At 35.3% G+C, this 144179-nt stretch overlaps 13 protein-coding genes and 2 non-coding genes across 15 annotated transcripts; 5 read left to right on the top strand and 10 right to left on the bottom strand.

Annotated features, from left to right (window-relative positions):
* Positions 1-29744: 29744 nt before the first annotated feature.
* Positions 29745-29852, bottom strand: LOC130943012 (small nucleolar RNA R71). The gene has a single exon (XR_009071551.1). It is a non-coding gene; the product is annotated as a small nucleolar RNA R71 (small nucleolar RNA).
* A 21810-nt stretch (positions 29853-51662) lies between these two features.
* On the bottom strand, positions 51663-52250 carry LOC130939217 (uncharacterized). The gene has a single exon (XM_057867338.1). The coding sequence runs from the start codon at positions 52248-52250 to the stop codon at positions 51663-51665; it is 588 nt and encodes a 195-aa protein (XP_057723321.1).
* Positions 52251-58567: 6317 nt separating this feature from the next.
* Positions 58568-58675, top strand: LOC130942445 (small nucleolar RNA R71). Its single transcript, XR_009071015.1, has one exon. It is a non-coding gene; the product is annotated as a small nucleolar RNA R71 (small nucleolar RNA).
* A 6692-nt stretch (positions 58676-65367) lies between these two features.
* On the bottom strand, positions 65368-66621 carry LOC130939218 (UPF0481 protein At3g47200-like). Its single transcript, XM_057867339.1, has one exon. The coding sequence runs from the start codon at positions 66619-66621 to the stop codon at positions 65368-65370; it is 1254 nt and encodes a 417-aa protein (XP_057723322.1).
* Positions 66622-75128: 8507 nt separating this feature from the next.
* LOC130939219 (UPF0481 protein At3g47200-like) lies at positions 75129-76834 on the bottom strand. The gene is made up of 2 exons (XM_057867340.1): positions 76800-76834; positions 75129-76389 (listed from the first exon to the last, which is right to left on the bottom strand). Exon 2 carries the CDS (start codon positions 76383-76385, stop codon positions 75129-75131), a length of 1257 nt encoding a protein of 418 aa, XP_057723323.1. The 5' UTR covers positions 76386-76389; positions 76800-76834.
* Positions 76835-78760: 1926 nt separating this feature from the next.
* LOC130940245 (UPF0481 protein At3g47200-like) lies at positions 78761-81489 on the bottom strand. Its single transcript, XM_057868338.1, has 2 exons — positions 81414-81489; positions 78761-80191 (listed from the first exon to the last, which is right to left on the bottom strand). Exon 2 carries the CDS (start codon positions 80185-80187, stop codon positions 78925-78927), a length of 1263 nt encoding a protein of 420 aa, XP_057724321.1. The 5' UTR covers positions 80188-80191; positions 81414-81489; the 3' UTR covers positions 78761-78924.
* Positions 81490-84024: 2535 nt separating this feature from the next.
* Positions 84025-85263, bottom strand: LOC130939220 (UPF0481 protein At3g47200-like). Its single transcript, XM_057867341.1, has one exon. The coding sequence runs from the start codon at positions 85261-85263 to the stop codon at positions 84025-84027; it is 1239 nt and encodes a 412-aa protein (XP_057723324.1).
* Positions 85264-88340: 3077 nt separating this feature from the next.
* LOC130939221 (UPF0481 protein At3g47200-like) lies at positions 88341-89603 on the bottom strand. The gene has a single exon (XM_057867342.1). It carries the CDS (start codon positions 89601-89603, stop codon positions 88341-88343), a length of 1263 nt encoding a protein of 420 aa, XP_057723325.1.
* A 3429-nt stretch (positions 89604-93032) lies between these two features.
* Positions 93033-95011, bottom strand: LOC130940266 (UPF0481 protein At3g47200-like). Its single transcript, XM_057868367.1, has 2 exons — positions 94920-95011; positions 93033-94287 (listed from the first exon to the last, which is right to left on the bottom strand). Exon 2 carries the CDS (start codon positions 94281-94283, stop codon positions 93033-93035), a length of 1251 nt encoding a protein of 416 aa, XP_057724350.1. The 5' UTR covers positions 94284-94287; positions 94920-95011.
* Positions 95012-95861: 850 nt separating this feature from the next.
* On the top strand, positions 95862-98198 carry LOC130940391 (protein FATTY ACID EXPORT 6-like). Its single transcript, XM_057868515.1, has 3 exons — positions 95862-96219; positions 97195-97282; positions 97791-98198. Exons 1-3 carry the CDS (start codon positions 96021-96023, stop codon positions 97861-97863), a joined length of 360 nt encoding a protein of 119 aa, XP_057724498.1. The 5' UTR covers positions 95862-96020; the 3' UTR covers positions 97864-98198.
* Positions 98199-108907: 10709 nt separating this feature from the next.
* Positions 108908-111347, top strand: LOC130941457 (taxadiene 5-alpha hydroxylase-like). Its single transcript, XM_057869965.1, has 4 exons — positions 108908-109458; positions 109693-110134; positions 110554-110741; positions 110951-111347. The coding sequence occupies exons 1-4, from the start codon at positions 108967-108969 to the stop codon at positions 111254-111256; spliced, it is 1428 nt and encodes a 475-aa protein (XP_057725948.1). The 5' UTR covers positions 108908-108966; the 3' UTR covers positions 111257-111347.
* Positions 111348-111822: 475 nt separating this feature from the next.
* Positions 111823-115474, bottom strand: LOC130941508 (uncharacterized). The gene is made up of 7 exons (XM_057870041.1): positions 115061-115474; positions 114200-114340; positions 113740-114105; positions 113272-113517; positions 112788-112880; positions 112431-112631; positions 111823-112336 (listed from the first exon to the last, which is right to left on the bottom strand). The coding sequence occupies exons 1-7, from the start codon at positions 115388-115390 to the stop codon at positions 112121-112123; spliced, it is 1593 nt and encodes a 530-aa protein (XP_057726024.1). The 5' UTR covers positions 115391-115474; the 3' UTR covers positions 111823-112120.
* A 9267-nt stretch (positions 115475-124741) lies between these two features.
* On the top strand, positions 124742-127917 carry LOC130941691 (probable serine/threonine-protein kinase PBL23). Its single transcript, XM_057870262.1, has 5 exons — positions 124742-125078; positions 125403-125584; positions 125677-125866; positions 126004-126395; positions 127654-127917. The coding sequence occupies exons 1-5, from the start codon at positions 124952-124954 to the stop codon at positions 127906-127908; spliced, it is 1146 nt and encodes a 381-aa protein (XP_057726245.1). The 5' UTR covers positions 124742-124951; the 3' UTR covers positions 127909-127917.
* A 1521-nt stretch (positions 127918-129438) lies between these two features.
* LOC130941643 (DNA polymerase I A, chloroplastic/mitochondrial-like) lies at positions 129439-136299 on the top strand. Its single transcript, XM_057870203.1, has 12 exons — positions 129439-129652; positions 130305-131175; positions 131311-131502; positions 132438-133117; positions 133287-133734; positions 133888-133983; positions 134096-134188; positions 134271-134465; positions 134649-134741; positions 134812-135024; positions 135208-135297; positions 135748-136299. The coding sequence occupies exons 1-12, from the start codon at positions 129525-129527 to the stop codon at positions 135907-135909; spliced, it is 3261 nt and encodes a 1086-aa protein (XP_057726186.1). The 5' UTR covers positions 129439-129524; the 3' UTR covers positions 135910-136299.
* A 647-nt stretch (positions 136300-136946) lies between these two features.
* On the bottom strand, positions 136947-140849 carry LOC130942206 (UPF0481 protein At3g47200-like). Its single transcript, XM_057870906.1, has 2 exons — positions 140735-140849; positions 136947-138361 (listed from the first exon to the last, which is right to left on the bottom strand). Exon 2 carries the CDS (start codon positions 138359-138361, stop codon positions 137120-137122), a length of 1242 nt encoding a protein of 413 aa, XP_057726889.1. The 5' UTR covers positions 140735-140849; the 3' UTR covers positions 136947-137119.
* Between the last annotated feature and the right edge of the window lie 3330 nt (positions 140850-144179).

Here is a 144179-nt window from a genome sequence, read left to right on the forward strand (position 1 = left end):
ACGTCACGACCCGGAGTTGAACGCCCAAAACACGTTACAACTTGGCGTTCAACTCCAAAAGAAGCCTCAGCTCGTGGATAGATCAAGCTCAGCCCAAACACACACCAAGTGGGCCCCGAAAGTGGATTTATGCATCAATTACTTACTCCTGTAAACCCTAGTAGCTAGTTTAGTATAAATAGAACTTTTTACTAGTGTATTAGTCGTCTTTTGACCACGTTACATCTTTGGTCTCAGTTTTGTTTTATTCTTCATCTTAGGAGGCCATTGATCATGTTTTGGGGGGCTGGTCATTCGGCCATGCCTGAACCTTTCACTTATGTATTTTTAACGGTGGAGTTTCTACACACCATAGATTAAGGGTGTGGAGCTCTGCTGTACCTCAAGCTTTCATGCAATTACTATTATTTTCTATTCAATTCTCTTTATTCTTATTCTAAGATATTCGTTGCACTTCAACTTGATGAATGTGATGATCCGTGACACTCATCATCATTCTCACCTATGAACACGCGTGACTGACAACCACTTCCGTTCTACCTTAGACCAGGCGCATATCTCTTGGATTCCTTAATCAGAATCTTCATGGTATAAGCTAAAATTGATGGCGGCATTCATGGGAATCCGGAAAGTCTAACCTTGTCTATGGTATTCCGAGTAGGATTCCGGGATTGAATGACTGTGACGAGCTTCAAACTCCTGAAGGCTGGGCGTTAGTGACAGACGCAAAAGAATCAAGGGATTCTATTCCAACCTGATTGAGAACCGACAGATGATTATCCGTGCTGTGACAGAGCATTTGAACCTTTTTCACTGAGAGGATGGGATGTAGCCATTGACAACGGTGATGCCCTACATACAGCATGCCATGGAAAGGAGTAAGAGGGATTGAAGGAAGAAGTAGGAAAGTAGAAAAAGAAAGGGCACAGTATCTCCATATGCTTATCTGAAATTCCCACTATTAATTTACATAAGTATGTCTATCCCTTTATTTTATTTATCTTTTAAATATCTAATCCAATTACATTTGACTCTACCTGACTGGGATTTACAAGATGACCATAGCTTGCTTCATACCAACAATCTCTGTGGGATCGACCCTTACTCACGTAAGATTTATTACTTGAACGACCCAGTACACTTGCTGGTTAGTTGAACGGAGGTGTGTCCACACATAGTAAAGAGCCATTATAATTATTCCATACAACAACAAAGAGTACAACATTGATGATCACAATTTCGTCCACCAAGTTTTTGGCGCCGTTGCTGGGGAACAATCAATTTCGAACAACAATTTCACAATTGTTTCCAGACCACAATGGTGCCAAGTTTTAATCCGGCAACAACACCAAGTTTTTGGCGCCGTTGCCGGGGATTGTTCGAGTATGGACAACTGACGGTTCATCTTGTTGCTCAGATTAGGTAATTTTCTTGTCAAAAAAAAAGTTTTCAAAAATCTTTCAAAAATATTTTTTATTATTTTCGTTTTTCTAAAGAATATTTTCGAAAAAAATAATAAAAATACAAAAAAATTCATAAAATCATAAAAATAAAAAATATTTTGTGTTTCTTGTTTGAGTCTTGAGTCAACTTTTAAGTTTGGTGTCAATTGCATTCTTTTAAAATTTTTCTTGCATTTTTCGAAAATTCATGCATTCATAGTGTTCTTCATGATCTTCAAGTTGTTCTTGATAAGTCCTCTTGTTTGATCTTGAAGTTTTCTTGTTTGGTGTATTTTCTTGTTTTTCATATGCATTTTTTTGTTTGTTAGAGTCCATGCATTAAAGATTTCCAAGTTTGGTGTCTTACATGTTTTCTTTGCATAAAAAATTTTTCAAAATTATGTTCTTGATGTTCATCATGATCTTCAAAGTGTTCTTGGTGTTCATCTTGACATTCATAGTGTTCTTGCATGCATCTTGTGTTTTGATCCAAAATTTTCATGTTTTGGGTCACTTTTGTGTTTTTCTCTCTCATCATAAAAAAATTCAAAAATAAAAAATATCTTTTCCCTATTTCTCTCCAAATTTTCGAAATTTTGGGTTGACTTGGTCAAAAATTTTTAAAATTAGTTGTTTCTTACAAGTCAAGTCAAAATTTCAATTTTAAAAAAATCTTATCTTTTTTTAAATTCTTTTTCAAAATCTTTTTCTTATCTTTATATCAAATTTTCGAAATTACACTAACAAGTAACATGATTGATTCAAAAATTTGAAGTTTGTTACTTTCTTGTTAAGAAAGGTTCAATCTTTAAATTCTAGAATCCTATCTTTTAGTTTCTTGTTAGTTAAGTAATTCATTTTAATTTTAAAAAATTAAATCTTTTTATCTTTTATCATATCTTTTTCAAAAATTTTATCCTTTTTAAAATTTGATTTCAAAATTTCTTATCTAACTTCTTATCTTCTTATCTTTTCAAATTTGATCTTAATAACTTTTTCAATTAACTATTTGACTTTTTGTTTGCTTCTTATCTTTTCCAAAACCACCTAACTACTTTTCTCTCTCTAATTTTCGAAAATACCTCTCTTTTTCAAAAATTCTTTTTAATTGTTTTAAATTTTAATTTTAATTATATCTTATCTTTAATTTTCAAAATTACTAACTCCTTTTCAAAAATTAATTTTCGAATTCTCCCTCTCTTTTCTTATTCTATTTAATTATTTATTTACTAACACTTCTCTTCACCTCTCTTCATCCAAAAATCTGAACTCACTCCTCCCCCTGTGTTTGGATTCTTCACTCTTCCTTCTTCTATTCTCTTCTTCTTTTACTAACATAAAGGAATCTCTATATTGTGACATAGAGGATTCCTCTTCTTTTCTTGTTTTCTTCTCTTTCATATGAGCAGGAACAAGGAAAAAGGCACTCTTGTTGAAATTGATCCAGAACCTGAAAGGACTCTGAAGAGGAAACTAAGAGAAGCTAAATTACAACAATCCAGAAACAACCTTTCAGAAATTTTCGAACAAGAGAAGGAGATGGCAGCCGAACCCAACAACAATAATGCAAGGAGAATGCTTGGTGACTTCACAAAACCAACGTCCAAATTTGATGGAAGAAGCATCTCCATTCCAGCCATTGGAGCCAACAATTTTGAGCTTAAATCTCAACTAGTTGCTTTAATGCAACAGAATTGCAAGTTTTATGGACTTTCATATGAAGATCCTTACCAGTTTTTAACTGAGTTCTTGCAGATTTGTGAGACTGTTAAGACAAATGGAGTAGATCCTGAAGCCTACAGGCTCATGCTTTTCCCTTTTGCTGTAAGAGACAGAGCTAGAACATGGTTGGACTCACAACCTAAAGATAGCCTGGACTCCTGGGATAAGCTGGTCACGGCCTTCTTGGATAAATTCTTTCCTCCTCAAAAGCTGAGCAAGCTTAGAGTGGATGTTCAGACCTTCAAGCAAAAGGATGGTGAATCCCTCTATGAAGCTTGGGAAAGATACAAGAAGCTGACCAAAAGGTGTCCATCTGACATGTTTTCAGAATGGACCATATTAGATATATTCTATTATGGTCTATCTGAGTTTTCGAAAATGTCACTGGACCATTCTGCAGGTGGATCCATTCACCTAAAGAAAATGCCTGCAGAAGCTCAAGAACTTATTGACATTGTTGCAAATAACCAATTCATGTACACTTCTGAGAGGAATTTCGTGAATAATGGGATGCCTCAGAGGAAGGGAGTTCTTGAAATTGATGCTCTGAATGCCATATTGGCTCAGAACAAAGTGTTGACTCAGCAAGTTAACATGATTTCTCAAAGTCTGAATGGATGGCAAAATGCATCCAACAATACTAAAGAGGCAGCTTCTGAAGAAGCTTATGATCCTGAGAACCCTGCAATAGCAGAGGTAAATTACATGGGTGAACCTTATGGAAACACCTATAACTCATCATGGAGAAATCACCCAAATTTCTCATGGAAGGATCAACAAAAGCCTCAACAAGGCTTTAATAATGGTGGAAGAAATAGGCTCAGTAATAACAAGCCTTTTCCATCATCTTCTCAGCAACAGACAGAAAATTCTGAACAGAGCCCCTCTAATTTAGCAAACTTAGTCTCTGATCTGTCAAAAGCCACTTTCAGTTTCATGAGTGAAACAAGATCCTCCATTAGAAATTTGGAGGCACAAGTGGGCCAGCTGAGTAAGAAAGTCATTGAAACTCATCCAAGTATTCTCCCAAGCAATACAGAAGAGAATCCAAAAGGAGAGTGCAAGGCCATTGATGTGATCAATATGGCCGAATGCACAAGGGAGGAGAAGGATGAAAATCCTAGTGAGGAGGACCTCCTGGGACGTCTCTCAAACAAGAAGGAGTTTCCTATTAAGGATCCAAAGGAATCTGAGGCTCATATAGAGACCATAGAGATTCTAATAAATCTCATTCTGCCCTTCATGAGCTCTGAAGACTATTCTTCCTCTGAAGAGGATGAAGATGTGACTGGAGAGCAAGTTGCTCAATATTTAGGAGCTATCATGAAGCTGAATGCCAAGTTGTTTGGTAATGAGACTTGGGAAAGTGAGCCTCCCTTGCTCATTAGTGAACTAGATACCTGGATTCAGCAAATTTTACCTCAAAAGAGACAAGATCCTGGCAAGTTCTTAATACCTTGTACCATAGGCAGCATGACCTTTGAAAAAGCTCTATGTGATCTGGGGTCAGGGATAAATCTTATGCCACTCTCTGTAATGGAGAAGCTGGGGATCATTGAGGTACAACCTGCCTTGTTCTCATTACAATTGGCAGACAAGTCATTAAGACAAGCTTATGGATTAGTAGAGGACGTGTTAGTAAAGGTTGAAGGCCTTTACATCCCTGCTGATTTCATAATCTTAGACACTAGGAAGGAAGAGGATGAGTGCATCATCCTTGGAAGACCTTTCCTAGCCACAGCAGGAGCTGTGATAGATGTCAACAGAGGTGAATTAGTCCTTCAATTGAATAGGGACTACCTTGTGTTCAAGGCACATGGCCATCCCTCTGTGACAAAGAGAGTAAGCATGAAGAGCTTCTCTCAGTACAGAGTCAAACAGAGCCCCCACAGTCAAACTCTAAGTTTGGTGTTGGGAGGCCACAACCAAACACTAAGTTTGGTGTTAAGACCCCATATCCAAACTCTAAGTTTGGTGTTGGGAGTTTTACAACATTGACCTGATCACCTTTGTGGCTCCATGAGAGCCCACTGTCAAGCTAATGACATTAAAAGAGCGCTTATTGGGAGGCAACCCAATTTTTATTTATCTGATTTTTATTTTATTTTATTGTTATTTTGTATTTTATTAGGTACATGATCATGTGGAGTCACGAAAAAATATAAAAATTAAAAGCAGAATCAAAAACAGCAGAAGAAAAATCACACCCTGGAGGGAGGACATACTGGCGTTCAACGCCAGTAAGGAGCATCTGGCTGGCGTTCAACGCCAGAACAGAGCATGAATCTGGCGCTGAACGCCAGAAACAAGCAACATCCTGGCGTTTGAATGCCAGGAATGTGCATTGAGGAAAGCTGGCGCTGAACGCCAGTAACAAGCATGGAACTGGCGTTCAATGCCAGAAACATGCTACACATGGGCGTTGAACGCCCAGAGTGTGCATCATCTCGGCGTTTAAACGCCAGAATAGTGTGCAAAGGCATTTTACATGCCTAATTGGTGCAGGGATGTAAATCCTTGACACCTCAAGATCTGTGGACCCCACAGGATCATCTCAGGATCTGTGGACCCCACAGGATCCCCACCTAACATATTCCCACCTTACCTCCTAATCCTATAAAACTCTTCCCCAAAACACACTTCCCAACAACTTCAATCTCTCTTCCCAATTACCCCCTTCACCACTCACATCCATCCACTCTTCCCCATAAACCCCACCCACCTTCAAAATTCAAAAAACTTTCCCACCCAAACCCACCCTAAATGACCGAAACTCCACCCACTCCCCTCCCTATATATATGGTGGACGAAATTGTGATCACTATTCTTTGTATTTGTATGAAATCATTATTATGGCATCAGTTGTTTTCACAACTCCGTTCAACTAACCAGCAAGTGTACTGGGTCGTCCAAGTAATAAACCTTACGCGAGTAAGGGTCGATCCCACAGAGATTGTTGGTATGAAGCAAGCTATGGTCACCTTGTAAATCTCAGTTAGGCAGATTAAATTGGTTTATGGGTTCGAAAATAGAAATAAGAAAATAGATGAAATAATAAAAGGGATAGAATACTTATGCAGATTCATTGGTGGGAATTTCAGATAAGCGAATGGAGATACTGTATGGCTCAAGGACGCCTGCTCTCCTACTGCTTCAACTCAATTCTTCTTACTCCTTTCCATGGCAAGTTGTATGTAGGGCATCACCGTTGTCAGTGGCTACATCCCATCCTCTCAGTGAAAATGGTCCTCTGCGGCTGTCACTCGCATGGCTAATCATCTGTCGGTTCTCAATCAGGTTGGAATAGAATCCATTAATTCTTTTGCGCTTGTCATCACGCCCAGCCTTCAGGAGTTTGAAGCTCGTCACAGTCATTCAATCCCAGAATCCTACTCGGAATACCATAGACAAGGTTTAGACTTTCCGGATCCTCATGAATGCCGCCATCTATCTAACTTATACCACGAAGATTCTGTTGGGGAATCTAAGAGATACATATTCAAGCTCTGTTGCATGTAGAACGGAAGTGGTTGTCAATCACGCGCGTTCATAAGTGAGAATGATAATGAGGGTTATCTAATCATCACATTCATCATGTTCTTGGGTGCGAATGAATATCTTGGAATAAGAACAAGAGAGAATTGAATAAAAGAAAATAGAACTGCATTAATACTTGAGGTACAGCAGAGCTCCACACCCTTAATCTATGGTGTGCAGAAACTCCACCGTTGAAAATACATAAGTAAAAGGTTCAGGCATGGCCGAATGGCCAGCCCCCTAAAACGTGATCAATAGCCTCTTAGGATGAAGATTAAAACAAAACTGAGACCAAAGATGTCTAATACAATAGTAAGAGGTCCTATATATACTAGACTAGCTACTAGGGTTTACATGAGTAAGTAATTGATGCATAAATCCACTTCCGGGGCCCACTTGGTGTATGTTTGGGCTGAGCTTGATCAATCCACGAGCTGAGGCTTCTCTTGGAGTTGAACTCCGAGTTATGACGTGTTTTGGGCGTTCAACTCCGGATCATGACGTTTTTCTGGCGTTTAACTCCAGACAGCAGCATGAACTTGGCGTTCAACGCCAAGTTACGTCGTCAATTTCCGAATAAAGTATGGACTATTATATATTGCTGGAAAGCCCTGGATGTCTACTTTCCAACGCCGTTGAGAGCGCGCCAATTGAAGTTCTATATCTCCAGAAAATCCATTTCGAGTGCAGAAAGGTCAGATTCCAACAGCATCAGCAGTCCTTTTGTCAGCCTTTTTCAGAGTTTTGCTCAAATCCCTCAATTTCAGCCAGAATTTACCTGAAATCACAGAAAAACACACAAACTCATAGTAAAGTCCAGAAATGTGAATTTAACATAAAAACTAATGAAAATATCCCTAAAAGTAGCTTAAACTTACTAAAAACTTCCTAAAAACAATGCCAAAAAGCGTATAAATTATCCGCTCATCACAACACCAAACTTAAATAGTTGCTTGTCCCCAAGCAACTGAAAATAAAATAGGATAAAAAGAAGAGAATATACTATAAATTCAGAAATATCAATGAATATTAATTATAATTAGATGAGCGGGACTTGTAGCTTTTTGCTTCTGAACATTTTTGGCATCTCACTTTTTCCTTTGTAGTTTAGAGGGATTGGCGTCTCTGGGGAACTTAGAATTTGGGATAGTGTTATTGACTTTCTTAGTTAAGCATGTTGATTCTTGAACACAGCTACTTATGAGTCTTGGCCGTGGCCCTAAGCACTTTGTTTTCCAGTATTACCACCGGATACATACATGCCACAGACACATAACTGGGTGAACCTTTTCAGATTGTGACTTAGCTTTGCTAAAGTCCCCAGTTAGTGGTGTCCAGAGCTCTTAATCACACTCTTTTGCCTTGGATCACGACTTTAACCACTTAGTCTCAAGCTTTTCACTTGGACCTTCATGACACAAGCACATGGTTAGGGACAGCTTGATTTAGCCGCTTAGGCCTGGATTTTATTTCCTTGGGCCCTCCTATCCATTGATGCTCAAAGCCTTGGATCCTTTTTACCCTTGCCTTTTGGTTTTAAGGGCTATTGGCTTTTTCTACTGCTCCTTCTTTTTTTTTCACTGCTTTTTCTTGCTTCAAGAATCAATTTCATGATTTTTCAGATCATCAATAACATTTCTCTTTGTTCATCATTCTTTCAAGAGCCAACAATTTTAACACTCATAAACAACAATATCAAAAGACATATGCACTGTTCAATCATTCATTCAGAAAACAAAAAGTATTGTCACCACATCAATATAATTAAATTAAATTCAATAGCTATTTTCGAAATTTATGTACTTCTTGTTCTTTTGAATTAAAACATTTTTCATTTAAGAGAGGTGAAGGATTAATGGATTTTATTCATAGCTTTAAGGCATGGTTACACACTAATGATCATGAAATAAAGACACAAAACATAGATAAACACCATACTAAAAACCGAAAACAGAAAGAAATAAAGAGCAAGGAATGAATCCACCTTTAGTGGCGTCTTCTTCTTGAAGGACCAATGATGTTCTTAAGCTCTTCTATGTCCCTTCCTTGCCTTTGTTGCTCCTCCCTCATTGCTCTTTGATCTTCTCTTATTTCTTGGAGAATGATGGAGTGTTCATGATGTTCCACCCTTAGTTGTTCAACATTATGGCTCAAATCTTCTAAGGAGGTGTTGAGTTGCTCCCAATAGTTGTTGGGAGGAAAGTGCATTCCTTGAGGCATTTGTTGATGATGAACTTCCTCATGTTCTTCTTGAGGGCCGTGAGGAACTTCTCTTGTTTGCTCCATCCTTTTCTTGGTGATGGGCTTGTCTTCTTCAATGGAGACATCTCCATCTATGATGACTCCAGCTGAGTAACATAGATGGCATATAAGATGGGGGAAGGCTAGCCGTGCCATGTGTGAAGGCTTGTCGGCTATTTTGTAGAGTTCATTAGAGATGACTTCATGAACTTCTACTTCCTCTCCAATCATGATGCTATGAATCATGATGGCCCGATCCACAGTAACTTCAGATCGGTTGCTTGTAGGGATGATGGATCTTTGGATGAACTCCAACCATCCTCTAGCTACAGGCTTGAGGTCCAGTCTTCTTAGTTGGACTGGCTTGCCTTTGGAGTCTATTCTCCATTGGGCGCCTTCCACACAAATGTCCATTAGGACTTGGTCCAACCTTTGATTAAAGTTGACCCTTCTTGTGTAGGGGCGTTCATCACCTTGCATCATGGGTAAGTGAAACGCCAACCTTACATTTTCCGGACTGAAATCCAAGTATTTCCCCCTAACCATTGTGAGATAGTTCTTTGGACTTGGGTTCATACTTTGGTCATGGTTCCTAGTGATCCATGCGTTGGCATAGAACTCTTGAACCATTAAGATTCCAACTTGTTGCATGGGGTTGGTTAAGACTTCCCAACCTCTTCTTTGAACTTCATGTCGGATCTCCGGATACTCATTCTTCTTGAGCTTGAAAGGGACCTCAGGGATCACCTTCTTCTTTGCCACAACATCATAGAAGTGGTCTTGATGGCTCTTGGAGATGAATCTTTCCATCTCCCATGACTCGGAGGTGGAAGCTTTTGCTTTCCCTTTTCCTTTTCTTGAGGAAACTCCGGCCTTAGGTGCCATTGGTAATGGAAAAACAAAAAAAAGCTTATGCTTTTTCCACACCAAACTTAAAATTTGCTCGTCCTCGAGCAAGAAAGAAAAGAAAAGTAGAAGAAGAAGAAGAGAATATGGTGAAGAGGGAGAGAAGTAGGTTCGGCTATGTGGGAGAAGAAGGGGTTATTGTTGTGTGAAAATGAAGAAGAATGGAAGGGTATTTATAGGGAGAGGGGAGGGTGGGTGTTCGGCCATTTTGGGTGGGAATGGGTGGGAAATTGAATTTGAATTTTATGAGGGTAGGTGGGGTTTATGAGGAAGGGGAGGTTGATGTGAATGGTGAATGGGGTAATTGGGAAGAGGACTTGAGGTGATTGGTGAAGGTTTTTGGGAAGTGTGATATGGGGAAGAGTGAAATGAGATTTGGATTAGGAGAGTGTGATTAGGATTAAAAGGTAGGGTGGGAATATGGTAGGTGGGGATCCTGTGGGGTCCACAGATCCTGAGGTGAGGATCCTGTGGGGCCCACAGATCCTGAGGTGAAAACAAATACCATTCCTTCACCATATAGGCATGTAAAATGCCTTCATGCATCATTCTGGCGTTCAAACGCCCATTGATGCATGTTCTGGGCGTTTAACGCCCATGTAATGCATGTTTCTGGCGTTGAACGCCAGTTTCATGCTTGTTTCTGGCGTTCAGCGCCAGTTTGTCCTCTCTGTGCACCATCCTGGCGTTTAACGCCAGGTTGTTGCTTGTTTTGGGCGTTCAGCGCCAGAATGGTGCTCTGTTCTGGCGTTGAACGCCGGCCAGATGCACCTTACTGGCGTTGAACGCCAGTCTGCGCTACCTCCAGGGTGAAATTTTTTTCTTCTGTTTTTGACTCTGTTTTTAATTTTTTTGATTTTTTTCGTGACTCCTCATGATCATGTACCTAATAAAACACAAAAATAACAAAGAAACAAAATAAAATAAAATTAGATAAATAAAATTGGGTTGCCTCCCAACAAGCGCTTCTTTAATGTCAATAGCTTGACAGTGGCTCTCATGGAGCCACATGGTGATCAGGTCAATTTAGTGTGTAGTCCCAACACCAAACTTAGAGTTTGGATATGGGGTTTGAACACCAAACTTAGAGTTTGGTTGTGGTCTCACAACACCAAACTTAGAGTTTGACTGTGTGGGCTCTTCTTGACTCTGAACTGAGAGAAGCTCTTCATGCTTACTCTCTTTTGTCACAGAGGGATGGCCATGTGCCTTAAATACAAGGTAGTCCCCATTCAATTGAAGGACTAACTCTCCTCTGTTGACATCTATCACAGCTTCTGCTGTGGCTAGGAAAGGTCTTCCTAGGATGATGCATTCATCATCTTCCTTCCTAGTATCTAGGATTATGAAATCAGCAGGGACGTAAAGGCCTTCAACCTTTACTAGCACGTCCTCTACTATTCCATAGGCTTGTCTCACTGACTTGTCAGCCAGTTGTATTGAGAACAAGGCAGGTTGTACCTCAATGATCCCCAGTTTCTCCATTACAGAGAGTGGCATTAGATTTATCCCTGACCCCAGATCACACAGAGCTTTTTCAAAGATCATGGTGCCTATGGTGCAAGGTATTGAGAACTTGCCAGGATCTTGCTTCTTTTGAGGTAGAGTTCTCTGAATCCAAGTATCTAGTTCACTAATGAGCAAGGGAGGTTCACTTTCCCAAGTCTTATTACCAAACAGCTTGGCATTCAGCTTCATGATAGCTCCTAAATATTGAGCAACTTGCTCTCCAGTCACATCTTCATCCTCTTCAGAGGAAGAATAGTCTTCAGAGCTCATGAATGGCAGAAGGAGATTTAATGGAATCTCTATGGTCTCTAGATGAGCCTCAGATTCCTCAGGATCCTTAATAGGAAACTCCTTCTTGCTTGAGGGACGTCCCAGGAGGTCCTCCTTACTAGGATTTTCGTCCTCCTCCTCCTTAGTGCATTCGGCCACTTTGATTAAATCAATGGCCTTGCACTCTCCTTTTGGATTCTCTTCTGTATTACTTGGGAGAATACTAGGAGGAGTTTCAATGACTTTCTTACTCAGCTGGCCCACTTGTGCCTCCAGATTTCTGATGGAGGATCTTGTTTCATTCATGAAACTGAAAGTGGCCTTTGACAGATCAGAGACTATATTGGCTAAATTAGAATTGTTTTGTTCAGAATTCTCTGTCTGTTGCTGAGGAGATGATGGATATGGCTTGCTATTGCCTATCCTATTACGTCCACCATTGTTAAAGCCTTGTTGAGGCTTTTGTTGATCCTTCCATGAGAAATTTGGATGATTTCTCCATGATGAGTTATAGGTGTTTCCATAAGGTTCACCCATGTAATTAACCTCTGCCATGGCAGGGTTCTCAGGATCATAAGCTTCTTCAGAAGCTGCCTCTCTAGTACTGTTGGATGCATGTTGCAATCCATTCAGATTTTGAGAGATCATGTTGACCTGTTGAGTCAACACTTTGTTCTGAGCCAACATGGCATTCAGAGCATCAATTTCAAGAACTCCTTTCTTCTGAGATACCCCATTATTCACGGAATTCCTCTCAGATGTGTACATGAACTGGTTATTTGCAACCATGTCAATGAGCTCTTGAGCCTCTTCAGGCGTTTTCTTCAGGTGAATAGATCCACCTGCAAAATGATCCAATGACATTTTCGAAAATTCAGAGAGACCATAATAGAATATATCTAATATGGTCCATTCTGAAAACATGTCAGATGGACATCTTTTGGTCAGCTGCTTGTATCTTTCCCAAGCTTCATAGAGGGATTCACCATCTTTTTGTTTGAAGGTTTGAACATCCACTCTCAGCTTGCTCAGCTTTTGAGGAGGAAAGAATTTATCCAAGAAGGCAGTGACCAGCTTATCCCATGAGTCCAGGCTATCCTTGGGTTGTGAATCCAACCATACTCTAGCTCTGTCTCTTACAGCAAAAGGGAAAAGCATGAGTCTGTAGACTTCAGGATCAACCCCATTCGTCTTTACAGTCTCACAGATCTGCAAGAACTCAGTTAAAAACTGGTAAGGATCTTCAGATGGAAGTCCATAAAACTTGCAGTTTTGTTGCATTAAAGCAACTAGCTGAGGTTTCAGCTCAAAGTTATTGGCTCCAATGGCAGGAATGGAGATGCTTCTTCCATCAAACTTGGACGTTGGCTTAGTGAAGTCACCAAGCATTCTCCTTGCATTATTATTATTATTTTCAGCTGCCATCTCTTTCTCTTGTTCAAAATTTCTAGAAGGTTTCTTCTGGATTGTTGTAATTTAGCTTCTCTTAATTTTCTCTTCAGAGTCCTTTCTGGTTTTGGATCAATCTCAACAAGAGTGCCTTTATCCTTGTTCCTGCTCATATGAAAGAGAAGAAAACAAGAAAAGAAAGAGGAATCCTCTATGTCACAGTATAGAGATTCCTTTATGTTAGTAGAAAAAGAAGGGAGTAGAAGAATGAAGAAGAATTCGGATTTTTAGATGAAGAGAGGTGAAGAGAAGTGTTAGTAATTAAATAATTAAATAGAAGAAGAAAAGAGGAGGGAGAATTCGAAAATAATTTTGAAAAAGGATTAGTAATTTTCGAAAATTAAATATAAAATAAGATTAAAATTAAAACATGAAACAATTAGTTAATTAAAAAGAATTTTTGAAAAAGAGTAAGATATTTTCGAAAATAGAAGAGAGAGAAGTAGTTATGTGGTTTTGAAAAAGATGAGAAACAAACAAAAAGTTAGTTAGTTGATTGAAAAAGATTTGAAATCAAAATTGAAAAAGATAAGAAGATAGCAAGTTAGATAAGATATTTTGAAATCAAATTTTGAAAAAGATAAAATTTTTGAAAAAGATAAGATAAAAAGATAAAAAGATTTTTAAGAAAAAATATATTTTGAAAAAGATTTAATTTTTAAAATTACTTAGCTAACAAGAAACTACAAGATAAGATTCTAGAAATTAAAGATTGAACCTTTCTTAACAAGAAAGTAACAAACTTCAAATTTTTGAATCAATCACATTACTTGTTAGCTAATTTTCGAAAATATGATGTAAAAGATAAGAAAAATATTTTGAAAAATATTTTTTTTTAAAAAAAAAAAAATTTCGAAATTATATAAAAAAATGAAAAAGATGTGATTTTTGAAAAAGATTTTGAAAAGATAAGATTTTTAAAATTGAAAATTTGACTTGACTTGTAAGAAACAACTAATTTTTAAAATTTTTGACTAAGTCAACTCAAATTTTCGAAAATTAGGAGAAAAAAAGGAAAAGATATTTTTTATTTTTGAAATTTTTTTATTATGAGAGAGAAAAACACAAAAATGACCCAAAACATGAAAATTTTGGATCAAAATACAAGATGCATGCAAGAACACTATGAATGTCAAGATGAACACCAAGAACACTTTGAAGATCATGATGAACATCAAGAACATAATTTTGAAAAATTTTTTATGCAAAGAAAACATGCAAGATACCAAACTTAGAAATCTTTAATGCATGGACTCTAACAAACGAAAAATGTATATGAAAAACAACAAACAACACAAAACAAGAAATCATCAAGATCAAACAAGAAGACTTGTCAAGAACAACTTGAAGATCATGAAGAACACTATGAATGCATGGAGTTTTCGAAAAAATGCAAGAAAAATTTTTAAAGCATGCAATTGACACCAAACTTAAAATTTGACTCAAGACTCAAACAAGAAACACAAAATATTTTTGGTTTTTTATGATTTTATGATTTTTTTAGTATTTTTATTATTTTTTTTTCGAAAATTATATTAAAAAAACGAAAATAATAAAAAAATATTTTTGAAAGATTTTAGAAAACTTTTTGAAAAGAAAATTACCTAATCTGAGCAACAAGATGAACCGTTAGTTGTCCATACTCGAACAATCCCCGGCAACGGCGCCAAAAACTTGGTGGACGAAATTGTGATCACTATTCTTTGTATTTGTATGAAATCATTATTATGGCATCAGTTGTTTTCACAACTCCGTTCAACTAACCAGCAAGTGTACTGGGTCGTCCAAGTAATAAACCTTACGCGAGTAAGGGTCGATCCCACAGAGATTGTTGGTATGAAGCAAGCTATGGTCACCTTGTAAATCTCAGTTAGGCAGATTAAATTGGTTTATGGGTTCGAAAATAGAAATAAGAAAATAGATGAAATAATAAAAGGGATAGAATACTTATGCAGATTCATTGGTGGGAATTTCAGATAAGCGAATGGAGATACTGTATGGCTCAAGGACGCCTGCTCTCCTACTGCTTCAACTCAATTCTTCTTACTCCTTTCCATGGCAAGTTGTATGTAGGGCATCACCGTTGTCAGTGGCTACATCCCATCCTCTCAGTGAAAATGGTCCTCTGCGGCTGTCACTCGCATGGCTAATCATCTGTCGGTTCTCAATCAGGTTGGAATAGAATCCATTGATTCTTTTGCGCTTGTCATCACGCCCAGCCTTCAGGAGTTTGAAGCTCGTCACAGTCATTCAATCCCAGAATCCTACTCGGAATACCATAGACAAGGTTTAGACTTTCCGGATCCTCATGAATGCCGCCATCTATCTAACTTATACCACGAAGATTCTGTTGGGGAATCTAAGAGATACACATTCAAGCTCTGTTGCATGTAGAACGGAAGTGGTTGTCAATCACGCGCGTTCATAAGTGAGAATGATAATGAGGGTTATCTAATCATCACATTCATCATGTTCTTGGGTGCGAATGAATATCTTGGAATAAGAACAAGAGAGAATTGAATAAAAGAAAATAGAACTGCATTAATACTTGAGGTACAGCAGAGCTCCACACCCTTAATCTATGGTGTGCAGAAACTCCACCGTTGAAAATACATAAGTAAAAGGTTCAGGCATGGCCGAATGGCCAGCCCCCTAAAATGTGATCAATAGCCTCTTAGGATGAAGATTAAAACAAAACTGAGACCAAAGATGTCTAATACAATAGTAAGAGGTCCTATATATACTAGACTAGCTACTAGGGTTTACATGAGTAAGTAATTGATGCATAAATCCACTTCCGGGGCTCACTTGGTGTATGTTTGGGCTGAGCTTGATCAATCCACGAGCTGAGGCTTCTCTTGGAGTTGAACTCCGAGTTATGACGTGTTTTGGGCGTTCAACTCCGGATCATGACGTTTTTCTGGCGTTTAACTCCAGACAGCAGCATGAACTTGGCGTTCAACGCCAAGTTACGTCGTCAATTTCCGAATAAAGTATGGACTATTATATATTGCTGGAAAGCCCTGGATGTCTACTTTCCAACGCCGTTGAGAGCGCGCCAATTGGAGTTCTGTAGCTCCAGAAAATCCATTTCGAGTGCAGGGAGGTCAGATTCCAACAGCATTAGCAGTCCTTTTGTCAGCCTTTTTCAGAGTTTTGCTCAAATCCCTCAATTTCAGCCAGAATTTACCTGAAATCACAGAAAAACACACAAACTCATAGTAAAGTCCAGAAATGTGAATTTAACATAAAAACTAATGAAAACATCCCTAAAAGTAGCTTAAACTTACTAAAAACTTCCTAAAAATAATGCCAAAAAGCGTATAAATTATCCGCTCATCAATATACCCTTCCATTCTACTTCATTTTCACACAACACAAACCCCATCTTCTACACCTTGGCCGAATCCATCTCCACTCACTCTCCTCCATCTTTTCTTCTTCTTCTTCTTCTCCTCTTTCTTCTCTTGCTCGAGGGCGAGCAATATTTTAAGTTTGGTGTGGTCAAAGCATAATCTTTTTTATTTTCCATTACCATCAATGGCACCTAAGGCCAGAGAATCCTCTAGAAAAGGAAAAGGGAAGACAAAAGCTTCCACCTCCGACTCATGGGAGATGGAAAGATTCATCTCCAAAAGCCATCAAGACCACTTCTATGAGGTTGTGGCAAAGAAGAAGGTGATCCCTGAGGTCCCTTTCAAGCTCAAGAAAAATGAGTATCCGGAGATCCGATGGTGGACAAAATTGTGATTCATTCTTTTCTAACTCGTAACAATCCCCGGTAATGGCTCCAAAAACTTGGTGCTCAATATCATGGTGTCTAAAATTCAATTCACAACTCCGTTCAACTTAACCAGCAAGTGTACTGGATCATCCAAGTAATACCTTACGTGAGTAAGGGTCGATCCCACATAGATTGTTGGTATGAAGCAAGCTATGGTCACCTTGTAAATCTCAGTTAGGCAGATTGAATAGTTTTGGTTTTTGAAATATAATAATAAAAAGAAAGTAAAAGGGATAGAAATACTTATGTAAATTAATAGTGGGAATTTCAGATAAGTGTATGGAGATGATGTGCTCCTCTTGAATCTCTACTTTCTTATTACATTCATCCAATCCTTCTTACTCCTTTCCATGGCAAGCTGTATGTAGGGTATCACCGTTGTCAATGGCTACATCCCATCCTCTCAGTGAAAACGTTCCTATGCTCTGTCACAGCACGGCTAATCATCTGTCGGTTCTCAATCAGATTGGAATAGAATCCCTTGATTCTTTTGCGTTTGTTATCACGCCCAGCCATCAGGAGTTTGAAGCTCATCACAGTCATTCAATCCCAGAATCCTACTCGGAATACCACAGACAAGGTTTAGACTTTCCGGATCCTCATGAATGCCGCCTGATGTGCGGAAAACGATCCGACACAAAACTCACCGGCAAGTGTACCGGGTCGCATCAAGTAATAATAACTCACATGAGTGAGGTCGATCCCACAGGGATTGAAGGATTGAGCAATTTTAGTTTAGTGGTTGATTTAGTCAAGCGAATTAAGTTTTGGTTGAGTGGTTTGTATTTAACAGAAGCTAAATTGCTTGGAATGTAAAGGGAGAGGGTAGAATTGCAGTAAATTAAAGAGCAGGAAAGTAAACTTGTAGAATCTTAAAGAACAAGAAAGTAAATAACTAAAACTTAAAGTGCAAGAAATGTAAATTGCAGTAACTTAAAATGCAAGGAATATAAATTGCTTGAATGTAAAAGGGATTTGAGGAATGAGATCTCAGAATCTAAGCAAAGAGGAACTGAATTGCAACAATTAATAGAGCAGAGATTGAATTAAAAGCAATTAGAGCTCAAACAGTAAGGAAATTAAGTGCAGCAAAGGTTCACAGAAGAACCAAAAAGAAATTGGGATCTCAGGACTCCAGAGACTAGGTAGCAAAGCCTAGATCTCAATTGCCTTCCCAGATCCAAGTTCACAAAGCAATTGACAAGAAATAGAAGAAGAAGCAGTAAAGGAAATTGAAATTGAACTCAATTGTGCAGAAAGGAATTAAAGAGATTTTGAATGGAGATTGAGACAGAATTTCCTCAATTCTTCACACCCAAAACTCAAACAAGAAAAGTAAAAGTGCCCAAGCAAGAACGAGGAAGAAGAGAGATCAATTCTCCTCCCCAATTCTCTGAAATCTCAGTGAAGTCACCAAGAGAAGTTCCAAAGCTCCAAATAAAAGTAAAGGTTCAAAGGAAAATTCAAAGTTCAAAAGTAGAGGAAAAAGTCCTAATTACATCAAACTAGCTCCTATTTATACACTTTCCATTCTTGGATCTTAGGATTTGGATGGGCTTTTGATTTGGTGAAGAAATGAATTTTATTGGATTTTTAATCCAATTTTAGCCCATGAAGGATTACTTCCAGGAGGCTGCCCTGCCCTTGTGGAGGGCAGGGCAGGAATTGATGCATGCGGCCTTGGTGCGAGCGTGGCGTGCGAGCTTGGTGCGCAGGATGCTGCCCTGCCCTCGCAGAGGGCAGGGCAGAAATTTCTGGTGCGCCATTTTGGTGCCTGTGTGCGCTGCTGGTGCTGCCGAATGATGCCCTTGATGTGCCAGGTTGGTGCGCTGGCCGTGCCACAACAAAATGCTGCCCTGCCCTCGCGGAGGGCAGGGCAGTGTTTCCAAATTGAGGTCCCGTGTTCGAGACTTGGCCGATACACACGCTACCCATTTTCCTTGGCTTTCTTGGCACCATAATGAAGCCTAGTTCCTTGCTTCCTCATTGTGCCGTGTTCGAGACTTGTGGCCAGCAAGGGTAAACTTTTTCCTTTGATTTATTTTCCATGAAGGCCCGATACTGCCCTTGTGGAGGGCAGGGCAAGGTTTTTTCTTCCTTTGATCCAAGGCACAATTTTGTGCTCTGCCCTTGTCGTGGGCAGGGCAGAGTTGCCTTCCAAGCCTTGTTTCCTTATGTTGCCCTCCTAGAGGGCAGTGTGCCCTTGTGGAGGGCAATGCTTGCTTCCTCCCTTCCATGCGGCATACTTCTTTCTCCTTTGGCCACACTTTCTTAGGCCACGCTTTCCTAGGCCACGTTTTTTCTTTTTTCTTTCTTTCTTCACCTACAATAAACCAAAACAATTACTCAAAGTATCACTAAATTCATAAGGCTTACAAATCAATTAAAATTCAATTAAAATTAGCTTAAACCTCATGAGTTAGCATCAATTTCATGGTGGTTGTTTGATTTAAAGAAGTTATGCATTTTCACTCCAAATCACTTACTTAGGATGCAAGAAAGTGCATAAAGACTAATAAAACAAGTGAAATTAGCTTGAAAAATGGGTATATGATGACTTGTCATCACAACACCAAACTTAAATCTTGCTTGTCCCCAAGCAAGCATCAAAATTAAGAGCAATTGAAATGAATTAAGAAAAGAACACATATCCTTATTAGGCATATAGCAGAACTTGATTTATGGGATCTTTATGCAGACAATGATAACTCAATTATTGTTGCTGTTACATAATATACATCTTTCTTCAAAGGCTTGCTAAACTTGCTGTTATGAGACTTACTTTTTAATTACTCCCTTGCTAACTTTTCTTTCTTATAATGTTTAACAAGCTTATTCTTTTGGGAGGTTTTGGTGTCTAATGTTGCAGTAGTAGCCTTTGGCTTTATTTTTTTTCTTTTACTCAGCATCTTTCCACCACAGACACATGGCTCACTATTTCTTCCTAGGATCATTGATGCCCAGCATCTCTTTGGATAACTAAATGTTCTGTATCTAAGTTGCTCTTTATTGTGGATTTTCAATTGGCCATCCCAAATCAGTTGATCTAAGTGACCGGGTTTTAAAATACCCCTTAGAATTTACTTATCCAAGCATATCTTAGTACAAGAACACCACAGACATATGTCCTAGGTTCCAAGCTATTGGTGTCCAACCTTTATTCTTTGTTTTTCTTGCCACTTTGGCTTTTTCTTCTTCCTTTTCTTTCTGTTTTTGTTCTCAAGGGCTTTTTCTTTATTGATGAGAGTCTTTATATAAGCAAGCTAACTCACACTTTAATGAAAATGATATTATGCAACAATTATTTCATGAGTTATGCATTTAATCAAACACATATACCACCATTAACTTCCATTCTTACTTATGCAACATTGGATATTTCACTTTTCAATTCAAACAATTTTCTTTTATTCAAGCATGTGGGAAACAAAACAAAATTAAAGCTAAGTGATAGATATCAAGCATTATGCAGATTTAGCATACATAATCAAACAATTTCTCTTGCAACTAAATAAACACTGTAGCAGGATATATAATGGTTCCCATGTTTAAAATAATACACAGCAGCAAGGATTAAGTTTAGATACAACCTTTGAAGTTGCAGCCCTTTGATTCTTCCTTCTGTTGTGTTTTCTTTGAGTTAGGATGCACAATATCTTCAATTGTTAACTTATGTCCTGCATTTTTCTCAAAGTTGCTTGCTTCTCAAGCCCTTAATTGCATGGTTAGTATGCATAACTTGAGTGTGGCTCTTGGATTTGTTTTGGTGTGTGAACACCAAACTTAATTGTTTGCCACTGCCTCTTATGCAACAATTTAACCATACGTGAAACCTTGTGTCCTTGCTAAAGGTTAATGAAATTAAAGCTAGAAAGCAATTGAACAGTTGAATAATGTGTTTGGTTGCTTGGAGCTAGCATCATGCAAGAGGTGAGAATGTGTTTTTAAGTGACATTTTTGGTGGAACACCAAACTTAGAATCTTTCATTCTCCCTTAATTTGTTTTGGTGTGCAACACCAAACTTAGCTCCTTGCAATCCATATCAATTATTCAACATGTTTATTGAAAAAGCTATGAAAAATAAACTACCTCAGGTTGGGTTGCCTCCCAACAAGCGCTCTTTTATTGTCACTAGCTTGACATCTTCTGTTTTGCTGATCATGAAGGTTGAAAATCACAGTGCCTTAGCTTGTCTTTCTTCACTGTGAACTTCCTTCCGGTTTCCTCTTTGATGACCTCGATAAATTCTTGTGGAAGGATCTTAGTCACAATGTAGTGATCAGACAACTGTGGGGACACCTTCATGGTTTGAATATTGATCATCACTCTATCCCCTAGTGAAAATTTTCCGTTGGGGATTTTCTGCTTTTCTTTAGTTCTATCCTCTGTCTCTCCTTGAAAGAATTCCTTGTTGTGTTTTTCTTGGCTGGTACTTCCTTTGTCCAGTATTTTCTCATTGTCCTCTATGATCCTTTTCCATCCTTCCTTCTTTGTAGCATCTTCGTTATTGGTTGGTTTGTCTTCAATGGTTTTGAGGAAAGTATTTGGTTTCTTCTCACCCATTTCTGCAAAGTACTTCGCCAGTTGAGCTATCTGCTCCTCAATTCCTCTGATTAACATCTCTTGGTTCCTTGTTGTTTCCTCTTGGTGTTTCATCATTCTCTCTATTAGGATCTCCAAGTCTGTGATTCTCTGAGAGTCTTGTGAGATTGGTTGGTTATGAGATGTTAAAGGTTGGAAGAGTGGGTGTGGTGGTGGCATGTAGTGGTTGTTATTGTTGTAATGGTGTTTTTGCTGGTTTGAGAAATTGGGGTTGTTGTAATTGAAGTTCCTTGGTTCGTGATTTTGGTTTTCAGTCCTTCTCCAGTTGGAGTGAGTCTGGCAGTGTGTGTTTTGTGAGTATTGGCTTTGATTGGCATTGGTGGATAAGTGATGTTGGTTGTTTGTGGTCATGGATTTGCCCTGGTTGAAACTTCTTTGTTCTTGATATCGGGCCTCCCCCATTCTTAGATAAGAATGAGGTCTCCATGGTGGAAATTTGGCATTCACTGCAACGGACTGCAGGCCATCAACTTTTACATCCCTCAGCCCCATGTGTTGCTGTGTTTGATGGTGCCTTTGATTGTTCAGGTTCGTGGATGCCTTCATTCCTTCAAGTTTCATTACTTCTTTTTCCGAAATTGCATTCTGTGGTTTCTCGCATGAGTGTTGGTTGATGACTCCTTTGTCATTGAAATTTGCAATTCCTTGGGTAGTTGTTGTTGCTTTGAGTAGGCCATCTGAGAAGTAATCTACTGCTTTTCTTGTTTCTGGGGTTAGTCCTTCATAAAAAGCTCGGAAGCCCACTTTATCAGTTGCTTTCTTGTATCTTTCCCAGGCTTTGAAAAGTGGTTCTTCCTCCCCTTGTGTGAATAGATGTTTCTCCTCTTTCAACTGGATGATCTGTCTGGATGAGGTGAATTTGGCCAGAAATTTGGTGACCAAATCATGCCAACTAGTGATACTTCCTTGGGGAAAAGTTTCAAACCATTGTGCAGCTTCACCCTTTAATGAGAAAGGGAATAACAGGATCTTATAAGTGTCATGATCTGGACCATCGGTTTTGACTGCATTACAAGTCTTCAGAAAAGTGGATATGTGCTGCTGAGGATCTTCCGATGGATTTCCGTCATAAGAACAATTGTTCTTGATGAGTGTAATAAGTGGTGGCTTCATGTCATGATACCCTTTGTCTATAGAAACTCGATTTCCTATGGTACGCAAACAATCAGGATGACCAAACAACAGCACGCTTGAGAATTGAGTGCAGTTAATTGAGATAAATTGTTAGCGAGTTAATAGAGGCAATTTCTCAAACAGTTAGTATGTTAGTAAAAAAATAAAGAAAAAGTGCTTGATCTAGACCTCCACTTCACTTAATCATTGTCAATCTATTTCAATCCCCGGCAACGGCGCCAAAAACATGATGTGCGGAAAACGATCCGACACAAAACTCACCGGCAAGTGTACCGGGTCGCATCAAGTAATAATAACTCACATGAGTGAGGTCGATCCCACAGGAATTGAAGGATTGAGCAATTTTAGTTTAGTGGTTGATTTAGTCAAGCGAATTAAGTTTTGGTTGAGTGGTTTGTATTTAACAGAAGCTAAATTGCTTGGAATGTAAAGGGAGAGGGTAGAATTACAGTAAATTAAAGAGCAGGAAAGTAAACTTGCAGAATCTTAAAGAACAAGAAAGTAAATAACTGAAACTTAAAGTGCAAGAAATGTAAATTGTAGTAACTTAAAATGCAAGGAATATAAATTGCTTGAATGTAAAAGGGATTTGAGGAATGGGATCTCAGAATCTAAGCAAAGAGGAATTGAATTGCAACAATTAATAGAGCAGAGATTGAATTAAAAGCAATTAGAGCTCAAACAGTAAGGAAATTAAGTGCAGCAAAGGTTCACAGAAGAACCAAAAAGAAATTGGGATCTCAGGACTCCAGAGACTAGGTAGCAAAGCCTAGATCTCAATTGCCTTCCCAGATCCAAGTTCACAAAGCAATTGACAAGAAATAGAAGAAGAAGCAGTAAAGGAAATTGAAATTGAACTCAATTGTGCAGAAAGGAATTAAAGAGATTTTGAATGGAGATTGAGACAGAATTTCCTCAATTCTTCACACCCAAAACTCAAAACAAGAAAAGTAAAAGTGCCCAAGCAAGAACGAGGAAGAAGAGAGATCAATTCTCCTCCCCAATTCTCTGAAATCTCAGTGAAGTCACCAAGAGAAGTTCCAAAGCTCCAAATAAAAGTAAAGGTTCAAAGGAAAATTCAAAGTTCAAAAGTAGAGGAAAAAGTCCTAATTACATCAAACTAGCTCCTATTTATACACTTTCCATTCTTGGATCTTAGGATTTGGATGGGCTTTTGATTTGGTGAAGAAATGAATTTTATTGGATTTTTAATCCAATTTTAGCCCATGAAGGATTACTTCCAGGAGGCTGCCCTGCCCTTGTGGAGGGCAGGGCAGGAATTGATGCATGCGGCCTTGGTGCGAGCGTGGCGTGCGAGCTTGGTGCGCAGGATGCTGCCCTGCCCTCGCAGAGGGCAGGGCAGAAATTTCTGGTGCGCCATTTTGGTGCCTGTGTGCGCTGCTGGTGCTGCCGAATGATGCCCTTGATGTGCCAGGTTGGTACGCTGGCCGTGCCACAACAAAATGCTACCCTGCCCTCGCGGAGGGCAGGACAGTGTTTCCAAATTGAGGTCCCGTGTTCGAGACTTGGCCGATACACACGCTACCCATTTTCCTTGGCTTTCTTGGCACCATAATGAAGCCTAGTTCCTTGCTTCCTCATTGTGCCGTGTTCGAGACTTGTGGCCAGCAAGGGTAAACTTTTTCCTTTGATTTATTTTCCATGAAGGCCCGATACTGCCCTTGTGGAGGGCAGGGCAAGGTTTTTCCTTCCTTTGATCCAAGGCACAATTTTGTGCTCTGCCCTTGTCGTGGGCAGGGCAGAGTTGCCTTCCAAGCCTTGTTTCCTTATGTTGCCCTCCTAGAGGGCAGTGTGCCCTTGTGGAGGGCAATGCTTGCTTCCTCCCTTCCATGCAGCACACTTCTTTCTCCTTTGGCCACACTTTCTTAGGCCACGCTTTCCTAGGCCACGTTTTTCCTTTTTTCTTTCTTTCTTCACCTACAATAAACCAAAATAACTACTCAAAGTATCACTAAATTTATAAGGCTTACAAATCAATTAAAATTCAATTAAAATTAGCTTAAACCTCATGAGTTAGCATCAATTTCATGGTGGTTGTTTGATTTAAAGAAGTTATGCATTTTCACTCCAAATCACTTACTTAGGATGCAAGAAAGTGCATAAAGACTAATAAAACAAGTGAAATTAGCTTGAAAAATGGGTATATGATGACTTGTCATCACCGCCATCTATCTAGCTTATACCATGAAGATTCTATTAGGGAATCTAAGAGATATGCGCCCGGCCTAAGAAAGAACGGAAGTGGTTGTCAATCACGCGCGTTCATAGGTGAGAATGATGATGAGTGTCATGGATCATCACATTCATCAAAGTGTTGTGCAACGTATATCTTGGAATAAGAATAGAAGAGAATTGAATAGAAAGTAATAGTAATTGTATTGAAACTTGAGGTACAGCAGAGCTCCACACCCTTAATCTATGGTGTGCAGAAACTCCACTGTTGAAAATACATAAGTAGAAGGTTCAGGCATGGCCGAATGGCCAGCCCCCTGAGTGATCAAGAGACCAAATAATCAAAAGCTAAACAGTCAAGAGATTAAACTGTCAAAAGATGTCTAATACAATAGTAACTTATCCTATTTATACTAGACTAGCTACTAGGGTTTACATGAGTAAGTAATTGATGCATAAATCCACTTCCGGGGCCCACTTGGTGTATGCTTGGGCTGAGCTTGATCTATCCATGAGCTGAGGCTTTACTTGGAGTTGAACTCCAAGTTATAACGTGTTTTGGGCGTTCAACTCCGGATCATGACGTTTTTCTGGCGTTTAACTCCAGACAGTAGCATGTACTTGGCGTTCAACGCCAAGTTACGTCATCAATTTCCGAATAAAGTATGGACTATTATACATTGCTGGAAAGCTCTGGATGTCTACTTTCCAAAACCGTTGAGAGCGTGCCATTTGAAGTTCTGTAGCTCCAGAAAATCCATTTTGAGTGCAGGGAAGTCAGATTCCAACAGCATCAGCAGTCCTTTTGTCAGCCTTTTTCAGAGTTTTGCTCAAGTCCCTCAATTTCAGCCAGAAATTACCTGAAATTACAGAAAAACACACAAACTCATAGTAAAGTCCAGAAATGTGAATTTATCATAAAAACTAATGAAAACATCCCTAAAAGTAGCTTGAACTTACTAAAAACAACCTAAAAACAATGCCAAAAAGCGTATAAATTATCCGCTCATCATCCGACATGAGATCCGAAGAAGAGGTTGGGAAGTCCTAACCAACCCCATACAACAAGTCGGAATCTTAATGGTTCAAGAGTTCTATGCCAATGCATGGATCACTAGGAACCATGATCAAAGTGTGAACCCGAGTCCAAAGAATTATCTCATAATGGTTCGGGGGAAATACTTAGATTTTAGTCTGGAAAATGTGAGGTTGGCATTCCACTTGCCCATGATGCAAGGAGATGAACGCCCCTACACTAGAAGGGTCAACTTTGATCAAAGGTTGGACCAAGTCCTCATGGACATTGATGAGCGGATAATTTGTACCCTTTTTGGCATTGTTTTTAGTATGTTTTTAGTAGTTTTAGTTAAGTTCTTAGTATATTTTTATTAGTTTTTAGTTAAAATTCACTTTTCTGGACTTTACTATGAGTTTGTATGTTTTTCTGTGATTTCAGGTATTTTCTGGCTGAAATTGAGGGACCTGAGCAAAAATCTGATCCAGAGACTGAAAAGGACTGCAGATGCTGTTGGATTCTGACCTCCCTGCACTCGAAGTGGATTTTCTGGAGCTACAGAAGCCCAATTGGCGCTCTCTCAACGGCGTTAGAAAGTATACATCCTGGGCTTTCCAGCAATATATGATAGTCCATACTTTACCCAAGATTTGACGGCCCAAACCGGTGTTCAAAGTCACCCTCAGGAATTCCAGCGTTAAACGCCGGAACTGGCACCTAAATGGGAGTTAAACGCCCAAACTGGCATAAAAGCTGGCGTTTAACTCCAAGAAGAGCCTCTACACGAAAATGCTTCATTGCTCAGCCCAAGCACACACCAAGTGGGCCCAGAAGTGGATTTTTATGTCATTTACTCATCTCTGTACACCCTAGGCTATTAGTTCTCTATATATAGGACCTTTTTACTATTGTATTTTCATCTTTGGATTATTTTAGATCCTTTGATCATCTTTGGACATCTAGTTCTTAGATCATTGGGAGGCTGGCCATTCGGCCATGCCTAGACCTTGTTCTTATGTATTTTCAACGGTGGAGTTTCTACACACCATAGATTAAGGTGTGGAGCTCTGCTGTACCTCGAGTATTAATGCAATTACTATTGTTCTTCTATTCAATTCCGCTTGTTCTTTGTCCAAGATATCACTTGTTCTTCAACTTGATGAATGTGATGATCCGTGACACTCATCATCATTCTCACTCATGAACAAGGTGACTGACAACCACTTTTGTTCTACAAGCAACCAAGGCTCTAGTGTTTATCTCTTGGATTCCTGATACACGATGCATGGTTGATCGCCTGACAACCGAGTGCTCGCCTGACAAACGAGCCAGCCATTCCGTGAGATCAGAGTCTTCGTGGTATAGGCGAGAACTGATGGCGGCATTCAAGAGAATCCGGAAGGTCTAACCTTGTCTGTGGTATTCTGAGTAGGATTCAATGATTGAATGACTGTGACGTGCTTCAAACTCCTAGCAGGCGGGGCGTTAGTGACAGACGCAAAAGAATCAATGGATTCTATTCCGGCCTGACCGAGAACCGACAGCTGATTAGCCATATGCTGTGACAGAGCATAGGAACATTTTCACTGAGAGGATGGGAGGTAGCCACTGACAACGGTGAAACCCTACATGAGCTTGCCATGGAAAGGAGTAAGAAGGATTGGATGAAGACAGTAGGAAAGCAGAGAGACGGAAGGGAAGGCATCTTCATACGCTTATCTGAAGTTCCTACCAATGAATTACATAAGTACCTCTATCTTTATCTTTATGCTTTATTCGTATATCACTATACCCATTTGAGTCTGCCTGACTAAGATTTACAAGGTGACCATAGCTTGCTTCATACCAACAATCTCCGTGGGATCGACCCTTACTCGCGTAAGGTTTATTACTTGGACGACCCAGTGCACTTGCTGGTTAGTTGTGCAAAGTTGTGTAGTGATCACAATTTCGCGCACCAAGTTTTTGGCGCCGTTGCCGGGGATTGTTTTGTGTATGGACAACTGACGGTTCATCTTGTTGCTTAGATTAGGTATTTTTCTTCAGAGTTCTTAAGAATGAATTCTAGTGTTTCATGATGATCTGTTGAAGTCTGGCTGGCTGAGAAGCCATGTCTAATCTTATTGGACCGAGGTTTCAACTGATCATCACAAGAGCTTGTTGATCTCTATCAATCTTGCTATTGGAGCAATGATCTGCTAAGGCTTGGCTGGCCATTGGCCATGTCTAGTGTTTTGGACCGAAGCTTTCTTTGAAAGCTTGGCTGGCTGTGAAGCCATGTCTAATTCCTGGACCGGAGTCTTAGACTAGCATTGCAATGATTCCTGGAATCCAAATTAAGAATTCTGAAACTTTTATTTTCTATTTCCATATAATTTTCGAAAAAAAAAACACAAAAAAATTTTCAAAATCATAAAAAGCAAAAATATTTTATGTTTCTTGTTTGAGTCTAGTGTCTAATTTTAAGTTTGGTGTCTTGCATGTATTGTTTATTTGATCTTGGTTCTATTTTCAAGTCAATAGTACAGGGAACTAAAGATTCAGAACATGCAGCAGAGGAATTACAAAGAAAAAGCTGGGCGTTCAAAACGCCCAGTGAAGAAGGACAGACTGGCGTTTAAACGCCAGCCAGGGTGCCTGGTTGGGCATTTAACGCCCAAAAAGGTAGCATTTTGGGCGTTAAACGCCAGAATGGATACCATTCTGGGCGTTTAACGCCAGGATGGCACAGGGGAGAGGATTTTGTTTTCAAATCAATTTTTTTTTCAAGTTTTCAAAGTTTTTCAAAATCAAATCTTTTTCAAATCATATCTTTTCAATCAAATGTTTTCAAAATCAATTTCTTTCCTTTTTCAAAGATACTTACTAACAATTAATGATTTGATTGAACATCTCAAGTATATTGCCTTTTCTGTTGAGAAAGGTTTAATGTTTGAATCATATCTTTTCTTGTTAGGCAAGTCATTAATTTTTAAAATCAAATCTTTTTAAAATTGTTTTCAAATCATATCTTTTCAATCACATATTTCTTTTAAAACCAATCACATCTTCTTAACCACATCTTTTTCAAAATATTTTTCAATCAAATCTTTTTAATTTCAAAATCTTTTTCAAAAATCACTTGATTTCTTTCCCACTCTTATTTTCGAAAATCAATTAGTGTTTTTCAAAATGTTTTCAAAATCTTTTACTTAATTTTCGAAAATTACTTCCCTTCTCTTCACATCCTTCTATTTATAGACTAAAAATATTCCTTAATGCAAAATTCGAACTCCATCTTCTTTGATAAGTTCGAATTTTCTACTTCTGTCTTCTACTTTTCTTTTCCTCTGACACCTCAAGGAATCTCTATACTGTGACATAGAGGATTCCATATTTTCTTGTTCTCTTCTCTTTCATATGAGCAGGAGCAGAGACAAAGGCATTCTTGTTGAAGCTGACCCTGAACCTGAAAGGACCTTGAAGCGAAAGCTAAGAGAAGCTAAGGCACAACTCTCTGTAGAGGACCTAACAGAAATCTTCAAAGAAGAAAACATGGCAGCCGAAAACAACAACAATGCCAACAATACAAGGAAGGTGCTGGGTGACTTTACTGCACCTACTCCCGACTTTTATGGGAGAAGCATCTCTATCCCTGCCATTGGAGTAAACAACTTTGAGCTTAAGCCTCAATTAGTTTCTCTAATGCAACAGAATTGCAAGTTTCATGGACTTCCATTGGAAGATCCTCATCAGTTCTTAGCTGAATTCTTGCAAATCTGTGACACAGTCAAGACTAATGGGGTTGACCCTGAGGTCTACAGACTAATGCTATTCCCTTTTGCTGTAAGAGACAGAGCTAGGACATGGTTGGACTCACAACCTAAAGAAAGCCTGGACTCATGGGAAAAGCTAGTCAATGCCTTCTTGGCAAAGTTCTTTCCACCTCAAAAATTGAGTAAGCTTAGAGTGGAAGTCCAAACCTTCAGACAGAAGGATGGAGAATCCCTCTATGAAGCTTGGGAAAGATACAAACAATTAATCAGGAAATGTCCTTCTGACATGCTTTCTGAATGGAGCATCATAGGTATTTTCTATGATGGTCTCTCTGAACTATCCAAGATGTCTTTAGATAGCTCAGCTGGAGGATCTCTTCATCTGAAGAAGACGCCTACAGAAGCTCAAGACCTAATTGAAATGGTTGTAAATAACCAATTCATGTACACTTCTGAAAGGAATCCTGTGAACAATGGGACAAATCAGAAGAAAGGAGTTCTTGAGATTGATGCTCTGAATGCCATATTGGCTCAGAACAAGATATTGACTCAACAAGTCAATTTGATTTCTCAAAGTCAGTCTGGAATGCAAAATGCACCAAGCAGTACTAAGGATGCTTCATCTGAAGAAGAAGCCTATGATCCTGAGAACCCTTCAATGGAAGAGGTGAATTACCTAGGAGAACCCTATGGAAACACCTATAATTCTTCATGGAGAAATCATCCAAATTTCTCATGGAAGAATCAAGAGAGACCTCAACAAGGTTTCAATAACAATAATGGTGGAAGAAACAGGTTTAGCAATAGCAAGCCTTTTCCATCATCTTCTCAGCAACAGACAGAGAATTCTAAGCAGAACCCCTCTGACTTAGCAACTATGGTCTCTGATCTAATTAAAACCACTCAAAGTTTTATGACTGAAACAAGGTCCTCCATTAGGAATTTGGAGGCACAAGTGGGACAGCTGAGCAAGAAAGTTACTGAACTCCCTCCTAGTACTCTCCCAAGCAATACAGAAGAAAATCCAAAAGGAGAGTGCAAGGCCATCAACATGGCCGAATTTGGAGAAGAAGGAGAGGAAGTGAATGCCACTGAGGAAGATCTCAGTGGGCGTGCACTGACCTCCATTAAGTTCCCCAACGAGGAACCATGGGAATCTGAGGCTCAACATGAGACCATAGAGATTCCATTGGACTTACTTCTGCCTTTCATGAGCTCTGATGAGTATTCTTCCTCTGAAGAGGATGAGTATGTCACTGAAGAGCAAGTTGCTAAATACCTTGGAGCAATCATGAAGCTAAATGACAAGTTATTTGGAAATGAGACTTGGGAGAATGAACCTCCTTTGCTCACCAAAGAACTGGATGACTTGTCTAGGCAGAAATTACCTCAAAAGAGACAAGATCCTGGGAAGTTTTCAATACCTTGTACCATAGGCACCATAACCTTCAAGAAGGCTCTGTGTGACTTAGGGTCAAGTGTAAACCTCATGCCTCTCTCTGTAATGGAGAAGCTAGGGATCTTTGAGGTACAAGCTGCAAGAATCTCATTAGAGATGGCAGACAACTCAAGAAGACAAGCTCATGGACTTGTAGAGGATGTTTTGGTGAAGATTGAAGACCATTACATCCCTGCTGATTTCGTAGTCCTAGAGACTGGGAAGTGCATGGATGAAACCATCATCCTGGGCAGACCCTTCCTGGCCACAGCAAAGGCTGTGATTGTTGTTGATAGAGGAGAGTTGATCATTCAAGTGAATGAAGAATCCTTGGTGTTTAAGGCTCAAGGATATCCCTCTGTCATCATGGAGAGGAAGCATGAAGAGCTTCTCTCAAAACAGAGACAAACAGAGCCCCCACAGTCAAACTCTAAGTTTGGTGTTGGGAGGCCACAACCAAACTCTAAGTTTGGTGTTGAACCCCCACATTCAAACTCTAAGTTTGGTGTTGGGAGGTTCCAACATTGCTCTGAGAAAATGTGAGGCTCCATGAGAGCCATCTGTCAAGCTACTGACATTAAAGAAGCACTTGTTGGGAGGCAACCCAATGTTATATTTTATCTATTTTCTTTTATTATTTTATGTTTTTTTGTAGGTTGATGATCATAAGAAGACACAAAATCAATTGAAAAAGAAAAAAACAGAATGAAAAACAGGAAGAAAAATAGCACACCCTGGAGGAAGAACCCACTGGCGTTTAAACGCCAGTGAGGCTAGCAGTTGGGCGTTTAACGCCCAGTCTGGCACCATTCTGGGCGTTTAACGCCAGAAAGGGGCACTAGACTGGCGTTAAACGCCAGAAAAGGGCAAGAACCTGGCGTTAAACGCCAGGAATGGGCACCAGCCCGGCGTTTAACCCCAGAAATGGCTCAAAACGTGATTTTGAAAGCCATTTGGTGCAGGGATGACTTTTCCTTGACACCACAGGATCTGTGGACCCCACAGGATACCCACCAACCCCACCACTCTCTCTCTTCTTCACTCATTCACCAATAACCTCAATACCTCTTCCCCAAAAATCCTTCACCTATCAAATCCCTTCTTTCTCTTCACCACTCATATCCATCCTTCATAAAACCCCACCTACCTCACCATTCAAATTCAAACCACTTTCCCACCCAAACCCACCCATAATAGCCGAAACACAAAGCCATTCCCTTCTTCCTCATTCCTTCTTCTTCTACTCTTACTTTCTTCTTTTGCTCGAGGACGAGCAAAACTTTTAAGTTTGGTGTGGTAAAAGCATTGCTTTTTGTTTTTCCATAACCATTTATGGCATCCAAGGCCGGAGAAACCTCTAGAAAGAGGAAAGGGAAGGCAAAAGCTTTCACCTCCGAGTCATGGGAGATGGAGAGATTCATCTCAAGGGTGCATCAAGACCACTTCTATGAAGTTGTGGCCATGAAGAAGGGTCAACTTTGATCAAAGGTTGGACCAAGTCCTTATAAACATTTGTGAAGAGGGCGCTCAATGGAAGAGAAACTCAAGAGGGAAGCCGGTTCAACTGAGAAGGCATGACCACAAGTCCATCACTAAGAAAAAGATGGAGTAAACAAGAGACCCCTCTCATCATGAGATCCCTGAGATGCCTCAAGGGATGCACTTTCCTCCACAAGACTATTGGGAGCAAATTAACACCTCCCTAGGAGAACTGAGTTCCAACATGGGACAACTAAGGGTGGAGCACCAAGAATACTCCATTCTCCTCCATGAAATTAGAGAAGATCAAAGAATCATGATAGAGGAGCAACAAAGACAAGGAAGAAACATTGAGGAGCTCAAGCACTCCATAAGACCTTCAAGAGGAAGAACAAGCCGCCATCACTAAGGTGGACCCGTTCTTTAATCTCCTTGTTCTTTATTCTTCTGTTTTTCGAAAATTTAGTGCTTATGTTTATCCATATTTGTGTCTTATGATCATTAGTGTCTTAGTGTCTATGCCTTAAAGTTATGAATGACCTATGAATCCATCACCTTTCTTAAATGAAAACTATTTTTATTACAAAAGAACAAGAAGTACATGATTTCAAATTCATCTTTAAAACTAGCTTAATTAGTTTGATGTGGTGACAATACTTTTTGTTTTCTGAATGTATGCTTGAACAGTGCATATGTCTTTTGAATTTGTTGTTCATGAATGTTAAAATTGTTGGCTCTTGAAAGAATGATGAAAAAGGAGACATGTTACTGAGGATCTGAAAAATCATAAAAATGATTCTTGAAGCAAGAAAAAGCAGTGAATACAAAAAAAAAAAAGAAAGAGAGAGACGAAAAAAAGAAAAGAAAGAGAAAAAGAAAGAAAAAGAAAGAAATAAAGTTGTGATCCAAGGCAAAAAGAGTGTGCTTAAGAACCCTGGACACCTCTAATTGGGGACTTTAGCAAAGCTGAGTCACAATCTGAAAAGGTTCACCCATTATGTGTCTGTGGCATGTATGTATCCGGTGGTAATACTGGAAGACAGAGTGCTTTGGGCCACGGCCAAGACTCAATAAGTAGCTGTGTTCAAGAATCATCATACTTAACTAGGAGAATCAATAACACTATCTGGATTCTGAGTTCCTAAAGAAGCCAATCATTCTGAATTTCAAAGGATAAAGTGAGATGCCAAACCTGTTGGAGGCAAAAGCTACTAGTCCCGCTCATCTAATTTGGAGCTAAGTTTCATTGATAATTTGGAGTCTATAGTATATTCTCTTCTTTTTATCTTATTTGATTTTCAGTTGCTTGGGGACAAGCAACAATTTAAGTTTGGTGTTGTGATGAGCGGATAATTTGTACCCTTTTTGGCATTGTTTTTAGTATGTTTTTAGTAGTTTTAGTTAAGTTCTTAGTATATTTTTATTAGTTTTTAGTTAAAATTCACTTTTCTGGACTTTACTATGAGTTTGTGTGTTTTTCTGTGATTTCAGGTATTTTCTGGCTGAAATTGAGGGACCTGAGCAAAAATCTGATCCAGAGACTGAAAAGGACTGCAGATGCTGTTGGATTCTGACCTCCCTGCACTCGAAGTGGATTTTCTGGAGCTACAGAAGCCCAATTGGTGCGCTCTCAACGGCGTTGGAAAGTAGACATCCTGGGCTTTCCAGCAATATATAGTCCATACTTTGCCCAAGATTTGACGGCCCAAACCGGCGTTCAAAGTCACCCTCAGGAATTCCAGCGTTAAACGCCGGAACTGGCACCTAAATGGGAGTTAAACGCCCAAACTGGCATAAAAGCTGGCGTTTAACTCCAAGAAGAGTCTCTACACGAAAATGCTTCATTGCTCAGCCCAAGCACACACCAAGTGGGCCCGGAAGTGGATTTTTATGTCATTTACTCATCTCTGTACACCCTAGGCTACTAGTTCTCTATATATAGGACCTTTTTACTATTGTATTTTCATCTTTGGATTATTTTAGATCCTTTGATCATCTTTGGACATCTAGTTCTTAGATCATTGGGAGGCTGGCCATTCGGTCATGCCTAGACCTTGTTCTTATGTATTTTCAACGGTGGAGTTTCTACACACCATAGATTAAGGTGTGGAGCTCTGCTGTACCTCGAGTATTAATGCAATTACTATTGTTCTTCTATTCAATTCCGCTTGTTCTTTGTCCAAGATATCACTTGTTCTTCAACTTGATGAATGTGATGATCCGTGACACTCATCATCATTCTCACTCATGAACAAGGTGACTGACAACCACTTTTGTTCTACAAGCAACCAAGGCTCTAGTGTTTATCTCTTGGATTCCTGATACACGATGCATGGTTGATCGCCTGACAACCGAGTGCTCGCCTGACAAACGAGCCAGCCATTCCGTGAGATCAGAGTCTTCGTGGTATAGGCGAGAACTGATGGCGGCATTGGTGCACGAAATTGCAATCACACTTTTGCAATCCCGCACAACTAACCAGCAAGTGCACTGGGTCGTCCAAGTAATACCTTACGTGAGCAAGGGTCGATCCCACGGAGATTGTCGGCTTGAAGCAAGCTATGGTTATCTTGTAAATCTTAGTCAGGATATCAGAAATTATCAGGATTGATTGTAAAAAGCAAAAGAACATGAAATGGTTACTTGTATTGCAGTAATGGAGAATAGGTTGGGGTTTTGGAGATGCTCCATCTTCTGAATCTCTGCTTTCCTACTGTCTTCTTCATCAAACACGCAAGGCTCCTTCCATGGCAAGCTGTATGTAGGGTTTCACCGTTGTCAGTGGCTACCTCCCATCCTCTCAGTGAAAACGTTTGCAAATGCTCTGTCACAGCACGCGGAATTCAGCTGTCGGTTCTCGGTCAGGCCGGAATAGAATCCATCGATTCTTTTGCGTCTGTCACTAACGCCCCGCCTGCTAGGAGTTTGAAGCACGTCACAGTCATTCAATCATTGAATCCTACTCAGAATATACCATAGACAAGGTTTAGACCTTCCGGATTCTCTTGAATGCCGCCATCAGTTCTAGCTTATACCACGAAGATTCTGGTTAAGGAATCCAAGAGATATCTACTCAATCTAAGGTAGAACGGAGGTGGTTGTCAGGCACACGTTCATAGTTGAGAATATGATGAGTGTCACGGATCATCACATTCATCCGGGTTAAGAACAAGTGATATCTTAGAATGGAAGCAAGCATGATTGAATAAGAAACAGTAGTAATTGCATTAATCCATCAAGACACAGCAGAGCTCCTCACCCCCAACCATGGGGTTTAGAGACTCATGCTGTAGAAGGTACACAAAGAAAACGTGTAAAGTGTCATGAGGTCCAGTTACAATGTCAAAAGATCCTATTAATAGTGAACTAGTAACCTAAGGTATTACAGAAATGAGTAAATGACAGAAAAATCCACTTTCGGGCCCACTTGGTGTGTGCTTGGGCTGAACAATGAAGCATTTTCGTGTAGAGACCTTTTCTGGAGTTAAACGCCAGCTTTCATGCCAGTTTGGGCGTTTAACTCCAAGTTTTATGCCAGTTCCAGCGTTAAACGCTGGAATTTCTGAGGCTGATTTGCCACGCCGGTTTGGGCCATCAAATCTTGGGCAAAGTATGGACTATCATATATTGCTGGAAAGCCCAGGATGTCTACTTTTCAACGCCGTTGAGAGCGCGCCAATTGGGCTTCTGTAGCTCCAGAAAATCCACTTCGAGTGTAAGGAGGTCAGAATCCAACAGCATCTGCAGTCCTTTTCAGTCTCTGAATCAAATTTTTGCTCAGGACCCTCAATTTCAGCTAGAAAATACCTGAAATCACAGAAAAATACACAAACTCATAGTAAAGTCCAGAAAAGTGAATTTTGACTAAAAACTAATAAAAATATACTAAAAACTAACTAGATCATACTAAAAACATACTAAAAACAATGCCAAAAAGTGTATAAATTATCCGCTCATCACAACACCAAACTTAAATTGTTGCTTGTCCCCAAGCAACTGAAATTCAAAATAGGATAAAAAGAAGAGAATACTATAGACTCCAAAATATCAAGGAACATAGCTCCAATTAGATGAGCGGGACTAGTAGCTTTTTGCCTCCGAACAGTTTTGGCATCTCACTCTATCCCTTGAAGTTCAGAATGATTGGCATCTATAAGAACTCAGAACTCAGATAGTGTTATTGATTCTCCTAGTTAAGTATATTGATTCTTGAACATAGCTAGTGTATGAGTCTTGGCTGTGGCCCAAAGCACTCTGTCTTCCAGTATTACCACCGGATACATACATGCCACAGACACATAATTGGGTGAACCTTTTTAGATTGTGACTCAGCTTTGCTAGAGTCCCCAATTAGAGGTGTCCAGGGTTCTTAAGCACACTCCTTTTGCCTTGGTTCACAACTTTATTATTTTTTTTTTTGATTGCTATTTCTTGCTTCAAGAATCACTTTAATGATTTTTCAGATCCTCAATAACAGTTCTCCTTTTCCATCATTCTTTCAAGAGCCAACAATTTTAACATTCTTAAAACAACAAATTCAAAAGACATATGCACTGTTCAAGCATTCATTCAGAAAGCAAAAAGTATTGTCACCACATCAAACTAATTCAACTAGTTTCAAGGATAAATTTCGAAATCCTGTACTTCTTGTTCTTTTGTGATTAAAGCATTTTTCATTTAAGAGAGGTGATGGATTCATAGGATATTCATAACTTTAAGGCATAAATTTTATTAACTATGAATTAAGAACAAGACTCAAATATAAAAATAAAAATAAAAATAGGAATAGGAAACAAAAGAAAAACGCAAAAATAGACTCCTAATGATAGAGGTTTTCACAGAGTTAGGACTCAACAACCTTGATTTTGAGAAGTGGATGCTCCCTCAGCTTGAGAGGAGAGCTTTTGGCGTTTCATCTCTTGGAGTTCACGCCCCTGCTTCTCTTGTTCCTTCAGCAATTTGCAGAGCATGCAGTTCTGATTCTGCTGTTCTTCCTTCAGTTGCTCCATAGTTTCTTGGCAACTTGGTGATAGATGCTTCTAGGCTGGCCCGTAGCCAATTTCAGGGAATTCAGGGAGGAACCTGCGCCCTCCTTTTGATAGAGTTGTCTTGAATTTGTCCTTCCATTGACTTCTTGGTGATTGGGTGTTCATGGGTATGAACTCATCTACTTCCATCTTCACCCCAGCCTCTTTACAGAGCAGGAGATCAAGCTTGGGTAAGCCAGTTTTGGCTTCAGTGGAATTCTTATTTGCAATTGTGTAGATCTCACAAGCAATCACATGATGGACCTCCATTCTTTTCCAAGCATAATGCAATGAATCATCACTGCTCTCTTGATGGACCTCAGAACGGTTGCTAGTGGGCAATATGGAACGCCCAATAAAGTCTAGCCAACCTCTTGCAATTGGTTTGAGGTCTCCCCTCTTGAGTTGGTTTGGGGCACCCTTAGAATTGGTTATCCATTAGTCCCAGGGAGGCATATGTCCTCTAGAACTTGATCTAACCCTTTATCTGCCCTCACCATCCTCCTATTGAAGGAATCAGGATCATCTTGCAGTTGAGGTAACTTGAAGATTTCTCTTATTTTGTCCAGATGGAAGTACATAACTTTCCCTCTGACCATGGTTCTGTAGGTATGGAAGCAGTTCCAGTCATTCTCTGCTTATCTGTTAGCCACAGATTTGAGTAGAATTCCTGAACCATGTTCCTTCCAACCTTTATCTCAGGATTGGTTAGAACTTCCATCCTCTGTTTCGAATTTGCTCTTGGATCCCCGGATATTCATCTTCTTTCAAATCAAACTTCACTTCCGGGATCACTGACCTCAGACCCATTATCTTGTGATAATGGTCTTCATGTTCTTTGGTTAAGAACTTCTCTTGATTCCAAAGATTCTTTGGATTATTCTCTTTCCTTCCTCTTAAATGGTTTGTTTTCCCTTAGGAGCCATGATCTTGATGAATCTTGGATTAGTGATTACGGAAAAGCACACCAAACTTAGGGTTTGCTATATCTCAAGCAAAGAAAGAAGAAGAGAGAGAGAAGAGGAATTCGAATGGTGTGGTGGAATGAGGGGGAACAAACGTGTATTTATAAGGGAGGGGGAGAAGAGATTTCGAAAAAAATAAGAATTTGAAAGAAAATTTGAGAAGATATGGAAAGGATTTGAGAAAAGGGTGAGTTTTTAAAGAAGATTTGGGATTAATTTTGAGATAGATTTGAAGAATGGTTTTGATTTGTGAAGATTTGAAGGTGAATGATGAAAGGTTGAAGTGTGATTTTGTAGAAAAGTATGGGTGAGAAAAGGAAAGTTTGAAAAAATCTGATTTGAAAACAAAATTGTGGTCCCCCCACCAAGCTGGCGTTAAACACCCAGAATGGCACCCATTCTGGCGTTTAACGCCCATTTGTTGCCCCAATTGGGCGTTTAACGCCCAGCCAGGTACCCTGGCTGGCGTTAAACGCCAGAAATTCTTCCTCACTGGGGTTTTCTAAAACGCCAGGATGCTGCACACCTGGTGTTAAACGCCCAGAATGGTGCCCATTCTGGCGTTTAACGCCCAAAATGGCACCATCCTGGCGTTAAACGCCCAGAATGGTACCCATTCTGGCGTTTAACGCCCAAAATGCCCCTACTGGCGTTTTTCGCCAGTAAGCTCATTTCTCTGCTTTTTGAGCTGAATCCTTCTGTAACTCTGTGAATTCCTTCATTTTTGATACTAGCCTCTGTAAGAACAATTCATATAACCCCTAATGACTGGGTTGCCCCAGCAAGCGCTTCTTTACTGTCTTTAGCTGGACCTTCACTGAGAATCACTCAAGTCTCAGTTTTGAGCATTCCTGCTCAAAATTGCCTTCAAGATAATGCTGATTCTCTGTCCATTACAATGAACTTTTTGTCAGAATAATATCCTGAAGCTCAACATATCCATATGGTGAAACTCCTGTAATCACATACGGACCCCCCACCGGGATTTGAGTTTTCCTGGAAACAATTTGAGCCTAGAGTTAAAGAGCAGAACTTTTGTCCGGCTCAAAGACTCTGGTTGACAACTTCTTATCATGCCATTCTTTGCCTTTTCCTTATAATTTTTGCATTTCAAAGGCATGAGTCTGAACTCCTCTAGCTCATTTAGCTGGAGCAATCTCTTTTCACCAGCTAACTGTGCGTCCATGTTTAGGAACCTGGTTGCCTAGTAGGCTTTATGTTCCAGTTCCACGGGCAGATGACAGGCCTTCCCATACACCAATTGGTATGGAGAGGTTCCTATAGGAGTCTTGAATGCTGTTCTGTATGCCCACAGAGCATCATCCAAGCTCCTTGCCTAATCCTTTCTTCGGGCTATTACAGTCCGTTCTAGGATTCTTTTTAGCTCTCTGTTAGAGACTTCAGCTTGCCCATTTGTCTGTGGATGATACGGAGTTGCCACTTTATGGCTGATTCCATATCTAACCATAGCAGAGTATAGCTGTTTATTGCAGAAATGAGTGCCCCCATCACTGATTAGTACTCTGGGAACACCAAACCTGCTGAAGATGTGTTTCTGGAGGAATTTTAGCACGGTCTTGGTATCATTAGTGGGTGTAGCAATTGCTTCTACCCACTTAGATACGTAGTCCACTGCCACCAGAATGTAGGTGTTTGAGTATGATGGTGGGAATGGACCCATGAAGTCAATTCCCCATATACAATTCTATCTCTAATATCCTGTGAGGCATGGCATATCCATGAGGCAGGTTACCAGCTCTTTGCAACTGTCCAGTACGCACAAACTCTCGGAATCTTATAGAGTAGGCCAGTAGAAGCCACATTGGAGTACTTTAGTGGCTGTTCGCTCACTTCCAAAATGTCCTCCATACTGTGATCCATGGCAGTGCCATAGGATCCTTTGTGCTCTTCTCTGGGTACACATCTGCGGATCACTCCGTCGCACATCTCTTAAAGAGATATGGTTCACCCAGGTAATACTTGGCATCTGAAATTAATTTCTTCTCTGCACGTACTGTACTCCTGGGTATAACCTCACAGCTTTATAATTTGCAATATCTGCAACCATGGACTTCCTGAATGGCAAAGGTTGCTCATCTGGAAAGTCTCAGAAATCTCAGTAGAAGGGAGGGACGCCCCAGCTACTGGTTCTATTCGGGACAGATGATCAGCTACTTGGTTCTCTGTCCTTTTTCTGTTCTTATTTCTATATCAAACTCTTGCAGAAGCAACACCCATCTATAAGCCTGGGTTTTGAATCCTGCTTGTGAGTAAGTATTAAGAGCAGCATGGTCAGTGTACACAACTACTTGGATCCCACTAGATAGGATCTAAATTGTCAATGGCATAGACCACTGCAAGTAACTCTTTTCTGTGGTTGTGTAGTCTTTGTGCGTCATTTAGAACACGGCTGGCATAGAAATGACGTGCAGAAGCTTGTTATGCCTCTGTCCCAACAACTGCACAATGGCATGGTCACTGGCATCACACATTAGTTCAAATGGCAATGTCCAATCTGGTGCAGAGATAACTGGTGCTGTGACCAACTTAGCTTCAGGGTATCAAATGCCTGCAGACACTGTGTGTCAAATACAAATGGTGTGTCAGCAGCTAACAGGTTACTCAAAGGTTTTGCAATTTCGAAAAATCCTTTATAAACCTTCTGTAGAATCCATGCATGCCCCAGAAGCTTTGATTGCCTTAACATTGGCAGGTGGTGGTAATTTTCAATTACCCTACCTTTGCCTTATCCACCTCTATTCCCTTGCTTGAAATTTTGTGCCAAGGACAATTCCTTCAGTCACCATAAAGTGACATTTCCCAGTTTAAAACCAGGTTAGTCTCTTGGCATTTTCAGGACAAGTGCTAGGTGGTTAAGACAGGAGCTGAATGATCTCCATATACTGAGAAGTCATCCATGAAGACTTCCAGAAATTTCTCTACCATATGAGAAGATAGAGAGCATGCACCTCTGAAAGGTTGCAGGTGCATTGCAAAACCAAAAGGCATCCTTGTAGGCAAATACGCCAGAAGGGCAAGTAAATGCTGTTTCTCTTGGTCCTGAGGATTACTGCAATTTGGTTGTAGCTGAATAGCCATCCAAAAGCAATAGTAATATGACCAGCTAGTCTTCTAGCATTTGGTCTATGAATGGTAAAGGAAAATGATCCTTCTGGTGCTGTGTTGAGCCTTCTGTAATCAATACACATGCGCCACCCTGTGACTGTCCTTGTAGGAACCAGTTCATTTTTTTCATTATGAACCATGTCATGCCTCCCTTTCGGGAACAACTTGGACAGGGCTCACCAGGGGCTATCAGAAATAGGATAAATAATCCCAGCCTCTAATAATTTAGTGACCTCTTTCTGCACCACCTCCTTCATGCTGGATTTAGCCTCCTCTGTGGTGGACCACAGGTTTGGCATTATCCTCCAATAGGATCTTGTGCATGCATCTAGCTGGGCTAATGCCCTTAAGATCACTTATGGACCACCAAGAGCTGTCTTGTGTGTCCTTAGCACTTGAATCAGTCCTCTTCCTGTGAATTTAAAGCAGAGCTTATGATCACTGGAAAAGTGTCACCCTCTCCCAGAAATGCATATTCAGGGATGGTGGTAGTGGTTTGAGTTCAGGCTTAGGAGGCTTATCCTCTTCCTGAGGAATTTTCGAAAATTCTTTGCCTCCTCTGGTTCTTCTTGATCAGTTTGAGCATCCTTGAAGATGTCTTCAAGCTCTGATTCTAGGCTTTCAGCATATTGATCTCTTCTACCAGAGAGTCAATGATGTCAGCGCCCATGCAGTCATTTGGTGTGTCTGGATGCTGTATAGCTTTTACAGCATTAACTTGACTCATCCTCATGACTCTCAAGTTACTTCCCCTTTTGTACATCAATGAGAGTTCGTCAGTTGCTAGGAATGGTCTTCCTAGAATGAGAGTTGCACTCTTGTGCTCCTCCATTTCCAGCACACAAAGTCAGTTGGAAAGGCAAATGGCCCAACCTTGACATCTATCCTCTATTATGCCTGATGGATGTTTAATGGAGCCATCAGCAAGTTGGAGGCATATCCTGGTTGGTTGACTTCTCCAGTCAACCCAAGCTTTCTGATAGTGGATGCAGGCATTAGATTGATGCTTGCTCCAACATCACATAGAGCTGTCTTGGTGCAAGTGCCTTCTAATGTGCATGGTATCAGAAAGCTTCCAGGATCTTGAAGCTTTTCTGGTAAGCTTTCAGAATGACTGCACTGCATTCTCAGTGAGAAACACTTTTTCAGTTCTCTCCAATCCTTCTTATGACTTAAGATTTCCTTCATGAACTTAGCATAAGAAGGTATTTGCTCAAGTGCCTCTGCAAATGGAATCTTTATTTCAAGAGTCCTTAAATAGTCTACAAAGCGGGCAAATTGCTTATCCTGTTCCGCTTTGCGGAGTTTCTGAGGATAAGGCATCTTGGCTTGATATTCTTCAACCTTAGATGCGCAGGTTTATCCTTACAGAAGTGGTTGAAGAAGCCTTTTTAGAGGGATTACGTCAGCACTCTCAGGTGTCTGATCTTCCTTTGGTGTTTGAACGCCAGGAATGGGTGAAGTTTGGGCGTTTTAAACGCCAACTTCTCTCCCTTTTCTGGCGTTTGAACGCCAGAACTGGGCAAGGAATGGGCGTTTAACGCCAACTTTCCTTCCCTTTCTGGCGTTTGAACGCCAATAACATTCCTCTCTGGCTCTTACTGTCCTCAGAGGGATTTTGAACAGTGGTTTGGTTATCCTCTGTCAATTGTTCCTGTTTGGCTTTTTATTCTGAGCAGTGGTATTCAGTGTCTTCCCACTCCTTAGTTGAACTGCTTGACACTCCTCTGTTATCTGTTTAGATATTTGCTGTTTTGCCTGATTCAACTGTAGTTCTATGCTCTTGTTAGCAACTTTAGTTTCATAGAGCATCTCCTTAAATTCTGCTAACTGTTCTGTCATCAGGAGTAATTGTTGATTAAGCTCAATTATTTGTTCTTGAGGATTAGGGTCAGTGACTGCTGCCATGACTTCTTCTTTTGGAGAGAACTCATTGCTAGAGTACAAATATTGGTTTCTAGCAACAGTGTCTATAAGCTCTTGAGCTTCTTCAATTGTCTTCCTCATGTGTATAGATCCACCAGCTGAGTGGTCTAAAGACATCTGAGCTTTTTCTGTAAGCCCATAGTAGAAGATGTCTAACGCACCCATTCTGAAAACATTTCAGAGGGCATTTCTAAGCATGCCTCTATACCTCTCCCAGGCATTATAAAGGGATTCATTATCCTCTTGTTTAAAGCCTTGGATGTCCAGCCTTAGCTGTGTCATCCTCTTTGGAGGGTAAAATATTCAGGAATTTGTCTGATAACTGTTTCCATGTCTTATGCTTGCTGTAGGTTTTATTCAACCACCTTTTAGCTTGATCTTTACAGCAAATGGAAACAGTAATAGTCTGTAGACATCCTGATCCACCTCTTTATCATGTACTGTGTCAGCAATTTGTAAGAACTGTGCCAGAAACTCAGTAGGTTCTTCCTGTGGAAGACCGGAATACTGGCAATTCTGCTGCACTATGATAATGAGTTGAGGATTAGCTCAAAGCTGCTTGCTTTGATGGGAGGTGTGCAGACTACTCCCATATGCAGCTGTATAGGGTTAGCATATGACCCCAGAGTCCTTTTGGACTGATTAATCCACTTAAGTCCATCATGGACAAAAGGGAAATGATAGATGCAAAAAGATAAATTTTGTTTTTTTTTTTTTGAATTAACCGAAAATAAAATAAAATAAAATAAATAAAACAAAGAAAACTAAAATAAAAATTCGAAAATTAAAATAAATAAGATCAAGCAAATTGAGAACTGAATCAATTAGTTAATAAAAAAGATTTTGAAAACAGTAATTAAAAGATATGATTGAAAAAAAATTTTTGAAAAGATTTGCTTTTTGAAAAGAGGAAAGAGAAAACAACAAAAAGACACCAAACTTAAAATTTTTAGAAAATCAAACACTATTTTCGAAAATTTTAAAAGAAAAACACAAAAGAACACCAACTTAGAATTTTTATGAATCAAAAGGGACTAAGAACATGCAAAATCGAAATTAAAAGAAAAACAAAGCATGCAATTGACACCAAACTTAAAATATGAAACTAGACTCAACTAAAAGACTCTAAACCAACAAAAATAAAACAATCCTAATCTAAGCAACAAGATAAGCCGTCAGTTGTCCAAACTCGAACAATCCCCGGCAACGGCGCCAAAAACTTGGTGCACGAAATTACAATCACACTTTTGCAATCCCGCACAACTAACCAGCAAGTGCACTGGGTCGTCCAGTAATACCTTGCGTGAGCAAGGGTCGATCCCACGGAGATTGTCGGCTTGAAGCAAGCTATGGTTATCTTGTAAATCTTAGTCGGATATCAGAAATTATCAGGATTTGTAAAAAGCAAAAGAACATGAAATGGTTACTTGTATTGCAGTAATGGAGAATAGGTTGGGGTTTTGGAGATGCTCCATCTTCTGAATCTCTGCTTTCCTACTGTCTTCTTCATCAAACACGCAAGGCTCCTTCCATGGCAAGCTGTATGTAGGGTTTCACCGTTGTCAGTGGCTACCTCCCATCCTCTCAGTGAAAACGTTTGCAAATGCTCTGTCACAGCACGCGGAATTCAGCTGTCGGTTCTCGGTCAGGCCGGAATAGAATCCATCGATTCTTTTGCGTCTGTCACTAACGCCCCGCCTGCTAGGAGTTTGAAGCACGTCACAGTCATTCAATCATTGAATCCTACTCAGAATACCACAGACAAGGTTTAGACCTTCCGGATTCTCTTGAATGCCGCCATCAGTTCTAGCTTATACCACGAAGATTCTGGTTAAGGAATCCAAGAGATATCTACTCAATCTAAGGTAGAACGGAGGTGGTTGTCAGCACACGTTCATAGTTGAGAATATGATGAGTGTCACGGATCATCACATTCATCCGGGTTAAGAACAAGTGATATCTTAGAATGGAAGCAAGCATTGAATAAGAAACAGTAGTATTGCATTAATCCATCAAGACACAGCAGAGCTCCTCATCCCCAACCATGGGGTTTAGAGACTCATGCTGTGGAAGGTACATAAAGAAACGTGTAAAGTGTCATGAGGTCCAGTTACAATGTCAAAAGATCCTATTATAGTGAACTAGTAACCTAAGGTATTACAAATGAGTAAATGACAGAAAAATCCACTTTCGGGCCCACTTGGTGTGTGCTTGGGCTGAACAATGAAGCATTTTCGTGTAGAGACCTTTTCTGGAGTTAAACGCCAGCTTTCATGCCAGTTTGGGCGTTTAACTCCAAGTTTTATGCCAGTTCCAGCGTTAAACGCTGGAATTTCTGAGGCTGATTTGCCACGCCAGTTTGGGCCATCAAATCTTGGGAAAAGTATGGACTATCATATATTGCTGGAAAGCCCAGGATGTCTACTTTCCAACGCCGTTGAGAGCGCGCCAATTGGGCTTCTGTAGCTCCAGAAAATCCACTTCGAGTGTAAGGAGGTCATAATCCAACAGCATCTGCAGTCCTTTTCAGTCTCTGAATCAGATTTTTGCTCAGGACCCTCAATTTTAGCCAGAAAATACCTGAAATCACAGAAAAACACACAAACTCATAGTAAAGTCCAGAAAAGTGAATTTTGACTAAAAACTAATAAAAATATACTAAAAACTAACTAGATCATACTAAAAACATACTAAAAACAATGCCAAAAAGTGTATAAATTATCCGCTCATCAGGCATTCAAGAGAATCCGGAAGGTCTAACCTTGTCTGTGGTATTCTGAGTAGGATTCAATGATTGAATGACTGTGACGTGCTTCAAACTCCTAGCAGGCGGGGCGTTAGTGACAGACGCAAAAGAATCAATGGATTCTATTCCGGCCTGACCGAGAACCGACAGCTGATTAGCCATATGCTGTGACAGAGCATAGGAACATTTTCACTGAGAGGATGGGAGGTAGCCACTGACAACGGTGAAACCCTACATGAGCTTGCCATGGAAAGGAGTAAGAAGGATTGGATGAAGACAGTAGGAAAGCAGAGAGACGGAAGGGAAGGCATCTTCATACGCTTATCTGAAGTTCCTACCAATGAATTACATAAGTACCTCTATCTTTATCTTTATGCTTTATTCGTATATCACTATACCCATTTGAGTCTGCCTGACTAAGATTTACAAGGTGACCATAGCTTGCTTCATACCAACAATCTCCGTGGGATCGACCCTTACTCGCGTAAGGTTTATTACTTGGATGACCCAGTGCACTTGCTGGTTAGTTGTGCAAAGTTGTGTAGTGATCACAATTTCGCGCACCAGACATATGTGTGGAAGGAGCTCAATGGAAAAGAGACTCCAAAGACAAGCCAGTTCAACTGAGAAGACTGGACCTCAAGCCTGTGGCTAGAGGATGGTTGGAGTTCATTCAACGCTCCATCATTCCCACTAGCAACCGATCTGAAGTTACTGTGGATCGGGCCATCATGATTCATATCATCATGATTGGAGAGGAAGTAGAAGTTCATGAAGTCATCTCCAATGAAATCTACAAAATAGCCGATAAGTCCTCCAACACGGCAAGGCTAGCTTTTCCTCATCTTATTTGCCATCTATGTTACTCAGCTGGAGTTATCATAGAAGGAGACATCCTCATTGAAGAGGATAAGCCCATCACCAAGAAGAGGATGGAGCAAGCAAGAGAGACCCTCCACGGATCTCAAGAGATGCATGAGGAAGCTCATCATCAAGAAATCCCTGAGATGCCTCAAGGGATGCACTTTCCTCCCAACAACTATTGGGAACAACTCAACACTTCCTTAGAAGATTTGAGCTACAATGTGGAACAATTAAGGGTAGAACATCATGAGCACTCCATCATTCTCCATGAAATAAGAAAAGATCAAAGAGCAATGAGGGAGGAGCAACAAAGGCAAGGAAGGGACATAGAAGAGCTTAAGGACATTGTTGGTCCTTCAAGAAGAAGACGCCACTAAGGTGGATTCATTCCTTGTTCTTATTTCTTTCTGCTTTTCAGTTTTTATGTTGTGTTCATTTATGTTTTGTGTCTCTACTTCATGATCATTAGTGTTTAGTAACTATGTCTTAAAGTTATGAATAATTCCATTAATCCTTCACCTTTCTTAAATGAAAAATGTTTTTAATTCAAAAGAACAAGAAGTACATAAATTTCGAAAATTGTCCTTGAATTTAATTTAATTATATTGATGTGGTGACAATACTTTTTGTTTTCTGAATGAATGCTTAAACAATGCATATTCTTGATCTTGTTGTTTATGAATGTTAAAATTATTGGCTCTTGAAAGAATGATGAACAAATAGAAATGTTATTGATGATCTAAAAAATCAATGAAATTGATTCTTGAAGCAAGAAAAAGCAGTGAAAAGTAAAAAGCTTGCGAAAAAAAAGAAAAAATGGCGAAAAAAATAGAAAGAAAAAGAAAAAGCAAGCAGAAAAAGCCAATAGCCCTTAAAACCAAAAGGCAAGGGTAAAAAGGATCCAAGGCTTTGAGCATCAATGGATAGGAGGGCCCAAGGAAATAAAATCCAGGCCTAAGCGGCTAATTCAAAGCTGTCCCTAACCATGTGCTTGTGGCATGCAGGTCCAAGTGAAAAGCTTGAGACTGAGTGGTTAAAGTCGTGATCCAAAGCAAAAGAGTGTGCTTAAGAGCTCTGGACACCACTAACTGGGGACTCTAGCAAAGCTGAGTCACAATCTGAAAAGGTTCACCCAGTCATGTGTCTGTGGCATTTATGTATCTGGTGGTAATACTGGAAAACAAAGTGCTTAGGGCCACGGCCAAGACTCATAAGTAGCTGTGTTCAAGAATCAACATACTTAACTAGGAAAGTCAATAACACTATCCGAAATTCTAAGTTCCTAGAGAGGCCAATCATTCTGAACTTCAAAGGAAAAAGTGAGATGCCAAAACTGTTCAGAAGCAAAAAGCTACAAGTCCCGCTCATCTAATTAGAATTAATATTCATTGATATTTTGGAATTTATAGTATATTCTCTTCTTTTTATCCTATGTGATTTTCAGTTGCTTGGGGACAAGCAACAATTTAAGTTTGGTGTTGTGATGAGCGGATAATTTATACGCTTTTTGGCATTGTTTTTAGGAAGTTTTTAGTAAGTTCAAGCTATTTTTAGGGATGTTTTCATTAGTTTTTATGTTAAATTCACATTTCTGGACTTTACTATGAGTTTGTGTGTTTTTCTGTGATTTCAGGTAAATTCTGGCTGAAATTGAAGGACTTGAGCAAAACTCTGATAGGATGCTGACAAAGGACTGCTGATGCTGTTGGAATCTGACCTCCCTGCACTCGAAATAGATTTTCTGGAGCTACAGAACTTCAAATGGCGCGCTCTCAATGGCGTTGGAAAGTAGACATCCAGAGCTTTCCAGCAATATATAATAGTCCATACTTTATTTGGGAATTGACGACGTAAACTGGCGCTCAACGCCAGTTTCATGCTTCTGTCTAGAGTAAAACGCCAGAAACACGTCACGACCCGGAGTTGAACGCCCAAAACACGTTACAACTTGGCGTTCAACTCCAAAAGAAGCCTCAGCTCGTGGATAGATCAAGCTCAGCCAAACACACACCAAGTGGGCCCCAGAAGTGGATTTATGCATCAATTACTTACTCCTGTAAACCCTAGTAGCTAGTTTAGTATAAATAGAACTTTTTACTAGTGTATTAGTCGTCTTTTGACCACGTTACATCTTTGGTCTCAGTTTTGTTTTATTCTTCATCTTAGGAGGCCATTGATCACGTTTTGGGGGGCTAGCCATTCGGCCATGCCTGAACCTTTCACTTATGTATTTTTAACGGTGGAGTTTCTACACACCGTAGATTAAGGGTGTGAAGCTCTGCTGTATCTCAAGCTTTAATGCAATTACTATTATTTTCTATTCAATTCTCTTTATTCCTATTCTAAGATATTCGTTGCACTTCAACTTGATGAATGTGATGATCCGTGACACTCATCATCATTTTCACCTATGAACGCGCGTGACTGACAACCACTTCCGTTCTACCTTAGACCGGGCGCATATCTCTTGGATTCCTTAATCAGAATCTTCGTGGTATAAGCTAAAATTGATGGCGGCATTCATGGGAATCCGGAAAGTCTAACCTTGTCTGTGGTATTCCGAGTAGGATTCCGGGATTGAATGACTGTGACGAGCTTCAAACACCTGAAGGCTGGGCGTTAGTGACAGACGCAAAAGAATCAAGGGATTCTATTCTAACCTGATTGAGAACCGACAGATGATTAGCCGTGCTATGACAGAGCATTTGGACCTTTTTCACTGAGAGGATGGGATGTAGCCATTGACAACGATGATACCCTACATACAGCTTGCCATGGAAAGGAGTAAGAGGGGTTGAAGGAAGAAGTAGGAAAGTAGAAAAAGAGAAAGGGCACAGTATCTCCATATGCTTATCTGAAATTCCCACTATTAATTTACATAAGTATTTCTATCCCTTTATTTTATTTATCTTTTAAATATCTAATCCAATTACATTTGACTCTACCTAACTGGGATTTACAAGATGACCATAGCTTGCTTCATACCAACAATCTCTGTGGGATCGACCCTTACTCACGTAAGGTTTATTACTTGGACGACCCAGTACACTTGCTGGTTAGTTGAACGGAGTTGTGTCCACACATAGTAAAGAGCCATTATAATTATTCCATACAACAACAAAGAGTACAACATTGATGATCACAATTTCGTCCACCAACTGGCCGTCTGCCTGGCCACCTCCTCCACTCTTTCCTGCGACATCTTCCTTCTCCTTTGAGCCACTGGTCGGGCTTCCGGCTTGACGGCCAGGTGATGTGACATGAATTGGGGGTCTATCCCTGGCATATCGGCTGGCGTCCAAGCGAATAGATCGCCATTGGCCCTGATCATTTTCACCAAAGGTTCCTTCAATTCATGTGGGAGGTTCCTGTTCACGAACGTGAACTTCTCCTCCGTGTCGCCGACCTTAAATTTTTCCAGGTCCTCCTCTGGCTCGGGTTTAGGGTTGTTGCCGACTCTTGCATCTAGGTCGGCGAGGAACACTCCTGACGCCTCTTTAGACTTCTTTCTCAGGGAGAGGCTGGCGTTGTCGCAAGCGACTGCCATTTCTAGGTCCCCTCTTATGGATCCCACAACTCTCCTATCCGTGATGAACTTCATTACTAATATTCTTGTGCTGATCGCTGCCTCGAGGTCATTGATGGTCTTTCTCCCCATGATGATGTTGTAGGCCGTCGAGTCTCGGAGGACCACGAACTCCGCCATCACCGATCTTTTCTCTTGACCCGACCCTATAGACACAGGTAGGGTCACTGTCCCATCAGGCTTGATGAAGTGGTCGCCCAAGCCTACTACACCGTGCTGGTGGGTTTTCAGGTCAGCTTTCCGGAGGCCCAAAGCGTCGAACACGTTGCGGAACATGATGTTCGAGTCAGCGCCGGTGTCCACGAGGATCCTTTTGACCAGGCCTGTTCCCACCCTGTCCGTGATAACCATTGGTGGGTTTTCCGTGATCTCTTCGAACCACTGGTCATCTGGCGCGAACAATATGGGTGGGGTCCTTTTTGGATTTAGCGCGGGGCTAGAGGAAGAGATCGCGAGGACCTTGGCATCCTTCTTCTGCGCCAACTTCGACCTCGGAGCCGCGTCTCTTGCCATTACCACGTTCACAATGGTAAGGCCATGCTCATTATCTTCTGACTCGTGGCGTCGCTTCGTCGCGCGAGTTCTGTCCTCTTCCTCGCGGTCGCAATCTCGCATCCTTGGCTCTCTGATGAGGTGGGAGAATTCGGCCAGTTTTCCGTCCCTGATCGCTTATTCCAGCGCGTCCTTCAAGTCGAAGCAATCCTGTGTTTTGTGCCCGTAGCCTTTGTGATAATCACAATATAGGTTCTTGTTTCATCCTGTTCGGTCCTTCAGAGGTCGGGGCTTCGACAGGATCCCCTTCTCGGCTATTTGTTGATAGATTTCTACGATGGGGACGGTGAGGGGGGTGTAATTGATGAACTTCCCAACTCGAGGGAACGGCCTGGGTGTCTTGCTCGGTCCGCCGTCTCTGGCGTGTTCCTTCTGTCTTTCTCTGCTACCGTGTTACCGGCTTTGGTTGTTGGAGGGTTGTCGTTTGTTGGCAGCTACGACCTGGCTGACTTCTTCATCGTTGATATACTCCTTGGCCACAGTTTGAATCTCTTGCATCGTCCAGACCGACTTCGTGGTGAGATGCTTTCGGAAGTCCTTATTAAGGAGCATGTTCGTCAGATAGAGACTGGCCACTGAATCGGTTAACCCATCGATTTCCAAGCACTCGTCGTTGAACCGATCTAGGTACTTCCTGGTCGGCTCGCCGGTCCTCTGAGTCTCGCCGAGAAGATTGATCGGGTGCTTTGCCTTCGCGATTCTGGTGGTGAATTGTGCTAGGAAGGCACGGCTAATATCAGAGCCGGTCACCGAGCCCTGCGGGAGGCCGTTGAACCATCGTATCGCAGGTCCCGCCAGGGTGACCGGGAAGGCTTGGCACCTTACTTCGTCTCCTACTCCCTCCAGGTTCATCTTGGCCTCGAAAGTCGTGAGGTGCTCCAGCGGATCTTGGGTTCCGTCATACCTCATGTCCGTTGGTTTGTCAAAGTGCTTTGACAACCGGACTTCGAGGATGGAATGATGGAATGGGGTGGCGCCCATTATCACATGTCACCATGTTCCCCCAGATCTCTCTTCGCCGCTCTCGCCATCTCGTCTCGTGGCGCCCGCCTCCCTACCCCGGGCGTAGATGATTGTGTCATGTCGTCTGGTAGCGCGAAATTATGAACAATACTTTTCACAACTCTCATAATCCCTGGTCATGAACTCCAAAAACTTGGTGGTTCAATTCCATGGCATTACACAACTTCGCACAACTAACCAGCAAGTGCACTGGGTCGTCCAAGTAATACCTTACGTGAGTAAGGGTCGATCCCACGGAGATTGTTAGCATTGAAGCAAGCTATGGTCATCTTGTAAGTCTTAGTCAGGCAAACTCAAATATATATGATGATGAACGAAAATAATATAAAAGATAAAGATAGTGATACTTATGCATATCATTGGTGTATGAGCTTCAGACAAGTGTATGAAGATGCCTTCCCTTCCGTCTCTCTGCTTTCCTACTGCCTTCATCCAATCCTTCTTACTCCTTTCCATGGCAAGCTCGTGTAGGGTTTCACTGTTGTCAGCAGCTACCTCCCATCCGCGCAGTGAAAGCTAATGCACGCACTCTGTCACAGTACTGCCAATCACCGGTTTGGTTCCCTCCCCTACCGGAATAGAATCCCTCTTTTGCGTCTGTCACTAACGCCCAGTAGGTTACAGGTTTGAAGCACGTCACAGTCATTCAATCATTGAATCCTACTCAGAATACCCACAACAGGTTAGACCTTCCGGATTCTCTGAATGCCGCCATCAGTTCTTGCCTATACCACGAAGACTCTGATCTCACGGAATGGCTGGCTCGTTTGTCAGGCGAGCACTCGGTTGTCAGATCAACCATGCATCGTGCAATCAGGAATCCAAGAGATATTCACTAAGCCTCAGATGCTTGTAGAACAAGAATGGTTGTCAGTCACCTTGTTCATGAGTGAGAATGGTGATGGGCGTCAATCATCACCTTCATCATGTTGAAGAACAAGTGATATCTTGATAAAGAACAAGCGGAATTGAATGGAAGAACAATAGTAATTACATTAATACTCGAGGTACAGCAGAGCTCCACACCTTAATCTATGGTGTGTAGAAACTCCACCGTTGAAAATACATAAGAAACAAGGTCTAGGCATGGCCGAATGGCCAGCCTCCAAAGGTCTAAGATAGCATAAAACAAAGATAGCTACCCAAAAGTCTCTCTAAATACAATAGTAAAGGTCCTACTTAGAAAAACTAGTACATAGATGAGTAATGACGTAAAAAATCCACTTCCGGGCCCACTTGGTGTGTGCTTGGGCTGAGCAATGAAGCTTTTTCGTGTAGAGACTCTCCTTGGAGTTAAACGCCAGCTTTAGTGCCAGTTTGGGCGTTTAACTCCCAATTAGGTGCCATTCCGGCGTTTAACGCTGGAATTTCTTGAGGTGACTTTGAACGCCGGTTTGGGCCATCAAATCTTGGGCAAAGTATGGACTATTATATATGCTGAAAGCCCAGGATGTCTACTTTCCAACGCCGTTGAGAGCGCGCCAATTGGGCTTCTGTAGCTCCAGAAAATCCACTTCGAGTGCAGGGAGGTCAGAATCCAACACATCTGCAGTCCTTTTGAGTCTCTGGATCAGATTTTTGCTCAGGTCCCTCAATTTCAGCCAGAAATACCTGAAATCACAGAAAAACACACAAACTCATAGTAAAGTCCAGAAAAGTGAATTTTAACTAAAACTAATAATATACTAAAAACTAACTAGATCATACTAAAAATACTAAAAACAATGCCAAAAAGCATACAAATTATCCGCTCATCACAACACCAAACTTAAATTGTTGCTTGTCCCCAAGCAACTGAAGATCAAATAAGATAAAAAGAAGAATATGCAATAAAAACTCCAAAACATCTATGAAGATCAGTATTAATTAGATGAGCGGGCTTTTATCTTTTTGCCTCTGAATAGTTTTGGCATCTCACTCTATCCCTTGTAATTCAGAATGATTGGCTTCTTTAGGAACTCAGAATCCAGATAGTGTTAATGATTCTCCTAGTAAGTATGATGATTCTTGAACATAGCTATTTCTTGAGTCTTGGCCGTGACCCAAAGCACTCTGTCTTCCAGTATTACCACCGGATACATACATGCCACAGACACATAATTGGGTGAACCTTTTCAGATTGTGACTCAGCTTTGCTAAAGTCCCCAATTAGAGGTGTCCAGGTTCTAAGCACACTCTTATTTGCCTTGGATCACAACTTTATTCTTTCTTTTCTTCTTCTTTTTTTTTTTTCTGCTTCTCTTTCTGCTTCAAGAATCATTTTTAATGATTTTCAGATCCTCAGTAACATGTCCATCATTCTTTCAAGAGCCACACATGAACCACAAGTTCAAAAGACATATGCACTGTTCAAGCATACATTCAGAGAACAAAGTTTTGCCACCACATCAAAATAATTAAACTATTATAAAATTCAGAATTCATGCAATTCTTTCCTTTATCAATTAAGCTCGTTTTATTAAAGAAAGGTGATGGATTCATAGGACATTCATAACTTTAAGGCATAGACACTAAGACACTAATGATCACAAGACAAACATGGACAAACATAAAGCATAAAAATCGAAAAACAGAAGAATAAAGAACAAGGAATCAAGGAATGGGTCCACCTTAGTGATGGCGGCTCTTTCTTGCTCTTGAAGATCCTATGGAGTGCTTGAGCTCCTCAATGTCTCTTCCTTGTCTTTGTTGCTCCTCCTCATGATTCTTTGGTCTTCTCTAATTTCATGGAGGAGAATGGAGTGTTCTTGATGCTCCACCCTTAGTTGTCCCATGTTGGAACTCAACTCTCCTAGGGAGGTGTTTAATTGCTCCCAATAATTTTGTGGAGGAAAGTGCATCCCTTGAGGAATCTCAGGGATCTCATGGTGAGAGGGGTCTCTTGTGTACTCCATCCTTTTCTTGGTGATGGGCTTGTCCTCATCAATGGGGGTATCTCCCTCTATGTCAACTCCAACTGAATAACAAAGGTGACAGATGAGATGAGGAAAGGCTAACCTTGCCAAAGTGGAGGTCTTGTCCGCCACCTTGTAGAGTTCTTGGGCTATAACCTCATGTACTTCTATTTCTTCTCCAATCATGATGCTATGGATCATGATAGCCCGGTCTATGGTAACTTCGGACCGGTTGCTAGTGGGAATGATTGAGCGTTGAATGAACTCTAACCATCCTCTAGCCACGGGCTTGAGGTCATGCCTTCTTAATTGAACCGGCTTTCCTCTTGAATCTTGCTTCCATTGTGCGCCCTCTTCACATATGGTTGTGAGGACTTGGTCCAACCTTTGATCAAAGTTGACCCTTCTAGTGTAAGGGTGCTCATCTCCTTGCATCATAGGCAAGTTGAACGCCACCCTCACACTCTCCGGACTAAAATCCAAGTATTTCCCCCGAACCATAGTGAGATAATTCTTTGGATTCGGGTTCACACTTTGGTCATGGTTCTTGGTGATCCATGCATTGGCATAGAACTCTTGAACCATCAAGATTCCGACTTGTTTGGGGTTGGTAAGCACTTCCCAACCTCTTCTTCGGATCTCATGGATCCGGATATTCACCCTTTTTGAGTGAAAAGGGGACTTCGGGGATCACCTTCTTCAAGGCCACAACTTCATAGAAGTGGACTTGATGCACCCTTGAGAGGAATCTATCCATCTCCCATGACTCGGAGGTGGAAGCCTTTGCCTTCCCTCTCCTCTTTCTAGAGGTTTCTCCGGCCTTGGATGCCATAAATGGTTATGGAAAAACGAAAAAGCAACGCTTTTACCACACCAAACTTAAAATGTTTGCTCGTCCTCGAGCAAAAGAAGAAAGAAGAGAGTAGAAGAAGAAGAAATGAGGAAGGGGGGAAGGTGGTGTGTTTGGCTAAGAAGGGAAAGAAGGGGTGTTTAGGTTGTGTGAAAATGAAGGGTTGAAGAAGGGTATATATAGGAAAGAGGGGGGTAATGGTTCGGCCATGATGGGTGGGTTTGGGAGGGAAAGTGGTTTGAATTTGAAGGGTGAGGTTGGTGGGGATTTATGAAGGATGGATGTGAGTGGTGAAGAGAAAGATGGGATTTGATAGGTGAAGGGTTTTTGGGGAAGAGGTATTGAGGTGATTGGTGAGTGGGGGGAAGAGAGAGATGGTGGGGTCCTGTGGGGTCCACAGATCCTGTGGTGTCAAGGAAAAGTCATCCCTGCACCAAATGTTGCTCAAAATCACGTTTTGAGCTATTTCTGGCGTTAAACGCCGGGCTGGTGCCCATTCCTGGCGTTTAACGCCAGGTTGTTGCCCTTTACTGGCGTTTAACGCCAGTCTGGTGCCCCTTTCTGGCGTTAAACGCCCAGAATGGTGCCAGACTGGGCGTTAAACGCCCAACAGCTAGCATTACTGGCGTTTGAACGCCAGCTTCTTCTCCTCCAGGGTGTGCTGTTTTTCTTCCTGTTTTTCATTCTGTTTTTGCTTTTTTTCATTGTTTTTGTGACTTCTTATGATCATCAACCTACAAAAAAGATAAAATAACAAAAGAAAATAATTAGCTATAAAACATTGGGTTGCCTCCCAACAAGCGCTTCTTTAATGTCATTAGCTTGACAGAGGACTCTCATGGAGCCTCAGAATTACTCAGAACCGTGTTGGAACCTCCCAACACCAAACTTAGAGTTTGAATGTGGGGGTTCAACACCAAACTTAGAGTTTGGTTGTGGCCTCCCAACACCAAACTTAGAGTTTGACTGTGGGGGCTCTGCTTGGCTCTGTTTTGAGAGAAGCTCTTCATGCTTCCTCTCCATGATGATAGAGGGATGTCCTTGGGCCTTAAACACCAAGGATTCTTCATTCACTTGAATGATCAACTCTCCTCTATCATCATCAATCACAGCCTTTGCTGTGGCTAGGAAGGGTCTGCCAAGGATGATGGATTCATCCATGCACTTCCCAGTCTCTAGGACTATGAAATCAGTAGGGATGTAATGGTCTTCAATCTTCACCAAAACATTCTCTACAAGTCCATGAGCTTGTTTTCTTGAATTGTCTGCCATCTCTAATGAGATTCTTGCAGCTTGCACCTCAAAGATCCCTAATTTCTCCATTACAGAGAGGGGCATGAGGTTTACACTTGACCCTAAGTCACACAAGGCCTTCTTGAAGGTCATGGTGCCTATGGTACAAGGTATAGAATCCCAGGATCTTGCCTCTTTTGAGGTAATTTCTGCCTAGACAAGTCATCCAGTTCTTTGGTGAGCAAAGGGGGTTCATCCTCCCAAGTCTCATTTCCAAACAACTTGTCATTCAGCTTCATGATTGCTCCAAGGTATTTAGCAACTTGCTCTTCAGTGACATACTCATCCTCTTCAGAGGAGGAATACTCATCAGGGCTCATGAATGGCAGAAGTAAGTCCAATGGAATCTCTATGGTCTCATTTTGAGCCTCAGATTCCCATGGTTCCTCATTGAGGAACTCAGAGGAGATTGGTACACGCCCACTGAGGTCTTCCTCAGTGGCGTCCTCCTCCTCTCTTTCCTCTCCATATTCGGCCATGTCTATGGCTTTGCACTCTCCTTTTGGATTTTCTTCTGTATTACTTGGAAGAGTACTAGGAGGGAGTTCAGTAATTTTCTTGCTCAGCTGTCCCACTTGTCCTTCCAAATTTCTGATGGAGGACCTTGTTTCATTCATGAAACTTTGAGTGGTCTTTATTAGATCAGAGACCATTGTTGCTAAGTCAGAAGTATTCTGCTTAGAACTCTCTGTCTGTTGCTGAGAAGATGATGGAAAAGGCTTGCTATTGCTAAACCTGTTTCTTCCACCATTATTGTTATTGAAACCTTGTTGAGGTCTCTCTTGATTCTTCCATGAGAAATTTGGGTGATTTCTCCATGAAGAATTATAGGTGTTTCCATAGGGTTCTCCTTGGTAATTCACCTCTTCCATTGAAGGGTTCTCAGGATCATAAGCTTCTTCCTCAGATGAAGCATCCTTAGTACTGTTTGGTGCATTTTGCATTCCAGACAGACTTTGAGAAATCAAATTGACTTGTTGAGTCAATATCTTGTTCTGAGCCAATATGGCATTCAGAGTGTCAATCTCAAGAACTCCTTTCTTCTGACTAGTCCCATTGTTCACAGGATTCCTTTCAGAAGTGTACATGAATTGGTTATTTGCAACCATTTCAATCAATTCTTGAGCTTCTGCAGGCGTCTTCTTCAGATGAAGAGATCCTCCAGCAGAGCTATCCAAAGACATCTTGGATAGTTCAGAGAGACCATCATAGAAAATACCTATGATGCTCCATTCAGAAAGCATGTCTGAAGGACATCTTCTGATTAATTGTTTGTATCTTTCCCAAGCTTCATAGAGGGATTCTCCATCCTTCTGTCTGAAGGTTTGGACTTCCACTCTAAGCTTACTCCATCTTTGTGGTGGAAAGAACTTTGCCAAGAAGGCATTGACTAGCTTTTCCCAAGAGTCCAGGCTTTCTTTAGGTTGAGAATCCAACCATATCCTAGCTCTGTCTCTTACAGCAAAAGGGAATAGAATCAGTCTGTAGACCTCAGGGTTAACCCCATTAGTCTTGACTGTGTCACAGATTTGCAAGAATTCAGCTAAGAACTGATGAGGATCTTCCATTGGAAGTCCATGGAACTTGCAATTCTGTTGCATTAGAGAAACTAATTGAGGCTTAAGCTCAAAGTTGTTTGCTCCAATGGCAGGGATAGATGCTTCTCCCATAGAAATCAGGAGTAGGTGCAGTAAAGTCACCCAGCACCTTCCTTGCATTGTTGGCATTGTTGTTGTTTTCGGCTGCCATGTGTTCTTCTTCCTTGAAGAATTCGGTCAGGTCCTCTAAAGAGAGTTGTGCTTTAGCTTCTCTTAGCTTTCTCTTCAAGGTCCTTTCAGGTTCAGGATCAGCTTCAACAAGAATGCCTTTGTCTCTGCTCCTGCTCATATGAAAGAGAAGAGAACAAGAAAATGTGGAATCCTCTATGTCACAGTATAGAGATTCCTTGAAGTGTCAGAGGAAAAGAGAAATAGAAAGAAGAAGGAGAAGAAGAATTCGAACTTTATTAGTTAGAGTTCGAATTGTGCATTAAGAAGGAGTAGTACTCCGTAAATAGAAGGATGTGGGAAGGAGGGAAGAGAATTTTCGAAAATTCAATTAAAAGATTTTGAAAACATTTTGAAAATTTGATTGATAATTTTCGAAAATCAAAAGTGAAAAAGAAATCAAGTGATTTTTGAAAAAGATTTTGAAATTAGAAATTAAAAAGATTTGATTGAAAACTATTTTAAAAAAAATGTGATTGAGAAGATATGATTTGAAAACAATTTTAAAGGATATGATTTGAAAACAATTTGAAAAGATGTGATTTTAAAAAAAATTGATGACTTGCCTAACAAGAAAAGATATGATTCAAACATAAAACCTTCCTTAATAGAAAAGGCAAAAAATGTTCAATCAAATCATTAATTGTTAGTAAGTATCTTTGAAAAAGGAAAGAAATTGATTTTGAAAACATTTGATTGAAAAGATATGATTTGAAAAAGATTTGGTTTTGAAAAACTTTGAAAACTTGAAAAAAGATTGATTTGAAAACAAAATTCTTCCCCTAGCACCATCCTGGCGTTAAACGCCCAGAATGGTATACATTCTGGCGTTTAACGCCCAAAATGCTACCTTTTTGGGCGTTAAACGCCCAACCAGGTACCCTGGCTGGCGTTTAAACGCCAGTCTGCCTTCTTCACTGGGCATTTTTGAATGCTCAGCTTTTTCTGTATAATTCCTCTGCAGTATGTTCTGAATCTTCAATTCTTTGTATTATTGACTTGAAAGGACACAAATTAAAAATATTTTTGGATTTTTAATAATCAAAATGCAATAAGAATCAAATAACAATGCATGCAAGACACCAAACTTAGCAGTTTGTATACCACTAACACTATATGAGACACATAAACACTCAAGCCAAAAGAATTCAAAGATCAGAGTAAGAAATCATCAAGAATTACTTGAAGATCCTTAAGACACATGAATGAATGCATGTAATTGACACCAAACTTAAGATGAGACACTAGACTTAAGCAAGAAACAGCAAATATTTTTTTTGGTTTTTATGATTTTGTAATTTTTTTTTTTGTGTTTTTCGAAAATTAAGTGGAAAAAGGTATCAAAATTCTTAATGAGAATTCCAGGAATCAGTGCAATGCTAGTCTAAGACTCCGGTCCAGGAATTAGACATGGCTTCACAGCCAGCCAAGCTTTCAAAGAAAGCTTCGGTCCAAAACACTAGACATGACCAAAGGTCAGCCAAGCCATAGCAGATCACTGCTCCAAAAGCAAAATTGATGAAAATCAACAAGCTCTTGTGGTGATGAGTTGAAACCTCGGTCCAATCAGATTAGACATGGCTTCTCAGCCAGCCAGATTTCAACAAATCATCATGAAACTCTAGAATTCATCTTCAAGAATTTCGAAAAAAAAATAAATACCTAATCTAAGCAACAAGATGAACCGTCAGTTGTCCAAACTAGAACAATCCCAGGCATTGTTACCAAAAGCTTGCTCAAAACTTGAACAATCCCCGGCAACGGCGCCAAAAACTTGGTAGCGCGAAATTGTGAACAATACTTTTCACAACTCTCATAATCCCTGGTCATGAACTCCAAAAACTTGGTGGTTCAATTCCATGGCATTACACAACTTCGCACAACTAACCAGCAAGTGCACTGGGTCGTCCAAGTAATACCTTACGTGAGTAAGGGTCGATCCCACGGAGATTGTTAGCATTGAAGCAAGCTATGGTCATCTTGTAAGTCTTAGTCAGGCAAACTCAAATATATATGATGATGAACGAAAATAATATAAAAGATAAAGATAGTGATACTTATGCATATCATTGGTGTATGAGCTTCAGACAAGTGTATGAAGATGCCTTCCCTTCCGTCTCTCTGCTTTCCTACTGCCTTCATCTAATCCTTCTTACTCCTTTCCATGGCAAGCTCGTGTAGGGTTTCACTGTTGTCAGCAGCTACCTCCCATCCGCGCAGTGAAAGCTAATGCACGCACTCTGTCACAGTACTGCCAATCACCGGTTTGGTTCCCTCCCCTACCGGAATAGAATCCCTCTTTTGCGTCTGTCACTAACGCCCAGTAGGTTACAGGTTTGAAGCACGTCACAGTCATTCAATCATTGAATCCTACTCAGAATACCACAGACAAGGTTAGACCTTCCGGATTCTCTTGAATGCCGCCATCAGTTCTTGCCTATACCACGAAGACTCTGATCTCACGGAATGGCTGGCTCGTTTTTCAGGCGAGCACTCGGTTGTCAGGCGATCAACCATGCATCGTGCAATCAGGAATCCAAGAGATATTCACTAAGCCTCAGATGCTTGTAGAACAAGAATGGTTGTCAGTCACCTTGTTCATGAGTGAGAATGGTGATGGGCGTCAATCATCACCTTCATCATGTTGAAGAACAAGTGATATCTTGGATAAAGAACAAGCGGAATTGAATGGAAGAACAATAGTAATTGCATTAATACTCGAGGTACAGCAGAGCTCCACACCTTAATCTATGGTGTGTAGAAACTCCACCGTTGAAAATACATAAGAACAAGGTCTAGGCATGGCCGAATGGCCAGCCTCCAAAGGTCTAAGATAGCATAAAACAAAGATAGCTACCCAAAAGTCTCTCTAAATACAATAGTAAAAGGTCCTACTTATAGAAAACTAGTACATAGATGAGTAAATGACGTAAAAAATCCACTTCCGGGCCCACTTGGTGTGTGCTTGGGCTGAGCAATGAAGCTTTTTCGTGTAGAGACTCTCCTTGGAGTTAAACGCCAGCTTTAGTGCCAGTTTGGGCGTTTAACTCCCAATTAGGTGCCAGTTCCGGCGTTTAACGCTGGAATTTTTTGAGGTGACTTTGAACGCCGGTTTGGGCCATCAAATCTTGGGCAAAGTATGGACTATTATATATTGCTGGAAAGCCCAGGATGTCTACTTTTCAACGCCGTTGAGAGCGCGCCAATTGGGCTTCTGTAGCTCCAGAAAATCCACTTCGAGTGCAGGGAGGTCAGAATCCAACAGCATCTGCAGTCCTTTTGAGTCTCTGGATCAGATTTTTGCTCAGGTCCCTCAATTTCAGCCAGAAAATACTTGAAATCACAGAAAAACACACAAACTCATAGTAAAGTCCAGAAAAGTGAATTTTAACTAAAAACTAATAAAAATATACTAAAAACTAACTAGATCATACTAAAAATATACTAAAAACAATGCCAAAAAGCATACAAATTATCCGCTCATCATCGTCTCCTCGGGTTTGGTGAGTCTTCCCGGCTACTTCTCGGTTCCGATCTTAAGGGTGGGGTGTGCCAGGAGCGACTTCGGTGGGAGGTTCTTCCTCGAATTTCGGGAGACTGCGAGTAGTCGGGGTCGGGGGTTTGTTGATGATGCTCTTGATCCGTTAGTTGTTGTTCCAGGTTCTGCACTCTATGGCGCAGTTCCTGCATTATCCTAGCGCTGTCGCTACCAGTTCCCCCGAAGGGGCGTCTTTCTTGGGCCCTCGGCTATGGCTCGGTACGTCGCCGGGGGGGACCTCAGCCGCTCTCGCGGAGAGGAGACGGAGGCTTCCCCCTCCAGGCCTGTTGCGCGGCCATGGTCCCCTAGAACGATGTCCATTCAGGCGATCCCCAGAGACGGCGCCAATGTTCGGTAGGTCGGTGCCGGATGGATCGGGAGAATCCTTGGGTTGATAGGTGGGTATGGCCTGGGTCCAAGTCGCGAGGATGAACGGGTGTTGCCGACGTCCCGAGCTGTGTATGTGAAGGAGGGGGTGTCACCTGCAAAGACATTCCGACGCTCTTGTCAGTTAAGTGTGCTGGCAAAAGGTGAGAGGATGGTATGTGACGTACCTTGGGAGAGGGGTAGGACCCTCCCCATATATACCGTGTCAGAGACAGGTCCCACAAAGACAAAACCCACCTTCCTCAAAGTTTTCTTATACAGTTGTGGCGGGAAACTGTCCTGGACGCATGTCCGGGTCAGTATTTGGGCGCCTCACACCCGACCGTTCGGGTCGGGTGGTTCGTGGATCGGATCGACCCATGTTACATTTGAGTCAGGCCGTAACAACAACAACAATAATAATAATAATAATAATAAATTTAAAAGAAAAAAGCACAAACCTTCCGTAAGAATATAGAACTTAGACTTTAGGGTATTTAAAAATAAAAAAGGCCAATTGGTGTTATCTACTTTTCTTCTCGAACACTTGTTCTAAACTTCTAATTGTACTCCTGCTACTCATGCGACCACCATTGAATCTTCTCCTCTTCCTAAACTTCAAGGCTCTAATACGCCGATACTTTCTTCTTCCAAGAAAGTATTTTTACTAACAAATAAATATAGTAGAAATTCATTCGTTGTAATTAAGTTGATAATTAAAAGTTATTAAATAATTTAATAAATTTGACTAAATTATTATATCTAACAGGTAATGGTTACTAATTTTATAATTCAATTAAGAATGTCAAATTTTGGATTCTGGATTATTAATTAATTATGTCAAAATTTATAATAAAACTTATTGTAAATTTATTTTCCCACTGAATTATTTTTAAACACTTATTATAAGTGGATAGAAATAATAAAAAATATAATATATTATAAAAAAAAATATATAAGACGCAACCAAGGAATAATGATTTATAATAATTTAACAGATGTAAAAAAAGTTGTTGATTATGTCTATCTTAGATTGTCAAACTGTTGACACTTGAGTGCTTGACAATGTTGATTATGTTCATTTCTATTATACTGGCTCTTACTTATATCATGCTATAATATCCCGTCACTTTATAAGTACTCGTTTTTTTTTTCTTCTATTTTCAAGTGAGTATTATTAGTGTCAAATATAAAGAGTGTATGAAGTTAGTCCTTACCATAGTCGAACAAATATTTTGTTCTAGTTTTTTATGTAGAAAACTCAAATTGTATAATTAATTTCATCTAATGTATTTATTTAATCTCAAGTCAATTATTGTTATTTAAGCTAATATTTTTATTATATATACTCGAAGCAAGATTTTATGTAAAAAAAAAAAAAAACATTTTTTATTATCTTCGTATATACTATAGCTGACTTGTTTTATTCTATTGGCAATTAGGAGGGTTTCAAGTGCATGCCCAAATACTTATAATTTGTTGGGTCGTAATTGCTATCTTATTGGTTTCAGCCATTTTAGTCCTTCTTCTTTAGTAAATTTAGAGTACAGACATTATTTTTCTCTTCTAGAATTAAATTAAGAAATACTCATAGTAACCATTCGTTCAGTTAGTTATATTTAAATAATAGTAATATTTAACTATTTATAAAATAGACAATTATTAATAGTTATTTAAGAAAAGAGATTGTCCAAAACTAAAAAAAAGTGAATAATTATTCGAATAACAAGCGATTTAAAGATTAAATTAATTATTAATTAGGATACAAATCATTCAATAATATTTACCTATTTGAATCCAACGTCAAAAACAAAGCAATAGCATGTTTTCTAGTCCATTAAATCTTAATATTATTATATAAGACTATATTATTATATATATACTAAAATTAGTTTTTTTTAACTAAAAATAGAGAGACTTAAATTCGCGATCTCGCTGAATATAGGAAAACTATGCCATTTGAGTTATAATTTATTGGCGCTTTTAAAATTAGTTATTAATATAAAATACATGTTGAAATATAAATACATATTAAAATAACTTAAATTACATATATATTTATACACAAATATATTTATTATTGATTTTAGTAAGTAATTTGAGTGTACGAATAACATTTGTGTATTATATATTATTGATAAAATAAAGGCAATGCAATAATAATAATATTCATTAGGAAGCTCAAATAAAAGACCAGAATATATAGTCTCAGATACACAATATGTAATCTTAATTAAATTAATGAAAGAATACAAATTAGAATCTGTAATAGAGTGGTGGCAATAATATAATAAGTAGCAAATCTCGAATTTAAGTAGTCTCTATTGTGAATGCATGTGGCTATAGTAGTAGCCTTAGCACTAATTATTTAAGAATGAAGCTGGAGAATGGAACATACAGTCTGAATAACAGTAAGAAGGAGCAATACAATTCCAGCAATAGAAGCTACTGTCTTCCATGGAGTGGTGAAATAATCACGTCTCAGAGTTGCTATTTTAGTGCGACAGGGATGTTTGTAGTAAGTATTCAAGTCATGATGAATTCGGAGATAATTAACATTATAATTTACTATTATAATATTTTTATCAACATCGGTGAATAGCTTAGCCACTGAAGTGTCATTACCACTCACCATACTCTCAATTATTCCAGCTTTGATGAGGACATTCGCATCCTTATTTGAGTTGACAAGTTTAGCAAGGAAGGAAACGTAGTCAGTGATGTAGTGATCTCGAGGATAGTGACACTGCTCTAAAGCCACAATGTTCCTCAACCAAACTTCAGTCCCATCATACACTATAATATGTGGGATTTTGAGAACACCATCTTCAAATTCCAAGTCAAGTATGCAATGGCTTGATTTATTTACTTGGAACTTGACTCCTGCTTCAACTAACTCAGATGCACTGTGACCAAGGACTAACGATCCAGGGTTCCTTAGAAGTGTTGTATGAGATGGTGGCAAGTGGAAATATCTAAGCAGATCAGTGAAGTGTGCTATACTACTACTAGCCGGTGTTAACACACTTTGTTTGTTGTGATATGAAAAATAACTAACAGCAAACCACATAAATGAAGGGAATCCACCACCATGTAAGGGAGAAGCAAAAGCTAGATTGTATATTTTCTCAACAACAAACAAAGGAACTTGGTTCTCAAGTAATAACAAATCATGCATTACCCGAAATTCCATCCAATCTTTTGAGAAGATAAGATCATCCTCTGTTGTCCCCTCATAATCTCTGAGAAAAAGCTCAATTATGAAACAACAGTCTATCAATATCACCTTCACCAATTCATCTACTGTGATCTCGATCTTCTCCGAGTAACATGCACGGATTTGTAGTTCCAATTGTTTCACGCAACTCACCAAATCGGTCAAACTTGCCTCCGATCTTTGAATGAAATGTTGACAATAAAACTGTTTGTGCCCTTCCATGGTTACCAGTCTAGAATTCCCGTGATGCAGAGGGCCAATTGAAACAAGCACCGGGGTGTATGCATCTTCGCTTGATTGGCGGATTTGATGGGGCACTTTATAGATGCAGCAGCTTTTGGTTGTAAACAAAGGTTGTGCCTTCTTCAGCATTGCTTCAAGCTCTATAGCTACATCATTCTCCATATATCTATTCACGTTTGCATGCATGATAATATAACCACCAGATTGAAAGAAAGGTAAGAACTGATAATGATTGATGATAAAAAACAACCCTTTGTCTACAACTTATGGACATAATTGGCTAGCTCAATCTTTAACCGTTATTATAGTTCAATTCTATGATCAGAAGGAAAAAGAGGTATAATCGGTATTGTCAGAAAAGGTGTATATGTTCTGTTTACAAATCTGACAAATTTTGACCAATACTTAACCAACACAACATACATATATAAATAAATTAGTATACAGAACTTGAGTATATATAGATACATAAAATTAAAAATTTGTGCATTCATTATGTTATATATATAGTGATATAGGTCATCTTTTGTCCACAAGTTATGGACAAAATTAGCTAGCTATATCTTTAACTTATTGAAGTTCAATTTCTATGTTCAGAAAAAAAAAAAAGATATAGTTGTTTGCGCGCTTGTGACATGCATATATATGTTGGACAAGTGTAAAAAAGAAATTTGTGATAATTAGTTTGAAAACTTAAAGGCAGTGAATAAATAGAGGATTTTTTTCATTTTGGGATAAGAAAGCACCTAGGATTAGCTTCTAAATTCGTATATTTTTATATTGAGTTTAGAAGTGTTTGCTGAATATACATATCCAAGAACTCATACTATAGTGTATATTTTTTGTGGATGACATCATTTTTATGTTCGAATAAAGAGAAACAATAATCAAGAAGTTAGATTTGTTGAAAAAAGTTTTGGAGGTGTATGTATAATTTCTATCCAAGCCGGAATCAAATGCAATATATGAAATGTAAATTTTGCATAAGAGGAAAAATTAAAATACTAACATAAAAGTAAAAATTAGGAAAACATCCCACAAAAAATATTATTTAAGTAACAAAATAAGGAATACGTATATATGAAAAATAGTTGGAGTTAGTATTTATTATTAAAAAGAGAGTAAATGTCCTTTCCGGTCCCTAATCATTTGTCAAATGGACTTCCCACTCTTTAAGAAATTTAATAAAAACCCAAATCAGTCCCTATCTGTTTTGAAATATGTACATTCCAGTCCCTATCAACTTTGAATAAATGCTTTTTCGGTCCTTGGTAATGTTTTTTCCGGTCCCTAACCAGGGACAAGAACGTACATATATCAAAGTAGATAGGGACCGATTTAGATTTTTAGATTTCTTAAGGGGTGGAAAGTCCATCAGGCAAATGATTAGAGACCGGAAAAGACATTTACTCTTAAAAAGATGGTAGAATCTTTTATTAAATAATTTGGATATATAGAAAGAAGATCGATGGAATATCCAATTAAAACGGTGGATCAAAGACATAAGATAGATAAATAGATAGCAAAAAAAATGAAAATTCAAGAAGACTATATACAAGATAGACTCAAAAAAGATCTACGTATAAATAATTTTATTATAATTTAATATGTAAAATATGATTCAATGACATTATTTAATTTATGTAATTAATTCCATCCTATTCGAATAAAATTTTATTATTGTTATTTATTTTTAACAAATATAATCATAATTATATCATAATCGAATCGGTTAGACGATTGAGTTATTGGATTACTTATTACCAATTAACCCAGTCACGAAAAAACTACAAAGTCCTATCCAATTTTGTGTATCTCCATTTCAATTTCCATAACCAAAAGAATTGTGTCTAAATTATCCCGAACGAGAGTACTTATTAGCAGTTTTGCAATAATTACACCTCAAATTAACAGTTCTTAATTCTTATTGTGATTTAGGAATGCCCGTAGTAAACATTCAACTAAATATCTTTGCATAACATTCAACTTACAGGCAGAGCGTTGCATGGATCTTTGTAATAGCATTCAACTTATTGCAAATTTAATTTGGACATTAATATTCAGCATTAGCACCCTTACTAATTATTAGATATTAGATTTAGATAAAAACAAGTGTACCAATCGTATTATTGTTTACCTGGTATGCTGAAAGATACAAGGGAGCGATAGTGATATTAATATATATTTTATATTTTAATATATATTTTATATTAATAAATTATTTTAATAACTAATTTTAATATACATCTAATATATTTGTTTAAATTTTGTGTTTATCATCATTTATATTCTTATAAATAGTAAAAGGTTAACCTTTTTTCACTATAATAAAATTATTAACCTTTTTAAAATAGGTAAATTTAAACTATTTTATCGTAACGGAGTTGTTAATGTTGCCAAGAATTTAGTGCATTTTTTTCAGCAATAACACACGGGTGTTTTTTTGTTAACTGTAAATATTCCACTACTATCACTCAAATTATTAACTCCATATTAATCAAATTCTTGAATACCAACTTCATCTTCATAGATCTTACTTTTCACTAATATATATTAAGATGGTAACTATATGAAAGGTTAAAAAAGAACATATTGCTAAGACAGTAGATTTAACAGCACAACCATTGCTTCAATAATAAATAAATAAATAAGTAAATAGTAGACATGAACAGTAGTATAGAACTTAGTAAGAAAGTAATATGTGCAATTTTACTCACAGCAAGATGCTGCAGCCTCACACGGTGATGATCCTTCTATAATTTTGGCCACCAGAAAGTGAAAGATAGTGTGCCTGAATTTGCTTAGTGCCTATACCAAAGTCTTTCTTTCAATAGGAAGTATTGGATGGAAGCTTGGCACTGAAAGTGTTGGTTTATATAAGCAAATACTAAAAGCAAAAGGAAGGATCCTTTGCAATCAATGGGACGACTTGAAATCATGAGTTGACCCAAGCTATACAAAATATCGTTAATACTGAGTAATGAAAGCGTATTATTTTTTGGTTACCTAACATTGTTGAATTGAATTAATATTTAGGTGAATTCTATCCCACCCATTAATGTTTTGAAGGTACTATATATACTGTGTCTCCGTTCTGGCAATTGGGCTAGGAATTAAAAGAGGATCCTACATGTCTTGGCCATAACTAACGTCTAACGAGGTCAATAGCTGCCTGGTTCGCTAACCATGTGGTCAAGTAATAACTAAAACTGAGAGGGGCTAAATCAAGAATGAAAATATTATGTTTTTTGTATTTTTCTTCTTTTAATACAAACGAAAACCGAAGTCAAATTGAATTATATATATAGGATACTTCCCTAGAAATTATTGACTCTCTAAAAATCTATAATTTAATAGAGTGTATTGAAAAAATATGTCAAAGAGAATTCTTGGTTTTAAGTTCAAAGTACTAACTCTCGCTCCCAACTCACCAGGCACATTGTCCAAGGTAATAATTTCCCTTGATCTTTTGAGGAAATATTGGCATTATATACCTGTTAGAATTCGAAAAATGTCAAGTGACCAATATTTTTTTTATTTTTTTTGTCTTGTATTTAAATTAATACTAATTAATTTTCTATTTTATTTTACTAAAAGTGTTAGTTTTCTACTATTTTTCTATTATCTCTACATGATAAAAAAGATAAAATTTATTTATAATAAGTTTATTATTAAGAAATAATTTGCATCAGAACTGAAACGAACTAAATAACTTACGTAAAAAGTGACCAAATTAATATACCATCAAAATAATTTTAAAAAATAATACTAATATTTTAACGTAAAAAAATTTTTAAATTGAATAAAATAAAAATATAAATCAATATCTTAAAATATATCTATATTTAACGATAATTACAATATAATATATCAAAATAAGATATTTTTCTTATACAATTTATAATGTCTAATAAATACTAAAAAGTATAATCAAATTCTAAGTACATATTACTCGTCACGTAGAATTTTATTATTTTTTAAGTATATTATCCTTACTATATCATAATAGAAATTTCACTCACAAGTTACTAGAAGCTTTGAATTACTTTGTTATCCTTTGGGTTGTGTTTGTTTATAGGTATGAGAATATTAAAATATAAAAGTGTGTTTAGCAGATAAAACATAAATAAAAATATTATTTTTAAAAATATTAAATTAATATATTTTATGTTTATTTTAATAAAAAAATATAAAAATAATAATAAAAGATATAATTTATTTTTATTTTTTTATTATTTTAATTAATTTTTTATAATTATATTTTTATTATTTTATTTATCTTTTCAAAATTTTTAAATAAAATATAAAATATTAATTTTTATGTTTTATTTTTCTGTGTCTCACTTTTAATATTTTATGTTATGCTGTTATCGTATTCCTTTGTGTTTTGCGTTTGTGTTGTGTATTACAACAAGCTAAGTGAGCTCACACAATGAGAACCATTAACTTTAAACTTGCTACTATACCCAAACCTAACCTAGACAATCATTTATTATTTCATTAATAGCTAATGGACAAAATATTTTTAGTGGCAAAGAATTAATGATTGAAACATGCATATCACGTTTCATCATATATAAAATCTAACCATACTAGGAGAATATTAAATTCAAACACTAAAATTAATTGTTATTATAAAATATATATTAAAATAAATTATTGTTTAGTACAGCAAACTTTATTCTTCTTAAAAGTTTTATATTGCCTAATTTATAAAAGCTTCCTTTTTCTTATTAATATAAATAATTTCATGCATGTATCCTCTTTGTTAAATGTAGTTGAGTGGAATATAATTTACGTCTTATATTTATTATCGTTTAAGTTCTTCTAAAGATTAAGAAGTTAGTTTAATATTCTTACCAAGATTTCAGCTTTTTCTTTTTTTTTTTTAAACAAGAAAACACACATACGATTTTTTTTTTCTTGAACGGTAAACATTCCACTACTGTCACTCAAATTATTAACTCCATATAAATCAAATTCTTAAATACCAGCCTCATCATCACCATAGATCTTACTTTTCACTAATATTAAAGGATTAGGAGTTAAGTATTTATTTTAGTAGTAATAATAATAATAATAATAATAATAATAATAATAATAATAATAAATTTAAAAGAAAAAAGCACAAACCTTCCGTAAGAATATAGAATTTAGACTTTAGAGTATTTAAAAATAAAAAAGGCCAATTGGTGTTATCTACTTTTCTTCTCGAACACTTGTTCTAAACTTCTAATTGTACTTCTGCTACTCATGTGACCACCATTGAATCTTCTCCTCTTCCTAAACTTCAAGGCTCTAATACGCCGATACTTTCTTCTTCCAAGAAAGTATTTTTACTAACAAATAAATATAGTAGAAATTTATTACTTGTAATTAAGTTGATAATTGAAAGTTATTAAATAATTTGATAGATTTGACTAAATTATTATATCTAATAACTCTCAGTTATTAATTTTATAATTTAATTAAAATTGTCAAAATTTGGATTTTGGATTATTAATAATTATGTCAAAATTTATAATTAAATTTATTGTAAATTTATTTTCCCACTGAATTATTTTTAAACACTTATTATAAGTGGATATGAAGAAACAATAAAAAATATAATATATTATAAAAAAAATATGAGACGCCACCAAGGAATAATGATTTATAATAATTTAACAATGTAAAAAAAAAGATGTTGATTATGTCTACCTTAGATTGTCAAACTGTTGACACTTGACAATGTTGATTATGTTCATTTCTATTATACTGGCTCTTACTTATATCATGCTATAATATCCTGTCACTTTATAAGTACTCGGTTTTTTTTTCCTTCTATTTTCAAGTGAGTATTGTTAATGTTGTAAGTGTGAAAAGTGTATGAAATTAGTCTTATATCAAAGAAAGTAAGAAAGAGTGAGAAGTTTATAAGTTGAGAGATCCATTAACTTACTACTTTAAGGTTTTGAATTAAATATAGTGTTTTCTCATCTTATGTTCTCTCACTTAATTCGTCGAAGTGGTCGAACAAGTATTTTGTTCTAGCTTTTTATGCACAAAACTCAAATTGTATAATTAATTTTATCTAATGTATTTATTTAATCTCAAGTCAATTATTGTTATTTAAGCTAATATTTTTATGTTAAGTTAAGAAATTAATTAAATTAATTAATGATAACAAATATTATTTTTGGGTTAATTACTCAATTGGTTTTGATTGTTTTGGTTTAGTAATGCAAGCCAAAATCAATACATGGACTGTGCAAACAAAAGAAGCCCAAAAGGAAATCAAAGAAATGAAGTTAGATGGGCCAACCGGGTTGCATAAATCAAAACCAATCCAAACCCGTATCCATCACTCCAAACTGATCCCTCTCATTTGCTTTTGCCAAAAGTAACGTTCACTTTTCATCTTGGTCAGAAATCAGTGTGAGAAAGTTTTTTTCCTAAGCTATTCACTAAAGAAGCAAGAAAGAGAATGTTAAGCACAAGGTTGAAGTCTAATCACTCGCATCAATCTGTATCAAGAAGAAGTCAGAAGCTAAAGGTGATTTTCATTTTCTTTTACATGCATATCATTTTCTTCTCTTCATCTTCAACTCTCTACCACTCCATATTGGGATACATGGGAAAGATAAAGTATATTCTTCACTGCTGTGCATCTATGGTCACAAGTATGTCTTGGGGACCAAGTTGTGTTTCAATGGCCAAGATCTGATTTACCGTTGAAAGACTTTTTGTGTTTGTTGTCCTGAGACTTTCGGTCAACAAAGGAGATTAGAACCAAAATTCCTAATTTGAGTAAAAAATAGAAGAAAATGAACAGTTGAGTGGGTGAAGCACAAAGCTCAAGGTTTGACCTAGGGAGAGCAACCCAGCAATATGCAAGGAGATAAAAAAGAAGATTTTTCATCATTCAGAAGATAAGGAGAGATAACTCAGTGTATTGAAGTTTTGTTCTGTGAAGAGCCATCTAAAAAAGTTTATCTACTTGGACAGTGCTTCCTTGTCAAAGGAGCATTCTGCCAGAATGAAGAACTGAATCAGAGGCTAGCAAATCTGATTTATCACATAGCAAAGAGGCTGTTGATGAGGCAATCTCCTTCATGTTTTACAGATTGTAACTTTCTTTTAATGTTTATCTTTCTGTAATTTCTTGAGATAAAAGATTGAAATGAGAGAGTCATTGGAAAGAGCCTAAGAGAGAAAAGGTAGAGAGATACACTTGAGAGAAAAGTCTAAAGTTATTTTCAGATTTCTTTAGGTGGATTCTGTGTCTTGTATTTTGTACCTGTGAGGTATCCCTTTCTTAGTTGGATGAGCACTAAGAGTGGATAGTTAGGTATTAGCATAACCAAGTCAAGTTAAGTTAGAACTTGAGTGTAAAAGAATTATGTCAATCCTGTGAAATTGGTGTATGTAATACTTTAATTATAGTGAAAATTCCAGTTGTGGTGGAGACTAGATGTGCTTCTCTCTTCTCTGCTCTGTTCTGCTTTCTGATATTCATGAGACAAAAATAAATTATCTCATAAATTTTTTGGTGCTGAGTTCAAACAAATTTAGATTATAAATTTGCTTTAAAAGGGTTATTTCATTAAAATAAAAGAAAGGCATAGATTCAACCCCCATTTTCTAAGCCTATTACAATCTTCATTTTATTATATATACTCAAAGCAAGATTTTATGTAAAAAAAAAAAGATCATTTTCCATCATCTTCATATATGCTGTAGCTGACTTGTTTTATTCTAGTTAGATATATTTAAATAATGGTAATATTTAACTATTTATAAAATAGACAATTATTAATAGTTATTCAAGAGAAGAGATTGTCCAAAACTAAAAAAATGAATAATTATTGGAATAACAAGCGATTTAGAGATTAATTTAATTATTAATTAGGATACAAATCATTCAATAATATTTACTTATTTGAATCCAACGTCAAAAACAAAGCAATAGTATGTTTTCTAGCTAATTAAATCTTAATATTATTATATAAGATTATATTATTATATATATACTAAAATTAGTTATATATTAAAATTAGTTTTTTTTTTATTAAAAATAGAGAGACTTAAATTTGCGACCTCTTAGCTGAGTATAGAGAGATTATGCCGTTTGAGTTATAATTTATTGGCGCTATTAAAATTAGTTATTAGTATAAAATACATATTAAAATATAGATACATATTAAAAATAAATTAAACTACATATATATTTATACATAAATACATTTATTACTGATTTTAGTAAGTAATTTGAATGTGCGAATAACATTTGTGTATTATATATTGAGCAATGCTAGGGGGCCAGCAATTTTTGTAATTGTTAGCCATCAACTAGCCATCAATGATGATTTGATGGTGTGAGATTGGTGTGAGATTTCATCCAATGGCTCACCTTCCTCTGCTGGTTACATGCTGGCCAAAATTCAATAAAACTGCTGGCCCCTAAAGACAAAGCAATAATAATAATAATATTCATTACGAAGCTCAAATAAAAGACCAGAATATAGTCTCAGACACACAATATGTAATCTAAATTAAATTAATGAAAGAATACAAATTAGAATTTGTAATAGAGTGTTGGCAATAATATAATAACTAACAAATCTCCGATTTAAGTAGTCTCTTTCGTGAATGCATGTGGCTATAGTAGTAGCCTTAGCACTAATTATTTAAGAATGAAGCTGGAGAATGGAACATACAGTCTGAATAACAGTAAGAAGGAGCAATAGAATTCCAGCAATAGAAGTTGCTGTCTTCCATGGAGTGGTGAAATAATCGCGTCTCAGAGTTGCTATTTTAGTGCGGCAGGGATGTTCGTAAAAAGCATTCAAGTCATTGCAAATTTGGAGATAATTGGCATTATAATTTAACACTAGAATTTTTTTCCAAACATCGCTGAATAGCTTAGCCACTGAAGTGTCCTTACCACTTACATTACTCTCAATTATTCGAGCTTTGATGAGGACATCCGCATCCTTGTTTGTGTTGACAAGTTGAGCAAGGAAGTCAACGTAGTCAGTGAAGTAGTGATGTCGAGGATAGTGACACTGTTCCAAAGCCACAATGTTCCTCAACCAAACTTCAGTGAAATCATCTACTATAATGTGTGGAATTTTAAGGATACCATGCTCAAATTCCAAGTCAAGTATGCAGCCATGACTTGATTTATTTACTTGGAACTTCACTCCTGCTTCAACTAACTCAAATGCACTGTGACCAAGGACTAAGGGTCCATCGTTCCTTAAAGGTCTTTTATGAGATGGTGGCAACATGAAGTATCTAATCAGATCAGTGAAGTGTGCTATACTGCTACTAGCCGGTGCTAACACTCCTTGTTTGTTGAAATATGAAAAATAACTAACAGCAAGCGACATAAATGAAGGGAATCCATCACCATGTAAGCGAGAAGCAAAAGCTAGATTGTATATTTTCTCAACAACAAACAAAGGAACCTGATTTTCAAGCAATCTCAAATCATCGCTTACCAGATTCCAAACCCAATCTTTTGAGAAGATAACATCATCCTCTGTTGTCCGCTCATAATCTCTGAGAAAAAGATCAATTACGAAGCAACAGTCTATGAATATCACCTTCACCAATTCATCTACTGCGAGTTCGATTTTCTCCGAGTAACATGCACGAATTTGTGGTTCCAACTGTTGCACGCAACTCACCAAATCGGTCAAACTTGCCTCCGATCTTTGAATGAAATGTTGACAATAAAACTGTTTGTGCCCTTCCATGGTTACCAGTCTAGAATTCCCGTGATGCAGAGGGCCAATTGAAACAAGCACCGGGGTGTATGCATCTTCGCTTGATTGGCGGATTTGATGGGGCACTTTGTAGATGCAGCAGCTTTTGGTTGTAAACAAAGGTTGTGCCTTCTCCAGCATTGCTTCAACCTCTTTAGCTACATCATTCTCCATATATCTATTCACGTTTGCATGCATGATAATAATATAACCACCAGATTGAAAGAAAGGTAAGAACCGATAATGATTGATAAAACACAACCCTTTGTCTACAAGTTATGGATATAATTGGCTAGCTCAATCTTTAACAGTTATTATACTTCAATTTCTATGATCATCAGAAGGAAAAAGAGGTATGATCGGTATTGTCAGAAAAGGTATACATTCTGTTTGCAAATCTGATAAATTTTGACCAATACTTAACCAACACAACATACATATATAAATAATAAATTAGTATACAGAACTTGAATACAGATACATAAAATTAAAAATGTGTGCATGCATTATACATATAGGTAACTTACTAATTATTAGATATTAGATTTAGAAAAAAAAAACAAGTGTACCAATCGTATTATTGTTTACCTGGTATGCTGAAAGATACAAGGGAGCGATAGTGATATTAATGTTCAGTTCAGTGTGGATGATGAAAATATGATACTTTAAAATGATCGCTGCAGATACTAATAAAATACTAAATTGGCTAAATAAGGAGTGAAGGAAACGGGTAAATTTGTAAATATATAGAAATGACAAAAAGAGAATACTACCATATAGAAGTAAAGAATTTGTTCTTTAATTTAGTTTTTGTTTAATTTACGTACCAATTATTTACTCATCCTATTATTCCCTTACATTTTGGTGGTCCAAGGATAAATTTCTGCTTGCAGTGAAGATTAAGAATTATCTTGTTCTTAACCAAGAGAATCTAACATGACCAATGAGTATAACATAACATAGTCAGTGTCTCTGTCTCAGTAATGTAGGCTTCCTCAACACAGTCACATTTACGATTGCTCCAAAGCCACCATATTCCTCAACAAAATTGCTAATATCTAAGTAAAGATTATTTTTGTTTATTCTAGTTGACTTGTCTACACTGCAATCACACTATGTTATAATATGTAAAAGATGAGAGAAATATATTCTAGTATGTACCTATTTTTTATATTAAAAATATTGATAAACATAAGAGAAGATAAAATCTTAGACTTCCCTCTTATACCTAAAAGAAAGTTTTTAAATAGATGTATAAATAAAAAAGTGATAAAACATCATTCAATTCTTCTATGTAAATTAAAAAGGCACATATAATGTATTACTATTACTGTGTACATATATCATATGGTAGCTCAATGAGAAACACAAAAAATGAATGAAAGGAAGCCAAAGAATAGTACTAGCCTTCAAAAGTGATTGAAGATAGTGATTACATATTGAAGGAAGCCAACAACCATATATACATAATTTGTAAAAGGAAAAAAGAATACAAACAAAGCAAAGAATTGAATATGTTCCTTATTAATGTAATATAGTTTGGTTAGGTACTAATTCTTTAACCTACGTTTTTTCTTTACTTTATTCCTATAACGGTTATAGGAATGTTGAATAAGGTTGAAGAGAAGAGAGAAAGAGAATGAGAGAGTAGTGAATTGAAATGAGTTTTCTGTGCATTATGCTCTGTATGCTACAAGTATATATATCTTATGCTTGTCATGCAAGACTTACATACCATAAATCTTGATAACTAACTTTCTTAACATGGATAACTAATTAACTCTTACTGTGATAACTAACTTTCTTCACATATATATACTATAATATTTTTGATATTTCATAATCAACATTTCATATTTTTGCTCTAAGGTTTTTAAGGTTTTAGCTAGCATGATTTCATTTCATGGATTTCTTCTTTCTTCTTTTTTTTTTTTTTTCTTTTTGATGATAACATGAAAACTTGAAAATTCTTAGCGTAAAAATTTAGTAACTCGTAGTAAATAAAGCAAATATAATGACTTTCTCTTTTTTTTGCTCTATGTATTTTTCCTATCACTACCACCCTACCTATATGAGTGCATGTTTATTGCTTTCTAGCTAAATCTCATTATCAATATTATTACGAAAAAGTATAAGTAAAACAACTTTTAATTCATCAATGTTAAACAACTATAATTAATAATTATTAATTTTATATTTTTAAAAAATAAAATTTAAATAATCACTAATTAATGACAATTTAAAAAAATTAAAATTATCAATTGATGACAAGTTAACTAATAGTTGGTTGAATATTAGTTACCCAGCAGAGTTTATTATTATATATTATTGACAAAATTGAATGATGCAACAATAATATCAATACAAAGCTCAAAAGAATAGTCGCATATATTACAAATAAGAAAAAGTTTAAAAGACCAGTAATTTTATTAAATTTTGACCAGCATGTAATTAGCAAAAAAAAGTGATATATAAAATCTCATACCATTAAAATAATCATTAATAACTATTTAGTGGTTACAAATCACAAAAGTTGTTGACCCCTAGCATTCCTCTTCTAACAACAATCTTAATTAAATTAATGAAAGAATATAAATTAAATTTGAATCTATAATGAAGTTTTGGCAATAATAACCAAACACACCTCAAATTTAAGTAGCCTCTCTTTGAGAGTATGTAGTAGCTATTTAAAGGAGTGTGTAAAACCTTAGTGCTACTCATCGCACTTAACTTGGAAAATTGAACATACGGTCTGAACAGCAGTAAGAAGGAGCAATATAATTCCAGCAATGGAAGCTGCTGTCTTCCATGGAGTGGTGAAATAATCGCGTCTGAGAGTTGCCATTTTAGTGTGGCAAGGATGCTTATAGTAAGCTTTCAAGTCTTCACAAATTTTGAGATAACTAACATTGACATTTGACACTATAATATTTTTATCAACATCGTTGATTAGCTTAGCCACTGAAGTGTCATTACCACTTATCATACTCTCAATTATTCCAGCTTTGATGAGGACATCGGCATCCTTGTCTCTGTTGACAAGTCGAGTAAGGAAGCTAACGTAGTCAGTGATGTAGTGGTCATCAGGATAGTGACACTGCTCCAAAGCCACAACGTTCCTCAACCAAACTTCAGCGAAATCACCAACTAAAATGTGTGGAATTTTAAGGACACCATGCTCAAATTCCAAGTCAAGTATGCCATGACTTGATTTATTTACTTGGAACTTCACTCCTGCTTCAACTAACTCAGATGCACTGTGACCAAGGACTAAGGGTCTACGGTTTCTTGAAGGTTTTTTATGAGATGGTGGCAAGATGAAGTATCTAAGCAGATCAGTAAAGTGTGCTATACTGTTACTAGCCGGTGTTAACACTCCTTGTTTGTTGTAATATGAAAAATAATCATTAGCAGCAAGCCATGTAAATGAAGGGAATCCACCACCATGTAAGCGAGAAGCAAAAACTAGATTGTATATCTTCTCAAAAACAAACAGAGGAACCTGATTCTCAAGTAATATCAAATCAAACATTACCCGAGTACGCATCCAATTTTTTGGGAGGATAACATCATCCTCTGTCGTCCCCTCATAATATCTGAGAAAGAGATCAATTACGAAACAACAGTCTATGAATATCACCTTCACCAACTCATCCGCAGTCAGATCGATCTTCTCCGAGTAACATGCACGGATTTGTGGTTCCAACTGTTGCACGCAACTCACCATATCGCTCAAATTTGCCTCCGATCTTTGAATCAAGTGTTGACAATAAAACTGTTTCTGGCCTTCCATGGATAGCAGCCCGGAATTCCCGTGATGAAGTGGGCCAATAGAAACAAGCACCGGGGTATACGCATCTTTGTTTGATTGGCGAATCTGATAAGGTACCTTGTAGATGCAGCAGCTTTTGGTTGTAAACAAAGGTTGTGCCTTCTTCAGCATTTCTTTAAGCTCTGTAGCTACATGATTCTCCATATATCTATGCATGTGCACAAGAGAAAAAAAAAAGAAAAAAAAAAAAAATAAGGTTAGAAATGATACAAGAAAAATATTAGCTGATTATTATAATTTATTATTTTTATCCATTAATTAGTCGTTAATGTTCAAAATATGGAATAGATTATATTGTTTGATTACTAGACTAAAAAAATTAATTAGACTATAGAAATTAAATTGATGATTAAGTGATGACAAAAAATAATAAATTTTGATAGTTTTATATATAATATTTTTTATTTAATATATAAATGATATTTTATGTAAAGAGAATAATTAAATATATTTAATTATCTAATTATTATTTTTATATAAAATTATCTTTATATGAATAGGCAATAATATTCATAAAAACCATGCGTGCGTGAAAGATTTTATTATAAAATTGGCTAGCTAAATCTTGAACTTGTTATTCAAGTTTAATTTCTCAGTTCATCAGAAGTAAACATTGTGTTGGTACACTTGTGACATATATATATTGGATAAGAATGAAAACAAATTTAAAAATCTTATCTTTCCAATTTTTTTTATTTAATTTATTTTTATCTTGTATTTAAACAATTTTTTTATACTAAAAATATTAACTTTTTTTTTTTTTACCAAAGATAAAAAGATTCAAACTCATAACTTTTAAGTAAGTAAGAAGAGATTATGTCATTTAAATTATAGCTCATTGGTTGCCTAAAAAATATTGACCTCTTAACATTTTCATCAGTATAATATGTATTTATCTTGCATAAAATTGACACACGAATTAATAAAATAAAACAAAAAAATATATTTTAGATTTTGCACGCTTTTTAGAAGTGTTAACAAAAAAATAAAATAAAATAAAACTATTGCTCACGTCTAACGGAGCTCAATTTGAAAAACAAAATCAATACACTTATTATATATATATATATATATATATATATATATATATATATATATATATATATATTAGATATTCTTTTAAAATATAATATAATTTATCTAGAAAAATCACTCCACAGGATAGAATTTGGTATATCCTTATTAAAAGCATCAAATTATTAATTTAAATGAAAATTTTTTATCTAAATATCATATTGAAAAATAATCGAAGAATATATCCGAGAACTATTTAAAAACAAGTCATCAATATAGAACGTGAGAGGCTAACTAGCTATTAGATATTAGATATTAAATTAGAGAAAAACACGTATTTCCATCGTATTGTTTACCTGGTATGTTGAAATATACAAAGGAGCGGTAATGATATTAATGTGCAATTCAATGTGGATGATGAAAATATGGTACTTTAAAATGATTGGTGAAGATATTGAATTAGTGAAGGAAACTGGTAAATATATAGAAATGACAAAAATGAATAAATAAAACGTGAGGTTGGCATGAAAAAGAGAATATTGTACTACATACCATATAGAATTGAAGTAAAGAATTAGTTCTTTAATTTAGTTATTGTTTAGGTACCAGTTGTTTATTCAAGCTATTCCCTTGCATTTTGGTGGTCCAACAAGGATTGGATAAATTTGCATGAAGATTGTTGGAACTCATTTTGGGATGGAAGTAAAAAAGCACTATTGTGAGAGTACACAACACAATTTCACCAAATAGTTTTACACAAAAGATAGAGAGAGAATAAATAAAGTAGTAGAGTGTATATAAGGGTTAAATAGAGTGTATATATATCTAATGATAATTAGTGAAGTCTTTTACCCTGCACGCCATTTAACAAAATGAAATAAAATATTTAATCTCAACGGTTTGATTGATGCTCCAATTATTCTAAAATACTATATCCATTTAATTTATATCCATTAAAATTATTGGTCAAATTATCTTCTCAAACCGGTTACGAAATATGATCCACTAACGTGTTAAGTGTAAATGTTACGTGACAATGATTTTTAAAGATAAAGACTAATAAATCTATTTAAAATTATTAAAAATCTCTCGTTTCTTACTAACCAAGAAACTGTTGAAGCTGAAGAACTAACTCTGTTACTAAGTACTTATTTGAGTTTTACAACTTCAGAAAAATTCAGTTTAAAATTTGAAAGGCAGAAGAAATTAATTAAATTATTAATTTATTCTGATATGTTTAATTTGAGAAAAAATAAATGAAATTTTAGCATGATTTGGTCTCATGGAAATTTTTTCTTTTTTATTATATAATGACCATTTCTCTTTTTCTTGTTCTATGTATGTTTCCTATCTCTACTCTATATATGAGTGCATGTTTATTTGTTTCTCTAATCACTTTGCTAGTGTTTTTTTTCTTTTCTAGCTAAATATTCTTAATATTATTATATACTAGTATTTTTATCCGTAATAATATTACGGAAATATATAAATCTTTTAAAATTACCTCAATTCTGATATTATAGATTATGACAAAAAAATTTATAGCATTAAACTACTTTTATAAAATAGTCGTAAGGGATAAAAGTTCCCGTCAACTAAGAAGACCAGATTCTTAAACAAAATTAAATAATAATTTTTTTAGTTATTATTTTCAAATAAAAGAGTTTAATTTTTTTACTTAATTTTAACATTTGTTGTCTAAAATTTGAAAGAATTTAACATGTATATTTTTATATTTGATTAGATATTAAGTTTGTTGCACAAATAGAAATAATTAATTTTTATGCTTGCTATTTAAAAATAATATTTTTTCTATATATATAAAAATATAATTATATATTAACATAAAAAAATTTATATTGATAGTTATAAAATTAAGTCATTTTTTTTAAAACAATTGAATCTTGATTTTTACTTTTAATCACAACATTAGTATTTTTTTAAAAATTATATGTAATAAATATTTAAAAGAAAAGAAGCGAAAATATATATTAAAAATATAAGCAGTAAAAATTTAAAATTAAATAAAAAATATGTATATAATAATATTTTTTAAAATTATATTATGTTGTTAATTTTATTTTTTTGTAGAATATAAAGGTGGTTGGAGAAAAATAAAGAATGAGAGAAAAGAGAGAGAAAGATAAAGAAGAAGAATGAAAGAGGGAATTTGTTAATTTTGGAAGTTAAAAAAATTTTTTTATTTTAATTATAATAAAAATATCTTGTGACACATTTTGATTTGTCAAATTACTAATATAAAATATGAATTATAAATATATAGAGTGGAAATAATAAAGAGAAATAGAAAAAAAAAGAGATGTAAATAAGAAAATATAAGAAGGATGTTTAGTGATTTTAGAGAAAAATATTTTCTCTAAATTTTAATAAGAGAGTGTCATGTGACACATTTTAGTTATTAAATTAGTTAGTAATATATAAATATAATATATAATATAGCTATATTTTGATTTTAATTTTAATTTAATTTAAATACAATTAGAGAATATTATGTTATATATTTTGATTGTCAAATTCGTAATTAGTCATTGATAATGACATATAAGAAAGATAAAGTGAGTGAAGAAATGAGAGAGATAGAAAAAAAAGAGAGACGAGGAGAGAGTTTTTTAATTTTAAAAAGAAAAATTTAATTTTAATTACAATAAAAAAATGATATGTAATACATTTTGGCCTTAAAATTAGAGATATATAATAGAATATAATTGATTATTGACAATATGGAACGCAACAATAATATATCAATTACAATTTACAAAGCTCAAATTAAAAGAGTTGTCACATATGTTATACAATGTTAATTAAATTAGTGACAGAAAAAAAGTTAAAATATGCCATGGAATCTTGGCAATAATATAATAACTAAGACACCTCAAATTTAAGTAGATTATTGAATCAACCACCTTCAAAAGCTCATGAATGGCCTGCCTTTTTTGTTGCTACTACTTATTTAACTTGGAGAATAGAACATACAGTCTGAATAACCGAAAGAAGGAGCAATATAATTCCAGCAATGAAAGCTGCTGTCTTCCATGGAGTGGGAAAATAATCGCGTTTCAGGGTTGCCATTTTAGTGTTGCAAGGATGTTTGTAATAAGCATTCAAATCATCACAAATTTGGAGATAATTAACATTACAATTTGTCACTAGAATATGTTTATCAACATCTCTGAATAGCTTAGCCACTGAAGTGTCGCTACCACTTACATCACTCCGAATTGTTCGAGCTTTGATGAGGACATCCGCATCCCTGTTTGAGTTGACAAGTTGTTTGAGGAAGTTAACATAGTCAGTGATGTAGTGTTCATCAGGATAGTGACACTGTTCCAAAGCCACAATATTCCTCAACCAAACTTCAGTGAAATCATCTACAGTAAAATGCGGGATTGTAAGAACACCATGTTCAAATTTCAAGTCTAGTATGTCAACAGGACTTGATTTATTTACTACTAGGAACTTCAGTCCTGCTTCAAGTAACTCAGATGTACTGTGACCAAGAACTAAGTGTTTATGTTTTCTTTCACAAGGTCGTCGTTTTTGTAAAATGAAGTATCTAACCAAATCAGTGAAGTGCACTATTTGGTCGTTGACATTTTCAGTTGAGAAATAACCGCAACAAAGATCCATAAACGAAGGGAATTTATCGTCACCATCGGAAGAAGCAAAAGCTAGATTGTATAGCTTCACGAAAACAAAAAGAGGAAGTTGATTCTCGAGTAGCAACAAATCGTAGGATAGCCGAAGCTTCAGCCATGGTTTTGAGAAGATAACATCATCCCTTGTCATCCGCTTATAATCTCTGAGGAAAAGCTCAATTACGAAACCACAATCTACCAATATCAACTTCACGAATTCATCTACTGTGAGATTGATCTTCTGAGAGTAACATGCACGGATTTGTGATTCCAACTCTCTTACACAACTCATCAAATCGGTCAAACTTGCCTTGGATCTTTCAATGAAATGTCTGCAATAAACCTGCTTGTGGCTTTCCATGCTTAAAACCCTTGGATTTCGATGATGAAGAGGGCCAATAGAAACAACCATTGGAGTGTATGCATCTTCATTGGTTTGCCGGATATCGTGGGGCACCTTGTAGATGCAGCAGCTTTTGGTTGAAAACAGAGGCTGTGCCTTCTCCAGCATAGCCTGAAACTCTATAGCTACATGATCCTCATTTTCCATATCTGTATATATCAAAGTTATGAGAGTTGTAAACTATTAGCTGAACATGAATGAATGATTTGAAGGCAGAAAGTTATAATATTGAATTAGCAGTATTAATTTCCTGACAAGTTAAAAACATTGTATCTTATGCATGTGCATGTGTATGCTTATATATCAATTATGAAGTTGATAGCCGAGTGCTATTAGATAAAAATTTAGTTAGTCAAATCATTTAACGGTTCTCAGGTATAAACTTTTCGGAAAGTCGACTGCACCTGAGTTTTCACCATCAATTATGCTATTTAGAGAAACAACAAATGTGTCTACTCGTTTACCTGGTATATATACGTTGGATGATGAAAATTGTTTGAAAAATTAGTTCTAAATGATTGATGAAGATACTGAATTAGCAAGGGAAAGAGTGAAAGAAACTGGTAAAATATATAGAAATGACAAAAAGCAAAATGTGATGATACCATATAGAAAAGTAAAGAATTTGTTCTTTAATTTAGTTTTTGCATACGTACCAATTCTTTATTCAAGGTATTCCATTACATTTTGGTAGTTCAAGAATAAATTTGCAGTGAAGATTGTTCAAGTTCATTTTTTTATTGAAGTAAAAGTGTGAGAGTACCGGGTTCCGGTTCATTTTTTGTTCAAGTTCATTTTTTTTTTAAAATCAAATCTCCGGATATGAATAGTATTTTTTAAATAAAACTTAGAAAATAATCCATTGGAATGACTTAATATTGTATCTTTTAATTTTTTTCAAAAACAAATTTAATAAGGATAAATTATAAAAAATACCACGCAAAATTGTAAAACGTGAATTTATTGTGGCAAATTATAAATACATTATAACTCAATAAATTACGAAATTACATTATTTTTGTTTAATTTATCTTCTATACGACTATACCACCATTTGCAAATTAATTAGTGAAATCTTTTAGCTGCAGGCCATTTAACAAAATGAAATAAAATATTTAATCTCCATTGTTAGATTATTAACGCTCTAATTATTTTAAAATACTATATCCATTAAAGTAATTGGTAAAATTATCTTCTCAAACTAGTTACGAAATGATAATCGGATAACGTGTTAAGTGTAAGTGTCACATGACAATAATTTTTAAAGATAAAAATTAATGAGTTCCTAACAATTTTAAAAAATAGGACTAACAAATTAAATTTATCCGAAAACCGAAATTATTAAAAATCTCTTGTTTCTTACTAACCAAGAAACTCTTGAGGCTGAAGAACTATGTTACTTTTTACCAAGTACTTATTTGATTTTTCAACTTCAGAAAAATTGAGTTTCAAATTTGAAAGGCAGAAGAAATTGATTAAATTATTAATTTATTCCGATATGTTTAATTTGAGAAAAAATAAATGAAATTTTAGCATGATTTGGTCTCGTGGATTTTTTTCCTTTTTATGATAAAATCAAAAGTTGAAAATTCTTGGTGTAAAAAATTTAGTGAGTCGTAGTAAATAAAGCAAGCAAATATAATGACCATTTCTCTTTTCTTGATTTATGTATTTTTTTTATTTTTTTTATGATATTTGTTTTAAGAGAAGTGTTACAGGTCTAGGAGATTTTGTGATTTATAGCAATTAATTAATTATTATGAGTATTTTTAATGGTATGATCGAGATTACATCTAATAGTGTAAAATTATTCATTTTTCTTTTAATAATTAAATACGGATCAAATTTTAATAAAAGTACAAGCCTTCTAGACTTTCTCATTTCTTAATATTATTATATATTATTGAGTATTGACAATATGGAACGCAACAATGATATATCAATTACGAAGCTCAAAAGAGTTGTCACATATATTATACAATATTATACAATCTTAATTAAATTAATGAAAGGACACATTAAAATATGCCATGGAGTCTTGGCAATAATATATAATAACTAATAAGACCCCTCAAATTTAAGTAGCCTGCCTTTTTTGTGAATGCATGTGGCTGCTACTTATTTAACTTGTAGAATAGAACATATTTACTAAATGAATCTTATTTTGTATTAACTGTTTATGTATTTTTTGTGTTAAAATAGTATTTAAATTCAATATTTGTATTCCATGAATTAAAATTGTCATAAAATTATTCATTTTAAAAGCAATGTTTATATCTTTAATATTTTTTTAAATAAGAATATTTTTTAAATTTATTTGATTTTTGTATACGTCTTCTTTTTTCTTTTTATTTGTCTTATACTATTTTTTTATTTTTGGAGATAACCAATAATCGAACTCTAAATCTTTCAGATATAGAATTCTAATATCATGTCATGAGACTACTCACCCTAAAAACTTAAACTGATAAAAAGAGACAACATGAACAGTTATATGTCCAATAAGAATAACACACATAAAAAATCTAATAAACAAATTTCTATACCACAAAAAAACGCTGAGTTAATCGAATAAATCCGCCACTAAAAAGATTAACGTCGAATTTACTGTCATCTTGTAATTGACAATATAAACGGCGTCAAAAAATTCTTTAGCGGATTTTTTCATCTAACACTAATTATCGGCAAATTTTTTGTCTGTGTGTTCAATAGATTGTCGAGCCAGATGTTGATAATCTGACAGTAATTTTGGTGTCATTTCACTTTAAACAGTGCCAAAACATACCGTCGGATTAATCTGATAATAAATCCGTCGATAGCATTATTAATTTTTTTTATGTATTAATTTTAGATTAAAACTCTTGTTAAAAATTGTTATCAAGAAATTTAAGAATGGTAGAAATTAATAAATTATTTTATTAAAAATAAATAATATAAAAAGAATAATGTACCCTAAACAAACAAAAATATATAAAATCCTAACGGTTAGAGATTTTGATAATCGTCGGCAACGGCGTCGTTGTGGTCCCTCTACCGTCGTCTGTACCACACCAGCAGCGTAGTCTCAGACACACAATATGTAATCTTAATTAAATTAATGAAAGAATACAAATTAAAATCTGTAATTGAGTATTGGCAATAATATAATAACTAACAAATCTCGAATTTAAGTAGTCTCTATTGTGAATGCATGTGGCTATAGTAGTAGCCTTAGTACTGGTTATTTAAGAATGAAGCTGGAGAATGGAACATACAGTCTGAATAACAGTAAGAAGGAGCAATAGAATTCCAGCAATAGAAGTTGCTGTCTTCCATGGAGTGGTGAAATAATCGCGTCTGAGAGTTGCTATTTTAGTGCGGCAGGGATGTTCGTAAAAAGCATTCAAGTCATTGCAAATTTGGAGATAATTGGCATTATGATTCACCACTATAATATTCTGATCAACATCTCTGAATAGCTTAGCCACTGAAGTGTCATGACCACTTACATTGCTCTGAATTATTCGAGCTTTGATGAGGACATCCGCATCCTTGTTTGTGTTGACAAGTTGAGCAAGGAAGCGAACGTAGTCAGTGATGTAGTGATGACGAGGATAATGACACTGCTCCAAAGCCACAATGTTCCTCAACCAAACTTCAGTCCTATCATGCACTATAACGTGTGGGATTTTAAGAATACCATGTTCAAATTCCAAGTCAAGTATGCCATTACTTGATTTATTTACTTGGAACTCCACTCCTGCTTCAACTAACTCAGATGCACGGTGATCAAGAACTAATGGTCTAAAGTTCCTTGAAGGTATTCTATGAGATGGTGGCAAGTGGAAGTATCTAAGCAGATCAGTGAAGTGTGCTATACTGCTACCAGCTGCTGGTAATAACACTCCTTGTGTGTTGAAATGTGAAAAATATATGTCAGCAGCAAGCCGCATAAATGAAGGGAATCGACCACTATCTAAGCGAGAAGCAAAAGCTAGATTGTATATTTTCTCAAGAACAAACAAAGGAACTTGATTCTCAAGTAATATCAAATCATATTGTACTCGAACCTTCTTCCAAACTTTTGAGAGGATAACATCATCATCCTCTGTCTTGTGCTCATAACTTCTGAGGAAAAGCTCAATTATGAAACAACAGTCTATGAATATCACCTTTACCAACTCATCCGCTGTCAGATCGATATTCTCAGAGTAACATGCACGGATTTGTGGTTCCAACTGTTGCACGCAACTCACCAAATCACTCAAACTTGCCTCCGATTTTCCAACCAAGTGTTGGCAATAAACCTGTTTGTGACCTTCCATGGTTACCAGTCTGGAATTCCCGTGATGAAGAGGGCCAATAGAAACAAGTACTGGGGTGTATGCATCTTCGTTAAATTGACGGATTTCATGGGGCACCTTGTAGATGCAGCAGCTTTTGGTTGTAAGCGAAGGTTGTGTCTCCTTCAGCATTGCTTCCAACTCTTTAGCTACATGATTCTCCATATATATATATGTACGTGCATGAGCGCCACCAGAAAGAAAGAAAGGTTATAGAAATGATAATAATTAATGAAAGCCATGCACGCATGAACCTTTTCTCTACAAGTTATGGACAAATTTAGCTAGCTATATCTATTTTAAGACGAGGCAAGCATTCTGTTTATAACTCACATTTTGTTACCAACACAAGATACATACCTCTATATATATATATATATATATAGGTGAATGCTACCCAACCCCCTCTAAAATAACATGTAAGTTACCCTTCATTACGTGTCACATTGTAATTGGTTCTTATCTTAACCATAGTTGGGTTATTTTATAATTTATTATTTTTAAAATATCAAAGCTCCACTCCCGTTAATTGAAGCACATTCCACTCCTCCATTCTTTGTTTATCACTTCATCACCTAGATTTGGTCCTTCCAAGCACCGTCGCGTTCGTGACAAGAAGCGCTAACGTCATCGTCATGCCCTCCCACACAACCTCTCTTCCCAGTATAGTATAGCCAGTGCCTCTTTTTGGCGTGAATCACTGTTTACCCACATAATTAATGGTTAATTTGGTTATTAAATTTTTTTTATTAAAAAAATATATCTTTATTTAATTACGTGATGGAACATATATTTATATGTAAAATATAATATAATAAAATAAATCTATTCAAAGTATTTAAAAGTATAATTAAAATCATGAACATACAAATATAATAATAAAATTTGTACTCCAAAAAAATAAATATATTTTTTATCATACATATATTATTTAAAAATAAATATATTATTAAAATTAATAACAGAAATTTAAAATGATAAAATTCAATTTTTTTACCGTATTTTTTATAGTATTTTTATTTTTTAATTTTTAATTTATTAGTACTTTATTATTTAATTAATAATTAAACAAATTATTTTTATAAAAAATTATTTTTTATATTATATTAGAGAAGAGACCAATATAACAGTTTAAAAAATAAATTGTGTAAATATTTAAGAGATAAATATGAAATACATACCTAAGTAATATTTAGTTTGGTTATTAATTTTTTTATTAAAATAAATCTTTATTTAATTACACGATAGAACATATATTCATATGTAAAATATAATATAATAACTCTATTTAGAGTATTTAAAAGTATAATTAAAATCAGAAAAAATATATTTTTTATTGTACATAAATTATTTTAAAAAATAATAAATGGTTAAAATTAATAACACAAGTTTAAAATGATAAAATCTAACTTTCTTACAAGTATTTTTTATAATATTTTTATTCTTTTAATTTTTTATTTATTCGTACTTTATTATTTAATTAATGATTAAATAAATTATCTTATGATAAATTATTTTTTGTATTATCTTAAAGAAGAGACTAATATAACAGTCTAAAAAATAATGTAAAAATAAATTTTAAATAAAAAATAGATAATATTAAAATTTTTAAATACAAAAGTAAATTATATAGATAGATATTTAAGAGAAAAATATGAAATACATGCCTAAAATAAATAAAACAGACAAAAATAATTCTCCATTTCTCAATAGTACTCCCATTTTGTCTGTTTTATTTATTTTAGGTATGTATTTCATATTTATCTCTTAAATATTTATATAATTTATTTTTTAAACTACTATATTGGTCTCTTCTCTAATATAATACAAAAAATAATTTTTCATAAAAATAATTTGTTTAATTTTTAATTAAATAATAAAGTACTAATAATTTAAAAATTAAAAAAAATAAAAATACTATAAAAAATACGGTAAAAAAGTTAAATTTTATTATTTTAAATTTCTGTTATTAATTTTAATAATATATTTATTTTTTAAATAATATATGTATGATAAAAAATATGTTTATTTGTTTGGAGTACAAATTTTATTATTATATTTGTATGTTCATAATTTTAATTAAACTTTTAAATACTTTGAATAGATTTATTTTATTATATTATATTTTACATATAAATATATGTTCCGTCACGTAATTAAATAAAGATATATTTTTTTAATAAAAAAATTTAATAACTAAAATTAACCATTAATTAGAGGTTGTGTGGGAAGACAGTAGATGGCGATGACGTTGGTGCTTTTTGTCACGAACACAACGGTGCTTGGAAGGACCGAATCTAGGTGATGAAGTGATGAACAAAAAATGGAGGAGTGGAATATGCTTCAATTAACGGGAGTGGAGCTTTGATATTTTAAGAATAATAAATTATAAAATAACTCAACTATGGTTAAGATAAGGACCAATTACAATGTGACACATAATGAAGGGTAACTTACATGTTATTTTAGAGGGGGTTAGATAGCATTTACCATATATATATATATATATATATATATTAGTGTAATTTGTATTTATATTATACAGAATTTGAATATGAATTGATAAAATAAATAATATGTGTTTCCATTGTGTCGTTTACCTGGTAATTGGTATGTGAAAATATACAAGCGTTAATGTGATATTAGTGTTCACTTCAATGTAGATGATGAAAATATGATACTTTCAAATGATTGATGAAAATACTGATTAATTAGCTAAGGGAAGAGTGAAGGAAATTGGTAAATATATAGAAATGACAAAAACAAAAACAAAAAAAAACCGTGACATGAAAAAGAGAAAACTACCACATATAGAAGTAAAGAATTTGTTCTTTAGTTTAGTTTTTGTTTAGGTACCAATTGTTTATTCAAGCTATTCCCTTGCATTTTGGTGGTCCATGGATCAGATAAATTTGCAGTGAAGATTGTTGGAACTCATTTTGGGATAGAAGTTATTAAGGAGGTCAAAACTTTGCCACTAATCATTCCCTGATTTGTAGATAGACCATAGTCATCATCTTCAATTCACCAAAGGTATAGTCATATTAGAGTGAGAATACCATGTTCAAAATCTAAGTCTAACAATATATTTGTAGCTAATTTTAGTGTATATATATATAATATAATTTATTAAATTATAAGTTATATTAATTTTGAGATTGAGTGAATCAATTTTAACTTTAAAATTTAATTTATGAGATAAAAATTTTCATTTATAAACTATTTAGAGACCTTATATTTAAAATATGTAAGAGTTGTAAGTTGTAATATTTTGAGAAGAAAACATCATACTTTGTCCACTCAGCTCCTAGGAAGAGCTCAATAATTAAGAATATCAATATATATCACCTTCATGAAGTCATCCGCTGTGAGATTGATCTCATCTTCTCCGAGTAACGCGCATGTTTATTTGTTTCTCCAATCACTTTGGTAGTGTTTTGTTTTGCTTTCTGGCTAAATCTAATTATTATTCACAAATTAAAATGAAATGCAACAACAATAATATATATAAATTACAAATTCAAAAGAGTAGTAACATATATTACAATCTTAAATTAATGAAAGAATACAAAAGTAAGAACTTAGTACTACTTATTAAACTTGGAGAATAGAACATATAGTCTGAACAAAAGTAAGAAGGAGTAATACAATTCCAGCGATGGAAGCTGCTGTCTTCCATGGAGTGGTAAAATAATCGCGTCTGAGAGTTGCCATTTTAGTGTGGCAAGGATGCTTGTAGTAAGCTTTCAAATCATCAGAAATTTTGAGATAATTAGCATTGACATTTGACACTGTAATATTTTTATCAACATCGTTGATTAGCTTAGCCACTGAAGTGTCATTACCACTTATCATCATACTCTCAATTATTCCAGCTTTGATGAGGACATCCGCATCCTTGTCTCTGTTGACAAGTCGAGTAAGGAAGCTAACGTAGTCAGTGATGTAGTGGTCATTAGGATAGTGGCACTGCTCCAAAGCCACAATGTTCCTCAACCAAACTTCAGTGAAATCATCTACTACAATATGCGGGATTTTAAGAATACCATGTTCAAATTCCAAGTCTAGTATGCCAATGCCGTGCCATGGTTTATTTACTGTGAACTTGACACCTGCTTCAACTAACTCAGATGCACTGTGACCAATAACTAATGGTACACGGTTCCTTGAAGGTATTCTATGAGATGGTGGCAAGTACAAGTATCTAACCAGATCAGTGAAGTGTGCTATACCGCCACCTGCAGGTGGTAACACTCCTTGTTTGTTGTGATATGAAAACACAATAACAGCAACCCACATAAATGAACGGAGTTGACCACCGTTTAAGCGAGAAGCAAAAGCTAGATTGTATATCTTCTCAAAGACAAAAAAAGGAATCTGATTCTCAAGTAATATCAAATCTTGCGTTACCCGAGTACCCATCCACGATTTTGAACGGATGGCATCATTTCTCATCCACCTTTTTCCGAGGAAAAGCTCAATTATGAAACAACAGTCTATGAATATCACCTTCACCAATTCATCCACTGTGAGATCGATCTTCTCAGAGTAACATGCACGGATTTGAGGTTCCAACTGTTGCACACAACTCACCAAGTCGGTTAAACTTACCTCCGATCTCTGAATGAAATGTTGACAATAAACCTGTTTGTGGGATTCCATAATTACCAACTTGGAATTCCCGTGATGAAGAGGGCCAATAGAAACAATCATTGGAGTGTATGCATCTTCGTTTGATTGGCGGATTTGACTGGGCACCTTGTAGATGCAGCAACTTTCGGTTGTAAACAAAGGTTGTGCGTTCTTCAGCATTGCTTCAACCGCTATAGCTACATGATTCTCCATATATCTATCCACATGCATGCATCACAACGTAACGTAACCATTAGAAATGATAACAGCCTAATATATTAGATTATTCAATGTTCAATTGATTAGTCAACATTTATATATAGAAGCCATGCATGAACCTTTTATCTACAAGTTACAAAATTTGATAGCTAAAAGTCCAGGCCAGCACTTTTTTAACAATTTTGTCGGCACTTAACCATAAAAAAAATGAGTAATTTTTTATCATGGGATATAATTTCACACTATTAAAAATACTATTAATGATCAATTAATAGTTACAAAATATAAAATTTGTTGCCCCCTAACACTCTTGGATAAAAAAAACGAGAAGAAAAAAAAAGGTATATTCTGTGTTCTCAGACAAAGTAAACACTTAACATTAATTGGCCTATCTTGTCTACAACAATAACGAAATACGGTTATTTATATGAAGCCTATTAGTATATATTATTATATAGGTATATAAATATATAATATATATAGATTGTATCATATTATATGTTGATAAATTATCGCTCCATGACATACACAAGACTAAGACTAAAAATAGTAACATGCATATACACGTGAGAGGTTAATTATTAGATAATAGAGTGAGAGGAAAACAAGTGTTCCCATCGTATTGTTTACCTGGTATGTTGAAATATACAAGGGAACGATAATGATATTAATGTGCAATGCAATGTGGATGATGAAAATATGTTACTTCAAAATGATTGGTGAAGATATTAAATTAGATAAGAAAGGAATGAAGGAAACTGGTAAATATATAGAAATGACAAAAAAAATAAAACGTGAGGCTGGCATGAAAAAAAAGAATATTACCATATAGAAGCTAGGTAAAGAATTAGTTCTTTAATTTAGTTTTTCTCTAGGTACCAATTGTTTATTCAAGCAATTCCATTACATTTTAGTGGTCCAAGGATAAATTTGCAGTGAAGATTGTTCGAATTCATTTTGTGATGGAAGTAAAATTGCGTAATTGTGAGAGTACATAACACAATTTCACCAAATAGTTTTACACAAATATTTAATGATATATAATTCTCTTTATTAACACTATTAAAAAGAGAGAGAATAAATAAAAAACGAGAGTGTACGTATATGTAAGGGTTAAATAATTGATAACCATAATTTCATATACCTATTTAAATTTATTTAAAATTAAGGTATTTTTAATTATCTTTTTAATTCATATAACTATTTTGTGACGAAGAGAGTATTACATAAAAAAAATGATTTTAAATCCAATATTAAAAAGTTGTCTAAAATATTAAATTTAATTACACTACCACAGATATAGTAGTTCACCAAAGGTTCTTGAAATAACGTTGCTGCATGCTCTAACTGCATTTTATTTAGAAAAATGAAATAAAATATTTAATCTCAACCGTCAGATTGATTTGTATGGTTTGGATTCATGGACTATTTTACTTAAGAAAGAAATAGGTTGACTTTGACCCAACGAACCAAAAAGGACAATTTCGAAATTACTCAATAGTCAAGGGGCAAATACGGAAACGCAAAGTAAAATTCCCATTTTGTATTAGTATTGACTTGTGCAATCCACGCGCCACTTAGCTCACAGTTTTTCAGATTTTTACACACTCTTCCGGTCTTCCTTGCGATCTGAGCTAACATTTCTTTTCTTTACTCTCTCTCTCTCGTTTCTCCGATTCGAAACATCTGAATTCTCCGGGAAAATTTCCCTGTCCGAGAAAAAAATACAAAATGCACGATTTCTGCTTCACGATTCCGTACGGTTTGATTCTGGTAGGCGGTGGACTCTTCGCTTTCATCAGGAGAGGAAGCCTGGCTTCTCTCGGCGGAGGCGTTGGCTCCGGCTTGGTTCTCATCTTCGCCGGTTATCTCAGTCTCAATGCCTTCAACAAGCGCAAGAACTCTTACCTCGCTTTGTTTATCGAAACAAGTAATAGCTCTTTCTCATCCTTCAGCTGCTTCTGTTTTACTCAGATTTTGTATTATTTTCATCGTTGACTTTCAATTTAGTCGTATGTTTAGAAATCGTGATTTAGCTGGTCCGTTTGTGTGATTCATTTTAGGATTTGGAAGATTTGAATCTGCTTAAGAGTAAAAATAATGATCAATTTAATCAAATTAAAAGTAGTAAATTGATTCTGTTTTTGGTTTTTAAGATTTTAAGTAGCTTATAGCTTCTAATTTAACTAATCAGAAGCTTACTAGTTTAGTAGGATTTTCTAAGAGGGAGAGAGTGAAATAGGTGATACATAATAAAGAGATGAGAGATCTGTATAAATGCATTTATCCTCGTTAGTAAAGTGAACGAAGATATTGTTCTGAAAGTAAAATTGTATATTGAAAATTGTTTTAGGTTTAGAATGCCTACAAATTGAAAGAACATGTTTGTTTTCTGTTAAATTTGTTTGTTACTATTCACTAGAAGAGAAGAGAAGGATTCTTTAGAAATAAATTTTTCATATAAAGTAGAGCTGAGTGAGTGCTCTAGGATTGCTGCTATGTCTGTTAAGATCCGAATGGTTTTTCTTAGATCTGTCTAGTTGGTTACACAGAAAATAAAGATTCTGTTTGACTTTATAAAACCTTAAACCTTTTTGAGAATCAATGATAATGAAAAAGCTTAAGCTGATAGGAGGGGCAACATAAATGGTTATATCTATAACAGTAATGCAGACATTTGAATGTAAAAGCATTCTCCATACGAGCAACAATCAGCAACGATTGTCATTAGCCCTACCAAATAATAATAAGTGCATGCAGAAACTTTGGCAGAATAGAACTAAATGAAATGCATTGTTCGAATCTATGCATCCAAAAATTAATCATGAATATTCATCTTACATGCCATTCACGCTGCATTAACTATGGTAAATATTTGTGAAATAATCTCTTCTTTTTTTCTCAGTTACCGCAGTCGCACTAACATGGGTCATGGGACAGAGATACATGGAAACATCCAAGATTATGCCTGCTGGTCTTGTAGCAGGACTTAGGTAATTAAGATAATGGATTAATTCTCACCCTCATACGCCAAACATATTTATTCTCACTGGAGTTGTCAACTTGTGATTATATGATGAAATTAATGCAAACCCGCAAAGCTAGTTATTTTCTCTGAACCTTTTATTTTTCTAGAAAATGAAGGCTGCCCCATCCCATTTTTTCAAGATAATTTGTTTTAGCATCTCATTGGTGATTATAGTAACACTATATATTACCCTTATATTTTGTCCAATTGCTCCACCTGTCACCAAGCACTGTTTTGCATTAAACATTGTTAATGGTGTCTCACTGAACATTTATGCTGGCGGTGGATTATTTTACTTTTATAATTTGATCTTTAAATTTTAGTTGATATTATTGACTTGGGGCAATTTAGGTTAGGCTGTTTATTATTTATAAACTACTGCCTATGGATGTTCATTGATTGCATTCCAAGCTGCAACATTGAATTGCTTGTGTATGGAATTAAGACATTCTGCCTTTCTTTTCTTGTTGCAGTGCTCTTATGACCCTCTTTTATTTCTTCAAACTAGCAACTGGTGGCAACCATCTCTCTGCCAAGGCAGAGTGAACAATAAAATGATATATCCAAATGTTTTCTTCCTAGAATCAAGATATGTTTGGACGACCTGCATACATTCTCAGATGACTGAACTATATCATTGTACTTGTATACTTGGTGATTTCATTGTATGGAACTGAAAGTAGTTGTTTCCGTTGTCTAATACATGAGAGTATGAGACCATATCACCATACCACACTTGGCAAGCACCTTGTTTATTGCATGATTGACTAAATTGATGGAAATTGCAAATGAAATGTATTAACATTTGTTATTTGGCTACTGTCTAAATATTCATTTGTCCATACTCTGGAAATAAAATTCTTCCTGGTTTGGCTTGAATCTACCTGTCATCTGAGATGTATTACGTAGTTAAATTCGGTTAAATCATGAACTGACTTATTCTGTTAAGTCATACTCGGGGTGCTGATCTTACCAACAAACTAGTGACTTTCAGGGACTATAAGTCTATTACTTATTAACTAAATCATGCCGATGATACTTCTAAAAAACTTACGCTCATGAAAAAAAGGTTTCCAGGCCTACTCCAAGTACAAGTCCTAAAAATTAAAAAAAAAAAGATAAAAATGGGAAGAAATAAAAAACCAATGTGCCTAAAAACTTAAGCGAAATTGGCAAGTAATATCCACTTTCTGATTTTTTAAAGTAATATTTACCCTCCAATATATATATATTAGGATTACAAGAATGTAAGGTCAATCTTGTGTTTGCAAAGTAGTTTGTCCATACGCTCTACGGAATCTAACGCTTGAAGCCACAGTTTGATACCACTAGACATACAGCCGTGGAATTTTTACGGGCCTGCTACACATACAAGCCTACAAGCAACCAAGTTGGCCCAGCCCAAACACGAATTACGCGCATGAAAGAGAGATAAGATGCCGCGTCCAAATCACGCGCTCAGCATTCGAACGGTTATGTATGGGAGACTCTTCCACTTCTTCCACTTCATCCATTTCTCAAGGCACTTTCAAAACAACGAAACCCTCTCATTTTCGAGCGAAAATCAAGTTTCAAAATATAGAAATCGTGGTTCGAAAACTGCATCAAAACACCATCAACCTCTCTGTGAAGAATCTGAAGAAAAAACAAACCAAGAATACTCAACGTAAGTCCATTAAAATACTGTATATTTTACTTTTCTTCTACGTCGTTCTGCTAGGGTTTACTATTACTCTTGCTTCTTTGTTATACGTCGTTCTTCTAAGTTATACGTCGTTCTTCTAAGTTCTACGTCGTTCTACATTGTTATTCTAAGTTCTCCTGCTATTTTTGTTGATTTTTGGGGGTTTATTCCGTAGATTCGGGGGTGTAAACTGTTTAACCTTGTAATGTGGCTTTATATTGAAGCATGGTTGAGTGATATCTGTCTGATATCTATATGGATGTATATGAATAATATCTATGGGTGTATCTCACTGTAATCAATGGGTGTATCTTGTTTGACATCTTTGGGTGTATCTGAATAATATCTATGGGTGTATCTCACTGTTATGAATGGGTGTATCTTGCGAATATCTTTGGCTGTATCTGACTCATATATATGGGTGTATCTTACTGTTATCAATGGGTGTATTTTAATTGTTATCAATGGGTATATCTGAGTCATATATATATGGGTGTATATTACTGATATCTTTGGGTGTATTTTTAGTTTCAGAGAAAATGGCAGCAAGAAACTAAACCAAAGACCTGAAATGTGCCACACATCTCCTGAATGATAAGTTCAGAAACATGACTGAGGAGAAGAAGGCAATTGTGAGGGATCTTGGATTCGGTGGGTTGATGCACATCCCACCACTGAGGGTGGATCACCAACTCTTAAGGGAGCTGGCAAAAAACTTCAAACTTGGGGAGAACAAACTGAAGACAGGATATGGTTCTTTCCATATAACCCCAAAAAAAATAGGTGATGCGCTTGGCATCAATGCAACAGGTAATTAGCTCAAAATTATAGATGTATATTAAGTTGTTGCTTGGGTGTATATTAACCTGATGCTTGGGTGTATTTGAACCGACTTGGATGCTTTGTTGTCTTCCTTTTTGTAGGAGATCTATTTCCTGAGAAAGTTGACTATAAGAAACTTTCTGATGATGACAAAATAATTTATAGAAGATTTCAGGGTAAGACCCTCAAAAGTCTTACCGATGAAATGATGGAAATCGGCGTTGGCAACGAAGAGGAACGCCTGATGTTCAAGAGGATATTCATCCTCTACATACAGATGGCATTCCTTTTGCCAACGACGATAAACAAAATATCGCCCGTGCACCTGGTCCCGATTTTTAAGATGGACGGCATAAAGGAGAGAAACTGGGGGGGACATGTTTTGACCTTCATGATCAGGGGCATAACAGACTATCAAGAGAAGAAGAAGAAGGCAATCAATGGCTGCCTCTTCGCCCTGATGATAATCTACTTTTACCTTTCAAAAAACAAACGCAAGAACAGGGTTGAAAGACCACCAAAGCCATGGATTGCCAACTGGACTAAGGAGCAGTTGGTGAAAAGAATGAATGAAGAGAGAGAGGAAATTTTGGTGAGTAATCATAATAAGTTGGTGTACTTTATTTACCCGAATGGTGCTAACTAAAATATCTCATGTTTCAGGGGATTCTGAATTTGGCAGAGACAAAAGAAAAAATGAGAAAAAAAGAAAAAAAACAAAAAAAAACAAGAAATAAAAAAAACAAAAAAAAGGAAGGCGAGCTCAACATCGTCTTCGGAGACAGAAACTACCGATAGTGACACTTCTACCTCTGAGTCTGAGGCTCAAGAAGACTCGGAGGATTCAGAAATTAAACACCCCAGCAAAAAGGGGAAAAAGTAAGTACCATACTTGGGTGTAATTTCTTTTTCGAGTTGGGTGTATTTTGTTTGATCACGTTGGGTGTATGTAGCTTATTAAGCAGGGTGTGTTTCGTTTGCTGCGTTGGGTGTATATTGTATACTCAGTTGGGTGTATCTCGTGAATTCATTTGGGTGTATTTTTAGTATGTTCTAAATGATGATTGTTTGCCTGCAGAATGGACTCAAGAAAAAGAAAGCAGAGGGAAGAGGAGTCAGATTCTGATTCAGAATCTGAATCTGAACCAAGTGATGAGTAATGTCCTGAAATTATTACTCCTTTCTTTTGGATTCTTTATAAAGATTTTGTGTATTAACTGAGGTGTCTTTTATTGACTTATAGGAGCGAAGAATCATCACCTGGGAAGAAGAAGAAGAAAAAGAAAAAAACAAAAACAACACCAAAAGAGTAAGCACTTCTTTCATTAATATTCTGTGATAAAATTAATTTTTTATTTCTGATTGGTACTGTTTTTTTTTTTCCACCCAGAACACCACAAAAAAAGAAAAAAGTAGTTGTGGAGGATTCACCTGCTGAAGAAGATCAATACTTTTACGGGTACAGTACCTCGTAAGCTATCCTACGGTCTATCATCGTAATTATTTTTGTTAACGTCTTATTTTATGAATGTAGTGAGACATATGAAATATCAAGTGACGAACTTGATGAATTGCTAGGGAAAAACGTTCATAAATCTGCTGCAGAGGGGTATGTCTTGCTGTGTTGTGTATTTAAGATTTTGGTGTCTTTTGTTTGCTAATAATTGTATCTTGTTTTGCAGGGACAACCAGGCTGACCTGCGATCGACAGAAGGTCGCTATGTGTCCTCTGAAACGTAAGAAGCTTTATTATTTAATAAATTCTTGTTATCGTGATTTGGATGTATTCTGTGAAACAATATGGGTGTATTTTGTGGATCAAGTTGGTTGTATCTTGTTTACTAAGTTGGATGTATATTTCGTTTGAATAACATGATATCTGTTTAGACTACCGGCTGTGAACTTGGGAAGTGATGATCCTTCCTCTCAAGGACGCACAGAACAGAGTAGTGTAAACCAGCCGTCTCAGAGCATGTAATTTCTCTTTCAAATAACCGTTACTTTTGTTCTTCTAATAACTTCTACTTTTAATTCTGTATATATTTTTTTAGAAAAAAAAGTCTTTTATTATTTTATTCAAGAAAAAAAAGGCAGCAAAAAAAAAGCAAAAACTGCAATTATGTAAGTTCTCAAAAAACAAAGCCCGTCTTCTTTTTGAATTGTTCGGGTGTATTTGTTGACCTTCTTTGGGTGTATTTTAGGTTGACTCCGGATGATTCGAATATGATGGTTGTTAGGGAACAAACGCCGTCGGAAGCGCTTGCAATGTGAGTTATCCAAGAATATTTCAACCTTATAACCTTATTATTTTCAAATACGTTGTTAACCTTTCATTTTTATTCTTGTTTAGAGTCCCGATCCAGTTTTTTGTGCCGCCATCCCAGCAAACAACCACTGACGCAGATTCCGAACCAACCCCTATGCTACAGATTGAAGGGGCTAGAGAAACGTAAGAAAATAGTATTGGGTGTATATTTATTTAGGGTTTGGGTGTATATTTGCTAAGAGTTTGGGTGTATACTCTTCCTGATCGATTTTGTGTAACTGTGCAGCACTCCTGAAACCCCCAAACAACATCAAAAAATAACACCCAAGCTTCCCCCAGCTCCAACAAAAATGTAAGTTAATTAGACTAGAATCAATCTTTGCTTGTCATCCGTATATTCTTATTCTTACTCTTATTCTTATACATAATGATGCAGTCATCCAGACGCCGAGGACGCTGCTGCCCTGTTGATGATGGCACGGACAGCAGCCTATGTTCCTAAAACAGATCCGGGGATGCCATCATTCAGCCTCGGATTGACAGATTCAAGCCAGGAGGGGGCGTCGACGCAGGAGTCTGAAAGGGAAAAATCTCCAGAAACTGCAACTATGCTAGAACAATTGGACAGTTTGGTCCAAAAGTTAGCAAGCAGTGCGTCAAAGGGAAAAGGCGAAAGTCCAAAAATTCAGAGGGAGACTGGGGGAGAAAGTTCTGCTAAGTTTGAAACCCCGGGGGGAATAAATCAAATTACGGATGATATGAAAGAAAAGTGCTACATCTGGGGGATGAGACTGAAGGAAGATGCAAAGGGCGATACTAACGAGTTTGAGGAGATATGCACTCTGACTGGCCAAGGAGAATACATTTTGATGAGAACTCACCTTGCATCCCTCCAGGCAAACAGTGATATAGAATCTCAGGTAATTTTAGACTAACATTAATGTTTTTACACCAAAGTCAACTGCAATGTTTATTAATTTAAAATTGATTTCTAGATTGTATCTGCCATCTGCCTCATCCTAAACCAGAAAAAGGAAAAGAGGTTTCAGGCACAAATATACTGTCTCCCCCCCGATATTGTGGTAAGTGTTACTTCTACGAACTTTGGGTGTATTTTATGCATTGATTTGGGTGTATTTGTTAGCTTAGATTGGGTGTAAGTTGTGTATTTTCATGTTTTCATTTCTTGTATTGCAATTCTTGCAGAGCATGGCACTTTCGGATCACCCAAGGGGGGAATTCATATCTCCGAAAACGAACAGAGAATTCATGGTGGAAGCCTACCCCAGTTTCATTCCCTTCATAGATAGAAAAAAATTAAGTTCGCATCCATATGTAAGTTTTTGTTTCGTAAATTTGTTAGTACGCTTATTTACTTATATGCCAAATAAAATAACAGACTGTTGAAATGTGGCAATCCTTCAGATTTTTGCTCCTGTTTGCCACTCGGGACATTGGTGGTTATGGCTAATAAATACAAGAACGCGGAAATGTCAAATACTTGACCCGCTACACAAAAAAGCTCCAAGCAAAGAGAGAAAGGACATTAATAAATTCACTGTAAGTTCCCTCTGTCTTCTTTACTTTAATAGATAGGTCTATTTTGAAATTTGAGTTGGGTGTATATTCCATATTCGATTGGGTGTATCTTGTCCATTGATTCGGGTGTATTACTGACTTGTTTTGGTATTTAAGGGATATGTATTTTCAAGATTGATAGCATATGCCGGCGGGAAACCTCTCGAGAAAGGCGAGAAGGAGAAGGAAATTAAAGCACCATATGTTAAAATTTCAGGCCAAAAAACAAGGTATAGATTTGTGACTCTGAACCTTAAACTTTCCTAAATGAGATTTGTAATTTATTTTCTTCGTTTTCAGCTATGACTGCGCTATTTACGTAATGAAGTGGCTTGAGTTAATAGAGCCGGAAAACATTAAAAAGGGGAAGTATGAATGGGATAATTGGACACAGGTAACTGTCTTTAGAACTATATAACTCTGTATTACTTTACTGAATTAATATTTCTGTTTAAACATAACATACTTTTTAATTGTAGGAGGAGGTGGACCACTATAGAGTGGAGTATGCTTCCCGAATACTATTCAGTGAGATGAATAAACAGAGAGATCGGGCAATTAGAGAGAGTAGTGCTATAAGGCTGTCGAAGCCATCCTCTGTATTATTGAGTCCGTTTTGTCAGATTAATTCTGAGGATATAGAAACTGGGTAGTTTGTAAATTGAACAAATGATGTAAATATTTGCCATTTATCAAAAACTTCTATTCCATATATATTTTTTCCCATAGTTAAACTATCTGTGCTGGTAAATTGTCTGTGATGTATTGAAAAACTGTATTACAGGTGGTAAAACATAAAGCAAAAAATCAAGGCATACGCATATTATAAACTGTTACACCCAACGCAAGTCTAATAATACACCCAAGGTTGAATAAAAGATACACCCAATTGTCTGTGCAGTATTCAAAATGAATGAATTACAAGTACTAAAATATGAAAAAAAACATCAACTGAAATATATCGCCCATAACCTGTGAATTTTTACAGCTTTTGTTCTATATGTATCTATATATGTGTCTATATGTAAATTGTCTATTAACAAAAATACACCCAAAAGTAACAGGGATTTTACACTCATACTCTCTATAACTATACACCCAAAGAGTTATCCCCTGCTGCTGGTACCCTGAACTGATAATTTATAACTTGTCCCTGATATTGGCTGCAACTTGAATGCGCCGCTGATGCAGCATCAAACAGGTTTATCTGAATATAACACTCACGCATTAGCTAAACTATTAACTAGAAAAATAAACTCAATCGCCACAAATTTAAAGAACATTACATTTACCTCGCTTAAAACTTTCGTCTTCTTCTTCTTTGTGTCATTTGCAATCTGTTTCTCCAGCTTTGAACCTAGCCTGTTTTTTGGACGTCCTCTTGTTCGAATCCTTGGCGGGCTTTGAAGCTCGTTAACGGATTCCAAGTTGGCGTCTTCGTGGGATAAAGAAGATGTCCCCTTCCTTTTGGCTTTTAGTGCTTCCATCTCGGCCATGACGTTATCGTACGCACGGTGCAGAATTGCAGTCAGCTCCTCCGATTCGGAGGCAAATTCGCAAATATTTTGCGAACGAAAAACCAGTTGGTCGAACCTCTTGCTTCTTGGCTCCATTAGTGGCTCGTCGTGGCTGCTCTTGATGTGTGTGTGTCACCTCTTTACCTTCTTGCTCCATCGTTCCAGTATGTATCTAGGGGAAACTTGGCTTACTTGTTCGAAGCTTAACACGCTTAGTGCGTGACGGCACAGTATCCCTCTCGACTCGAATAATAAGCATTGGCATTTTACCTCGGCTGCAACTGAGTCGTAGGTAACCGCGAACTTGTCGAATATTGAGCTGGAAACTTGTTCTCCGACTTCGTATACTGAATAGCCTAGAGCGGAATTCTTTAATCTGGTGATGCAATTCGCCTTTCCTCTGAATTGGGCTTGGACTTCCCTAAACTTTGCGTGGGTGTACGCATCTTGAAACTGAGCTTCGATGGAGGATTTGGTTGCACATGGTATGACCGTATGAAAATCTGCAGCATCTGATTCTCTCTCTGCTTGCTCCCTGCTTCCGAGGCAATTATCGTACTGTTTGACAAACTGAATGAGCGAGCTGTTCCGGGTGATGTACTTGTTAAAAAATGAATGCATGCTCTCGCTCCTTTGTGTGCTTCTCATCCCTGCCCAGAAGTGGTGGTCCAGATAGATAGGAACCCATATGTGACGGTCTTCGTACAGATCTGCATAATACACCCAAACACACACAGTAAAATACACCCGAGCGATCGTACAATTTATACCTCTGCTGCAGAATTTAAAAACACATTACCTGAGAGCCACTTGTTGTTTACAAGACCAAAATTCACCAGAAAATCGTTCCAATTCCTATCGAATGAGTCTTTGCTGTGAGAGTTCCAAACAACATGGCTCATTTGTTGTTCGATATCGGCGTGTCCCTTGTACCCGTTTAATTTGCTTGGAATCTTCTTCATGATGTGCCAAATACACCAGCGGTGAACTGTTGTTGGCATACAGGCCTCTAAAGCCCTTTTCATTGATGCGCACTGATCGGTGAGAAACCCTTTCAGAGCGTTTCCTCCCATGCAACGAAGCCAGCATTGAAATAACCATTTGAATGATTCAATTTCTTCGTTCTTCATCAAAGAGCATCCGAGAAGTGTTGACTGACCGTGGTGATTCACCCCGACAAAAGAACCACAGATCAAATTATACCTGAAACGAATTACCATGGTCCAGAATGCAAAATCATTAGGTACACCCCAACAAATGCTTAGAATACACCCAATGACACAGCCAATATACACCTCTGCTGCGGATTCGTAAAAATAAATTAATTTAGCATCATAAAAAAAGACAGTTTGTTACCTGTTTGTATTGTAGGTGGTGTCGAATGAAATGACGTCTCCGAAATACTCACAGGCGGCTCTGCTTCTTGCGTCGGCCCAAAAGGCCAGCTTAATCAATTGATCCTCCTCGAGTTCGAGCTCAAAAAAGAAATTCGGATTCTTCTCTTTCATCCTTAACAAATATTTCCCGAATTCCTTTGCATCTTCTTGTTCGGAAACATTCCGCACTTCCCTGCTAATGTAATTCCTCACGTCCTTTTCGATGAAATTTAACTCGCGGTGACCCCCGGCAGCCACAACAAATGATTGGTAGGTTTTGCTTGGTCTGATACCGGCCTCGTCGTTATTCTCTATCGTACGACGAATGGACATGCTTAGTTCCCTGTGCTGTTTGAGCATCTCTGCTTTGCTTGGACAGCAGGGGTGTGAATGATCCAACACAACCTTTGAAATGATCCAAGCACCGACATCCTTCAATGTGTGTATATAAATTCTTGCAGGACAGTTTAAACCGGCTGTCGGATTGGTCTTCTCGGTTGGAGATATTTTAGATTTCCATTTTCCCTCTCTGCTACATGTAATCAGTTGATTCTTAATCTCGTTTCCCTTCCTATTTGTGCACTGAACTCTTGTAGAGAAACCTGCAGCCTTGGCGTAGTTCCTGTAAAATTTTCCGGCATCTTCAAGGGTCGTAAAGGTCATTCCGACCTTCGGAACAAGCTCGTCATCAACAACAGAGAGAGGCTGCACAATAAACCGTGTCAGAACTGTGAATACACCCATAGATATGATACAAATACACCCAATCATGTCTAATATGATACACCCGAACCGAAACAACTCAACTACAGAATGACCTTTAAAGCCATAAACTGTCAATACACAGACTGCAGAATACACCATGTCAAAAACTAAAAACACACCCAATCATGACTGATATAATACACCTGAACAACAACAACTCAATTAAAAATAACAAAAAACCAGTAAAGTGTATATACACCCACACTTATAGCTAAAATACACCCAAAGATGAAATTGATCTACACCCGAGCGTCTGCTATAAATTCTAGGTAATTAAACAATGTTCAGCAATTTTTAAACTACACAATGCTATACAAATTACTGTAAATCAAACCTCAGGAACTTCACTAGATTCAAATTCATAATCCACATCGCCTGGATTCAGCGCAGAATCTGAGCTTGAAGGATCCATTATCTTCAAAACGAGTTCGAACTTTGATTTCAGAAAACAACAAATCAAGAGAGAAAACGAAGCTCGAGTTGCAGAGAGAGAAAAAGAGAACGTAAACGAAGAACATACCAGTGAGAAAAGAAGAGGAAAAGATCGATGGAGAAGAATGAGGGAAGACGCGCGAGAAGAAGAACAACCAAATCTCAAAATAACGAAAACGAAGAAGGAAACAAATATTTTAAATTTGGAAGTTAGATATACGCGGCATATTATATAGCGCGTGTAATCAACGTAGCTGGAGGAGCGAGTATTTTAAATTTATTATTTAATAAACTTGTAAAGCATACAAGCCCTAATGGCTTGTATGCAGAGCTTTTCCGGAATTTTTAATAGTTGAGTTTTCTGAGCTAAAATATAGTAGATTTTAGTATTTTATTATTATAAAGTAATATTTTTGTCTCAACTCTCAAATAAATATTTGAGACAAAAGTGATATTTTAACTTATATTTTATAATAGAAGCTATTTTTAAATCTTTTTTCCTTAATTTCACACACAATCAATGAACCAAACAAATCCTTACTATTAAATCTTATACTACATGAATAATAATACTTTTAGTATCTAATTCTTTTCTCACACCACCTACATTGTCAAATGGACAAGAATTACTTTCTACCCTGTCAACAATTTGATCTTTTAGGTACTTAAATCTTTGTAAACTGTTATAGATCTCAAATATAAAGAGAACAAAGCAAACAAGCAACAACAAAATAGTGTAGGCACAAGAAACCTTTGCCTTTGAAGAACTTGCCTATTTACATACACATATCCTCTTCACAGTTCTTATCTATGTTCTAACACCCATACTCTATAATAAATGAAGATTTTGACATCCTGAGCATTCTTGAGCATTGATTTGAAAGTTGAAAATTAGAGAAAAGAGACGAAAGAAAAAAAATACCAGCAATGATGTGATGATTACCTGTATAATAAAATAGCTAGAAACCATATATTTAGAAGCTAAACTGCCAAACATATCAATAATAAAATAATATTAGATCATACCATGTGTCAAAACATTATTGGATTAGAATTAATTAACTACTAGAGTTTCAATCGTTTAAAATATAAAAGATTCAATGGAAGGTGTACACAGCCGGCTGCAGCTACTCAGAGTAGTTTGTTTTTTTATAAAAAGCATCACTGAAACAGAAAACACTGCTAGGAATCTTTAGAATCCAAGAAACCATGAGTGTTCTCCTTGCTACTCTCCTCTTACTAATCCCAGTTCTTCTTCTTTTGATCAGAAGAAGAAAGCCATCCAAAAGGGTCCCACCTGGTTCACTTGGAATACCAATCATTGGTCAAAGCCTTGGCCTTCTTAGAGCAATGCGTTCAAACAATGCAGAGAAATGGATTGAACAGAGGATCAGAAAGTATGGTCCTGTTTCTAAGCTAAACTTGTTTGGAACACCAACTGTTTTGATTTATGGACAGGCTGCAAACAAGTTCATATTCGCTAACAATGGAGGCACAATTGATAACCAGCAAACACAGTCCGTTAAGATGATCATGGGAGATCGAAACATACTTGAACTTAATGGCGAAGATCATAAGCGAGTCAGAAGCGCGCTCATGTCTTTCCTCAAGCCAGAATCCTTGAAGCTGTATGTGGGGAAGATTGATGGAGAAGTTAGGAGGCACCTTGAGATGCATTGGAAGGGAAAACAGAATGTTAAGGTATGTGATGTGACTATGAAAAGCTAAACAGAATAGTGTCTAAGAAAAAACAAGTTGTACAATCATGCAACCTAAGTATTCTAATCATGTCATGTAGAGAGGGAAAAGAAGAGACATTCAAATCCTAACAAAAAGCAAGTTTACAGTGTTCCTTCTTCTCTAGCAATTGTAGTAGGCAAATCAATGTTGGAAGAAAATATTGTCTAACCTTCTGTTTTTTATTTATTTTGGTAGGTGTTACCTCTGATGAAGACACTCACATTCAACATAATTTGCTCTCTTTTGTTTGGTCTTGAGCCTGGAAAGCAGAGAGATCAGTTCCTAGTTTCTTTCCATACAATTATCAAAGGAATGTGGTCAATTCCTATTAACTTGCCATTCACACGCTACAATCGCAGCCTCAGAGCAAGTGCAAGGATCCAGAAGATGTTGAAGCAGATTGTGGACAGAAAAAGGGTTGAACTTGAGCGAAATGAAGCCTCTACTCACCAAGACTTGATCACTTGCTTAATTGGCATACAAAGTGCTGGTGATGAACAGGTTATCACTGAGAAGGAGATCATTCATAATAGCATGCTTGTCATGGTTGCTGGATATGACACTTCATCTGTTCTAATCACTTTCCTTATCAGACTCTTAGCTAATGAACCTGCAATTTTTGCAGCAGTTCTTCAAGGTATGAATATGATTAATAGATAATTCTGTGTGTAACATAAAAGGGGGGCATATTTCTGCTGAAATAGTCTTTGAAAGATTGCTTCACTGACAAAATAATCAATGGAGGATTGAATATTCATCCGATAATATCCAAAAGGTTAGCTTCCTTTGACATATTCACTCAATCCTAGATTTCAGTTGACAGAATTGCTTACATTGTTGTGAATAACCAGATGGCATGTAAGCATTTCTGCCAACCAAAAGTAGTTGACGTATGATTGAGTGATTTTGTCAAATAGAGCTAATCTTTTGGGTATATCAGATGAATGTTCATTTTTTAACAGGTTATTTCGCCGGCAAAGTTCTCTTTCAGAGGATATTTTGGTACTTCACTCAAACTAGTATAAGACATGTATGTATTTGGGTATGTGCTTGCAGAACAAGAAGAGATAGCAAAAAGCAAGCAATCAGGAGAGCCTCTAACTTGGGAAGACCTTGCAAAGATGAAGTACACATGGAGAGTAGCATTGGAAACTCTTAGGATGTTTCCTCCCATCTTTGGTGGCTTCAGAAAGGCAGTGACAGATATTGAATATGATGGATACATTATTCCCAAAGGGTGGCAGGTAAGATAAATAATCACCACTCAGACATAAACTTTCTAACACAAATGTGCAATTTCAAAGTTCCCTTAATAAAGATTTAGATTTACCATTGAGAGAAACTGCATCCAACTAATCTTAAGGGTGACAGTTATCAATGAACTTCGTTATATTATTAGTTATTCAATCATGTCAGTGACTAAAAATCTTTCTATAACTTTTCATGTTTATAGATCTTCTGGGTTACAGCAATGACTCAAATGGACAATAGCATATTTCCAGAACCAACAAAGTTTGATCCAAGTAGATTTGAAGACCAATTGTCTATTCCTCCATACTGCTTCATTGCATTTGGTGGGGGATCAAGAATATGTCCAGGATATGAGTTGGCCAGGATTGAAACTCTTGTTTCAATCCATTATCTTGTGACAAGCTTCAGTTGGAAACTATGTGCAGACGATAACTTCAGTAGAGATCCAATGCCAGTTCCAACTCAAGGGCTTCCAATTGAGATTTGGCCAAGGAAAAATCTTCCTTAAAAACTAAACCTTCATGTCAAGAACTGTAGTACCATAAATAAGCCATTGTTGGCAGGTTACCACATAAATTAATCTCAAGCTGGCTTTTTCATATGATTTTGTACTTTTTTCAATTAAATGCTGAGGTGAAGAGTAAGAGGATGTAGGGTCGGTTTACAATTAATGATCCTTTCTGATATTCCCTATTAAACTTGGCAAACAACCATATATAATAATAATAATACTTAATTGGTTAGAATTGATCAACGAGTAGTTCATAATAAACCAATTTTTTCACTCAATCATTTGAATGATTAATTATGCATTTTTAAGAAGAATTTTTTTTCCACTTTTATGATGTGGTTAAGTTAAAAGTACATTTTTAAGAGAATAAAATGAAATTTAACCATATTTTGCGTTTGTTTAAATGGGAAGAAATGGATAAACGGGAAAAGAACCAATGTCAACTAGACATCTAAGTTATGTGCCATTTTTCACAGCTCACAATCCAACCATTTCCAACTAGACAACTAAAAATGTAGCTAAATCAATCATGGAGTGGGGAAAATGTTGCAAGACTTGGGATAGGTTTTGTATCTGATATAGACATTTAAATAAATTTTGCATGATACAAAGGCAATCTTGTATATATTTACATGTTCAAATTTAGCTACAAACTATAAAGATAATCATAATCCATGATACATGAACTTTCTGATACAAGAACATCTACAATGTTGAACTGTTGATAACTTCTTATTTCAACATATGTTTACAACCAATATCAATAATTCATCTGGTATGTCCTAAATGATCCAAATCTAAGAGGCAAAAAAATCTGGTGAAAGAATCATCCCATGGAGTGGAGATGATGAGTGATGACTCCTAGCAGTTTTCAGGTCTGTAGTACTTTGTGGGAAGAGATGGGCACCTTTCATTCATATGAGGATACGGTTCCATGCTGTTGTATCCCGGAAGTTCCATTCGGTACTTTCCTTTGATCTGACAATATGGAAGCTTCACAGTGTCTCCATCATTGCACCAATTCGGCAATCGACTAGAGTTGTTCTCGAAGAAATTCAGAATGTATGCATCTTTTATCTGCATTAATTGCATAAAAAAAAAAGTAAGTCCATGTGTACTTGGTCAAGAAACTACTACAAAGAAGTTTTTCTAACTTCATAGACAAACTCACTGTAAACTCTGTCACTTGAACAGAACTAGCAATTGGGTTGAACAATCCAGCCGCTTTGTACATTTCAAGTATAAAAGCAATGCAAGAAGTTGACTTCCCATCACTGTAGACCCAGTCATCCTGCTCCGGAATTGTCAGCAATTGTTCAAAAGATGATCCACGCTTTTCAACTTCGACCAAAACTTGTGAAAGATCAAGTCCCTGTAAGTACACCAAAATATTACATAGTTGAGTTTTTCATATTAGGTGCCTAACAATATCTTGAATATACTGATACATACGAATCCAAAATGACCATTGTGTACTAATATATACAATAGATCACATCACAAGCATCTTCTGCTAAAACAGGCATACCTTAGTGCCTAGTCGTTTGTTCAAAGCTTCATTCCACATATTTGCAGCATATGCAGGTTGTAGTTGACTCCAAATTGTCATAACACAAGCAACCTGCAGAGGAACAAAGTACAAAAAACTCATTCATGAGAATCGTACGATTTGTAGCATGTAGCTAAAACAAATATGAGACATAGTTTACATATTTTGTAAATTTATCCTTCACTTTTTGTTTGTTTTTGGAATTAAGCAAAGACCTTTTTAGGTAGCAGACAAGCAATTACAATAAGACACATATGAGCTGATGATACAGTACTTGAAGAAAAAAAATTATATTATCTGTATAATTTGTGTCAAAGCTCATGCCAATTTCTGCAAAAATCAATGTTATGTATGATGATTCTCTGTCTGTCGGAAAAGATAAGGCTTCAAATTTAGGGGGAAACAACTCAAGGTTGCATGCAATCTAACACAATTTAATAAGAATTGATGATTTCATTAATACCACATTAGCATCTATAGGAGGTGGATAGTTTCCGGTTAAAGTGTCTATCCAACTGAAGATCATGTTGTGGTAACCATATGGCTTTCCTTCCATGCTTCTTGCATACTCCCAGGCAGCAGTCTCATTAAATTTGGCACGAACATCAGGATGCAAAGGAAGAAGTGCAATATGGGGATTGGAGTCATCTTCATTCAGCTCAAATTCCCACCACTCATCCCATGGAATCAAAGCAATTATATCTTCTCCCTGCGATTGAGAATGTAGGCTTAACTACTCTGTTGAAGACATGGTTAATGGAAAATGTTCTTTGAAGATAAAAAAAAATACTCAAAGCTATAAATACAGATTTCAAGAAATATTTCAAATTGCGAAGGATTAGTATAAAAGGAAAGTCATGGAATTATCAAGAAATAACAACAATATATAACAAATGATATGTAAACTGATAATGCAACTTAAATATTTTACCTCTTCATTTTCATGTCCTGACTCCCCAATCCAAAGCTTTCCATCGGAATCCCTTAAGCAAACGGCAGTGTGTCCAGCATACGCTCCACTAACCCACTTCTCTAGAGACTCAAAAGCACCCCAACGACCTCGGATCTTTGAAACAGCAAGGAAATCACCAGAGTGGATATCGTCAGCGGTGACATTTGTAACCCACGGCTCAAGACGTGCTTCGAAAGAAGCTCCCATATGCTTCTTCAAAAAGTTGATATTGGAGTTCTCACCCCATCCAGTATTTGTAAATAAAGGAAAGACCTCCCATAGTGCTTCAAGTGTTCCCAACATCCCAGCTTTCATAAGGAAAATTGATACCCCATGGTTTTTCACCTAATTGACAAAGAGAGTTAGTATCTCTAAAACCAAAACACGTATTTCAACACCGTACTCAATGATAGTGTAAAGAGGAGTGATGGCCACTTACATACTCATACTCAGCTTTGCCTTCCCACTCGCTGAACTCGAGTGTATGCTCCCGTGAAAGGAAATAATAATCCCATGTTACTCGATACGGGGTAGCAAATATATAAAGATCTAAGCATGTCCAACTATGAGCTTCGCTAACCTAGATAAGCATATAGATACAGCAATAAGTCAGCTTCCTTCTAAGACCAAAGACAAGTTTGCATCGGTAAAATTGGAAGGTGATAGAAATATAAACATAGAACTGCATACAGTAATAATGACTTATCAAAATAATGATTTGCGGAAAATCCAGTCACCTCATTCTCTTTTGATGCAATCTAATCTAGATGACCACCAAAGGAAATTTTCTAAACCTTCCAAATGTCAATCTCACCAATCAAATTCTACCAAAAACTACTCAAACACAAACTTGTATCTGAAGCAAAACTCCATAATAGGTCTGTTACCCTCTCCTCATTTAGGCACCCTAATATGTCGAAAATTGAAAATACTCAGGCACACCAAAATCCCACAGGATTATCTTTATACTTTTCCAACTGAATTTGGGGGGGATACAAGATAGCTAAAAAATCATGATCAGTTTCTACTTAATGCTTATCTTATATGCCAGTCAATACTAAGATTTCATAACGTCAGCAAAAACAAGGTTGCTTAATTCATCGATCTAATTCAAGTAGTAAACTACAATTTTTACAATAAAACCTATCTTAAAATCTCAAATTCAATATTTTCATTCTGTCTGTCTCTCTCTAAGAAATACCATCTGCCTAGATTGCCAAAACTTGAAATTCACATGAAGGAGTTAAACTAAAACAAAAGCTAATAATACACAGAAAAAAAATAAAAATAAAAAAGAGACCTTTAGGTGAAGGGTGCCACCGCCATACTGGGTTTGACTATTGTTATGGAACACCATCCAAGCCTTGTTCTCATAAAAGCAAGCACCTTTCCACTCGACTGAGTTATCCGGTGAGGAGGAGTTAGAGGCGGCGCCGACGAAGACCGGAAGAAGGTCGACCGCACTGTGGAGAGAGTTGAGGATCGGCCAAGAGAGTTGCTTTGGGAGCAGAGGGAGAAGGTCCCGAGGGTGAAATGGGTATTTCAAGGTCGAAACTTGGTGAGCCGTTATGATGATGAGAAGGAAGAAGGTGCTGAGCAATAACGTTTTGTTCGAGGAAGCCATGGACATGGGAAGAAGGAAGAGTGTGAATGTGGAACTGCTCTCTCTTCGTTTTGCTTATTTTGGTTTCGGACCCAACCATCCAATTATTTGCTTAGCTCTTATGTTCATTATTCAATCACCCTTGAGATATTTTTTCATTTCATTATTATTATTGGGCAAAAATTTTTCTCATCTTTGAAGAGATTGATTTTGGAATAATTAGTTTTTTTAAAAAATATCAATAAAATTTTTAATATAATAAACAGTGAATATGTATATTTTTTTGTTAATAAATAGTGCGACACAAAATATAATTGTTCATGTTTGGTTATTTATAATTGTGTATGTCTTATTACTATCACATGAATATGAATACAATGTAGTTTTAGATTGTAAAATATTTATTATCTTTTAAATTTTTATATATTTTTTATCAAATATTTTTTATTTATCACAAATTCTATCAAAGCAAATAAAGTTTTGCTCTAAAAATTATTATCTACGTGACTATCTTCTATAGATAGACATGCTAGAGTAATTAATAGTATATATAAGCATTACCATTAAATTTTAGTTGATAAATGGACAGAAGTATATCATATATTCACCATTTGCTATTTTTTTTTTTTAAGGATTAACTAGTCCAAAGTCAAAATTTTAAAAGATCCACTTGTCATTTACTTTTTTTTTCTTATGAGATCCAAAAGAGAATATGATGAATATATTGGTCGTTTTGGAGTTTTAGTATTATACAAAAATATGGCGACTATGCTGTGTATATATTAAAATTAACTATTAAATTAGTCACTAATATAAAATATATGTTAGAATATAAATATATATTAAAAATAAATTAAACTACACATATATTTATAGTTAAATTTAGTGACTAATTTTACTATACTAATAACATTTTTAAAATATGGTATAAGATAAATTCAATTTTTTTTAATTAATGGCATTAGAATCAAATGGTGTAATTTTGTTTTTTAATAATACAATATTATTTTAGAGTAAATCGAACAGATCTATTTAAACATTGAAAAATTTTAAATTTTATTTAATATTTATTTTTTTATTTTATTATCTATTTTCTACACCAAATCATTTTCATTTACAAATTGTCCTACATTTAAGTATAGTATATAAAAGTAAAATACACCAAATTTAATATAAAAAATAAACCCAATTAATAATTATGTCTACATCAATAATTAGAGATATCATTTTTTTATTTTTTATAATATTTTTTAATTTAATAAATTAAAAACTGATTTATCAATATCTAAATTTTATTTAAAAAGTTATTATTGATAAATATATTGTATATACGATGAAATTCGAATTTTTAACACTTATTCAAATAGTGAAATTGAATACCTACTCAGCCAACTAAAAAAATATATTATTGTCACACTTGGTGTAAAATTATATACAAAATGATGTGATGATTGAATTTTAATTTAGATTGATTTTATATAAAAGAAAGCCTCGATTAAAAATTTAAATAATGATTGATCAAGCCTTTTTCATACACATGGATCACATGAACAATCGTCAATTCGTCATAGATCTGTGGTAGTTGTTGAATGGTAAAACCGTCATTTGTGAAAACAAAGTAACTATAAAGTAATGATCTTGTGCTCAAGTGCATTAGAGTAGGGATGGGAGTAGTATCCGTACTCGCAGATATCCGCTCTACTCCTATCTGATCGAGTTTAAATTGTGGCGAGTTAATGCATTGGGCAGAACAGTCCCAGAATCCATATATATATATATATATATATATATATATATATATATATATATATATATATATATATGTATATGGGAGTAGTATCCGTACTCGCAGATATCCTCTCTACTCCTATCCGATCGAGTTTAAATTGTGGCGAGTTAATGCATTGGGCAGGACAGTCTCAGAATCCATATATATATATATATATATATATATATATATATATATATATAATTTTAAATTGTGGCGAGTTAATGCATTGGGCAGGACAGTCCCAGAATCCATATATATATATATATATATATATATATATATATATATAATTTTAGAAATTAGGGTTTAGTTCTCACTTCTCACTGTCACTTCCATTTAGTTTCCAATTTTCTTTGTCATTTCTTCAACTCTTTTCCAAGGACCATAGCCTCGGTTTAAATATATATAAAATTTTAGAAATTAGGGTTTAGTTCTCATTTCTCACCGTCACTTCCATTTAGTTCCCAACTTTCTTTGTCATTTCTTCAACTCTTCTCCAAGGACCATAACCTCGGTTTAGCTACACCAGACCACCAGTCAGTCGCCGACTCGCTGTCACAGTTTATTCTGTCGCAGTAAGCCGGTCGGCGTTGTCACAGCCGCCGTCGCTCACCAACCCAAGGAATTAGGGCTCAAATCCTCACTAGATTCCCACGTCGGCGTCGCTCCTGCTTCTCGCCGTCACTGTCCTCGCCGACTCGCCTCTCCGATCTGTGGTCTCTGGTCTTTGTCATCCCTCTTTCATCCCTCGTCGTCTTTCTGGTGACTGGTAAGCACTAAACACTCCTCGTTCACTACTTACTGCTTCTGTGCTTCTTCAATTTTTCTTTTTAAGTTAACTTTTTTATGATTTAAGTTTTATATTAAAATAATTAAACAAAAACTAAAATTAATTTTGATGCTCAAAAGATTCTTTAAAATTCAGTGCATGGAATCTTTGACTGGGCAGATTCTTGCTTTAATTTGAAAATTATGTGATAGAGTTATTTCTCTTAAGGTTCATAGAAACTCCTTCTATGAGCATGTTTCAAAACCTGCATTGCCTAACTCTTCTTCTTGTAAGAGTCTTAGTTTCTTGATTTAGGTGATAACAGATTCTTTGGGGAGTTTCTGAGTTTGTTACTAAGTTTGGTGGGTTGAAACAGCTTGATTCAGAGAACAATATGTTTGTTGGTTCAATTTCTCAAACTTAGTTGGAATAAAGCTTGAAAAATTGAAGTTGTTTTGGCTTCTTTGTTGATTGGTTATATGCAGAAGTTTTTTTGGCTTCTTTATCATTTTTATGCATTCTGGATTTTGATTTTATTCTGATTTTACAATTGTCATTGAGTACTGAATGGACCTTCAAGATCAGAATGATTTGGTTTATGAAAGGAAATATGCTCATAGTGTTCTAATTATGGAGAGAATCACAAACTGTTCTGTTTCCTTTGTTAAGAATAAAGACCAGAGCAATAATTTTCTGTTCTATTCTATATATCTTCTTATGTCCTAATTAACTTCTTTAATCCTAACTTGTATATAACTATATCATTATATAGTTCATCATTTTGATAAACAACTTTAACTTTTATCTACATTTCTGAATAATTATCGAGGACATATAATATAAATAAATAATTGTTGTGCATTTCAGTATGAACTATGAAGAACTTTAGGAAATAATTCTCTCTTTGTTTTTCATATATTTAGCTGAAAAAGGAATTAAGATCCCTAACTAGCTATTGGGTGTCGTTTTACTAAATGATAACTAATAAGATACTAATGAAAAGACATCACAAATGGTGATGGGTATGTTCATAATATGAAAATTTTGTTGATTCAAAATTTAAATTGTGGGGGTAAATAGAAGGTATGTATGTGAGGATGAGGACAAAAAAAAATGAAATGATGAGACAAGAAAAGATATGGAACCAAATAGTGGGTAGCTATGATGTGATGTTATAAAAGAGAAAATGGATCAAAATTCTTAAAAAGATAGTAACATGGAAATTAATTATTTTGATCGTGCAAAAGTCATGAAATAACATGAGGTTGGTGCGTGAGCTTATTATATTAGGAACAAAGAAATATTAAAAAATCAGTAGATGTATTTATTATTTTGTGCATTTATGCCTTGAATTATTATTTTTATGCATTTTTTATTTTGATTTTATTCTTATTTTGTAATTGTGCATTCTGATTTTTATGTATTTATGATATGATTTATGTTAATTTTATACCCTCATTAATTTTAATTTAATTGATGTAGGTGTTTTTAAATTACTTCATGGCTAGTAATGCTAGAGAAGACACACAAAGCAACAATGTTGCTCCTAATGATAATGAAATTGAAGTTTAAAGTAGTAATATTAATCCAACTTCAGAAACTCCACAAGCAACGGATAATGTCTCAACTCCATAAGGATCAACCAAGACATAATTCTATATAGTTCGAATTACCCTAATTCGAACTTCACTCTCAATGTAATTCGAATCACACTGATTCGAATTACAAACATACGCACACACCCACTAATTCGAATCAACCTTATTCGAATTACACACACGCAATCCAAAGTATAATTCAGGTTCAGTGCTATATTTGACTGCTGAGTTTGATTATTTGTGTTTGCTGAGTTTGATTATGCTCAAGTTCAGCGCTATATTTGACTACTGTGTTTGATTATAAATTGAGTTTGATTATACATGTTTACCAAGTTTGATTATACTCAGGTTAGGTGCTATATTTAATTCCTGAGTTTGATTATACGTGTTTGCTGAGTTTTACTTGATTGAGCAAACTCAGCAAACACGTATAATCAAACTCAGGAATTAAATATAGCACCTAACCTGAGTATAATCAAACTTGGTAAACATGTATAATCAAACTCAATTTATAATCAAACACAGTAGTCAAATATAGCGCTGAACTTGAGCATAATCAAACTCAGCAAACACAAATAATCAAACTCAGCAGTTAAATATACCACTGAACCTGAATTATACTTTGGATTGCGCATGTGTGTAATTTGAATCAGTCTGATTCGAATTAGTGTGTCTGTGTAATTCGAATCAGGTTGATTCGAATTAGTGGGTGTGTGCGTGTGTCTGTAATTTGAATCAGTGTGATTCGAATTACATTGAGAGTGAAGTTCGAATTAAATTAATTCGAACTATATAAAATTGTGTTTTGGTTGATTCATGAACTAGTTTTGATTTTGACTGACAGGTGTAAATTTTTTTCCCTTGGCTTATATCAGTGAATTGCCCAATTTTTTACATAGTACCAATTAATTTGTTAATTGTTATCTCTTTTGATTTTTAGATTTAAATCTTGATTTGCAAACTTTTAATGATGATGAAGATGTTGAAAGTGATCAAGAATAAGGGTTGAAGATCCTTTGATATCTAATATTGTAATTTCTTTATTATAGTGTTAAATTTGCAGTGATCTAACAATATTTTTTTTAATTTCAAGTTATTTAGTTAATGACATTGTATGAATTTTATGTTTGTATTTAATTTATCTATGAATTTTATATTTTTGTCTTAATTTATATATGAATAAGTTAAAATTAAAATATTTAATTTTTATAGAGGTGGGTAGGGGTAGGGCGGGTACCCGCAGGGGCGGGTTCGAGTTCTGTAATTTACTACCCCCGGGTAGTATATGAGTAACAGGACGGTGGAGCGGTGTCGGGTAGGGCAAAAACCCGCCACTACCTGTCCCACTGCCACCCCAAATTAGAGATCTATGTGTTTATAACTCACAGCAGAAGAAAAAAAAACTAATCTTAAATATTTATTTTATATTTAAACTTTATTCCAATAATAATATATGGATCAGATCTAAATATCTAAATTTAAAATTCAAGTTTAGAAATAGAATAACTAATTATAATCAAATCTCATTTAATATTCTCAATTATCATACTATTATTATATTCTTGGTACTAGTAAAGAATACAATAATATTCTATTTGAATTAATATAATTATTTATTTGATCAAATCAAAATAATAATTAGATAATTCTACAACAAAGATTAGAACACTCGTTAGTGTGTAACCCTATAGGTTCAATACTAAGCGGGTAGTAAATTAGTAATACTAAATTTACTAATCAAGGTTGGTGTCGAGCAACATTCCTTAACGACCCGATAGTATGAAGTAATATATTTTTACTAAGAACCTTAGAAGAACAAAGTATAATTTCTTCCATCTTTTTCGCTCTTGGTTAACCCTTAGAGTATGGTTTAATTGTCAAATTCTAACTTGTTACCATTATTATAATGAACTGTAAATGACTTAAAAAACTCATTTCTTCATTCATTCAGTCCCCTTAGCCAAGGTTTCATTCATCTCAGTTATTATAATCATAGAGTTCAAACTCTTTACTAAGAGTTAACGGATTTTTTATTCACTAATAATTAATTCTACAAGTATTTAAATCATACACAATATCCATTCAACTAGCACTTTAGGGTATTAGGTGTCCGGAATCAAAGTATAATAAATACATTGTTAATTACTATGACAACCGCATGTCAAAAGAAACTCTATTACTATATTCATCTTGAGAATATCCTATGACAAATATGCGGTAATTATAACCATTAGGAATTCTTAAAGTAAGTCGGTTCAATGGTTATATCTCTATATGCACTATCTATATATATAATTTAATAAATAAGATCTATTATATTGACTGTTATAATGTCCTTTTTAATAATTCTATAACAAAAAATAATTTAGATTAAATTATAAAAGATTGATCTCTTAATATTATGATCACTATTACAATGATAAATCTCTAAATTTAATCAAAAACCTTATTATATTAACATTTTAATATAATAACAATAATAAATTATTTGACACATGATCAATTAGATTGTGGTCATACTACTTATTCCCAATAATATACTCCGGCTTTATGTCCTTTATCAGATATCAGATAAGAATATTTTATGGTAAAATAATTAAAATATTAATATATATTTTATCAAAATAGTTTAATTAAATATATTAAAATACTTCAACTATTATTTTCGATGGTCTCATATAAATAATTCTTAATATTGAAGCAATTTGAGTGACAACTAAATAGCTTGTTTTTTTCTGGCCCTTTCAAAAGTTTTATATAAATACAAAAATTCTCATTGGCTTAAACAATGAAGGAAACAAAATTGTATACATAAAATTAAATAATAAAAAATTATTTAAAATATTTATAATAATTAATAAATACTTATTCACGTGACCGTAAAGTGTCCATAATAAATTAATAAAAAATAATATTATACATCTAAATTTTTTTATTAATTAAATATAATTAAATTAATTTAATATAATAAAATTAATTATGCTAATATTATTTTAAATTTTATTATTTAATTTAACTAGACTTAATTCATAAAAAAATTTAGATGTATAGTATTATTCTAAGTTTCTAACTAATAACCTATCTGGTGTTAGCCAACCGAGAAGGAATTTGAGAGAAAATAACAAGACAGCATTCTTCTCCTTCGATGGTAGTTTCATCGTTATTGTTCCTGCTCATATCCCTCAATTTTCACCAGCTTCCTCTCTTTCTTTTTATCTGGAACTGGAACTAGATTTGTGTAAAAAGCTAATATTTTAAATAAATAAAATAATAATAAAAAATTTTGAATTTTATAATTGAATAATAATAATAATTAGTTTGATCAATTTAAATTTTTTTAACATTGTTTTGAATTATAATTTGATAACTTTAATTGTTTTTAAATCTTATATGATATTATTGTTAGTACTTTATATTTTTACAAATCATATATTATATTTCATGAAAAAAAAAATAAAGATTAGGATATGATGGATTTGAATCTGTAATGTAAAGTACCTGCAAGTATGGTTTGGAGAGAAAAATAAAATATCTGCAAATAACAGAATAGATAATGAAACAAATAGTTAATATTTGAGATGGATATAACCGCAGTACTCTATTCTATTGTCATCTCTACCTTTTATTCCATCTTATGAAACCAAAAATGACATGAGATGAAGATATGAATGAGGTTGCAAAAGTAGCACAGTTATGCATGTAGTTGTACCTTGTAACAAACCATAGAGCATGCTTTTTATAGCATGATCAATTCATCAATAATTGACCATTCATATATTGCTTTTTTTTTTTTTCATTCAGTATGGTCCAAAAAAAGTTTATTTATATTAGTATAGAAAGACATTCAATAGAGTTTGTGGCAGGTGAAGAATGCCTAAAAAAACAGTTGTGGCATCCTAATGAAATGCAACAAACTTATCAGATTATACCTTCAATTTTTGAGCCATTAATACAATGTCTTTATCATGGTAATGTCCTATGTAGGCGAACTCCTAACACTTGCTTAAACGGACGAGCGAACTGGCCACTCATTCAATACAAGTTGGTTCATAAAATTTTGCAAATTACTCTATCTATTTTTTTAAAGATTATGCTACGTATACACTAAAATTAGTTACCAAAGACAGTCACCAATATAAAATACATGTTGGAATACAAATACACATTGAAAATAAATTAAAGGGTTAAGTATGATTTCGTTCCTGAAGTATAGGCCGAAAATTTTTTTTGTCCCCAACCTTTTTTTGCATACAAAATTATTCCTAAGATTTAAAACCAAATTTTAAAATTGTCCTTTTTACTTAAATATTAAAATTTTAAACCAAATTACCTATTACAAAAAAATTATAAAATATAAAAAAAATAAGAGAAAGAAAATGTTTCTGCTCTTACAAAGGGGCAAGTAAAGAAGAAGAAGGAGGAAGGGAAGAAGTAGAATAAATTGTCCACGATTCACCGCCGCCACCTCCGTACGATTTTGGTCCCTAAAGTAAGGACAATTTTAAAATCAAATTAACCTTATGCACGATTTTGTATGCAAAAAAAGGTTGGGGACGAAAAAAATTTTCGACCTAATATCTTAGGGACTAAAATCGTATTTAACCCTAAATTAAACTACACATGTATTTATATACAAATACATTAGTGACTGATTTTGGTGTACCAATAGCATTTTTTATTTTTTAATTGTTATCAGGTTAACAGCATGTAGTTTCTATTTATTTGGTGTTACCTAATTTGTATAGCTTTTGAAATCAATAATAATTCACATCAAATATGCAACTAACAATCCAATTCCAAAACCCTTAATATATTAACATAAAAAAATTATGTAAACTCCTATACAAAATTATCAAAGCTATGTTTTGAAAAGAATTTAATTGACTTGATTGCAATAAAAAAATTTCAGAGCTGTAAGATCTAAATCACAGCTAAAATTAGGTATCACACTTATTACATAAACACATGCTATCCATATAAAATAGTTGGCTCTATTTATTTTAGATGATGATACTTTTTAAAGGAATGAACCACCTTTTTGGCTTGTCATAATGAAGTGGAACCTCTATGATTAATGAGTATGAAAATCCTATATTGAGGACTTTAGAAAATAACATCAAACATGAAATGGTTATTTTTGGATTAACAAATTTGACTAAGTCTTCATTGCCTTTTCCTCCTTCCTAGAGGCTTTAAGAAAAAAAAAAAAAAGAACACAATGACATGTGGGAATAGTTCTGAGAAGCCAGATTGTTCAATCTGGTTTTTTCAGGAACAAATTTCCCTTGTGTTAAGAGATCACCTGAAAAAATATTAATTTCAAGCCACTTCTGGGGTTTCTTATGTAATTAGTATTGGATCTTTATAACATCTGTAATCTAGACATAGATTTGTTGTATTTTTCTGCATGAGGGTTGTTTTGGTCAGATAAAAATATTTAGGAGTGGAAAATGAGCTTCTTTGCATGTTGCACATCACAACATAGGTTCCATAAGAAAACTTTGAAGAAGAAAATTAAGAGCTATCATGAAGGAAAACCTGTACCATCAATATTTGCCAATTTCTCTCTCAAAACTGGTAATTTCTTTTCATCATCTTCAATATCTTAATCTTCTTCATTGTGGAAATATCTCTTCAAATTTTTGTCTAATGTCTTGAGGCCAATTTTGTTTTGGTGTTCAAATCTTTTAGATAAAGTATGTATAATCCTAAAAATGAAAAAATATATGAAATAATGCTAATACAATAGGCTTTAATTTCTTGTTCTATGTTTCTTGCTGAATAGTTGATCTTTAAACTTTTGTTCCTCAATTTCTCATAATTGGCCTATGAACAAATCTCTTAAACCATTCTTAATGATAATCACCAACACTGAAACCTTGCACAAATTTAATCTTGTAGATAGTAGCAAGCGAAATTTCATCGAAGGCGAAATAGAAAAACTTGGAAGAGGAAATTTAACCTCTCAGATTTTTACTTATTCCGAGCTATGCTTCGCAACCCGGAACTTTCACCCTGACTACATGATTGGTGAAGGAGGCTTTGGAAGAGTATACAAAGGATTCCTTAGAGGAACAAATCAGGTATATTACTTTAACTAATCTCATATCACTTTTATTTTTTATGCAGAGTTGAAGTTAATTAATCTTGTTTTAAATGATGTGTTAAAATGCAGGTTGTTGCTGTGAAGCAACTTAACAGGAATGGATTTCAAGGAAACAGAGAATTTATAGTAGAGGTTTTGATGTTAAGCCTCTTGCATAATCCTTACCTTGTCAATTTAGTAGGGTATTGTGCTGATGGTGATCAAAGAGTTCTTGTGTATGAGTACATGGTTAATGGTTCTTTAGAAGATCATCTTTTTGGTAAGTAAAATACTCATATTTCCAAAAGATTTGTGACTTTTTGGAAATTTGATACATTCATAACTCAATATATTTCGATACAAATGATATTCAAATACACTGAATTGTTAATGTACTGAAATGAAAATGATTTCCAGATCTACCTCCAGACAAAAAGGCTTTGGATTGGAGCACAAGAATGAAAATTGCAGAAGGTGCTGCTAGAGGACTTGAATATTTACATGAAGTAGCAAATCCTCCGGTTATATATCGCGATTTCAAGGCATCAAACATACTTTTGGATGAGGATTTCAATCCAAAATTATCAGATTTTGGACTAGCAAAGCTTGGTCCGACCGGAGATAAAACTCATGTGTCAACAAGGGTGATGGGAACTTATGGTTATTGTGCTCCTGAGTATGCCTCCACAGGACAATTGACAACAAAATCTGATGTATATAGTTTTGGTGTTGTGCTTTTGGAGATGATTACAGGTAGAAGAGTCATTGATCATATGAGACCATCAGGGGAGCAAAACTTAGTTACTTGGGTATGTCATTGAATTAATTTCTTATCATAGATAGTTCCTTCATTTGATAGTTGTAGAATTTGATACACTTAAAACAAAAACATCTCATTTCTCATAACATAGTAGATAATGTTGGATCCAATAGTAGCAGTGACGGATTCAGAAAATTTTAGAAGTGGGGTAAAATAATATAGTAAAATAATAAAAAATATTAATATTAATATATTTAGATATTTAAATTTTGGAGTATATTAGCTAATCAAATTTTTAATAAATAAATATAATTAATACATTTAAAAGTATAATAATTTAGTTAATTTTTTTATTTTAATATTTCGGTAATATTGCGTGAGTTACATTTATTATTAATATTTGTTCCTAGTCAAGCATTTAATATCTGTCAAATTATATTTATAGTGATTATTTTTTATATGATACAAAAAAAATTATAACTCAATAGCTAAAAAAATTATAAAAAATATAACTTGAATGAACTAAATTAAAATTTTGACAATTTTTTATTTTGGTGTCTGAATTTTTTCTAAAATTATGCGAGAAAGTCAAAAAATTTGTGAAGAAATAAAAATTTAAATCAAACAACCACAATTATCTTTATATGTAGGTATAGACAAAATAATATATTTTTCTCTATTAAATAAATATTAAATAATTTTTTGATATTTAATTGAAAAGTTAACACTTTATAATATTATAGTAAACTTTTTTTAACGAAAACAATATTATATGTATGTATAAACAAAATTAAATTAAACAAAATAATAACAAATAAATAAATGATATATATATTATAAAAAAAGTATTAAATACTAATAATCTCATTTATATTTAAAAAATTAAGCTTAACTTTAGGCAATTAAATAATTAAATTTTTATTAGTTATTATTAATATTTGTTTTGAATTTATATAAGATAATAATTTTTATTATTGTATTAATATCTAATAATATAAATATTTCTTACACATAATTTTTTTTTGAAGTGTGGGGGCAAATAAATTATTATAATGAGGACAATTCTCTACACACATATATAATTGTTATTAGTTTTTAAAAAATTTAACGGGGCATTGGCCCCACACGCCACACATAGATCCGTCCCTGAATAGTAGCATTTTTTTATTCTTTTCACAGCATCTTGAAAACAGAAACATTGAAAGTAAAACAGAAAATGAAAACTCAAACCAAACCTATATTTTTAACATTATGATCAATGTGAATAGAATGTTCCAAAATTTATATAATGTTTGTTATTTTTTCAGGCATATCCACTACTCAAAGACAGAAGGAAGTTTACACTAATGGCTGATCCATTGCTAGAAGGGAGATACCCTATAAGGGGTCTACACCAAGCAATAGCAATAGCAGCAATGTGTCTTCAAGAAGATGCTGAATTAAGGCCTTTGATTAGTGATGTAGTTACAGCTCTTAATGTATTAGCAAGGAAGAATGTAGAATGGAGTGATAACAATAATAATAGTAATAATTCAGTTGAGAGAATGACTTTGATAGATTAGAGGTCATGTCATAGGATGTGAATATATATGCATTCAAGCAACTGTAATTGAAGTTTGTGAATCCCTCTTGAATATTTCTATGTGAATTATTGATTAGTTGATTATATATACTTATATTAAAATCATCATACTAAGAAGAAAAAAAAGACGGCTTAAATTTATCTTATTTAATATTTATTAATTTTAATAATAATTAATAAATATTAAATAATCAAATTTTAATTATTTTTGTTTAATTTTTTTTATTATCAAATATTTTTATATTGAAATAATAAATTGTCAACTCATAATAGATTCAGATTTCTCTAACTAGTGTTACAAAATTTCAATGAAGTTGAAAAATGCCAAAATGTAATTTGCTGGTAGTGAATTTTTTTTGAGAATTATATAATGAATTCATATTGTTAATCAAACACACAATTATAGTTAGCTTGGACAGAAAATGATTTTGGCTTGATCACTTTCATGCTTAATTTCTGCATATTATAGTTCTCAATTTCATTTATAAGAAGTTACTAATTGATTTAATCAATAATCACGGTTGGTACAAATTAATTCATTAATTATTTTTTTATACTATAAAATAAAATTTGTATATAGTATTTGTAGTAGTATAATTTAAGTAAATTAAAAATTAAATATTTAAACGTATCCACTAGACAAAAATCTAACTTTTCCTTAAGATATAAATGTAATAGTAAATTACTCAACAATAAGGTGAAGCCTTGAAGCTATTATTGTCTAAAGAAATGATGCATAGTAAATACTTAATCCGTATTAAAGGCATAAAATAAAATATTAAGTTCAATTTTCAATAACATTCAACATAAATATCTCCTAAAAAATTGAACATAAAAAATAATTATAAAGTGTGACATGGTGATAATTTACATTGAACATTTTTTTTTCGGTGACTAATTTACATTGAACATAATCACTTTTAAATAATTTGTGTTGTGAGAATTAGTCATTATACCATCATAGGATCTCTTGATTTTCATAAGAAAATAAAAAGAAAAACATTAACACTTCTACTTGAATATTAAAAAATACAATTTCGTTGCGTTTATATCTTTATAATAAAATTATTTTATTAATTAAGAAGTACTTTAGATATATAATTAGTAATAATAATCTTATTTTTATTTGGTGTAATTGTAATCCTGGGGTTCATAATGTAAAATAGAACTTTCATTTGACAACCTCGCCTTGCGTGGCATCTGAATTTTTCTCGGTGATTTAAAAAACGTGCGAACTAAACATTATTTTTTTAATGCATATTTTATATGAATTTAATTTTGATGTATTATAAATATAAAATTATTTTATATATGCATCTAATTAGAAAATGTCATATTAATTAAAATAGCTATTATTTACATGAATTGTTTATATAGTGATTGAAAAGAATGGTTGTGATAACACTGTGTACATCGTTTTACAGTGCATCAAAAATAAATTTATTTGATATTTTATAAATCTAAAATATTATATGGTATATAAATAATATATTTTTAAAGTAGTAGCAGGGTTTAGCTGCTTCTTTGGCTCCCAATATCTCTGCTTTTGAGGGGAGAATAGAATTCTAGTCACTGAGGAAGGAGGGAATAGCAGCCATGGAAGTTCCGTTAAGACCATATTGCCCCTCATGCTTTTCACTCTCACACTCTTCTTCTTCCACCTTCCCTTACCGTCTTGCTCTGTCTTCATGGTCCTTTTCAGCTCCTTCAGACTCTCCTCACAGGTTCACTTTTCTCTGCTCAAAATTATTTTGGTTCAAATTTTAGCTTGCCCATGTCTTTAATTTCCGTTATGGCTCCAAAGCTTGTATCTTTTCTACCTGGGGTGTTTTCGCTTTTACCTCTTTAGAAACGAGTGTTTTCATATTGTTGAAATTGTTGCTGCTGTTTGTGTTTTTGTTTTGTAGTGTGTTTTTGTTGTACGATATTTCTAGGTTCTACCATGTATAGAATATGTACGATATTGGATAAGTATGTTTTGTACTCACTTTTTCTCGAACACTGAGCAGACTCACTCATGCACCTTATACAATGGTGAAGAAAAGTGAATTGGCTTGTTGTACGAGGAAGTGTTGGTACATGTATGATGTATCACAAATTGGGATATTATCTTATGATAGCTTTAGAAGATGTTGAATATGCTATTGAATTTCATGGATTATTAACATTAGATTATGCTACGTGTACACCAAAATCAGCCACCAAAGTCAGCCACAAGTATAAAATGCATGTTGGAATACATATACACATTGAAAATGAATTAAACGACCCATGTATTTATACACAAATACATTGGTGGCTGATTTTAGTGGCTAATTTTAGTGTACAAATAGCATTTTTAATTAACATTTGTTATTTAAATGATATGAACTGTAGAAGAAGAATCCATTCAGTCCAGGCTACCAACAGTGGACACCCGGATAGCATTGTTCGCAGTAATTATCTGCGGTTTAGAGAAGGTTCATGGTGTCTGCAGAGGATGTCCGTGAGATTAAATAAATACAATGACATGAGGTTCAGACGAAATGCCTCACATAAGGTTCCGGTTTGCATTTCGCTAGTGAAATTTTCAAATGCATCAACTGGCATTCTGGAGGAAATGACAAAGGAGGGAGAGCTGAATTCTTTGCATCCCAATGATACACAAGTTAGTATGGTGGATTCAGTTCCCTGCAATCTTGGATTATCCGTGATGACTGGTGAAAGAAAATTGTCGGGGGGTGATTATAGAGGCTGGGCTAATGCAAGATATAAGTTGACTGAAAGTAAAAAGGAAACAAACAGTATGAAGAAGTATGAGAGGAAACTTGGTAGTTCTTACCCATCTAATAGATTACCTCCCAATGGTCAGGGACAAGTGGTTTCTAGGAATGTGGATAGCAGTCTTGTACTACAAGAACATAATGACCATGTCTTAACATCAGTTAAGCATTCCGGATTAAAAAATTCAAACGTGTGTACAGATTCTGAAACGGTTGTCCGTCAGTTAAATGGATATACACAGGAGATCAGAAAAGAAAAAATTAGCAAAGTTAATGGTGAAAACGTTTTGGATACAAATGTAAAGGATTCAACTAAGGCAACACGCCCTAGCCAGGCACGTGGTTCTGACCAATCAAAACTTCGGGACAAGCTCTGTAGTATCTATGAAGATGTTCTGATTGTTGACAGTATTCCTCTTGCAGAGGAAGTGGCTAAGATGCTCACAGTAAAGTATCGGCATCTTATTCATGCTTGTGATACTGAGGTACAATTTATATTCTCGGCTGTATTCCCTTATGTTAAGGCGGTGATTATGCATATTTTGAACATGGCTTTTAGAATATTTATCCTTTATAAGTAGTGAGCATTAGATATATGCTGATTTTATCATGTTTTAAAGGTAGCCAAGATAGATGTCAAAGATGAAACTCCTGTGGATCATGGGGAGATAATATGCTTCAGTATTTATTCTGGTCCAGAAGCTGATTTTGGTGGTGGAAAGTCTTGTATCTGGGTAGATGTTCTTGATGGTGGGGGCCAAGAAATTTTAGATAAATTTGCTGAATTTTTTAGTGATTCATCCATTAAGAAGGTACACTTTTCTTCTTCTGTGCTAGTCCCATGTTCTCAATCCTATTACTCATCACAATGTGTATCACCTTGTAAGCATGCATTCATGCTTCGTGCTGTTTGAATGTCTAGCTTCCACTTGGTTTGTACTGTGTTTTCAATGTTATGATTAGTAGTTTAATACTTTAATTCCTGTCGTAAACCCATGCTTGGATTGCAGTCATAATACTGAAGTATTTGATACTTGAATATAGTTGCCAGTTGGTGTGTGGTTTTATGTGTAGGACAAAGAAGTTTGCAACCTATATAGTTTTCTATGGAGCCGTTAGACATTCTCATAAACAGGGAAATGACCAATCGTTTTTGTTGTTTCACTTATTTTATCTTTAATTGATTCTCTTATGCACTAGGATACCTTCTAGAAATATGCACTGAGCCTGAGCCTGGCATGACTGTTTCAATCTGATGTTTTGACATTTCATCTGGTAATTTTTATTCGATTAATTTCTGTGGTCAATTCCTCCTTGAAACACAGATGGATTAAAAATTATTCATTTCAGTTGCGTTTGGTCCCTTCCAAACATGGCAAGATGACTTCTTCACGACATTGGGGATGGAGGTGCTTGCAAGGCTTCCTAAGCATATATGCCATTTAAAATTTAAATAATCATCTAGAGTTGTTCTAGGGCCTCCAGTTAATGAGTCTACTTTTTCTCTTAACTTCCTGCGACAAACTAACTGCTTGGTGAAAATGGAAAATTTGTTTGTCCTTTTTCATACTAAAGTGGGTCTCTTCTCTCTTGTAATGATTCCACAACATCGGGGTTCAGGAATGGAGAAATAATTCTATCCTTCATAAAATCATATTGAGTTTATTGCTAGGTTTATTTTAAGATTACAAATAATAATTGAAATTTGAAACAATCAACTAACCAAGTCATCAGTGCATTCTTGTAGGTCTGGCATAATTATAGCTTTGATTGTCATATTATAGAGAACTATGGATTTAAAGTGTCTGGTTTTCATGCCGATACGATGCACATGGCGCGCCTATGGGATTCATCAAGACGCTTGGATGGGGGCTATTCTCTTGAAGGACTTACAGGTGACAAAAGGGTCATGTGTGCAGCTCAGCTGAATCATGACAAGGATCTACTTGGTAAGGTTTCAATGAAAACTATATTTGGCAAGAAAAAGGTGAAAAAAGACGGATCCGAGGGTAAAACAATTACTATTGCTCCTGTTGAAGAGCTACAAAGAGATGAGCGTATACCTTGGATATGTTATTCTGCCTTAGATGCTAGAAGTACTCTGAACCTTTATGAGAGCTTGAAGAGCCACTTGTCAGCCATGCCTTGGAAACTTGATGGTGTACTAGTTTCTGGAAGAACGATGTATGATTTCTATAATGAATTTTGGAGGCCATTTGGTGAGCTTCTAGTCACAATGGAATCTGAGGGAATGCTAGTTGATCGAGCATATCTTGCTGACATAGAAAAAGTGGCCATAGCAGAGCAAGATATAGCTGCTAATAGATTCAGGAAATGGGCATGTAAGTATTGTCCTGATGCCAAGTACATGAATGTGGGAAGCGACCTACAGTTGCGCCAGCTGCTTTTTGGTGGCATTGCAAACAGGTGGTTATCTTTTAAACATTTGCTGATCATTCATTGCAATCTTGCCAAATTGATTATTTCGATATCTATATCTTTATTCTTTATTGGGACCAATTGGTATGCCATGATGTGTGGAGTGGTATAAAAAGAATAAAAATTTTCATATTCACTTTCAAATTCTTCATTACAGAAAAGACCCCAATGAGGTACTTCCAACTGAGCGGATATTCAAAATTCCCAATGTTGATAAAGTGATTGAAGAGGGCAAGAAGGCTCCCACAAAATTTCGTGATATAAAGCTGACAAGCCTCGGGTATAAGCTGGAGACTGACATGTACACAGCAAGTGGTTGGCCCTCAGTTAGCGGAGATGCCTTAAGGGCCCTGGCTGGAAAGATTTCTGCTGAATATGACTTTGTTGACGAGAATTGTGACTTGGATCTCAGTGAACATGAAATTCCTGAAATTCCTTCTCAAAGTCAAACTGCATCTGCACAAATAGATAAATCTGCATATGGAACAGCCTTTGCAGCTTTTCCAACAGAAGAAGAAGGGAGAGAAGCTTGCCATGCAATTGCTGCTTTATGTGAAGTCTGTTCAATCAATTCTTTGATTTCCAATTTCATCCTTCCCCTGCAGGTATTTTTTTTTATAATCCAATGTTTATTCGTATTAGTGACTAGATGGGTGATATATGTGACTAGATGCATGACATATTTTAAACATTCAATGAGTACATGTCTGAAGTTCTTCATATTTTCTGTGTGAGTTTCACATTTTTCTTTATTTCAGGGACATAATATATCGGGAAAGGATAACCGTATTCATTGCTCCTTAAATATCAACACAGAGACGGGACGTTTATCAGCAAGAAGGCCAAACCTGCAGGTAAATTTTAGTTTGCAAGACACATTAGAGTTTTCTTGATATTGAATGTAATAGATTAATAATTCCCCTGAAAAAGAGACTTAGCCTGATGAATATTTAATTTACGGATTAGAATCAACCTGCTTTGGAAAAAGACCGGTACAAAATCCGTAAAGCATTCGTAGCTACTCCTGGAAATTCTCTTATAGTTGCTGATTACGGACAGGTTAGCAGTTTATATTGTTGATCTAACGCTGTAATAGTTGCAAGAAAGTTCAATATCTTGATTGAGTTATGTATTTTTGCAGCTGGAACTTAGGATACTGGCACATCTTGCCAACTGTAAGAGCATGTTAGATGCTTTCAAAGCTGGCGGAGATTTCCATTCAAGGACGGCGATGAATATGTATCCATATATTCGTGAAGCCGTTGACAAAAAGGAAGTGCTTCTTGAGTGGCATCCTCAGCCCGGCGAAGAGAAACCCCCAGTTCCCCTACTGAAGGTAACTATCAGCGGACATCCTTACATCAGTAGTATTCTTTACATTGAAAATCCATTCAGTGGTTCAGTTTGTGGATATATATGAAGTATGTGATGATATTCGTGTCATGTTCAATTGTTCGTGAATTAAAAATTAAAAGAAGTTTTGAACATACATGGTATTTCTATATTTTTCTCATTGCAGGATGCATTTGGTTCGGAAAGAAGAAAAGCGAAAATGCTTAACTTCTCAATTGCTTATGGAAAGACTCCAGTGGGGCTTTCAAAGGATTGGAAGGTATGCCGGGTTCATTCCTTATTAGTATTACTAGGGACCACCTCATAGACAATTTCTGTCTGCCTCTCAGGTTTCCGTGAAAGAAGCTAAGAAGACAGTTGACCTTTGGTACAATGATAGAAAAGAAGTTTTGAAATGGCAAGAGGAGCGCAAGAAAGAAGCTCATCAGTTCCATTGTGTTCACACTTTGCTGGGCCGAGCCCGGCGGTTTCCATTGATGGAGCAAGCCAACAAGTATCAGAAAGGTCACATTGAACGAGCTGCTATTAATACTCCAGTGCAGGTTCTTAATGCTTTCAAATAAACTATTGCATTCTTTGCCCTTGCCCTCATTTAGTTATCACTACACTCTCAAGCTTGATCATAATGAATTCTGAATAGTTCATACTCCGGTGCCTTTAGTCTGTGGCCTGTTTCGGCATGTAGACTTTTCTTTCATGGGTTTCTGACTTTTAGAATGCAACAGGGTAGTGCTGCAGATGTTGCCATGTGTGCCATGTTGGAGATTTCCAATAATAAACAGTTGAAGGAGCTCGGATGGAAGTTACTACTTCAGGCAAGTAATACTTGTTAGTTGTCAGACTTTTTTAAGTGCAAATTACTCTGACCTCTCCTAAAATCACCAAATTGGCTCATCCTTAAACGCTCCTAAGTAAGGAGTACTGCACTCTTTGTTAATTAAACAAATCTTAGCTTTCCATTTATTATATTTTATATTAATAGTTCAGATTTAGAGGTTAAGGTATTTATTTTTTGGTTTCTTCTTCATTTTTACCTTTAATAGCAAGTTAATTTTCATGGAGTGCTGCACTCCTTAATTTCTCGGGAGCGCATTAGCATTCACCCCTAAAATTATGATGCCCTTGTATTTGTCATAGGCAATTATAAAACATTAACCTTTTTATCTTTGTATTATTGATGTTAATCCAAATCTGAATCCTTTTTCAATATCCATGAATCAACTTTCTTGCTACTTTGTATCTAAGATTTTTATTTGACAAAGCAGGTTCATGATGAAGTGATATTGGAAGGGCCAAGTGAGTCAGCTGAGGTAGCAAAGGCCATAGTTGTAGAATGCATGGCCAAACCCTTCCATGGAAAAAACATTCTAAAAGTCGACCTCTCCGTTGATGCCAAGTGTGCTCAAAACTGGTACTCTGCCAAATAGAACATTCCATTATACAGCATGAAGTCCATGTCTCTATTTGGTAAATTAGTGATTTTGTTTGAAAGGCAAAAATAATGCCTCAAATAGTATTATTATTTTCCTTCTTTGATTTCTATAGAGGTTTGGGGTTGTTTCAAGTGTCATGTTATGGTGATGCCAAAGCATAACACATTTAACTTCCAAGATGGAAGCAAAAGGCCAAAATCAATGGTCTCGGCATTTGACTGCTTTAGTTGGCAGTTTTTTTTTTTCACTATTTTGAATCACACCTAATTGTCATGCCTTGCATCATGAACCAGTATAGCCATTTTGCATGATGCAAGCATTATGTGATGTATATAAAATTGGTGGAAAATTAAAGTTTCTATTATTCTGTTTCTCTTAATTAGGGATGAGATTTGCAACCTTTAAGATTTTGTTTGGTTGCCTATGCATATTTTTTTTGTTTCATTTATTTAGATTTTTGTAGAGAAAATATTTAATCTAAATTAGAGATACTTAGGAATTATAGATTATCTTATAAATTTTATATAAAAATATTTTTAATTTTTTAGATCATGGTGGGTGTTTCAATGTTTAAATAACATCCTCTGTTAGTAATATCCACTTGATATTAACTTCTGGTTTAGTTGTATACTATGAACGTTACATCATGCATCTTTTAACTTGTAAGCTTTAAACGTATGAAAATCAATTCTATTTTTTATTTAAATGTACATATCAACTAGGGTAATTTTGCCATGAATTGCTGACAAAGTTTGGAGATTTAGAGTTGTATATTTAGGGACCAAAATCGTACTTAATCTTTTTTTTTTTCTTGTTACTTTTCGTAGTTTGCATACTTCTTTCAAGTTGACTCGAGACTTTCTATGACTTAGTCTATGTACATTCTTTATCTTACAATTGAAATTTGAAAAGCATTCCTTGCTCTATTTAAGATAAAATATGATGTTTGAATACTAATTTCAGAATAAAGACCTGTAAATAACGTATAGAATACAACAATTAAAAAAATATATATCACATTCATACCTGATACAATTACAGAAAAGGGAGCTACCATATGAAGTGGTTTCCAATAAACACATGGGTTATACATGTTGATATTTCAAAATATAAATATATTAAATCTACCACACCATATTGAACATTAACGTAATCATCCAATCAAATCCAATCCAAATAACACAGCGCAAACATTAATATAGTACTAGAGTACTTGGAGGATCGAAAATACTGTCTGAACAATAGTGAGAAGAAGCAGAACAATTCCAGCAATAGAAGCTAACGTCCTCCACGGAGTGTTGCAGTAGTCGCGCTTCAAAGATGCTTTTTTTTTGTTCCAACGCTTCTCACAGAACTCATTCAAGCCTTCAAGAATACAAGAATATTTCTCATTAAAATCTGAAGTCAAAATGTTCACGGCAAGACCATTGAACATTTTAGCCACTGCATTGCTATCACCTAACCAATTCTTAATTATTCCTTTCTTAATCAGCAAATCCACATCTTTGTCTGTGTCGATAAGAAAATCAATGACACAGATGTAGTCAGTGAGGTAGGCTTCGTCCAGACAGTGACATTGCTCGAAAGCTAACAAATTTCTCAAAACAACTTCAGTAGTGTCCACCACTCTAAAGAATGGAATTTTAAGAGTATGGCCAGAAAGTTGCAAGTCTAGTAAGCATTTACTATCTTCGTTTACCTCAAACTTCACTCCTGCTTCCCTCAGTTTAGTTGCACTATCGAGGTGTGTTACCTGTCCATCTCTTGAGCATTCAGAGATTGATAAGGTAGAAGATAATAATAGATGTTTTCTTGCTAGGTCTGTGAAATGAACTATTCTACCAACATCCTTATTGCCAGGAGAGATACCATCAGGAAGGATATAACGAGTGAAAGTTAACAGTGGAGGATTTGAGGTAGAAGGAAAAGCTAGATTGTAAAGCTCCTCAAGAACAAAGAAAGGGACTTGATTCTCAATCAACAACAAATCATATTTCAAATAATGCGATAAATGAGGTAACCGAAAAGAGACATCAGGACCTAACAAGAGTAAATGCTCTAATATGAAGCAGCAGTCCACCAAGATCACCATAATATGTTCTTCCTTACTAAGCTTGATGTCATCTGAGTAACAATCACGAATCTTTTGCTCAAGCTCTTGCACGCAATTCACAAAACTTTCTAACTTGTTTGTCTTGGATCTTTCAATGAATTGTTTGCAATATAATCTTTTATGGTCCTCCATCTTTAGCAATTTTTCATTTCCATGGTGAAAAGGACCAATTGAAACAACCTTTGGAGTGTATGCATCTTCATTTATCTTGCGGATCTCATGAGGCACCCTGTAGATGCAGCATTCATCTGTATGAAGAGGCTGTGCTTTCTCCCACATTTCATTGATCTTGATTGAAATATCATCAGCCTTGTGACTCTCATCGTCTTCCATCTATTATGATTATGGTTACTACGTGAAATAAAATTTTGAGACACAAATTGAAAGCATGAAGAAGGACTTAAATAGAGGACATAAATTGTGCAAATTTTTTTAATTACGAAATTGTTTCGATAATAAAATAGAAAAGACACAACCAAAAATTAAAAAAAAAATGGTTAATCAAAAAATAAAAAGTTATGGCTTTTGCTTTTAATTATGTTGTAAAATGTAAATTGAGTTAATTAAAACTAGTATTTTACCATTAATATCATGTTAACATGGCATGCTTCTTGAATTATTTTTCAATTTATTTAGCGTAATTTTGCTATTATTTATAACAATTTTTATTTGAAAAAGAAATGATAATAATAAATAATTATAATATAAATTTCTATCAATTATATATATTTAAAATTATAAAAATCAATTATTGTACAATAAATTTATAATATAGTAAATTTAATTATTGATGTATTAATATTTTTATTTTAAATTAAAATTTTGATATTCTTCTTCAATAAATAGTATAGTTGGCTTGATAGTTTTTGGTTTATTTAGTCTAATTTATTAAATGTAATTAATTATAATTATGGTTATTTATCTCTTCTTATTTGTTCTTATTTTTACTAATTTTTATTTCAATTTATGCTTTTGTTCACATCACCGGACTAATTAGCCAAACATTCCTCATACTGATAAATATTTTCCAGGTGAGAATGAGTGCAATTCATACACTCATTATAAAATTCCAAATTAAATCTTATTAATACGGTTTATTGTGGATTATAATATGGTTTGTAGTTTGATCAATTTTTTATTTGTGTCTATATTATGATATGTTTTATTGAAAAATTTAATTATTTAATTTTTTTAATTTAGTTGTTTTTTAAAGAAAAAAAAAGATTAGGCATTGGTTCGTCAATCTGTCAGTCTGTTCTAAAACAAGGTGAATTATTATTTGGATCGTACAAAATGAACGTTCTCATACTATCTAGAATAATCATCCGAGTACTAGGGAGGATTTACCAAGGATCGAACTCTTGATCTTTCAAATCTAGCGTTCTAATACCATATCATGATACCACTCATCCCAAAAACTTCAGCTAATGAAAAAAGGTAGCACTAATGATTATATCTCTAATACTCCATAAATTTTCATTATACACATTATATAAATATTCCATTGACTCCTCATACTTTCCCTTATTATTTATTAATTTTGAATCATTCTATTTTGAGACGAATTTTAACAAAATAGAATGAATAATTCACTTTGACAGCTCTGTATATAAATCATGTAACTATTTTTGTTTGTGAGCCACTCTAATATATGTCAAAAATGTCTTTTTTTTAAATATTTTTTAATAATTAAAATTTAACACATATAACTAATTAAATTATGTTATTTTTATTAAAATTAGATTAGACAAATCAGATCATTTTAGGTGAAAAATCAATAAATTAAATTTTTAATCGGCCTAAATTAATATTTTTTTATAAAAAATGACTACAATATTTATATTATAAAAAAATAACTAAAATACGCTTATTATATATATATTTTAAAATTATAAATTCTAACTCTATGACGAAAGAGAAGTAAAAAGACTAGAATTTAAGATTCTCAAAATTAATATATATATATATATATATATATATATATAATAATAATAATAAAAATATTTTAGTTATTTTTTATAATAAGAATATTATAGTTATTTTTTTATAAAAAATAATATTAATTTAGACAAGTTCAATATTTGATTTATCATTTTTTTAATCAAATTAATTTGTTTGATTTAATTTTAATAAAAATAATACAGTTTAATTAATTATATGTGTTAAATTTTAATGACTAAAAAGCATTTTAAAAAAAAGACGCTGCTCCTTTTTTGTTGAGGAGTAGTTGAGTTGAATATAATTTAAGTTTTGTGCTTAAATCATATTAACCTTTTTAAGAATAGTAAATCTAATATATGTGCTTATGTTTCAGTAGTGAGGTTGTTTTATGAAAGGCTATTTTAATCACTGTATTTCCGATCATCTGCTTCAAAATTTATCGTTAAAAAGTAAACTTCTATAATAGTCTTCTTCTTTAGCCTTTTTTTTAGCAAGAACACACACGAGTTTTTTTTGCTTGAACTGCAAGCATTCCGTTACTGTCACTAACTCCATATTAATCAAGTTTTTAAATACAAACCTCACCACCGTAGATAGATCTTACTTTTTCGCTAATATTATGATGGTAACTATATGAAAGGTAAAAAAAATATTGCTAAGACGGTAGATTTAACAGCACAATCATTGCTTCAATAATAAATAAATATTAGACATGAACAGTAGTATAGAACTTAGTAAGAAAGTGATAGGTGCAATTTAACTCACAGCAAGATGCTGCAGCCTCACACTGCGATGGTCTTTCTATAATTTTGGCCACCAGAAAGTGAAAGATAATGTGCCTGAAATTGATTAGTGCCTATACCAAATTCTTTTTTTCAATAGAAGGTATTGGGTGGAAGCTTGGCACTGAAAGTATTGGTTTATATAAGCAATATTCAAGGCTCTTTCAATTATTGAAAGAGGAAGCATCCTTTGCAATCAATGGGATGACTTGAATTCATGGGTTGACCCAAGGCATACAAAATATAGTCAATAATCAAGGCTTAGTATTATTTTTTGGTTACCTAACATTGTTGAATTGAATTAATATTTAGGTGAATTCTATCCCACACCTATTAATATTTTGAAGGTACTATATGTACTGTGTCTCTATTCTGGCAATTGGGATAATGAGGAGTTATTTTTTTTTATTTTTTATTTTGTAAGCTACAATGTGAGATGGGCTAAATCAAGAATGAAAAGATTATGTTTTTGTTTTTTTCTTCTTTTAATACAAACGAAAACCAAAGTCAAATTGAATTAGAGTTAATCTTTATATACAAGTGTTTTGTATTTACAAGCTTTACAAGTTTGAACGAAACCCACCCATTAAACGTGCTGTTTATGTTACGTGTCTTGTTAACAGAATTTTAAATTAATTTAAATCAATTAACGCACAAATATATAACTTTCATTTTTCAAAAGATTTCGTTTCTTTTTTCGAGTTTCTTGTCAAATTTGTTGGATCTCTTTCGTGCGTTCTCTCTTTGCTTCGTTTTTTTCGATTTTCATGGTTTCTGAAATCAAACTTTGAAATCGTTTTGATAATAATGGAACTTCAGAAATACACCCAGAGGATTACATAAATACACCCAAACGGTTACAGGAATGATTATAGAAATACATCCAAAGGATTACAGAAATACACCCAAAGAATTTAAGAAATACACCCAAAACAGGGGGAGACACACTATATTTCTTTTTGAAATCTTTTAATATTTTGCTGGTTAAGGATGAGGCACATGGCAGAGACAATCTAGAAGAAAAACTTAGAAGAACAGTAAAACAGTACCTTGAATAATGTTTCTTCCTTTTTTCTGGTGATTTTTTGTGGAGATTTGTATCTTTTCTTCTTGATTTTTTCTACTCTTTGCGAGGAGTTGGAACGTTTCTGCAGAATCGTAGTAGTTTGTTTCGAATGTCCCTTAAATCTTGACGGTTTGCGTTTTGATTGAGGAAGAGTGAACGTGTTGTGGAAGGGGCGTGTGTTTTTTTCTGGTTTGCGTTTTGATTGAGGAAGAAGAGGAATAATGAACGTGTTGTGGAAGGGGCGCGTGTTTTTTCCTTGGATTTGGAGCAACTTGTATAATTTATAAGCCAAAAAGACTTGTATATGTAGCAGGCCTCGTTGAATTATATATAGGATACTTCCGTATTAATTAGTGTAAGAATGGACAAAATTACAATTAGTGTGAGAGTCAAATTGAATTTAGAGAAATTCTCCATATACAAGCATTTTTTTATACAAGTCTTTACAAGTTATTATATTAACGCGCTTGAACGTTACTGCACGTTCTTCTTCCTCTTCCTCTTCTTCTTTTTTTCTTTCGTTTCTTACTTTCTCTTTCTCCTTCTTCAACCGTTACTGCACAATTTCACTGCATCGTCTTCTTCTTCTTGCTGCACATTCTTCTTCCTCTTCCTCCTCTTCTTCTTCTTCTTTTCTTTCGTTTTTTGCCTTCTCTTTCTTCTTCTTCATTTACGTGCTTTTCTCTTTGTTTTCTTTTTTCGTTATTCTTGATTTCCATTATTTTTTGATATGAAGCTCTGAAATCATTTTTGAAGAAGAAGAAGCAGCAGAATATGAGGAGGAGAAAGAGAAAGAGTTCTGAATTATGCATAAAGTGTCCTTTGGGTGTATTTTCTATAATCGTTTGGGTGTATTTTCTGTAATCGTTTGGGTGTATTTCTGAAGTTTCATTATTTTCAAAACGATTTCAAAGCTTGATTTCAGAAACCATGAAAATCGAAAAAAAGAAGTAAGAATACCAGTAATAAACGAGTAAAACAACTAATGAAAAGGCAAGAGAATAACGAAGAAATATCGTTTGGGTGTATTTTCTATAATCGTTTGGGTGTATTTCTGAAGTTCTATTATTTTCAAAACGATTTCAAAGTTTGATTTCAGAAACCATGAAAATCGAAAAAAAAGAAGCAAGAATACCAGTAATAAATGCAAGTAAAACAACTAATGAAAAGGCAAAGAGAATAACGAAGAAAATATCGTTTGGGTGTATTTTCTATAATCGTTTGGGTGTATTTCTGAAGTTTCATTATCTTCAAAACAATTTCAAAGCTTGATTTCAGAAACCATGAAAATCGAAAAAAAAAAACGAAGCAAGAATACCAGTAATAAACGCAAATAAAACAACTAATGAAAAGGCAAAGAGAATAACGAAGAAATACATGGAGGAGAAGGAAGAAGAAGAAGAAGGAGAAGAAGAGGAAGAGGAAGAGGAAGAGGAAGATGAGTTGTTCATAATCCACGGTGAGTGAAGAAGAAGAAGAAGAAGAAGAAGAAGAGGAAGAGGAGAAGAGAAAAAGGAAGATGAAGATGAGTTGTTCATAATTCACGGTGAGTGAAGAAGAGGAAGAGGAAGAGGAAGAGGAAGAGGAAGAGGAGTCGTTCATAATTTACGGTGAGTGTAGCGCTTTGGAAATTAAATAACGCATTAAAAGACTCTAATGTGTAGCAACTTGTAAAACTTGTAAGTCAAAAAGACTTGTATGTGTAGCAAGCCTCTTGAATTTAATAGAGAAGTGAATTCAAAAAATATGTAAAAGAGAATTCTTGGTTCTAACTCTCGCCCCCAACTCACCAGATTGTCCAAGGTAATTTCCCTTGATCTTTTGAGGAAATATTGGCAGTAAATACCGGTTAGAATTCAAAAAATATCAAGTGACTAATAATTTTTTTAAAATTTTTGTCTTGTATTTAGGTCAATACTAATTAATTCTCTATTTTGTTTTGTTAAAAGTGTTGTTTTTCTACTATTTTCTATTATCTCTACATGATAAAAGATAAAATTTACTTATAATAATTATATTATTAAAGAATAATTTGACTCGGAATGCAAACGAACCAACCAACTTACATAAAGGGTAATCAAATAATATACCATCAAAATATGTAAAGTACTATAAAATAGCACTAATATTTTAACGTAAAAAATTTCAAACTGAATAAAGCAAAAAATCACATATCAACATTCTAAAAAAGTTTAAGTTCGACTCACGACTTTATTCATTAACAATTGAGTTTACTTTTTAAACTCAAGTTCGACTCATTAAAAATTTATGAACTAACTCAAATAACAAAATATAATTTATAATTGTATATCAATAAATTATAATTTAGATATATTAAAAAATATTTAAAAAAGATTTATTT

The sequence above is a fragment of the Arachis stenosperma genome, chromosome 7 (assembly GCF_014773155.1).
Source record: "Arachis stenosperma cultivar V10309 chromosome 7, arast.V10309.gnm1.PFL2, whole genome shotgun sequence".
Lineage (NCBI taxonomy): Eukaryota > Viridiplantae > Streptophyta > Magnoliopsida > Fabales > Fabaceae > Arachis > Arachis stenosperma.

Bases quoted from the DNA above. Each gene is read 5' to 3' on its own strand.
- LOC130941691 (XM_057870262.1), top strand. From the start codon at position 124,952: ATGAGCTTCTTTGCATGTTGCACATCACAACATAGGTTCCATAAGAAA. The intron at 125,079-125,402 runs GTAATTTCTTTT...TTAATCTTGTAG, and splicing joins CAATTTCTCTCTCAAAACTG to ATAGTAGCAAGCGAAATTTC. The intron at 125,867-126,003 runs GTAAGTAAAATA...AATGATTTCCAG, and splicing joins TTTAGAAGATCATCTTTTTG to ATCTACCTCCAGACAAAAAG.
- LOC130941643 (XM_057870203.1), top strand. From the start codon at position 129,525: ATGGAAGTTCCGTTAAGACCATATTGCCCCTCATGCTTTTCACTCTCA. The intron at 133,118-133,286 runs GTGGTTATCTTT...TCTTCATTACAG, and splicing joins TTTGGTGGCATTGCAAACAG to AAAAGACCCCAATGAGGTAC. The intron at 135,298-135,747 runs GCAAGTAATACT...TTGACAAAGCAG, and splicing joins GATGGAAGTTACTACTTCAG to GTTCATGATGAAGTGATATT.
- LOC130939218 (XM_057867339.1), bottom strand. From the start codon at position 66,621: ATGGAGAATGATGTAGCTATAGAGCTTGAAGCAATGCTGAAGAAGGCA.
- LOC130941457 (XM_057869965.1), top strand. From the start codon at position 108,967: ATGAGTGTTCTCCTTGCTACTCTCCTCTTACTAATCCCAGTTCTTCTT. The intron at 109,459-109,692 runs GTATGTGATGTG...TTATTTTGGTAG, and splicing joins AGGGAAAACAGAATGTTAAG to GTGTTACCTCTGATGAAGAC. The intron at 110,742-110,950 runs GTAAGATAAATA...TCATGTTTATAG, and splicing joins TTATTCCCAAAGGGTGGCAG to ATCTTCTGGGTTACAGCAAT.
- LOC130939221 (XM_057867342.1), bottom strand. From the start codon at position 89,603: ATGGAGAATCATGTAGCTAAAGAGTTGGAAGCAATGCTGAAGGAGACA.
- LOC130942206 (XM_057870906.1), bottom strand. From the start codon at position 138,361: ATGGAAGACGATGAGAGTCACAAGGCTGATGATATTTCAATCAAGATC.
- LOC130939220 (XM_057867341.1), bottom strand. From the start codon at position 85,263: ATGGAAAATGAGGATCATGTAGCTATAGAGTTTCAGGCTATGCTGGAG.
- LOC130940266 (XM_057868367.1), bottom strand. From the start codon at position 94,283: ATGGAGAATCATGTAGCTATAGCGGTTGAAGCAATGCTGAAGAACGCA.
- LOC130941508 (XM_057870041.1), bottom strand. From the start codon at position 115,390: ATGTCCATGGCTTCCTCGAACAAAACGTTATTGCTCAGCACCTTCTTC. The intron at 112,881-113,271 runs GTATTAATGAAA...GTTCCTCTGCAG, and splicing joins CTCCTATAGATGCTAATGTG to GTTGCTTGTGTTATGACAAT. The intron at 112,337-112,430 runs GTGAGTTTGTCT...CAATTAATGCAG, and splicing joins TTCAAGTGACAGAGTTTACA to ATAAAAGATGCATACATTCT.
- LOC130940391 (XM_057868515.1), top strand. From the start codon at position 96,021: ATGCACGATTTCTGCTTCACGATTCCGTACGGTTTGATTCTGGTAGGC. The intron at 96,220-97,194 runs GTAATAGCTCTT...TTTTTTTCTCAG, and splicing joins CGCTTTGTTTATCGAAACAA to TTACCGCAGTCGCACTAACA. The intron at 97,283-97,790 runs GTAATTAAGATA...TTCTTGTTGCAG, and splicing joins GGTCTTGTAGCAGGACTTAG to TGCTCTTATGACCCTCTTTT.
- LOC130940245 (XM_057868338.1), bottom strand. From the start codon at position 80,187: ATGGAGAATCATGTAGCTACAGAGCTTAAAGAAATGCTGAAGAAGGCA.
- LOC130939219 (XM_057867340.1), bottom strand. From the start codon at position 76,385: ATGGAGAATGATGTAGCTAAAGAGGTTGAAGCAATGCTGGAGAAGGCA.
- LOC130939217 (XM_057867338.1), bottom strand. From the start codon at position 52,250: ATGGGCGCCACCCCATTCCATCATTCCATCCTCGAAGTCCGGTTGTCA.